General features: G+C 39.9%; 7 protein-coding genes and 1 non-coding gene across 10 annotated transcripts; 3 read left to right on the top strand and 5 right to left on the bottom strand.

Moving 5' to 3' along the window:
• Positions 1-21,311: 21,311 nt before the first annotated feature.
• LOC138886203 (uncharacterized) lies at positions 21,312-22,291 on the bottom strand. The gene is made up of 3 exons (XM_070167255.1): positions 22,034-22,291; positions 21,638-21,659; positions 21,312-21,544 (listed from the first exon to the last, which is right to left on the bottom strand). The coding sequence occupies exons 1-3, from the start codon at positions 22,289-22,291 to the stop codon at positions 21,312-21,314; spliced, it is 513 nt and encodes a 170-aa protein (XP_070023356.1).
• A 375-nt stretch (positions 22,292-22,666) lies between these two features.
• On the bottom strand, positions 22,667-23,836 carry LOC138886204 (uncharacterized). The gene has a single exon (XM_070167256.1). It carries the CDS (start codon positions 23,834-23,836, stop codon positions 22,667-22,669), a length of 1,170 nt encoding a protein of 389 aa, XP_070023357.1.
• Positions 23,837-24,992: 1,156 nt separating this feature from the next.
• On the top strand, positions 24,993-25,099 carry LOC138886582 (small nucleolar RNA R71). Its single transcript, XR_011405632.1, has one exon. It is a non-coding gene; the product is annotated as a small nucleolar RNA R71 (small nucleolar RNA).
• Positions 25,100-48,393: 23,294 nt separating this feature from the next.
• Positions 48,394-49,019, bottom strand: LOC138886205 (uncharacterized). Its single transcript, XM_070167258.1, has 2 exons — positions 49,011-49,019; positions 48,394-48,882 (listed from the first exon to the last, which is right to left on the bottom strand). The coding sequence occupies exons 1-2, from the start codon at positions 49,017-49,019 to the stop codon at positions 48,394-48,396; spliced, it is 498 nt and encodes a 165-aa protein (XP_070023359.1).
• Positions 49,020-54,964: 5,945 nt separating this feature from the next.
• Positions 54,965-55,273, bottom strand: LOC104219388 (uncharacterized). The gene has a single exon (XM_009770073.1). It carries the CDS (start codon positions 55,271-55,273, stop codon positions 54,965-54,967), a length of 309 nt encoding a protein of 102 aa, XP_009768375.1.
• Positions 55,274-80,450: 25,177 nt separating this feature from the next.
• LOC104219389 (uncharacterized) lies at positions 80,451-88,892 on the top strand. Its single transcript, XM_070167259.1, has 7 exons — positions 80,451-80,902; positions 80,990-81,017; positions 81,190-81,489; positions 81,585-81,689; positions 87,484-87,496; positions 88,369-88,562; positions 88,716-88,892. Exons 1-7 carry the CDS (start codon positions 80,451-80,453, stop codon positions 88,890-88,892), a joined length of 1,269 nt encoding a protein of 422 aa, XP_070023360.1.
• A 641-nt stretch (positions 88,893-89,533) lies between these two features.
• On the bottom strand, positions 89,534-90,049 carry LOC104248161 (VAMP-like protein YKT61). The gene has a single exon (XM_009804366.1). The coding sequence runs from the start codon at positions 90,047-90,049 to the stop codon at positions 89,534-89,536; it is 516 nt and encodes a 171-aa protein (XP_009802668.1).
• Positions 90,050-91,821: 1,772 nt separating this feature from the next.
• LOC104248158 (anthranilate synthase alpha subunit 2, chloroplastic-like) lies at positions 91,822-99,284 on the top strand. Of its 3 annotated transcripts, none has more exons than XM_009804363.2 (11): positions 91,822-92,157; positions 93,773-93,957; positions 94,353-94,542; positions 95,553-95,704; positions 96,137-96,252; positions 96,344-96,590; positions 96,675-96,731; positions 96,893-97,045; positions 97,789-97,869; positions 98,095-98,181; positions 98,864-99,284. In XM_009804363.2, exons 1-11 carry the CDS (start codon positions 91,974-91,976, stop codon positions 99,188-99,190), a joined length of 1,779 nt encoding a protein of 592 aa, XP_009802665.1. In that variant the 5' UTR covers positions 91,822-91,973; the 3' UTR covers positions 99,191-99,284. The 3 variants fall into 3 exon arrangements, with proteins under 3 accessions (XP_009802665.1, XP_009802664.1, XP_009802666.1); XM_009804362.2 differs by having other exon boundaries at positions 91,856-92,157; positions 93,764-93,957; XM_009804364.2 differs by lacking the exon at positions 91,822-92,157 and having other exon boundaries at positions 93,867-93,957; positions 94,364-94,542.
• Positions 99,285-144,179: the final 44,895 nt, after the last annotated feature.

Raw genomic sequence — 144,179 nt, forward strand, 5'->3', positions numbered from 1 at the left:
CTTCATCCTTAACCCTTACCTGATGGTACCCGGACCTCAAGTCTACTTTTTAAAAACACTTGGAACCTTGCAAGTGATCAAATAAATCATCAATCCTTGGGAGCGAGTACTTATTCTTGATCGTTACCTTATTCAACTGTCTATAATCAACACACATCCATAAGGAACCATCTTTCTTCCTTACAAATAGCACAGGTGCTCCACACAGTGATGTACTAGGCCTGATAAAGCATTTTTCAAGCAAGTCCTTTAGTTGTTCCTTCAACTCTTTCAGCTCTGCGGGTGTCATTCTATAGGGAGGAATAGATATTGGATGAGTATCTTGTAGTAGGTTAATAGCAAACTCAATTTCTCGCTTTGGCGGGAGACCCGAAAGCTCATCGGAAAAAACATCGGGAAACTCATTAACCACTAGGATGGACTGAATGGTTGGTGACTCTACTTCCAAATCCTGAATCCAAACTAAGTGATAAATACAACCCTTATTGATCATCTTCCTTGCCTTGAGGTAGGAAATAAATCTACCTCTCGGCGACGTCGTATTACCTTTCCATTCCAAAACAGGCTCCCCTAGAAATTGAAATCGGACTATCTTTGATCTACAATCAATGTTGGCATGATAAGAAGCCAACCAATCCATACCCATTATAACATCAAATTCTATCATATCTAACTCAATTAGGTCTGCTACGGTAGATCGGCCATGAACTACTATTATACTACCCCTATATACTTGCTTAGCTATCACTGAGTCCCCAATAGGTGTAGACACCTTAAAATATTTAACCAATTCAGGTGTTATTTCAAACTTACTAGCAACCAATGGAGTAACGTATGATAAGGTGGAACCTGGATCAATCAGTGCGTATACATCATATGATGAGAGAGATAATATACCTGTAACAACATCAGGTGATGACTCTTGGTCATGCCGTCCTGCCAATGCATAAATGCGGGTCTGAGGACTGCTCGAGCTAGATGCTCCGCCTCTGCCTCTACCACGACTCATTGGTGCTTATGGACCTTGCCTAGGGGGGCATACTGATGATGACGGACTAGCTATAGATCTTGCTAGCTGAGATATGCTTGCATCACCTCTCATTGGACAATCCCTGATAACGTGACCTGGATAACCACAAGTATAACAAACACCTAATCCCATACGGTACTGCCGGGTATGCTACTTACCACATTGAGTACATCCTGGCAAGGGCAGCCTCATCTGACTTGACTCACCCCTATACTGAGAACTTGAGGCCCTGAAATTCTAACTAGACCTTGAATATGTGGAACGATCAAATCTCTTACTTCCAAACTGAGAGAGTATGCTAGCCGATGGATGGGCTGGATACCTGAGGTACTGCTGCCTCTGACCACTTCGAAACTCACCAAAAGGACCCGAAGACCTCTCTCTCTTATTTTGGGCCCTATCATGCTCACGATCGGCCCTCTGTTTCTGTTTATGCTCCTTTACACCCTAAGAGTATGCTAGAATACGATAAATATCCATGTCTGGCTGAAGTGAGACAGACATAAAATTGTTAAGCAAGTGAGTCTCTAATCCTATCACGAGCCGGTGAACCCGATTCTCCATCTTAGATACAATAGTGGGTGCATACCTAGCCAACAAATCAAACTGAAGACTGTACTCGCGAACACTCATGTTACCCTGCCGAAGGGTCAAGAACCTATCAACTCTGGCCCATCTAAGCTCTGGTGGCAAATAATGACGAAGAAAAGCCTCTGTAAACTCCTGCCATACTTCTAGAGGGGCATCCTCACCTCTGGACAATTCCCAAGACTCGTACGATTTAACTGCAACATCTTGGAGTCTATAGGATGCTAGCTCAACTGACTCAATCGCAGGGTCCTTTATTATCCGTAACGTCCTCTGCACTCTATTAATAAATACCTGAGGGTCCTCATTCAGATCTGCCCCGGTGAATACTGGAGGGTCTAAATTAATGAAGTCACGAAGCCTCGCATTGACGGACCTATCTGCATGACCAATACCTACTTCCTGACGACGAGCCTACGCGACTACTAATCAAGTTAATAGCTGAATAGCATCTCTCATCTCCTGACGGTATATCTGGCTAAGGTGTTGAATGTACAGGGGCGGGCGCTGGGGCTGGTGCCCCTCGGAGCTCTTCTGGAAAGGGCGGGGTATGTGAAGTCTAAGATGGAACATCACCATAAGACTCTCCCCGAGCCCTAGTAACTCTTGGCGCTCGACTAGTAGTCTCACCAGCCACAGACTTTCCCTTCTGGGCGGCCGTACTCTTTGGAGGCATCGCTGAAAATATAACATATCGTTAGGAACATGTATTCATGTATCGCACGATCTGAGATAAAAAGAGAGAATAATAACCTATATCTGTAGCCTCCTGTTTATAAGTGTGGTGCACAACACTCCCATAAATAAGACTCTACCATGGTCTGTAGACAATCCTAGGATAGAACTGCTCTGATACCACTTTCGTCACGACCCAAACCGATGGGCCGCGACGGGTGCCCGGGTCCTACCTGTCAAACACCCCTAATCATGCGTCTAAGAGATAAACCTGAATAACATCTTCTGAATTATGAGAATAATATACGTGAAGGAAATCTGCCCAAAAAGTCATACATACATATACGTGCAATATACATAGGGCGAGCCGACAAGGCTGCTATAGATAACTATACATCTCAAAACTTTGAAGCCGGCAAGGCCATATACTATCCAACTAGACATATTGTCTACTGACCTCTAATAGAAATATAATTGTACAAAGACGGGATTGCGCCATGTCATACCCATATATATATACACACACACACAAACATATTGTACCAAAATCAAAACAGCTCCGGATCAAGTGGAGCACACCAACTCTCGTTAATCAAGGATCCTAAGAAAGGGGACCGTCAGCTTGCCTACCCACACCTGCGAGCATGAAACGTAGGCCCCGTAAAATAGGGCGTCAGTACGAAAAATATACTAACTATACAAGGCATGAAAATTAGTACGTAAAAGACATAGATGAAACATGGAATAAAGAAACACGTCTTTAAATCTGAATAACTTTGTAAATTCTGAACATTGATAATGTCATGCACGTGAATATAAATGTCGTGCCATGCATAGGTATGGGTGTACATAATATAATCAAGCCACTGAGGGCATCACATCGTATCGTCTCGGCCATTGTGGGCAACATCATCAACATATACCAACTGATCATGTGGTGGTGCATATATAATGCCGTAATTTTCCATATCCCATATACATATATTTACATATATACCCGTATATAACGCCATCTAGTCATGGGTGAAATGCATGAAAAATACGTAATAATCTCAATATTCCTTCCGAATAAACTTTTTCAACTGCGTATTGTTTTGAGACCCATGAACAGAAAATAATAAAAGTTCTCATTGGGAATCATGAATATAGACAGCCCTAGTATTTCTATGAATAGAGTAATTTATGGAAATTGTACGATTGCTCGTTTCTTCTGTATAATTTGGACTATGCCAAAAGAAAGAAGGGATGGCCTTAACATACCTTGAGTAGGAAAAATTTCGTATAATATTCTTGGTGAAGATTGCACCGTACTCTTCTAGAACCGCAAAATTCTACGTTGCTACTATTCCAACAAATTCTCGTTGGAAGCTTTTGCTTTTTTGAAGCTTTTTGGAACGAAAATTAGCTTCTATTTCTAAAATTTTCTTGAAGAAGATTATATATCAAAATGAGTTATGAATGTATTAGCTTCTATTTCTAACGTTTCTTTTGGACTAAGAATGATCAACAATGATTCATGGTGTTCTGATCCTAAATGAGATAAGACTTATAATGAAGTCTTATCTTGGTTAAATTTTTACTTTAACCTTAGGTGGACACATGGACTAAATGACTAAGGGCCATTCTTAGTCATGGTGGCTTTGTGCCACGTTTTAGATGGGTGTATTTTATAAATTTTTATCCACTTATTAGTTAACTGGATAATGTCCCATTACCCGGTAATTAACCAATTACCCGCATAATTTAAAAATTGCCATAAATTACCTAAAATTTTACTTGTTTTTAACATACTTATATATACTTTATACATTATACTACCGTGGTCATATGGTACCTTACATGGTACTCGTTCATAATCATCGGGTATTATCACTCGACCCGTATTTTATCCCAAATTGGCCACTTTCAACGAAATTTATTTTCTTTAATTTCTGTACCCTTTATCCTTTATGATACTTATTTATCGCTTGTTATAAATAGCATAAATACGTTAACCTCAAGATAATATCATACCCGAGTCTATATCAATTAACTGAAGACGAAACTTTTAACGTACGAAAGTGCGAGATGTAATAGTAGGTGCGAGGTCGCAGATGCGGTGGGGAAGCCGCGGATGCGGAATTTGAGGGCCAAGAAAAGAACCGCAGATGCGGTGAGTTTGTCACATCTGCGGGCCCGCAGGTGCGGTGCGTGCGGCATAGATGCGGTCTTGGGAATTTAAGTGATTTCCACATGTGCAGTTGTTTGGACCGCAGAAGCGGTTGCGCAGGTGCGAGAAAAGGGTCGCAGGTGCGGAAATGCTTGGGCAGAAGGTATAAATTGGACCCTTTGCGAAATTTGAGTTATTTCCATCATTTTTATTCGGACTTGAAGTTTTTTGGAGGGTTTTGAAGAGGGAATCAAGGGGGCTTACATTGAGCTAAGTTACTTGAGCTTAGTACTTGTGATTATGGTTATTTTCAGTTATTTAAGTATGAAATTAGTAGAAATTAGGGATGAAATTGAGCGGATTAGGGCTTGAAATTGGAGATTTTGATTTGGGGATTTGAGGGACTATTTGATGTCGGATTTCGATGATTATAGTATGTATAGACTCGTGAGTGAAAGGAGTTTATAGTTTTGTGATTTATGTCATATTCTGAGACATGGGCTCAGGGGTCGGATTTGGGTAAATTTTGGGATTTTGGTCTAAATTGATAGTTTTTCATATGGAATTGGTTCCTTGACCTATATTGATTGAATTGTATTGTTTTGGTTAGATTCGGGACGTTTGGAGGCTGATTCCAGAGGCAAGGGCATCGCAGAGTAGGGATTTGACCGGTTTAAGGTAAGTAATGATGGTAAATCGAGTCCTGAGAGTACGAAACCCCGAATTTCACATTTGTGAGGTGATACACATGCTAGGTGACAAGCGTGTGGGCATGCACCGTCGGGGATTGTGACTTGGTCCGTCCCATAGCAACTATAAAGTTGCGTATTTGACTAAAAACTATTTGATACTTATGTGTTTTAGGAAGAACTACTATAAATTGGGTTGAACAACATATTTGGGCGTTGTGCCAAAGCTATTTGGACCTTAGAGGTCTTTTCTTATTATCCTCTCACTGTATTGATTTAAGATCCATACGCAGTCATGTTGTGTTTACTGATTTCATAACTCAGTTTTTATTACCCCGTTTTGATGCATAAAAATGATATTTTGGGTTGAGCACCCTGTTCTTACTGATAGCCTGAGTGGATTGAGAGGTTGTGACTGAGTGAGGCCGAGGGCCTATTTTTGTGAGGATATTATGGGATCAGGTTGTGCGTCGTAGCATATTGTTACTAATTTATGATTATGAGAGGTCGAGGGCCTGATTGATTTATGCCACGAGGTGGCTTGTTATAGGGCCTTAGGCTGTAGAATCCCCTATAAAGTCTGCACACACCTAGTGAGCGCGGGTACCCTGAGTGAGTGATATGATGTATTGCTCGAGGGGGCTGTTCTTAATTTATGTTGTACCCGAGGGTGTTACAACCCATATCCACATGCGTTAGTTCATGCCATATATTAGTTAACATAAATCCAAGAAGGAATTACCTTTGAGATGATAAGAAGTTAATCATATTGGTCTTAAGTGATACAAGGGTGTATAAGGGTGATTAACAAGTATAAGAAGTTAAACGAATCAAGGATGTTGTAACTCATATTTTCAGGTAAATCTAGAGGTTCTTAATACACTCAAGGTCATGTATTAAGGTATTTGAATCATATAATATCCGTATCATAAGTCTTGAAGTCAAACGAGTTATGAAACAAAAGTCAACATACGTTGTCGCAACATAGGTTCATAATTTTACTTAAACATTAGGTTAAATGTTTCTAAGCTTTTCTCATAATTTACAAGGAATTACGGGGTGATCTACCAACCAAATTAAAGATCTATGAGTTTAGTTTCCAAATCATTAAACCGTTTGTTAATACGATCTCGGAGTATATAGATATTCATATTTTCGCAAGCCTGTGCAGATTGGTAGATGACAAGTAGGTGCATCACCTACTTGCCAAAATGATAGGACAAAATTAAAAGACCTAAGTCGGTCAAGAGAGGACTTTTAAGGGGTTATGAACTCAGTTATTTCATCCATATTTCATACCCTCAAAACCAAAGTTAACCCCTGCAACTCCTCCGCAAAAATCCCACACAAACCCTAATCGATTTTCCCTCTCTTTCAAGTTCTATTTGAAGGTAAAACCTAGAGTTTGAAGAACCAAGGGAAGGACTGAGTTATCCAACAAGTAAGGTAAGTTACTGCTATCTTTAATACATTTTTCTCTGCTGTGAATTCATGGTAATTCGTTCTATACATGTAAGAACTCACGGGACGGTGATCGGAAGCCGTGAGTTCGAGTTATTCACTTGTAGCGGATTGTTTTGTGGACTATTTTGTGTTGCTATTGGGCTGCGTGTTTTACTACTATTTTGTAGAGTTTTGGAGGGGTAAGGGGTTTGAGGAACACCATATATATGTAGGGTTGTGGGCTGATAGTTATTCGTAACATTTCCGGGTCGTTTGACACGACTACGGTGGTCGTCGTATGTATGATGTAATTAGGTTGTGCGTGGACTGTTTTGGGAGGCTCAATATGTTTATTATTGATGTTGTTTGGGCTGTTTGGTGATTGTTTTGAATGGTGTGAAGTCATATATATAGGGGAGGTGTTGTCCATTTCAACGTAAAATAGGTTGTGGTCGATACATAATAGTTATGACGCTTAAATGATAACGATAGTATCGTTTCTCTTATTGTAGACTAAGGAGTTGTGACAATTGCATAGCTTGTGATTGGGGTAGTATATACAAGGTATGTGAAGCTATCCCTTTTCTTCTTTTGCACGACTCCGATTGTACATAATGTAATGAATGAGCTTCCAAAGATACTCTACTCTTAGAAGCTAGCAGTACTTACATTGCTTTCCCTATTATGGAACGATTGATGTTAATGTTGCTTCTCTTATTCTTATGTTATCAATGTTTTTGGTACTTCATGATTCTTATAAGGTTCGTAATGAAGAGTTGGTCCTAATAACGTGTACATAGGATACCGACCTTACGTCACTCCGAAAGGTTTAGAATGTGATTCCATGAGTCGAGCATGCATTATGTATATGTATCTATTTTACTCTACCGAGCCGCGCTATAGTCAGCCGGGTACGGCACATATTGTGCAACCACTGATCAGTTGGGTTTTACCGAGCTCCACGTGGCCAGGTACGATTCTACTGAGCCTTATGACGGCCGGGTATGTTTTTACCGAGACTATTATGGCTGGGTACAATATGATGATGATGATGCTCACAGAGGCGTATGTTTTAAAAGTTTATGTATGCATACATATGTATCATGCATTTCATGTCAATAGCCCTCAGAGGTACTCATATGTTCCAGGTTGTATATTCTCTATCCCTGCTTATATTACTGTTTGTATTTATGGTTCTATGCCTTACATACTCAGTACTTTATTCGTACTGACGTCCTTTTGTTTGTGGACGCTGCATGTCATGCTGCAGGCCCTAATAGACAGGTAGGTGCATCTCCCCCGCCACAGTAGGTTGTACAGTTTAGCAGTGATTGGCGAGATCCCTTCTCCGGACTTGCCGTGGTCTTGGTATGCATTTTTTTATAGACATTATGGGTATGTCGGGGCCCTGTTCCGGCTATGTTGCAGCACTTATGTTCATTTAGAGGCTCATAGACAAGTGTCGACTCATGTATAGTTTGGTATGCCTTGTCGGCTGGTTTTTGTTATATAGTCTTTCATGGTAGCGTGGTAGCTCATACCTTATATGTAGTTTCTTGATTGTCTGGTCATCCCCTGCTATGTATGTTCATGCCGTCATATTTTATTGCTGGTTGTCCATGATCCAGGTCTACCATTTATATTGATCTCGTCAGCCCTAAAAGATAATAATGAAGGTTAGATGAAATGTACGTTGGTGCTCGGCAAGTATGGTCGGGTGCTAGTCATGGCCCTCCAGTTTGGGTCGTGACAAACTTGGTATCAGAGCAAGTCTGTCCTAGGGATTGTCTATGAGCCATGTCTAGTAGAGTCTTGATTATGGATGTGTAGCGCGCCACATTTATAATCAGGAGGCTACATGACATCTAGGGTTGTTACCTTCTTCCTGAATCTAGATCGTGCGTAGAGTTGAGTCGTAAGTGTTTGTCTCTAATATTCACCTTGTTTTCTTTCAGCGATGCCTTCGACTAGGAAGCAAACAATTAGTAGACGGCTTGATACAGCTGCGGGAGAGGGTACCAGTCAGGTGCCCCAAGCAAGAGCAGGCCAAAGTGAGGCTCAGAGTGAGATGTCGTCTCATACCTCATCTACCCCGTCTCATCCAGAGGATATTAGGAGGCACCCAGCACCTCTAGTTCCTCTGGCTGGCACTACAGACCAGGTTATGCGGAGTGCTTTGCAGTTATTGACTAGCTTGGTAGTTGCTCAGGCTTAGAGGCAGACTCCTGGTGTTGATGATAAACCAGTTAGTACGAGAGTTCATGATTTTATTAATTTAGAACATCTAATGTTTACCGGATCAGACCCCAAGGAGGACCCACAGACTTTTATTGACCAGGTTCATCGTACACTGCGGGTTATGCATGTTAGTGATACAGAGGCAGTAGAGTTGACTTCTTATCGGCTACGGGATTTAGCGGTTCTCTGGTATGATAGTTGGGAGAGATCCAGGGGTTCGAACGCTCCTCCAGCTGTGTGGAAGGAATTTTCTGAGGCCTTTCTTCATCACTACTTGCCAGTTGAGATACGACGAGCTAGAGCTGATAAGTTCTTGAACCTTAGACAAGGTAATATGAGTGTACGAGAGTACAATATGCAGTTCGATTCTTTAGCAAGGTATGCTCCCCATATGGTGTCCGAGATGAGTGATAGGGTGCATTTGTTCGTGAACGGATTGGGACCACATCTGATAAATGAGTGCACGATAGCCTCCTTGGTGGAGGGCATGGATATTTCCCGTATTCAGGCTTATGCCCAGACCCTAGAGGATCGTAAGCGCTAGCAAAGGGAAGATAGGGAGACGGATAGGGGCCAGCATAAGAGGGCGAGATTTGTAAGGTATTCTAATGACTTCAGAGGCAGCGTCAGGCCCCAATATTCGAGGAGTTCGGTGCCACCTGTAGCTAGTGCTCCCCTACAGTTTCAGAGGCCTCGATATAATCAATTTACCCATTCTGGTCTAGGTCAGAGTTCGCAGGCATCAGGCTTGCAACATCATAGGGATACTAGTCAGACGAGACCCACAACACCGTTGTGATCGATGCGGCAAGGCCCACTTTGGACTGTGCCGTCGAGGTTCTAATGCATGTTATTCTTGCGGACAGCCTGGCCATATGATGCAGGATTGTCCTAATAGGGGAGGTGATGGTATGGCTCAGCCGACTGGATCTGTATCTGTTTTTTCCTCATCAGTTCGACCTCCAGCACGGGGTTTTCAGCAGTCGGCAGGTCGTGGTAGAGGTAGAGGTGCAGTGCCGAGTTTGAGGGGTGTTCAAAATCGAACCTATGCTCTAGTAGGTCGACAGGATCTCGAGTCGTCTCCAGATGTTGTTACAGGTATATTATCTGTGTTTTCTTACGATGTATATGCGCTGATTGATCCGGGATCTACATTATCATATGTTACACCCTTTGTGGCTAATAAGTTTGGCATTGAACCTGAATTGATAAGCAAACCCCTTGTAGTATCTACTCCGATAGGAGATTCTGTGATTACTAGAAGGGTATATAGAGGTTGCACTGTGATGATTTGTAGTCGTCAAACCTCGGCAAATTTATTTGAGTTAGAAATGGTTGACTTTGATGTGATAATGGGAATGGACTGGTTGGCCTCATGCTATGAAAATGTTGATTGTCGTACGAAGATGGTTAGGTTTCAATTTCCTGGTGAACCCATCATTGAATGGAAAGGGAATATTGCTACACCAAACGGTAGGTTTATTTCCTATCTTAAGGCAACGAAAATGATCTCAAAAGGTTACATTTATCATTTCGTTCGCGTTAGGGATGCGGAGGCGAAACCTCCTACTTTACAATCAATCCCCATAGTCAACGAATTCCCAGATGAACTCTCAGGCCTTCCTCCTGAAAGGGAGATTGAGTTTAGCATTGATGTGTTTCCTGACACTCAACCGATCTCTATCCCTCCATACAGAATGGCCCCGGCAGAGTTGCGAGAGTTGAAGGTGCAGTTGAAGGACTTGCTGGATAAGGGCTTCATTAGACCTAGCACTTTACCTTGGGGTGCACCAGTCCTATTCGTGCGGAAGAAAGACGGGTCGTTATGGATGTGTATCGACTATCGACAGTTGAATAAGTTTACTATAAAGAACAAGTATCCACTTCCAAGAATTGATGACCTGTTTGACCAACTCCAGGGTGCCAAGTATTTCTCCAAGATTGATTTACGTTCAGGGTATCATCAGGTGAGGGTTAGGGAGAAGGATATTCCAAAGACGGCCTTCCGGACAAGATATGGGCACTTTGAGTTCTTGGTGATGTCGTTCGGGCTAACAAATGCCCCAGCAGCTTTTATGGATCTCATGAATACTATATTCAGGCCCTATCTTGATGTGTTCGTGATTGTATTCATTGATGACATTCTAGTATATTCTCGTTCGGAGGCGGAACATGCGGGCCACTTGCGGATAGTATTACAGACGCTTCAGGATCGTAAGTTATATGCTAAGCTCTCCAAATGTGAATTTTGGCTGAACTCAGTAGCGTTCCTTGGCCATGTGATATCTGACGAGGGTATTAGTGTCGACACTCAGAAGATCGATGCAGTAAAGAATTGGCCGAGACCTACAACACCATCAGAAGTCCGCAGCTTCCTAGGGCTAGCAGGATATTATAGGCGGTTTGTGGAAGGGTTTTCCTCTATATCATCACCATTGACTAAGTTAACACAGAAAGCTACCAAGTTCCAGTGGTCTGACACTTGTGAAGGTAGTTTTCAGGAGCTGAAGAATCGATTGACCATCCGCACCAGTGCTCACTCTCCCTGAAGGAACAGAAGGTTATGTGGTATATTGTGATGCCTCGGGTATAGGTTTGGGGTGTGTATTGATGCAGCGTGGGAAGGTGATTGCTTATGCATCAAGACAATTGAAGAAGCATGAAAAGAATTATCCAACCCATGATTTGGAATTGGCTGCAGTAATATATGATTTGAAGATATGGTGGCACTACTTATACGGCGTCCATGTTGACATCTACACATATCACAAGAGTTTACAATACATCTTCAAGCAGAAAGAGTTGAATTTGAGGCAGCGTAGGTGGCTTGAATTACTGAAAGACTACGATGTCGAGATATTGTATCATCCCGGTAAAGCCAATGTTGTGGCAGACGCTCTCAGCCGTAAATCAATGGGAAGCTTAGTACATATTGAGGCAGGTAGATGGGGGTTGAACTAAAGAGCTTCATCAGCTAGCCAATATGAGAATCAGATTGTTAGACTCTGATGACGGAGGTGTTACTGTACAAAATACATCAGAATCATCTTTGGTAGCCGAGGTAAAAGCACGACAATATGAAGATCCTATCTTAGTATGATTAAGAGAAAGCATTCAGCAGTGTAAAAGTATGGCTTTTGAGATTGGAAGAGATGGGGCACTGAGATACCAGGGCCGATTATGTGTGCCTAATGTGGCAGGGTTACGAGAGAAGATTATGAATGAGATTCATCAATCCCGATATACCATCCATCTCGACTCGACAAATATGTATCATGATGTCAAGGAGCAGTATTGGTGGGATAACATGAAGAAGTCTATTGCAGAATTTGTAGCCCAGTGTCCCAATTGTCAACAAGTAAAGATAGAACATCAGAAACCCGGTGGATTGCTTCAGAATATAGAGATTCCGACCTGGAAATGGGAGGTGATTAATATGGACTTCATTATTGGATTACCTCGCTCTTATCATAAGTTTGACTCCATCTGGGTGATAATTGATCGACTTACAAAATGTGCCCATTTTCTGCCAGTTAAGACAACTTACACGGCTGAAGATTATGCGAAGTTGTATATCAAGGAGATTGTTAGGCTTCATGGTGTGCCGGTATCTATTATATCAGACCGAGGAGCTCAATTTACAGCTAACTTTTGGAGGTCTTTTCAGAAGGGTTTAGGCACACAAGTGAATCTCAGCACTGCATTTCATCCGCAGACTGACGGACAGGCTGAACGTACCATTCAGACACTGGAAGATATGCTACGAGCATGTGTTCTAGATTTTAAGGGAAATTGGGATGACCATCTTCCACTCATAGAATTCGCCTACAATAATAGCTACCATTCCAGTATTAAAATGGCCCCATACGAGGCACTATACGGGAGAAGATGTAGATCACCAGTTGGATGGTTCGAAGTCGGTGAAACAGAATTATATGGGCCAGATTTGATTCACCAAGCTATTGAGAAGGTGAAAGTGATACAGGAGCGATTGAGGACGGCACAAAGCAGGCAAAAATCTTATTCCGATGTCCGACGTCGTGATCTAGAGTTTGAGGTTGGTGATTGGGTTTTCCTGAGGATCTCACCAATGAAGGGTATTATGCATTTTGGGAAGAAAGGTAAGCTGAGTCCAAGGTATATCGGGCCGTATAAAATTCTTCGACGGATTGGACAGGTTGCTTATGAGTTAGAATTGCCATCCGAATTGGAATTTGTCCACCCGGTATTCCATGTATCTATGTTGAGGAAATGTATTGGAGACCCTTCTCGAGTCGTCCCTATCAAAGATGTACAGGTTACAGAGGACCTATCATATGAAGAAGTGCCAGTGGCTATATTAGATCGACAAGTCCGCAAGCTGAGAACAAAAGATGTAGCTTCCATCAAAGTATTGTGGAGGAACAAGAATATGGAAGAAATAACATAGGAAGCAGAAGAGGAGATGAAGTCTAAATACCCGTACCTATTCCAGAATGAAGATAACAAGGATGCTGGTGGAACACATGATACATTGGAAGGTAAAATGGCTCTATGAGGTAAGCAATAACTTGAGAATACTCTTCCTTAATACAAAATGACGATATGCAGATAATGTACATGTCCATAATGCTTTGCATACTTGTAAGGCCATACGTTTATTTAACCGCTTGCAAGTTTGTCCTCTATTTATGGGAGAAACTTGACCGGAATTCACGATGAATTAAACTCCCCATGAACCCTTACATTCGAGGACGAATGTTCCTAAGGGGGGAAGGGTGTTACAACCCATATCCACACGCGTTAGTTCATGCCATATATTAGTTAACATAAATCCAAGAAGGAATTACCTTTGAGATGATAAGAAGTTAATCCTATTGGTCTTAAGTTATACAAGGGTGTATAAGGGTGATTAACAAGTATTAGAAGTTAAACAAATCAAGGATGTTGTAACTCGTATTTTTATGAAAACCTAGAGGTTCTTAGTACACTCAAGGTAATTTATTAAGGTATTTGAATCATATAATATCCTTATCATAAGTGTTGAAGTCAAACAAGTTATGAAACAAAAGTCGACAAATGTTGTCACAACTTAGGTTCACAATTTTACTTAAACATTAGGTTAAATGTTTCAAAGCTTTTATCCTAATTTACAAGGAATTACGGGGTGATCTACCCACCAAATTAAATATCTATGAGTCTAGTTTCCAACTCATTAAACCGTTTGTCAATACAATCTTGGAGTATAGAGATATTCATATTTTTGCAAGCCTGCGCAGATTGGTAGATGACAAGTAGGTGCATCACCTACTTGCCAAAATGATAGGACAAAATTAAAAGATCTAAGTCGGCCAAGAGAGGAATTTTAAGGGGTTATGAACTCAGTTATTTCATCCATATTTCAGACCCTCAAAACCAAAGTTAACCCCTGCAACCCCTCCCCAAAAATCCCACACAAACCCTAATCGATTTTCCCTCTCTTTCAAGTTCTATTTGAAGGTAAAACCTAGAGTTTGAAGAACCAAGGGAAGGGCTGGGTTATCCAACAAGTAAGGTAAGTTAATGCCATATTTCATAAATTTTTCTCTGCTGTGAATTCATGTTAATTCGTTCTATACATGTAAGAACTCACGGGACGGTGATCGAAAGCCGTGAGTTCGAGTTATTCACTTGTAGCGGACTATTTTGTGGACTGTTTTGTGTTGCTATTGGGCTGCGTGTTTTACTACTATTTTGTGGATTTTTGGAGGTGGAAGGTGTGGAGGAACACCATATATATGTAGGGTTGTGGTATGATAGTTATTCGTAACATTTTCGGGTCGTTTGACACGACTACGGTGGTCGTCGTATGTATGATGTAATTAGGTTGTGCGTGGATTGTTTTGGGAGGCTTAATATGTTTATTATTGATGTTGTTTGGGTTATTTCGTGATTTTTTTGAATGGTGTGAAGTCATATATATAGGGGAGGTGTTGTTTGTTTCAACGTAAAATAGGTTGTGGTCGATACATAATAGTTATGACGCTTAAATGATAACGATAGTATCATTTCTCTTATTGTAGACTAAGGAGTTGTGACAATTGCATAGCTTGTAATTGGGGCAGTATATACAAGGTATGTGAGGCTATCCCTTTTCTTCTTTTGCACGACTCCGATTGTACATAATGTAATGAACGAGCTTCCAAAGATACTCTACTCTTAGAAGCTAGCAGTACTTACATTGCTTTCCCTCTTATGGAACGATTGATGTTAATGTTGCTTCTCTTATTCTTATGTTATCAATGTTGTTGGTACTTCCTGATTCTTATAAGGTTCGTAATGAAGAGTTGGTCCTAATAACGTGTACAGAGGATACCGACCTTACGTCACTCCGAAAGGTTTAGAATGTGATTCCATGAGTCGACCATGCATTATGTATATGTATCTATTTTACTCTACTGAGCCGCTCTATAGTCGGCCGGGAACGGCACATATTGTGGAACCACTGATCAGTTGGGTTTTACCGAGCTCCACGTGGCCGGGTACGATTCTACCGAGCCTTATGATGGCCGGGTACATTTTTACCGAGCCTATTATGGCTGGGTACGATATGATGATGATCATGATGCCCACAGAGGCATATGTTTTAAAAGTTTATGTATGCATACATATGTATCATGCATTTCATGTCAATAGCCCTCATAGGTACTCAGATGTTCCAGGTTGTATATTCTCTATCCCTGCTTACATTACTATTCGTATTTATGGTTCCCTACCTTACATACTCAGTACTTTATTCGTACTAACATCCTTTTGTTTGTGGACGCTGCATGTCGTGCTGCAGTCCCTAATAGACAGGTAGGTGCAGCTCCCCTGCCACAATAGATTGTCCAGTTCAGCAGTGATTGGCGAGATCCCTTCTCCGGACTTGCCGTGGTCTTGGTATGCATTTTTGTTATAGACATTATGGGTATGTCGTGGCCCTGTTCCGGCTATGTTGCAGCACTTATGTTCATTTAGAGGCTCATAGACAAGTGTCGACTCATGTATAGTTTGGTATGCCTTGTCGGCTGGTTTTTGTTGTATAGTCTTTCATGGTAGCGTGGTAGCTCGTACCTTATATGTAGTTTCTTGATTGTCTGGTCATCCCCTGCTATATATGTTCATGCCATCATATTTTATTGCTGGATGTCCATAATCCAGGTCTACCATTTATATTGATCTTGTCAACCCTAAAAGATAATAAAAAAAGGTTAGATAAAATGTACGTTGGTGCTCGGCAAATATGGTCGGGTGCTAGTCATGGCCCTCCAGTTTGGGTCGTGACAGAGGTGTTGTTTATGAGTGCCTGTGAGGTTTGCCTGAGGGGCTGATTCTGAGTGATGTTATGCCCAAGGGGCTGTATACGAATGATGTTTGCCCGAGGGGCTGTTTATGATTTTCATCACTTTTACTCTAAATTGCATTAAACCTTTGTTGAAATTGTTGAAAAAAACATCTTCAAATGATTTTTAGCGAAAACTGGATTTTAAACGAGATGATTTGACTCATATACTGATTTGAAAGCATGTTGTACTTACTGAGATTTCATGATGTGGCTTTTATATGTTTCCTACTACTTAGTCTTTATTTACCTTTATTACTTACTGAGTTGGTGTACTCACATTACTCCCTGCACCTTATGTGCAGATCCAGAGGTTGCTGGACGTGCTAGTGATAACTAGGGATTTTGACGCATTTTATGCTCCTCTTGCTTGCGATTTGATTATAAATTCATACAAAATAGTCCCAAAAGGCTCATAAATTGTGCTTGATTGCAGGTTTGATCAACAAAGTGACAAGATGTCAAAGATCAACTCAAAAGGAGTGAAACTTGCACAAGTACCAAAGACAAGAAAAACTCAAGAAAAATAGGCCTAGTGCGGCCGCACTATACTTTGTGCGGTCCGCACTAGAGAGGTTCAGAGACTCAATATTTTAGGCTTCGAAGCAATACGACCGCACTACACTTTGTGCGGTCTGCAGTGGACCTCTGCGGCCGCACTCCCATTTTGTGCAGTCTGCTGAGACAAGGTTTAGAGAGATGCCAAGTTCAGAGGTTCAAGCCTGTACGGTCCGTGGTTGCGTTTATGCGGACCGCGCTAGAAGCCTCTGCGGCCATAGTCCATTTTGTGCGGTCCGTGGAGCCTGGGTTCAGAGAGTCAGGATTGCAAGTTCAAGAGCGTACACACCATTTTGTGTTGTCCACACTAACCCCGCAGGGGCAATTTTGTCCAGTTTTTCCAGCTTAGTATAAATAGAACCTTTTTCCATTTTTAGGGGATCAGATATTATCAAACGTTAGCTGCGCTCGTGAGAAGACTTTTCTTAGCAATTTTGGGCATTTTTACTTAATTTTTATCATTGAATCTTTGTATTTACCTTAGCAATTAATTAATATGTCTTTGTCTTTATCTATTTCTCTATTTTTCTCTTCAAGCATGAGTAGCTAGACCCATTAGCTAGGGTTGTGGCTCAACCCTAGTGTGGGTAATTGATGGGTGTTGTGATTTAAGGTTAGATTGACTATGGATGTTTGTTATTTGGGTCAATTTCATGGTTTAATCTATGAATTAGTGGTTGCAAACACTAGTTTATGCTAAGTTGACTTGGGTTCTTCTTGAGAAAGAGAGCCTAAGTCTCCGAAATTGACCCAACAAGGAATTGGGATGGACTCAAGAGAATTGATAGTCCCAATTAAAGGGTTAAACCTCGAGAGAGTAATACCCGACTTGAACCCTAGTTTCTTGAGCAAATTTGCCTACCCTATTGGTCTTGAGAAAGTCAATTGGGCAAAATCACTCTCACTACCGAGAGGTGTGAGAGTGGGTAAAATTGTGCAATGGTTATAGCATATTCCCTAATCATGTCAATCATGCCTTTGGTTCAATTACCCGTCAATTGACCACCTAGGAGGATGCCACTACCCTAGTGCCTTTTAAACTATTAGACATAACTTGTAGTAATTTACTCGTAGTTAATCTAGTAGCAATTGTAATTTGTAGTTTGATAATAGTAGAATATAAAGAAACTCCAAAAATGATTAGAAGTGATATTTGGAACAAATACGCAATTCCAACCTAAATTGATACTCGACTCCATTCCTAGCTCTCTGTGGAAATCGATCCCGGCCCACAAATTGGGTAAAAACTATTGCGACCCTCTCTTCCTACTTTTTAGTAGTGTGGAGTAGGCTGTGATCAACATTTTGGCGCCGTTGCCGGGGAGCTAATAGTTTTGGCTATCTATTTAGTTAGTTTTGTGTATTGTTATTCTTCCCTTCTTTGTTACTTACTTGTTTGTGTCACTACTCAGGTACCAACATGGCTTTAAATAACGCTAATGACCCTCTTGGAAACGTGATAGCGGGGGAAGAGGTAGATGATCTTGAACAAGATAAGGTACCTCTTGCACCTCAAGGACAACGTAAAGGCTGCAATGCAAATGCGAATCCAAATGACAATATTCCAGAACCTCCTCCGCCACCTCCAAGAGTGGCTCCCAGAGTACTTCTGAACCAGGGTTATGCAAGTTCTATTGTCCCACCCAGAATCTGGGCGGGCAACTTTCAGATAACCAATGTGATGTTGACCTTACTTAAGCAACGTGGGTATTTCATGGGCGCTACGAATCAAAATGCCTACAAACATCTCAAGGGGTTCGTAGATACATGTTGGGGAGAAAGCAAACGAATGTATCCGAGGATGCGTTGAGAATGATACTTTTCCCATTCTCACTTCGGGGGAAGGCATTAGACTGGCTCGAGAGACTCCCCAACCATTCCATCACAACTTGGGATGAGTTGGCGGATAAGTTTATTGCCAAATTCTTCTCTCCTAGTCATATAGAGGCACTTCTAGATGAAATATTAGCCTTCAAGCAAGAGCCAACGGAACCTTTGCATGAGATTTGGGATCGGTATAGAACGATGGTGAAGGAGTGCCCAAATAATGATATGACCGAGGCCATGATCTAACAAACCTTCTACCGGGGAATAAATACTATAAAATCAATGCATTGTTAACCAATTGGCCGGGGGCAATTTTATGAAGCTTTCTTATGATGAGGCATGTGATGTACTTGATGAAATGGCGGACCCTTCTTCAGCATGGCAGAGTAGAGCAAATGTGCCTCAAGGTGACCCTACGGTTATCCATTTGCATAAGGAATTACATGATCACGGGCAAGCGATAGCTGAGCTTACTACTGCTATGAACTAACTGGCTAAGGCGCAGTTGCAACAAGTTCAGAATCCTCGCCAAGTGAATGCCATGGAGGGTGTTAGTATGCTTGTCAACAAGACAAGGCAAAGGAGGCAACAAAATCAAGGGAATTCTGAGCAATATGATGATACATGTGATGGGTTTCAAAATGATGGTTATGATGATCAAAGTGAAGAGGTACAATATGTCAACAACTATCAAGGCAATAGAGGCAACTCTTCAAACCAACAATGGCGACCCCAAGGAAATTGGGGCAATCAATAACAAGGTGGTGGTAATTGGAACAACAGCAACCAAAACAACAATTGGGGTAATCAAAACAACAACCAAGGCAATTGGAATGGAAATAACAACAATTGGGGCAACAATATCAATCAAGTTGGGTGGAACAACAATGGAAACCAAGGCAACCAGGGGAAAGGCTTTCAAAGGGCCCCAATGTACTAACAACCGAACAATCCACCCCATTTCCCTTCTCAAAGTCCTAGTTCTTCTAGTAATGATATGAGTAGAATTGAAATGATGTTCGAGCAGATGATGAAGAGGAATGCGGATTCTGATGCACAGTTAGCTTCTCACAACACCTCTATCCGAAACTTGGAGGTGCAATTAGGCCAAATCTCTCAGTCATTGAATACTCGCCCGAAGGGTGCTCTACCAAGTGATACGGTAGTGAACCCAAAGGGTGGGAACAATCATGTTATGGCGGTCACAACAAGAAGTGGGAGAGGCGGTGATGTGAATGCCTCTAAGCAAAAGCAAGTCGTGGATGATGATGTTGAGTTGCAAGATGACGAAGTCCCTTTGGTAGTTGAAGATGTGGTTGATGAAAATGTGAACAATGAAGTGAGGATTGATATTCAAGAAGTCGAGGTAGAAACCCAAAATGATGTGAACTCGTCTAGGGAACACATAATTGACATGCCGGGGCCGGTTGTGCCAAAAGCCAAGGCTCCTTTGCCAAGGTCACCTCCACCTTATCCTCAAAGGCTCGTGAAGCAGAAGAATGATAACCAGTTTAAAAAGTTCATTGACATGATGAAGAGCTTATCTGATAATGTGCCTTTGGTGGAGGCACTTGAACAAATGTCGGGTTATGCAAAATTCATGAAAGACTTGGTTACAAAGAAGCGTTCTATGAATTGTGAAACTATAAAGATGACTCACCAAGTTAGTGCTATAGTGCATTCAATGGCCCCGAAGCTTGAAGATCCCGGTGCTTTCACCATTCCTTGCACCATTAGGAGTGCGAATTTTGCCAAGACTCTATGTGACTTGGGAGCTAGTATCAATTTGATTCCATACTTGGTTTTCAAAACTTTGGGTATCGGGCAACCTAGACCAACTTCAATGAGACTTCAAATGGTGGATCTATCGATGAAGCGGCCTTTGGGCATTATTAATGACGTGCTTGTCCGGGTGGACAAATTCATTTTGTCGACTGACTTTGTCATTTTGGATTGTGAAGTGGACTACGAGGTTCCTATTATCTTGGGTAGAACTTTCCTTGCAATGGGGAAGGCATTGGTTGATGTTGAAGAGGGTGAGCTCACTTTCTGATTGGGTAATGAAAAGGTCGTTTTCCATGTTTGCAAGTCTATGAAGCAACCCAATAGCACCGAGGTGTGCTCATTTGTAGACCTTGTCACAGCTGTGATTGTGGATGATACCAGTGCTATGATCAATGTAGAGCATCCTCTTGAGGCCGTGCTATTAAATCTTGATGTCAATGAGGATGCAAGTAGAGTGGAGTCCGAGTGCGTGCCCCCGTCACTAATAATGGCTCTCGGAATCCTGAATCGGGTGAATATATTCTTCTTCAAGAACCCCACCACCACTCTCGAATCATTGGTGGAGAATGCTGCAGCTTCCACCCATTTGGATACATAATCTACCGCAACAAGTATGTACTTATTGCCGTAAGAACTGATGAAGGGACCCATGAAATCAATTCCCAAGACATCGAACACCTCAACTTGCTGAATTGTATTCATTAGCATCTCATGTCTACGGGATATGTTGCCCGTTATTTGGCATTCGTTGCAGCCCTTTACCCATTGGTGAGCATCCTTAAATATTGTTGGCCAGTAGAACCCGGCCTCTAACACCTTCGCTGCTGTCTGAACTCCTCTAAAATGTCCTTTATAAGGTGATGCGTGACAAGACTGCAAAACAGAACATTGTTCTATCTCGGGGACGCATCTTCGGATCATGTTATCAATGCAAATTTTAAACAAATGCGGTTCATCCTAGTTGTAATTTCGGCAGTCACGATAAAATCATTTCTTTTGAACATAGGAGAGTTCATATGGTTCAATGTCGCAGGCCAAATAGTTTGCAATATCAGCATACCATGGCACATCTTCCACACTTGTGGCTAGCAGTTGCTCGTCTAGAAAGGTTTCTAGAATATCCTCAGACTCAGTTGCGTTTTCAGCACCTTCAAGGCGTGACAAATGATCAGCGACTTGGTTCTTCGTGCCCTTAAGGTCACGAATCTCCAAGTCAAACTCTTGAAGAAGTAGCACCCAACGAATTAGACGCGGCTTGGATTCTTTTTATCAACTAAATACCGAATGGTTGTGTGATCTGTGTACATGATCACCTTCGACCCGATCAAGTAAGACCTGAACTTATCAAAGGCAAACACAACAGCTAACATTTCTTTTTCAGTTACCGTGTAATTCAGTTGAGCACCACTCAGCGTCCTACTTGCATAGTAAATAGGGTGCATTACCTTATCCTTGCGCTATCCCAATGCGGCTCCCACAGCGTAGTCACTAGCATCATATATAAGTTCAAATGGTTACTCCCAATCGAGAGCAACTATAATCGGTATTGTGACTAGCCGTTTCTTTAGTTCCTCAAAAGCCACCCTACAATCATCAGAAAACACAAATGGGTTATCGTTTTCGAGCAACTTACAGAGGGGATTGGCGATCTTGGAAAAGTCCTTGATGAATCACCGGTAGAAGCCGGCGTGTCCCAGGAAGCTACGAACAGCCTTGACTGATGTGGGAGGTGGAAGTTTTTCTATCACGACGACTTTGGCTCTGTCCACCTCAATCCCTTTACTCGACACTAAGTGCCCCAAGACGATTCCTTCTTGTACCATGAAATGGCACTTCTCCCAATTCAACACTAGATTCATCTCGATGCACCTCTTCAGTACATGGGTTAAATTTGCTAGGCATTCATTGAACGAATTTCCCACCACTGAGAAGTCGTCCATGAAGACCTCCATAATGTTTTCCACCATGTCTGTGAAAATGGCCATCATGCATCATTGGAATGTTGCAAGCGCATTACAAAGGCCAAATGGCATTCTTCTTAAGGCAAACACTCCGTAAGGGCAAGTAAATGAAGTCTTTTCCCTATCCTCCGGGGCAATAGAAATCTGGTTTTACCCTGAGTATCCATCCAGAAAACAAAAGTGTGACCTCCCTGCCAATCTATCTAACATCTGATCAATGAAAGGTAGTGGGAAGTGGTCCTCCTAGGTGGCTAGATTTAGCTTTCTATAATCCATGCAAATTCTCCAGCTTGTAACGGTTCTTGTAGAGATCAATTCATTGTTATCATTCTTAACTATCGTCATGCCACCCTTTTAAGGTACACATTGAACTGGGCTAACTCAGCTACTGTCAAAAATTGGGAAAATGATTCCCGCATCTAACCACTTGATCACTTCTTTTTTCACTACTTCCTTCATATTGGGGTTCAGCCTTCTTTGGTGTTCCCTGGAAGGTTTATGTCCCTCTTCTAGTAGAACTTTGTGCATACAGTATGCAGGGTCGATCCCTTTTATGTTTGCCATGGTCCATCCAATGGCAGTTTTACACTCCTTGAGTACCTGCAGAAGTTGTGGAGCCTGCACATCTAACAAACTAGATGAGATAATAACAGGTAATATGGAGTCAGGTCCAAGAAACTCATACCTGAGATGGGCTGGCAATGGCTTTAACTCCAGCTTTGGTGGTTCTTCGATTGATGGCTTGGCTGGAGGAGTTTCTCTGTTTTCCAAGTGCAAGGGCTCAAATTCAAGATTTCTATCCCAGAACCCTCTACCCTCTAATGCCATCACCCATCCAGCCAGTTCTTCTCCCTTTACCTCATCTAAATTCATTAGACACGCAGCGAGGGGGTCTTTGATAGTCAGAAGTTCATCATCGGTCTCTACGATTACATCCAGGGCATCAATAAGAGAGCAATTGGCGAATTCACTTGGTTGCCTCATAGATTTCTGCACGTTGAATGTTATCTCTTCATCGTTCAACCTCATTTTTAACTCCCCAGTTTCACAATCAATTAAAGCTCTACCCGTGGCCAGGAATGGTCTTCCCAAAATTATGGGAATCTCTTCATCCACTTTACAGTCTAAGATTATAAAATCTGTAGGGAACACAAATTTCCCTACCTGAATCAACACATCATCCAGAATACCAGAGGGTCGTTTTACCGTCCTGTCAGCCAGCTGCAACAACATAGAGGTGGGTCTAGCTCTTCCAATACCCAGCCTCTTATAAATTGCCAGGGGCATAAGATTAATGCTGGCCCCTAGATCACACAGTGCGTTAGCAAAGGCAAAATCATCAATAGTGCATGGGATTGTAAAGCTCCCTGGGTCGAACAACTTTTCCGCAATTGGTCTACTCACCACTGCACTACAAGTTTGAGTAAGAGTAACTGTGGCCAAATCTTGGAAATCAAATTTTCGGGACATTAAGTCCATCATTTTTGCATACCCAAGCATCTCTTTCAAAGCATCAATTAAGGAAATATTTACCTGAATTTGTTTTAGCATCTCCAAGAACTTCTTGTATTGCTCCTCTTTTTGGTACTTAGCTAGCCTCTAAGGGAAGGGTGCGGGAGGTTTCTTCTTCCCAATCATTTGGGATCGATCTTTATCAGCTACCACATCAACCACTGGTTCCTGTGCTATCTCAGCTTCTTTCTCGGTCTCCATTTGAATGCTACTTTCTTCCTGGGTAGGCTGGACTGTCACCTCTATCAGTTTCGTTAATTCATCCAACTCAATGGGCACTGATATGAGTGTATCAGCCTTCCTGGCTTCTCGAGCTCTTTCTTGCTCGACATCCAAATCTCTACCATTGCATAGGCTCACCGCCATTAGCTACTTCGGGACTTGATCTTTTGGATTTACCTGGGTATCTGCAGGTAGTGTTCCATGAGGGAGATTGTTTAGAGACATCAAAATTTGGCCCATATGTATTTCAATATTCTTGATCGCTGAATCATGTGCATCTACTATCTCACTAATCTTTGCATTAGACCCAATAGTCTGTTGCATCATTGCTTCAAGTCTAGCAAACTCATCTTCCTGCCTTCCACTATACTGCTACTGAGGAGGGTGATACCCCTACTATTGATTCTGATTACTTTATCCCTGTGGCCTTGGGTAAGGTGCTATATTGTTGGGGGGTCTCATACCTCCCATATTCCCACTGTTGAACTGTGATGGGGATGGTTTGTACTGCTGATTCTGCTGACCCCAACTCTGACCACCCTGTCTCTGACCTCCATAATTAGACAAATAATTCATATCTTCAGGGTAGTGATGATGATCATGTTTTGCATTCCACTGGTTACCAATTGACTAACTAATGCAAGATATGCACAATACCTCATTAGTAGTATCTACAATATGTACCTGCCGTTTTTGCCCTAACTCTTCCACCTTTTTGGTGAATATGCATTTGTGTCAATAAGGTGGCCATATTTTCAGCCATTGAATTGGATGGATCTAGAGGCACTGAGTGCACCACTGTAGTGATAGGTGCATTTCTGGTCATCCCAAATTTTGTGCCATATTGTCAAGAAAACCTTGACCTTCTCTCCATGTTTTACTCAAAAATACTCCACCAGCTGAAGCATTAACAATGTTCTTCACGCTATCTGACAATCCTATGTATAACTGTTGTCCCAACATCAAATCTGGAATGCCATGGTGCAGACATATGACCAGCATCCCTTTAAAACGCTCCCATGTTTCATGCAATGTTTCCGTTGGTCTCTGTTTAAAACTCAAAATGTCATCAATTTGTTGCGCGGTTTTGTTGGGGGTGGAACTTGTTCACGAATTGCCTGACTAACTCCTCCCAAGTTGTTATGAAATTTATGGGGAGTGAGTTTAACCATGTCTGGGCAGCTCCTATCACTAAAAATGGGAATAATAGCAATTTGATTGCTTCCGAAGTTACATTGGGCTGCCTTTGGGTTTTGCAGATTGATAGAAAAATTTTCAAGTGCTGTTGAGGATATTCGACTTGTGACCCCGAAAATAGTCCCTTGTTTTGCAACAAATGCAGCATATTATTCGTGATTTGGAATGATTCAGCTTGTATCTGCGGGACTAAAATTAAGGTGGCCAGATTTTCAGCTAGGGGTTGTGCCCAGTCATAGAGAGTCGCCTCGGGCACAACAGGTGCCATTGGAGCTATTGGTACAGCTGGGTGTTCTTCGTGATCTCCCATTGCTGTTTCCAATGGGTCAGTTGTTTGTTGTTGTTTGTTTTTCCGGTTGGCCCAGTTCAAGGCCTTGAAAACTTTCTCGAGATCTGATAATGCTTCAAATACTTCACCAGTTCTCGACATGCACCTGTGTAGCCAAGTCGACAAACGTTAAAAATTTCAATATAAAAATTGGGTATAGAGAAAACTAACTACATTAAGAATTTTTGTACTTCTTTCAATCGTAATTGATAATACCGTTAATTCCCCGGCAACGGCACCAAAATTTGATCACGCTCAATTATGTCTATTAAAAGACTAAGCAGGCGTTGCAAATATAATCCGAGGTATTATGCCCCATGTCGAATCCCACAAGGAATTAACGTATCAAGAGAAGCCTTTAAAGTACTAAATTCTCATTAGTCAACCTTATCAAACTTTGTGAATAACAAGTGGTGTTATGGTCACTACTATAGCTAACAGAATTAATAAACGGAGATTAACTAACACGCAGTTATAGACAATTGGAATAAAGGTCTAAGGTAATGGTTTCCCCCGTTGTTGAATTCCTTAGTTGTATGTTTCTTATAGCTTCGATTTAGTTGCCTCTATCGATCATGAACTCTACAGCTATCATAACTCTCTCTCAAGTAATTATGATAATTTACTAGACGCACTCTCTCAAGCTACGCTAGCTAGATTCGCATTACAGCTCACTTAGATCACACCCGAGGTATCGTTATCTCTACTCCAACCTCTAAACCCTCGGTTATGACTCTCACCTATACTCTGGGAGTGATGTTATTCAAACAATTACTTAAATATGCACTCTCTCTCAAGAAGATGCATAATAAATAGGAATGGCTAATTGAGGATCCTTTCAACTAACCAAAATCAAAACGTAGTTGAACAAATAGAGATTAACAACCAACTCAAAACTATATTAATATAACAACAAGTTCATCCACAACGGGTTCACCCAAAACCTTAGATTAGAAGAGTTAGCTACTCATAACAATGATGTTCATCACAATAATCAAATTCATTACAAATCATAAAAACAAAAGGAAGAAGAGAAGAACTTGATGTAGAATACTCCTCCTTGCCTCTTGCCTTTCCTTTTCTTGCTCTCAGCTATCAAAAGCTGCACACCCCCCTTTAGGCGAGCTTGACCTTCTATAGGTTAAGTGAATTTTCCCCCAGACTTCCAAATTTACCCCTTAGAATTATTTTCCGGAACTGGGCTAGTGCGGCCGCGCACGTGGGCGCGCTAATGGCCGTGCACGTGGGCGCACTAATGGCCGCGCTAGTAGCCTACCATTCTGCCTCGACTATCTAGGCTAGCGCGGTCACGCTAGTAGACGTGCTAGTGGGCGCGCTAGTCCAGTCCTTCATTTGGTCGATTCTTTTTCTCGTCTTCTCGCTTACTCAGCTCTTAGGGGTCTTTCTTGCTTCAATGTAGCTCCAATCACAGCTTTAAGGCCTCATACAAGCTCCTCATTCCTGCAACACAGATTAGAGCTCATTTTTCATCATTTAACTATATTAGAGAATTGAAACATAATCAAGCTGGGGAAAAACAATCGTCAAATAACATAAATCTAGCCTAATATCAGTCACAAAATTTCAAAGCATGGAATTGAAGTTGACAAAGCCAAGATAGAGATAATTTCAAGGCTTCCCCGCCCCCCATTTCCGTCAAGGGAGTGAGGAGTTTTCTTGGGCACGTGGGGTTCTACCGAAGGTTTATAAAAGATTTTTCAAAGGTGGTAAACCCCTTGTGCAAGCTACTAGAAAAGGATGCAAAGTTTGTGTTCGATGAGGGATGTATGCAAGCATTTGAGCTTCTCAAGCTTAAGTTGACCACTACCCCAATCATTACCGCACCAAATTGGAGCTTGCCTTTTGAGCTCATATGTGATGCAAGTGACTTTGCGGTTGGGGCTGTCTTGGGTCAAAAGGTTAACAAGATGTTTCATCCGGTGTACTACGCAAGCAAGACAATGAATGAGGCTCAAAGGAACTACACGGTTACCGAAAAAAAGTTGTTGGCTATAGTATTTGCAATGGAAAAGTTTTGGCCGTATCTTATAAGGGCCAAGGTCATAGTGCAAACTGATCATGCCGCTCTTAGGTACTTGATGACAAATAAAGACTCCAAGGCAAGATTGATGCGATGGGTGTTACTACTTCAAGAGTTTGATCTAGAAATTATAGACCGGAAAGGTAGTGAGAACCAAGTGGCGGAGGGGAGGCCTTGCGATGGCCTTGAGATCAATGATTAATTTCCCGACGAACAACTCCTTACGGTGTCAATGAATGATATGCCATGGTTTGCCGATGTTTCCAATTACCTTGTGACTAAAGTAATCTCGTGTGAGTTCTCTTCTAACCAAAGGAAGAAGCTCAAGCGGGATAGTTTGGATTTCTATTGGGATGAGCCATACTTGTTCAAGATTTGTACGGATGGTGTGATTTGTAGATGTGTCCTGGAGGAAGAACAATTGAGTATCTTAGAGGCTTGCCATTCTTCACCCTATAGTGGCCATCACGGTGGGGTGACGACCGCCTCGAAAGTTCTTAGTTGTGGATTCTATTGGCCAACCTTGTTCAAAGATGAGGGTGATTTTGTAAAGAGGTGTGATGATTGCCAAAGAGCGGGTGGAATTTCAAAAAGGGATGAGATGCCTCTCAATACCATTCTTGAAGTGGATATCTTTGATGTTTGGGACATCGATTTTATGGGTCCATTTGTTAGCTCTTGTGGGAATACTTACATTCTCTTGGCAGTTGACTATGTCTCCGGTTGAAGCCGTGGCTTTGCCTAACAATGAAGCTCAGAGTGTTGTTGTATTTTTTAAGAAGAGCATTTTCACAAGGTTTGGCACTCCCCGTGCGATTATTAGTGATGGGGGATCTCATTTTGGCAATAAAGCTTTCGACACGTTGCTTTTTAAGTACGGTGTCAATCACAAAGTTTCTACCCCCTATCACCCTCAAGCAAGTGGTCAAGTGTAAGTCTCCAACCGAGAATCAAAAGCACATTGTCAAAGATGGTCAATGCACATAGGACCGATTGGTCGAAGAAGTTGGATGACGCTCTATGGGCTTATCGGACGGCTTACAAAACTCTGATTGGGATGTCTCCGTATTGGTTGGTGTTTGGGAAAGCATGCCATCTTTCGGTTGAGTTATAGCACAAGTCCATGTGGGCTTTGAGGAAGTTGAATCTTGAATGGGATGTTGCATCCAATCTCCGCGTAGAGCAGCTCAATGAACTCGATGAATTTAGACTCCATGCCTACTCTAGTTCATCCTTTTATAAGGACAAGATGAAGTACCTTCATGACAAATATGCTCGTGGAAAGGAGCCCAACGTAGGTGATTTTGTTCTCTTGTTCAACTCCCGGTTACGTCTGTTTTCGGGAAAGCTCAAATCCAAATGGAGTGGACCGTTTGAAGTTGTGTTTGTGACCCCTTTTGGTGCTCTTGATTTGAAAAATAAAAATGGTGAGTCTTCAGAGTTAACGGGCACCGGGTCAAGCATTATCTTGGGAAAATTGATGACAGCCGCGTGGTGGCACTTCTTCACTTCAAATGATGTGATGGTAACCTGCATCGTGCTGTGATGTTAAATCAGGCGCTTATTGGGAGGAAACCCATATGTTTTTCTTCTTGTTATTTTCTTTGATTTTCTTTGTAGTACAGGATTGATTTTTGGGCTAACTGGTTGCGAGATGTTGTAGGGATTGTGTTGATGCAGTGCAAGACATAATGAAGAAATTGTTTAGTCTTTGAAGTTGCCAGTGCGGCTGCACTACACTTTGTGCGGTCCACACTGGTGAAGGCCAAAGTGATACCTCTCTGAAGTTGGCCACTACGGCCGCACTACACTTTGTGCGGTCCGTAGTGGACCACTGCGGCTGCGGTTTGTTTTGTGCGGACCGCAATGGGATAATTGGGCAAGTTTGATCATAACAGCTCAGTGCGGACCACGGTCCATTTTGTGCGGTCCGCACTGGTAGGTGAGAATGGGACCCAAGGGTTTTTCTATAAATAGACCCTAAGGTCCTCCTTTTACCCTTTTCGAAAAATTGAACCTCAGAGACTCTAAATACTGTTCCTCTTCTTCTTTGATCGTAATTGTTTGATTGTCACTGTTTAACTTCACTTCATTTCATAATCTGGTAACATTACACTCATTTCTTCTTTGTTTAATTTTGTAATTTTGTTTAAATTCCATTTTTCTTAACTTTTGTTCTTCTTCCTCCCGTAATTAGTTCGATTTCTAGGTTAGATTAGTTTAAATGTTGATTCCTGTAAACTTAGTAGTTTAACGGACTAGGTAATCGATTAGGGCCTCTAATTAGGTGGAAATTTGACCTTAAAAGCAAAATCTCAAACTCTAACTTAGTGCCACTTCTGGGCACCCTATGCGGACCGCGGTCATTTTTGTGCAGTCCAGGGTGCCCCAGTGCGATCCGCAGTACCACTTTGTGTGGACCGCACTGATGAACTTCTGAAAGATAACCCTTGGGCAGTGCGGCTGCACTACATTTTGTGCGGTTCACACTGGGCCAATGCGGCCGAAGTACCATTTTGTGCGAGCCGCACTGTCAAGATTCAGAGGGTGGGTATTCTGAACCCCAACCCTATACGGACCGTACTACCATTTTGTACTGGTTGCATTGGGCCCTGTGTGGTTGCACTCCATTTTGTGTGGTCCGCACTGGGCAACCTTTGAGGATTGTCTGCAACACTTTGATTCTATTCTGCAATTTGTTCTGGTGCAATAACTTGAACTGCCTTGATTGATACTAACAAATACATTGAATGATGTTTGCAGACAATGGTAAAACAAAGAGGCAAGGGATCAAAACAACCCGGCAGAGGTGAATCTTTCTAGGGTGGAAAACAGAAAATGGTCAAACTCACTCCCCAAGCTAGGCAAAACATCAAGAACATGAGGAAGGCCATAAAAGCGGCTGACATAGCCGTTGACATGTCGGGGAGTGAGTACGAGCCCTCTCGGGAGATCTCTTCAAACTCAGTCCTAGAATACATCCCGTATCCGGAGAGGGCCAGACATAGAGACACCCCTCCCTCATCACCCACTGACCAAGCACCAGGGCATGTTTCTACTGAGTCATCTGAGGGCTCAGCAGCCGGCAGTGGTGAATACTCCACCTCCCCCACAACTTCATTATTCGGGGAGGGTGCAGGCAGAGGTGAGGAGGAGGTACAGGGAGATGAGGAGGCAGCTGGAGGTAGTGAGCCTCAGTTGGGAGGTATTGCCAAAACAAGAAAACCTGATGTCTATGAGGATAAGTTCGTGAGCGAGGTGGCATACCACAAATTTCGGGAGTGGTGGCCGGTGAGAAAGTTGATACCGAAGCGGAGTTTCATTGATGTGTAGAGAAAGTTCAGAACTAGAGTAGATAGGGAGCATTTCTTAGATAACTGTGTGGACGCCAACGAGCATTTAGTTAAAGAGTTTTATTATAATGTAGCCCACATAAAAAAGGGCTCCAAAGTGACCAAAGTTCGTAATTTAAAAGTTTTGCTCGATGGGAAGTCAATTAATGAATATCTGGGCTTCGATGAGGAGGATGAGACTCTATATATGGCAAAAATGGAGATGGGCGAGGAGGTCCATCCATGGTTAGCTCAGTACCTGGCAATCCCAGGTACCGTTCTTGATTGGTTGACACTTGGGGTCAGAATATTGCGGAGGACCCTAAACTTTGAGGCAAGGGGTTGGGAGACCTTTGTTTGCAGCCGGTTGGATCCGACCACTCATGACCAGACCCTTCCTCTCCACCGGGCAATTTTGGTTGCTTCCATTATGGTGGGGTACCCCATCAACGTGGGGAATGTGATGTCCAGAGTTATCATCATTGTGGGAGCAGAGCATGACCGGAACTACCCTTTCCCCAGCTTCCTCACTGAGTACTTCACAGATCTAGAGGCCATATGACATCAAGGTCAAGGCGACAGCCCCATTTTCCTGGTATAGATTGAAGGGGAATGACAACCTCAAGGACAAGAACTACAAAGCCCCTGCTTCTTCCCCAACTGGCCAGTCTGAAGAGCCAGTTGTGGTAGAGGTCCCTGCTGAGCCTACCTCCACTTCTGCTGACTTACCCCCTAGACCTTCCACATCAGCAGGCCCGGAGATCCCATCTACCCGGGCCCATCCCATTACTGCCCACTGACTGAGCCAGGCCCTGCTGAGTATAAACAACTGGATGCAGACTGCCTCATCCAAGTTGTCCACATTGACTATTACTGTAGAGGCTCAGTCGGCACCTCAGCCAGCCCAGGTCCCCCAATCAATAGAGGATGCTTTAAAGGAGATACTTGAGAACCAGAAGAAAATCCTCACCACTCAGGATGCATTGGCCAAGGCAGTTGATTCACACAGCAAGGCTCTCAAGGAGATTACTCGGGAGCACAAAAAGCTTAGGAAGACACGGGCCTCCAAGGAGTCCGTGAAGGAGCTACGGGCAGATGTTGATAGACTAAAGGCAGACCAGCTGCCTTTGGACTTGTTGCTTGATGATCCAGTCCCAGCAGCTCATCCACAGTCGGAGCAGACCCAGAGGCCTCCGTTGAGGAGGAAGATTCCTAGAGCAGATGATGCCATCATCCAGTTGGCGGACCCACCGAAAACTTCCTCCAGTCAGCCACCGGATGTACCAGTTCCACAGCCTGTCGAGGTCCATGTCCCGGTCCCAGTAGCAGTAGAGCAGACCATCGGGAACCAGTCTGAGGTTCCCGAGCACACAGAGGACTCAGGGACCACCCATGATCCTATGCAGACAGACACGGCTTAGGGAGTCTTCTATATCCTTTTTCTCTATATTTTTTGTGCTTATTTAGACTAGTTGGCATTGGGGACAATGCCAGCTTTCATTTGAGGGGGCGAGCCCTGCATTTTTTTGGATGACTATATATATTGATATTTAATTTTATGCTTTCTTGATTTTTCACATTTGGTCTGTATATAATTTGATATTTAGTTACTTTTATCGCACTTTTTATTTTTCTTTGGGTCTGTATATAAAGTTATATCACATTGTATATATTCATCCCATTCGTTGTATATTCAAATCCCCTCTTGTATATATTCATTCTATTTTCCGCAAAAATTTTCGTTTTTAGCTTCTTATTTATGTTCGTAGCTTTTTATTTTGTTTTTCGAGCCCTACATTTTTTTTTGGATGACTGTATATATTGATATTTTTTATGCTTTCTTGATTTTTTACATTTAGTCTGTATATAATTTGATATTTAGTTACTTTTATCGCACTTTTTATCTTTCTTTGGGTCTGTATATAAAGTTATATCACATTGTATATATTCATCCCATTCATTGTATATTCAAATCCCCTCTTGTATATATTCATTCTATTTTCCGCAAAATTTTTCGTTTTTAGCTTCTTATTTATGTTCGTAGCTTTTTGTTTTGTTTTGGACGTTTTCAATAAACCTTTGATTTTCTTAATGCCACGGTTTTTTCCAAAGGTGGAGTGTTGTGTGAACCGGGTGGCTCTTCCCAATGATGGATGGCGTGACAACCTTCTTAAGGGTTTGAGTCCGTTTTTCTTTTTGTTTTAGTAGTTTGTAGTTAAGGGTACCTCAAACAAAGCTTCACTTGGGCATAACACATTTGTCTTTGATCCCATGGTCAAAGATAAATTGTTGTGTTTAGGATGGTGAAAGTCGTTACCTTGAGACTCTTGTGTTGACCGATAATCATCAAGTAGTTTTTCGGGACCATTGTGTGCTCAAATCATATCTAAGGTCATTGTGGGCCCCCGACTCTATGTCTTTAGCAATTCCTTAGCTTGTGTGGTGAGTCATTGAATTGCAAGTCCAAGTCCCGAGCCATTGGTCTAGAACTTGCCCTGAATGTTTGTTGAGGCGAAATCATAAGTGAATTTTAACTTGAGGCATGATTATAGGCTCTCCTTGATCCAAATGATAATTTGAACAAATTCATAGCCTACCAATGATATGATCCCTAGTTAACCCTTTTGAGCCTTAAACTTTCATCTTTCAAGAACCATGATACAAGCCTATACCTGTTCTAAAAGATACTCTCTCTTCGCACCCGATCTTTCTTTTAGCACATAGCAAAAGTATAAGTTTAGGGGGAGAGACGAGGATGGCAATAAAGTGGTAAAAAGTTGTAAAGGCAATGAAAAAGAAAGAAAAGCAAAAGACAAAAAGAATGATCAATGTAAAAAGGAATAAAGAAGAATTCAAGAAAAGCAAAGAATGAAAGGTGTGGAAAAGTTGAAAAAGGAGAAAAGGTTTGAACATCATAAGAAAGAGTGACAATGTGTCTTTTTAACCCCTTAGAAAAGAAGTGAAATGACTCAAAGAGTCAAGAGAATATTTGCCAAATGAATCAAAAGAAGTGCTTAAGGGAAGATGGAACCCACTTAGATCAAAACATTTCCTACCCTGAACCAAAAACCTTCACAATGACTCCACAAAAGCCCTATATGATCTTGAGTTGAATGAAGCTTACATTAGTGGATACTCACATAAGGGGCAAACATATGGTACTTAGAGCCGAACTTGTGACTTTTTCTTGAGAGAGATGAGCGAATTTCCATTAACCTCGGTTTGTGTGCCAATATTCTAAAATGGTGAGGTTTGCTTAGGGAGAGTTGAGGATGTGTGAGTTTGGGTTCCACAATGACCAAAGTAATTGAGAGAGTTCTTTGATGTGTTGAGTCAACTCTTGATGCTCTTGTGTCGCACTTGATTCATGGTTTTTCAAAGGTTAAATGTTGTTAATGATTCATTTGTATTGAGGGCAATTTTTAGTCCCAATTGATGATAGTTGAGGTTGCTTTAGGACAGCTAAAAATTTCTTGGATTTTCCTTTAAAGGGTGGGTCTTATTTTGTTTACTTGAGGACAAGCAAAAGCTTAAGTTTGGGGGAGTTGATAACTAGGGATTTTGACGCATTTTATGTTCCTTCTTGCTTGTGCTTTGATTATAAATTCATACAAAATAGTCCCAAAAGGCTCATAAGTTGTGCTTGATTGCAGGTTTGATCAACAAAGTGACAAGATATCAAAGATCAGCTTAAAAGGAGTGAAACATGCACAAGTACCAAAGACAAGACAAACTCAGGAAAAACAGGCCTAGTGCGGCCCGCACTAGAGAGGTTCAGAGACTCAGCATTTTAGGCTTTGAAGAAATGCGGCCGCACTACACTTTGTGCGGTCCGCGGTGGACCTCTGCGTCCGCACTCCCATTCTGTGTAGTCCGCAGAGACAAGGTTCAGAGAGATGCCAAGTTCAGAGGTTCAAGCCTGTGCAGTCCGCGGTCGAGTTTATGCGGACCGTGCTAGAAGCCTCTGCGGCCACAGTCCATTTTGTGTGGTCCACGGAGCCTGGGTTCAAAGAGTCAAGATTGCAAATTCAAGAGCCTAGTGCGGTCGTACACCATTTTGTGCGGTTCGCACTAACCCCGTCGGAGTAATTTTGTCCAGTTTTTCCAGCTTCGTATAAATAGAACCTTTTTCCATTTTTAGGGAATCAAATATTATTAGACGTTAGCTACGCTCTATTAGCCATTTTGGGCATTTTTACTTAGTTTTTATAATTGAATCTTTGTATTTACCTTAGCAATTAATTAATATGTCTTTATCTTCATCTATTTCTTTGTTTTTCTCTTCAAGCATGAGTAGCTAGACCCATTAGCTAGGGTTGTGGCTCAACCCTAGTGTGGGTAATTGATGGGTGTTGTGATTTAAGGTTAGATTGACTATGGGTGTTTATTATTTGGGTCAATTTCATGGTTTAATCTATGAATTAGTGGTTGCAAACACTAGTTTGTGCTAAGTTGACTTGGGTTCTTCTTGAGAAAGAGAGCCTAAATCTCTGAAATTGACCCAACAAGGAATTAGGATGGACTCAAGAGAATTGATAGTCCCAATTAAAGGGTTAAACCTTGAGAGAGTAATACCCGACTTGAACCCCAGTTGCTTAAGCAAATTTGCCTACCCTATTGGTCTTGAGAAAGTCAATTGGGCAAAATCACTCTCTCTACCGAGAGGTGTGAGAGTGGGTAAAATTGTGCAACGGTTATAGCATATTCCCCAATCATGTCAATCGTGCCTTAGGTTCAATTACCCGTCAATTGGCCACCTATGAGGATGCCACTACCCTAGTGCCTTTTAAACTATTAGATACAACTTGTAGCAATTTACTCGTAGTTAATCTAGTAGCAATTGTAATTTGTAGTTTGACAATAGTAGAATATAAAGAAAACCCAAAAATGATTAGAAGTGATATTTGGAACAAATACAAAATTCCAACCTAAATAGATACTCGACTCCATTCCTAGCTCTCTGTGGAAATCGATCTCGACCCACAAATTTGGTAAAAGCTATTGCGACCCTCTCTTTCTACTTTTTAGTAGTGTGGAGTAGGCTGCGATCAGATAGCAAGCATTGATTTACTTCCCTCGCGGATATTTTGGAGTTGGCAAGGTAGCCGCATGGCGATCGCAGCCTTGCTCCTCTCCCTCCTATCTTCCTATAGATATTATTAGTTGATTTTCAAACTGTTTTAGTCTTAGCATTTTCAAACAGTTTTTAGTAGATCCTTATGACTTGTGACACCCCGATGTCGGGCTTTTCTTTTCGCACTTTGTTATTCAGACTTATATTATAATGGTTTATTAATTAATAGCTTAAAGACATCTTCATTTTGGATTATCGGGTTGTTTTGGTAAAAGAGTCGGATTGCCTAGTTCCACGTTAGGCGCCATCACGACATGGTAGATTTGGGTCGTGTCAATATGTAACTATTTTACAATAATCGAGCATCGAAAATTTTCACCGTAATATCAAAATAAAACTAACACACGAAAATCAACTAGGAATACAAAATCAACAAAATAAGATGAGCAACACAGTACCACAGAGCTAGTCTCCCACATATAAAGGCAAGACTTCCACAAAGCATAAACACGCAACCAATCTAAAAGTCACTCAATCCGGCTAAGCAGGGGGAAGAAGAACATGAAATGAGAAAAGATATTTTCAAGTAAGAACATGGATCAAATGAAGGTATTCAATATAAATGAAATCACGTAGCACGTAGAAGCGTGTAGCAAGTGAAGGCATTTAACAAGTGAAAGCATATGGTAAGTGAAGACATGTAGTAAGTGAAGGCATGTAGTGAGTGAAGACATATCGTAGGTTAAGGCATCTAATAAGTAAATCACGCGACAATTAGAGGCATGTAACAGGTATGGGCTAATAACAAGTAATGACATGAATTCGAAGAGAACATGTAGTTGAAATAAATCAAGCAAAAATCTAGGTGTAATAGTAACAGACAAGGCAAAGGCATAGTTATAACTGTGACAAGGCAAAGAAAAATTACAGAGGTAACTACATAAGGAACTTCAACGAAAAATATCATACAGAACAACAAACATTAATGGAAGCTAAAGTAAATGACATGTAAGTACTTAAGGAATGAGTAATCATAACAGAAATTCAGTTTCCTTTCCTTTCGAACGGTAATAATCAATAAACTAATCTCATTTCAAACTGCACGAAAATACTCATCGTGCCAACATCGTACCAACCGCACGAAAATAACCCTCGTGCCAAACATAGACCTAAGGCCCCAATCCTTACGCATATTACGGATAAAAAATTCAGGTAGCAAGACAACAACGGGTATAAATGGGTGTTTTGTGATACTACAGTCAATTAAGCATGTAAGCAGTCCGAAAATAACACATTAAATCCTTTATAAGGTGTCATATGTTCTAACATGATTATTCTAACACAGTTAATTGAGTTTATTAGTCATAGAGTTAAATAAATCATAAGTCAAAGAATCACCAGGTTCATCAAAGCACAAAGAAAACATAAAATTTCCCCCTCTTATGCATGAAAACTCTGGCACATGCATATACGCTCGTCACCTGGTATATGCATCACCCTTTCATGTAGAAAACAATATCATTTAGTAGAAAATTTTCCTTAACAAATCTAGACAAAACACTTACCTCATTTCGGAACTATTTTCACAATCCAATATCGTTTTCCATAGAAATAATCCTCAAAACAATCTGAACCTAGTCAATTATCATCTAACGAAGTCAAATAATGTTAGAGGAAACATCTCCAATCAATAAAAGTTCAATCTTGGCCAAACTCTCAAAAGTCAACCCTAGGCCCGCTTGGTCAAAACCCGAGATTCGGATCAAAACTCGATTACCTATTCATCTCGGGCCTGGATATGCAATTTCTTTTTAAATTCGACCACAATTTTAGGTTTAAATTTTTATTTTTTAAAATTCCTAAATTCTACCCAAAACCCCCAATTTCTACTTTTGAAATATATAGATTTGATATTAAAATTCATGAAAAAGTAATTAAAATTGATTGAAAACTAGTTAAAGATGCTTACCAATGAATTTTGGAAGAAAACATTCTTTGAAATTCGCCTCTAGAGTATTTTAGGTCGAGAGATAATGTAAAATGAGTTAAATCCTAAGTTTCCCCTCTTTTACAGAGTTCCACACGTCACAATTGCGAACTCTAGTTCTCAAATGCGATGCCCGCAATTGCTACACATTGATCGCAAATGGGATGAAATTCTCGCAAATGTGAACCCTCACTCAATCGCAAATGCGAGCTAAGCTTCACATTTGCCAAGCTGCCAACCCCTAGCTCCTAGTTGCAAAAGCGACTCAAAGGTTGCAAAAGCGAAAAACACAGAGTCTTCATATGCGAATTATTCTTCGCAAATGCAAAGTTCCTGCCCACTAGCCTAGTATTGAAAATGCGGTCTATTGACCACAAAAGCGAGCTCGCAAATTGATCCATATCTCGCAAATGCAGGATCTGCAAAAAAACACCAGCAATCGGTGTTGCAGCAACAATTCCAAACTCTTTCAGAATACTTCCAAAACTCATCTGAGTCCCTCGGTATCAAAACAAAACATGCACACAAGTATAATAACACCCTACAAACTTGCTCGCACACTTAGATCACCAAAATAACAACAAGAACTGATCTTCAAAACTCAAGATTTTCAAGTTTAAAACCAATTTTTCCAATATTTCAAATAATGGCCGAAATGTGCTTAGCTCACCCCCAAGACCCCAGCCAAATATATGCACAAGAGCAAAAATATCATATCAGCCTATCGAAATCGTCAAAACACTTATCCGAGGTCGTTTGCTAAAAATGTTAACTGTGGTCAACTCTAGCCTCTTTTAAGTAAAAAAATTATTTTCTTCAAAATCTTACATAAAAACTTTTCGAAAAACGACACGAACAACACACGCAAAACAAAAAATATCAAATGAAGTTATAAGATGTCTCGAAACACGAAAATTATTGCTAGTACCCGGTCAGGTCATTACAAGCAGTTGTATGGACGGTTATCTAGGTTAATTTTTTGCGAAATAAATAAATAGCCCCTTTAAATTGTCCCCAAATATCAGACAGACACTTCAACTGACCCCTTTAACATTTTGACACCTTTTCTCGACTAAAGTGCAACTCGTAACCCCTCATGCTGACATGGCGAAGCGTGTGCTGTTTAATTCACATTTGACCGCCTTAACCCCTCAATTTTTTTTAAAATAACTAGCCTTATTTTTTGTGGACCCACTTACCTTCATCTTTACTTCCCCTTTACTTCCCCTTCTTTAAAATTTTCACCATATATGAAAAAAAAAAAATCAAAGCAAGCAAAAAAAATCAAAGCAAGCCAATGCAAGGTCTCGTACGGCAAAAAATTGGCAAACATTGTCGGACCATAGATGAAAAACATCACTAAAACAAAGCCATGGCAGCCACCCCCATTCTCTTTCTACCCTTTTCTCTGGTCAATCGCCGCCGCCGTTCGGAAATCCCACAAGTCGGCCAGTTGGTGACCCCACTCCCTCTTCTTTTTCTGCAACTTCTTCAAACTAATATCACCACTAGCCCAAGACCGGCAAGATGCCAGAAGCAGAGAAATAAATATACCCACCGAAAAGACCTTCGCCATTGACTAGTCCAAAAAATAGTGACGACCGTCATCCTTCACTGCCGCTCCAGATTTGTCACTTACTACCTTTTTCCGATTGGAATTGTCGAAAATGGATATGGAGGGAGGTGTAGGTATTTGGAACTTGGAAGAAGGAAAAAGATGATGAATGAACTTAACTTTGGATTCTTATAAAATCCACTATTCTTATTTTTGGTTATCAGAACCTTCAAGGTTCAATCTCATTTTCTTCATTGCCAAATATTTTGCAGATGAAATGGTGGTCATGGGTTCAACAAGGAAAGGGAAAGGTTTGGGAAAGCATTTTCTACTTTTCTGTTTTTTTTTCTTTTTTAAAATACATGTGGCATTTCATAATTTGTTCATTTTATGTGGCGGTGCATTTGTATTTCACGCTCGTAATGTGTTAGACTGGGGTGTCCATGAGTTGCACTTTAGTCGATAAAAGGTGTCAAAATGGTAAAGGAGTCACTTGAGGTGTCAGTCTGATTTTTGAGTACAACTTAAAGGGGATGTTTATGTATTTCGCCTTAATTTTTATACAAATAGCCAGTCGAATTCACTATTTACTTTTTCTAGAATATATACATTATATACTGATTGTACGCAATTATACACATATTAACCAAAATTATATATATATATATATATATATACATGCTACATTTAGTGTAATCGATTGGATGTATGACTATTTACGTTAATTCTTCAAATCTTTAAATGTACCATAAATAAGTAAAGCACATGAAAAAATTGAGTTTTTAGAGTTCAAACATAAGTCTTCCGCTTACGTCTTCTCCTTTTCTCTCCTTCGTGCTTTCTTACTTTCTTCTTCTTCTCTATCTTTAGTTTTCTCAAATCTTCTAGGCATCCAAATGTGGCCATCCAACAATAGCAAAATGAGCAATATCTTTATAATCAAAACGATATATGGTAATCAATTGAAAAACCAAAGTATAGAATATACTAAAAGGCCGAAGAAGCAAAGAAGTACATTTTCACGTGTATATGTATGGTGTATAGATTAGTGTATACGAGTAAAATCGAGCCCTTCGGACGCCTCGGTTATCGATGAAGTAAACGGAGCAGAGAAGTGACTGTGACGAACAGGAATTGAGGCAAAGAGCCCCTCGAATAAAGATCCGAGCAAAACACCTACCCTCGGACGAATTAGGGCCACGCCCCCAGGTCCATTTCGAATCCCTAAACTTTGCAGAACATTATCAGACAATCGAATACGACTAACAAAGGGTCGTGATATTCGTGCACAACCGGATGTCACGACATGAATCTCAGCTCGTACCGGCAGAAGATCAGTGATTGGTAAAACGGAAGATTTTACTATATATTGAATTGTACTTATGGTAAAACTCCCCTACTATATAAAGGGGAGTCTGATTATTCATTGGGGGAATTGTAACACGCACATCAAGGCAATATATTTTCATTTTTTTGTTATTCAAAGTTCTAATTTTTGTTCATCATTGCTTCGTTCTTGTGAGTCCGGGATCGAAGACAGGCATTTCATTAAGGTTGTTACTGAGTCCGGATTTACCCCCACCCCCCACAATTGGTTTGACACTTTATTACGTCCTTTATCTTTCTAATCTAATGTGATTTATCATTTGTATTGAATTAATTTGCATATCCTTAAAACCACTTATAAATTTGATTGTTATCTGTTTTTTAGGGTAAACAATTTGGTACCCACCGTGAGGCTAAGGATATTAGTGGCTATTTGATACAAATTTCCACAACACACTCTGATTTACTATTGTTCTTTATGATCTTAATTTTACAAAAACTTAAAGATGTCAAACTCTCAATCTACGTACCAAAACATTGATGTTGAATCTGGCCACCACGGTGAGAACAACAATATAATAACCAGCAACGAGGTTCACCCTGCTGACCCCAATAGGGTCCCAGTCGCAGATCAAAAATTGCACCCCAAGCAAATCGAGCTCGAACCATCCCGGAAAAACACTCGCAGAAATGAACCAATCACAGAAAGGACGAGTGAACCTGAATTTGAGACCAACCCGGAGATAATAAAGATGCTCGAGGAATTGACAAAACGGGTAGAATCGAGAGAAAAGAAAATCGAAGGTAACGACAAAAAGTTGGAGATCTATAACTCCAGGGTCGATCAAATCCCAGGAGCACCACTGATACTAAAAGGCCTAGATTCCAAGAAGTTTATCCAAAAGCCTTTCTCTCCGAGCGCAGCTCCTAAGCCAATCCCTAAGAAGTTCCGTATGCCTGAAATCCTGAAGTATAATGGAACGAATGATCCAAATGAACATGTGACCTCCTACACGTGTGCCATCAAGGGGAACGACTTGGAGGATGATGAAATTGAATCCGTTCTGCTGAAAAAATTTGGAGAGACCTTGTCAAATTGAGATATGATATGGTATCACATCTTACCCCTTAATTCTATTGACTCATTTACTATGCTTGCAGATGCCTTCATATGCACATGCCGGGGCCATCAAGATCGAGACCAGGAAGTCAGATCTTTTCAAGGAAAAGCAAAAAGATAACGATATGCTATGGGAATTTGTGTCGAGGTTTCAGATGGAACGGATGGATCTGTGTCTTATCACAAATAATTTTGTCATTCAGGCATTCACCCAAGAACTCAATCCCCAAAGCTCATTGGCTTCACATCAGTTGCAGCAAAATTTAATAGAATACACGGCGGTAACTTGGGATGACGTCCATAATAGTTACCAATCAAAATTCAAGGTTGAAAACGATTAGCTCAAGGCCCCTTCCGAGTCCGTTTACCCCGTCAGGACTAGTGACATATCCAAAAGAGTCGTCGATCACGAACTAAGATCGAACATAGATCGATATCAACCGTATAATAGAGATCGAAGGAGTAGTGGGTCTAGATGAAACCCTGTAAGGAGTGAAAGAAGGAGTGATCGAGGTCATAATAGTCGGGGAGTCATGAGCAAAAATGGTTTTGACAGACCCATCGGATCTAAGGAAGCACCAAGGTTATCGGAGTACAACTTTAACATCGATGTTGTCGGCATCGTATCAGTAATCTGACGCATTAAATATACTAACCTCGACCATTGCAGTTTGATCCTGCCCAAAGGGACCCCAATCTAATGTGTAAATATCATAGCACTCACGGCCACAGGACCGAAGACTGCCAATAACTAGGAGAAGAAGTAGCCCGGTTATTCAACAACGGGCACCTCCAAGAATTTCTGAGTGATCGAGCCAAAAATCACTTCAGGAATAGGGAAGCTAACAAACAGATTGAGCAAGAGGAACCTTAGCACGTCATTAACATGATCATTGGTGGAGTTGATGTCCCCAAGGGCCAATGTTAAAACGTACCAAAGTATCCATTACAATGGAAAAATAGACTCGAGATAATGTACCGGAGGTAACCGTATCTTTCAATGATGTGGACGCTGAAGGCATCGCGCAACCACACAATGATACACTGGTAATATCTGTACTCATAAATAAATCTCGAGTTAAGTGTGTGTTAATCGATCCAAGTAGCTCGTCCAATATCATCAGATCGAGGGTCGTGGAACAGCTAGGTCTGTAAGACCAAATAGTGTCTGCGGTCCGAGTCTTAAACAGATTCAATATGGCATGCGAGACCACTTAAGGGGAGATAATCCTACCGGTAAATATCATCGGAATCATTCAGGAAACAAAGTTCTACATGATTGAAGGAGATATGAGATACAATGCTTTATTTCAGAGGCCATGGATTCACAACATGAGGGTAGTACTCTTGACGCTACATCAGGTGTTGAAATTTCCTACACCGAGAGGGATCAAAATAGTTTACGGGGAGAAAACGACCGCAAAAGAAATGTTCTTAGTCGATGAGGTGGTCTCGATATCTGCAATCTTGGCATCAAAGAACCTGAGTTCTGTCACCAGGGGAGAAACCAAATAGCCATCACCAATGCCGGCCCCGACCAAACTAGAAAAGCAGGAGACAGGCGAGGATGACGACTACGAAGTCCCTAGGTCTTTCACAGCCCCTGATGATTCTGTCGCCACCAAGTCAATGCTTGAGGAGCTGGAGCAAGTCAGGTTGATCGAGCACCTGCCCGATCGAAAGGTATACCTGGGCACGTGACTAATGCCCGGGCTCAGGAAAAAACTCATTAAATTCTTTATAGCTAACATAGATTGCTTCACCTGGTCCTATCTTGACAAGACATGGATTCCATCAGAAATAACTACTCACAAGATGAGCTTGGATCTGATGTTTCACCCGGTTAAACAAAAGAGGAGGCCTCAATCCAAAGTCAAGCATGTATTCATCAAAGACGAGGTATCCAAACTTCTTAAAATAGGCTCCATTCGGGAATTTAAGTACCCGGATTGGTTAGCAAACATAGTGGTAGTGCCTAAAAGGGGGAATAAATTGAGAATGTATGTAGATTATAAAGACTTAAACAAGGCATGCCCAGAAAGACTCTTTTCCTTTGCCTAATATCGATCGCATGATCGATGCGACGGCCGGACACAAGATACTCAGCTTTCTCGATGCCTACTCCGGGTACCACCAGATCCGGATAGACCCAGGCGACCAAGAAAAGACTTCCTTCATCACTAAATATGGCACCTATTGTTATAACGTAATTCCATTCGGACTAAAAAATATTGGTTCCACTTACCAGCGCTTAGTAAGTCGGATGTTCGAAGAACAAATAGGGAAATCAATGGAGGTTTACATTGATGACATATTAGATATGTCCTTGCGAGTAGAGGACCATTTGAAACATCTACAAGAAACATTCAGCATACTAAAAAAATACAATATGAAACTAAATCCGGAGAAATGCACATTCGGAGTTGGGTCCGAAAAGTTCCTTGGATTCATGGCATCCAAATAGGGAATCGAGATCAATCCCGACAAGATCAAGGCCATAGAAGTTATCACCGTGGTAGACAATGTCAAGGTCGTTTAAAGGCTAATCGGGCGCATAGCCACCCTGGGTCAGTTCATTTCAAGGTCCTCCGACAAGAGCCATCAATTCTTCTCGTTATTGAAGAATAAGAATAACTTCTCATGGACCCCGGATTGCCAACAAGCTTTGGAAGAGCTGAAATGGTACCTTTTGAGTCCACCTTTGCTTTAAACTCCGACGGCAGACGAGCAGATATACCTGTACTTGGCGGTATCTGAGATAGCAGTAAGTGGATTCTTAGTCCATGAAGAAGAAGGTATGCAATTTCCTATATATTATGTTAACAGGACTCTAGGCGAGGCCGAAACAAGGTATCCACACCTGGAAGAATTGGCGCTCGCTTTGCTAAGTACCTCCAAGAAGTTAAGGCCATATTTTCAGTTCCATCCCATATGTGTCATAACTACTTACCAATTGAGGAATATAATGCACAAACCCAAGCTCTCGGGGTGATTGGCCAAATGGGTTGTGGAAATCAGTGGGTACGATATTGAATATCGACATCGAACCGCCATCAAGTCTCATATTTTAGCAGACTTCGTGGATGACTTCATGCCAGCCTTAATACATGAGGTCGAAAAAAGAGTTGTTGTTAACCTCGAGGACCTCCTCGGGGATCTGGAACTTATTTATAGATGGTGCATCAAACATAAGGGGGTACGGACTCGGCATCATATTGAAGTCGTCCTCGGGTAACGTAGTTAGGAAATCTATTAGAACTGTAAAATTGACTAACAATGAGGCCGATTATGAGACCATATTATAGGTCTCGAATTGGCTAAAAGCCTGGGGGCTGGAGTGATCGAAGCTAAACGTGATTCCCTCCTTGTGGTGAATCAAGTCAATGGGACATTCAAAGTAAAGGAGGAACGAATACAAAGATACTTGGATAAACTACAAGTAACGCTGCATCGATTCAAGGAATGGACCCTACAACACGTCTCCCATGATCAAAATAGTGAAGCCCATGCTTTGGCTGACTTGGGGTCGTCGGATGATGACGACAAATTCAGCTCGGGGACGGTCGTACAACTTATGAAGTCGATAGTCGGAAAAGTACATGCCTAAATAAACTTGACAAGCTTAACCAGGGACTGGAGAAACAAGTATATAGATTACCTAAAGACCGGGAAGTTGCCCTCAGATCCTAAAGAGTCGAGGGCTCTACGCATGAAGGCGGACAGGTTTAGCATATCCGAAGATAATACCCTGTTCAGAAGAACATTCGATGACCCACTCGCGATATGTCTAGGACCGGGAGACACCGAATATGTTATGAAGGAGGTCCACGAAGGCACCTGCACGAACCATTCGGGGGTAGAATTATTGGTTCGTACGATAATCAGGGCTGACTATTACTGGATCGACATGGAGAAAGATGCAAAGGAGTTCATGCAAAAATGCAACAGCTGTCATAGGCATACGCCAATGATCCATCAGCCTAGGGAGTTGCTACATTCGGTCTTGTCACCTTGGCCATTCATGAAATGGGGAATGGACATCATCGGTCCCTTGCCATGGGCACTAGGTAATGCTCAATTTATACTATTTATGACTGACTATTTTTCTAAATGGGTTAAAGCTCAGGCATTCGAAAAGGTCAGGGAAAAAGATGTTATTGATTTTTCTGGGACCACATAATATGTCGGTTCGGAATATCGGCCGAGATCGTATATGACAACGGGAAGCAGTTCATTGGCAACAAGGTAAGAAAATTTTTCGAAGATCAAAAGGACCTTATCAACACCCTATCACCCTAATGGGAATGGGCAAGCGGAGTCTACAAACAAAACCATACTCCAAAACCTTAAGAAAAGGTTGACCGATACCAAAGGAAAATGGAAGGAAATTTTGCCCAAGTCCTATAGGCATACCATACGACCTCAAAGTCTAGTAATGGGGCTACACCATTTTTGTTGGTCTACGATTCTGAAGCACTAATACCACTCAAGGTGGGAGAATCGAGTTTCAAGTTCTGAAATGCGACTGAAAAGTCAAATAGTGATGCCATGATCACAAGCCTGGAACTGTTGGATGAAAGGCACGAGGCCGCCCTCGTACAGTTGGCCGCCCAGAAGCAATGGATCGAAAGGTATTATAACCGGAAAGCAAACCTCCGACACTTCAGTTTCGAGGACTTGGTGTTAAGAAAGGTGACAGTGAACACTCGAACCCGAACGAAGTGAAGTTGGGACCGAATTGGGAAGGTCCACATTAGATTATCGAGATTACTGGTAAAGGTTTATACAAACTCGAAGTAGGGAACGGTGAGCAGCTACCGAACAACTAGAACGTTACCCACTTAAAATGATACTATTGCTAAGGTACGACCCCATTCATTCTTTTTATATACATTATGAATTGGACTAACACTTGCAGAGAATAGCCAAAGGACGACGCAGTTATTAGGCCTGAAAGCACGCTTTGCACTTTTTTTCCCTTGAACCGGTTTTGCCCCAAATGGGTTTTTCGGCAAGGTTTTTAATGAGGTAACAGTGGATCGTGCTAATTTAGAATCGAAGACCGGTTATGAACCGGAGTCGATGGTCACATCAACAGTATCCAAGCCCTCTCGACGATCGACCTCGAATATTGGGGGTCATCACCCTCGGGTAATATTTTAGTAATGATTTTTAGCAAGAAAGAAAACTTTGTGCTTGAACAGTCTAGGCTCGATGGATAGGATTTATTGTAAGGGCCAAGCGGTCAAATGAACCATGCCCGCATAAACCACCTAAGCCACAACACAAAGCTTTACACACTTACAATCTTGTATATTATGCATAGGAAAGAAAGAAAGTTTCTACCTTGTAGATACATATTTTGTCTCTTAAGACTATTACATTTTGTTCCTTAAGGATATCGTGCCCAAGGTCTGCCTCTATCCGGATCCAATAGATCACCCCAACTCGGGGACTATCGTCCAAGACAAACTTGGATGGCTTAGCCTATCGAGGCTCGGAAGCACAAAAAGCTTATTAGGCAGTGCCTAAACTTAAACGGCTACGGCTACCCCCATTCGGGGGCTGTCGTCCAAGATAAGCTCGGACGGCTCGGGCTATCGAGCCCGGAGGCACAAAGCCTATTAGGCAGTGCTTGAACTTAAAAGGCTACTAGCACTCTAAAAATGGTTCCGAGATGTCTGAAGCCCGTAATCAAGACATAAGGCCTTCCAAATCAGTTCAGAGGTTACCCTCGGCAAAATTATAGTCTAAAACATCTAAAGCACTTTGGGGAAAGCTTTCGGTCATACCGAGCCACAAGTTTCAAACAAAATTTACATCGAGAACAAGTCTTGTTCGAACCTCCGAAAAATAACTTATTACTACATTTTATTCCATGCTAAGGCATTTGAAATCTTTGCAGTTATAAAGAGGATGCCAAAAGTAATAGACTCAAAAATTGCCAAAAGGGCAAAAGCGTTATATATATTCCAAAAATGTCTTTACAAAGGCTAACGAAAATGGCCTCAACAAAATAAATGTACAAAGTGAAAAATCAAAGAAAACTTCCTAAGGAACCTACGCCTGATCTTCACCAAAACCCACCTCATCATCAGAGCCGTTGGGGTCGTCTCCATCTTCGAGTTCATCGGAGCCCTCTGAGCCTTCTTCACCCTCGGGTTCAGCCAACTTCTTGGCCTTAACCTCGAGCCTTTTTGTCTCTTTGATCTCGGACGACAGGTCGAAACCTCAGGCATGGATTTCCTCGAGGGTCTCCCTCCAAGACAACCACTTCACGTACTCAACGGTGACTTTCAGGTGGGCCTCATCTGCGTCGACATTGGCCCTGTACTGGGCCACCATCTCTTCAGCATCAGCCTAGGTTGTTTCCGATTCAGACCTCGTTATTTCGAGCTCCTTGCCAAGGGCATCTCATTCAGCAGCGGCCGAGCCCAGTTGAGCTTGGAGGTCCTCGATTTGTCTAGCCCGTGATTCGGCTTTCTCTTTTGCCACTCGGAGTTGGACCTCTGCCGATGCCAGCTGCTCCTGGGCTGTCTCCTTTTTTGAAGCCAGTCGGTCCATTTTTCTCTTCCAAACATCGGCCATGGCCTGGAGCTTGTTCATTTCAGCCTGGAGTTGGTCGATTCGGTCAATCTTCTGCTGGACCTGCGAGGTTTGGTTGTTATTTGTCGTGGCTAATTCATCATCGCTAACCTCGAAAATCTTTACATGTCCCAACAAGTTGGCATGCTCTTTTTGAGCCGCATCTAACTCGGTCTGGATATTCTTGACGGCCCCTTCGTGTTGCTCACTGAGAAGCTTATACATATCTCTTTTCTCAGCAAGCTCCCTGGCCTCGGCATCGAGCTGGTTAACCTCAGCCCAATATCGAAGAAAGCTCTCATGGTGGAGTATAGAGGCCTACAAAAAGATAAAAGGAAGAAGACGTGAGAAATATCAGGAACTAAGTCAGAAGATGAAAGAGCATAAAAATGCCTTTCCCAATTCAGCGCCTGCTGCGTTTTGTTGAATAGGCACGGCATGCCCACCTCATTCATTTTCACCTGGTCGTCTTCGGTTACCAGGCATCAGAGGTAGCGCACTACTCCTACGGGAGTAGAAAGAACCCGAGCATCCTCTGGGATGGAGATGATTATAGACCTCTTACGGCTGGGATCCGTACTTGGGGCAGGAAACTAGTTGATTAATTTTGGGCTCGAGTTCTGCTCGCCGGCCTTCGAAGACAGATATTTTCTCAGCACTTCCAATTCACCCAACCCGAAGAAGTCTTCTAGAGCGGTCGAGTCCACACCTTCATAAAAATAACGAAGGGGATCGCCTGTACCGTAGGCCCCTTCGTTGGATCGCTCCTTCACTGTCCGGGATTTGTCAAACATGGAGTCTATGAATAAAGGCAACCTTGAAATCTATATGACACTGGGTGAAGTGGAGCCGACATCGTGAGAGGCCTAGGCCCTCATCTCTATACCGGCCTCCCGAACTTGAGGAGGATCGACCTCCGTTGTTTCCGCTTTAGCTACTACCAGCTCTTTGGGGGAGGTCGGTTCACGGGCCGCAAAACGATCATCCTTCTAGAGCTCATCCCTGAGATAGAAGAGCGAGTCTGAGTCGGGTGCTCGAGAGCTGGAGCTCTCCTTTGGCTTTCGGGCTAACCTTCTCTTTGTTTTCTTCTTCTCCAAGCTCGAGGATCTCGGAGCCTTCCTTTTCTTCTTCTTCTCTCCTACTACAACCCCGAGTTGCCTCGAAGCGGAGGGATCAATGGAGAGGTCCTTGTCCCCTACTGGAGGCCTAAGCTCAATGGTCTTAGGCAAGCCTACGAAAAGAAAATAAAGGAAATGAGAACGTGATGCTAAAAGGGGAGCCTAATGTTACTTATTCGAGAAAGAGATCTTACCGTGAGAACGGGCCTCCCAATAGCCCTTAGAGAGTTTGCGCCATGAATGCTCGGAATAAGGCATCTGTGAGCAAATTCCCTCGATCCACTACTTGAGCCGAGGGACAGCATTTGAGACTCGAGCAACAGCTGCACCACCACAAATACTGGTGAGGAGAAAGGAGATAAACGTAAAATCGACATTTAAAGGAAAGTTGTGCTTACGTGATGTATTCCACTTCTAGGGGAATGGCCTAAACTCGGCAGGAATCAAAAGTCTGCGGTCCTCACCCGAAAAAAGCATCCCTGCCAGCCCCGATCCCAGTCCTCATCGATGCTTGAGAATGAGGCTTTGCTAGCCCGGCGTACGAGCTTTATCATTCCTTGGAAAATTTGGGGACTATACAGGCGGAGTAGATGATTGATGGTGAGCTGACATGAGTCAATTTTATTCACAAAGTATCAAAGGAGGATTATGATCCTCTATAGCGACGGGTGGATTTGACCGAGGCATACTTTATACCTCTTACAGAAGTTCAGAATGTTCGGGTCCACCAGGCCCATTGTGAAGGGATAAGTGTAAACACTTAGGTATCCCTCAACGTGGGTAGTGTCAAACCTCCTTTTTCCGCCACGCCCCCCGCTAAGGGACGTAAAAGGGAGTTTTTTTCCAATTAAAGGACAATCGAAAACTTAATTACTCATAATTGCAAACTTAAATCCTAAATACAAATGCGACATATTTTTGTATTTTTTATTAATTTAGTAAATAAACATGCACAGACAAATGCAAACAATACAAGAAAAATAACACAAAATTCACAACAATTGCAAACAAACAAAAAAATGTTTTATTTTTGGAATTTTTGGGAGTAATTCTCATATAGGGCAAAAATCACGTGCTTACAGGTAGTAATGGCCTCCTTCGGATTAGGGACCACTATATCCTTGCCTGCTCAATTGCAGTCCTTTCGGACTTCGGGGAGGACATCTTCGGTGATTCAGCAAATATATCTTGATGCCTCCTCACGCCGACCCTACACTTACAAGGGCTTCTCAACCTTAAAGTCATCGGCGACCGAACAACCCCAGGAACAATATGTTTAAGGGAGGTTCGGCAACCGGTTCATCAGTAGGCACATCAGCAGCGGACCTCTCGAGGATGACCACATCGAAAGTGGTTTCATCGATTTCGGTGGTCGGTTGAGAAGAAGAAGCGACTTTTTGGGGAACAGATTTGGAAGTTTTGGCCATTGTTATCTGGAAAAAGCTTGAAAAATATGAAGAAAGGTTGAAAGATGGAAGGTCAAGTGCAAGTAATAACATGTAACATATTGAGAAATCTTGAAGAACGGAGGTAAAAATATTGGAGTATGAAGAAGAGCAGTACTATCCTGAAAAATCGATATGTGAAAAATGAATGAAGGAAAGAAGTATTTATAGAAGGATCGCGTCGTTTCGCGTTCAGGGACAACTAGCTGATGACCGATGCGTGTTTGAAGTCATAATGACATAGTTGATGGGACATTTCAGATTCTCTGTCGTTTCTGTCATGGCGTATTGGAGAAGGAATCGAAGTGCATATGTCGTTTCTCACCGTTTCCGTAAACTTACTCTCCGAGAAACGAGGGGACTATCTGTATACGGGTAAAACCGAGCCATTCGGATACCTCGATTATCGATGAAGTAAACGGAGCAGAGATGTGATTGTGAGGAACCAGAATCGAGGCAAGGAGCCCCTCGAATCACGGTACGGGCAAAACACCTGCCCTCGGACGAATCGGGGCCACGCTCCCAGGTCCAATTCGAATCCCTAAACTTTGGAGAATGTTATCACACAATCGAGCATGACTAACAAAGGGCCGTGATATCCGTGCCCAACCGGATGTCACGACGTAAATCTCAGCTCGTAACGGCAGAAAATTAATGATTGGTAAAACGGAAGATTTTACCTTTTATAGAATTGAACTTAGGATAAAATTCCCCTACTATATAAAGGGGAGTCTGATTATTCATTAGGGGGCATTGTAACATGCACATCGAGGCAATATACTTTCATTTTCTCTGTAGTTCAAAGTTCTTATTTTCGTTCATTAGTACTTCATTTGTATTGAATTAATCCGCATATTCTTAAAATCACTTATAAATTTAATTGTTATCCACTTTTGAGGTTAAACAATTAGATTGACAGACCTTTTTATTTTATTTGAATAATTTTTCTAATTTATTTTTCTTGGGAGCACATCTTGACGGCAAAAGCTTTTGAGAGGCTATCCTTGCAAGAGATCTTGTATAATGACTACCTCGTGTCATTTCTACCTCTCTTTACTTTACACGTGGCTAAATAGTCCTATATTTTTGTCTCATCCTTGGGCTAGTAGCTTTGATCCAAGCTACGAGTAAACGTATAATATTTGATTTATTCATGCAGATCTACTTAAAATTTATCAAAATTTGGCGTTAACTAGGCTCAAGCGAAGTAATGCGACATCGCTTCGCCAAAAAATTTCATAAATATGTATCTGTCAATCATAAGAAAAATAAAAATATTTGATACAAATATAAAAAATAATAATGCTTGTTGTTATAATAATTTATTTATTAACTTATTCAAATATCAATATCGTTTATAAAAATTTCTGCATCTGCCACCAGTTATCGCCTCTCTACTTTAGAATGGGTCCGTATAAAGAACGGTTTTAGGGAACTTGTGACTTTAGACTTTAGAGTAATGAGTGGCATATGACTAGCATAATTTTGTCTACTTCGATGGTAAATAGAAAGCTTTTTGTTGTTTTCCTTCTGTTTTATTTCATATGACATGATTAATGAGCGGGTATACTATTTAGGCATGGCTAAATAGCGTGCGACATTTTGGTTTCATCTTTAGACCAGTAGCTTTGTTTCAAGCTACGAATCAAACAAGTGGACCTGAAATTTATAGGTGGCGGGATATGCGAATGAACTGTGCTCAACCAGTATCTCAATCAGACTTTTGATCTTAAGGGTTTCATGCAACATATATGACTATTTTTAATATATACACACACACATACTTATATATTTAGAATTTTTACCGAAATAACGAGGTCCGACAACCCCGTTTCTCAGAGAATAGGTCCGCCTTTGTGGCTCTATGTGAAATTTCTTGTATAAACTTTTTCTTTTTATAAAAATCAATCGTATGCCTCGGTGAAGAAGCCTCCACCAATTTCAAACTACCACCAATGGTTATAGCGTCAGTTGGGATCCCTCGACTTTAACCATAAATCTCGCATTCGAGCTCTGAAAATAAAAAAACTTCTTGGTAAGAAAAGTTTTACTTCCTTGATGAAAATCTGGGTTAATTAGTTGAGTTTTTAATACTAGATGATTAAACTAAAAAAAAAAGTAAAAAGAGAGAGACTTATTTCAGACTAAAAGAAAGCGAGTTGTAACTTAATATTTAATAAATAAATCAGTAAATTTGACAATTAAATAGCTAATTAGTATATTTGGTCAAACTTTTAAAATTAGCTTACTTTAAAAAATACTTTTCTTAAAAGTATTTTTCAAAGAAACGTTTTTGGTGAGAAGTAGTTAGCATTTGACTAATTAAGTTAAAACTACTTTTGAGCAAATATTAGTGTTTCGCCAAGCTTTTAAAAAGTACTTCTAAGGAGTATATTTTTCTCAAAAGTGTTTTTCAAAATAATGCTTTTGAGAAGAAGCTATTTTTTCTCAAAACTATTTTTGTTTCTACTCAAAAGTATTTTGTTTTCTTTCTAAGAATTTGGCCAAATACCTTAACTTAAAAAAAAAAAAAAAAAAAAAAAAAAAACTTTTGGCTAAAAAGAAGCTTGACCATGGAATCATTTACCTCCTTCTTTAAAAGCTTGATGGGCCCTATGCTCTTGGGCTCCCAACAAGACCAGTTCAGGGTTAGTCCATACTCTTTTTACCATCTTTTGTTTTGGGGTCCTTACAAAAATAGCCATTAAATTCATTATTTATTTTTCCTAACCGGTATACATAGATTAGATACTGGTTATACACGATTACACATATGTTGTATATGAGCTGTACATATATTATACATCGCAACTATATTTAGTTTAAGCGATAGAGTAGAAATTATTTAGGTTAATTCTTCTTTCTTTTTTCCCTCTCAAGTGCCAAGACTTTTTGAAATCTTTGGAAATATTATAACAATTTGTCAAATAAAAAAGATTTTTTCCTTTTTATAAGTAGTAAATAGAATGAATGATTTTTATTTTTATTGGAAAGAAATTGTATATCTTTTTGACAACATGCATATAGCAAAGTTTAGTGTAAACATTTTATTAATCTAGGCAAGACATGTTATTAGTTGCTTTACAAAAATAAAACAGTTGGATTTGATTGTGTTGTTAAAAATTAAAACTTGATTTTAAGAACTGATTCCACGTTTGCAAAACTACTAGAACAAAGTTCAACTAGCTCAATGACCTAGACATAGCATCAATGGATTCTGTCACTAAATTCATCAGCACGACAGATAAAATGAATTCATATAAAGTAAAATGTGGAATTCAATATAAAACTAAAAAGCCAAAGGGATAGATCAAATACATGTCATGGCCAAATGTTAGTAATTCTGTTGTAACATTTTGCACCAACTAACTTAAAATTCTAAATTCGTCTCTCATAAAATATTCTTTCTTCGTGAAAAGGCCACTTTTGCATTATTTTTACGCACCAAATTGTTTACTTTAATTACTGTTCAGGAAAACAGCGATACACAAATTGAAAAAATTGAAAACTCGAAAAAGAAACTTGCAAAGCCAACAGAAACAAAAATAAAAAAATCCTTTTTTTATTACTTGGCTTAGTTTGACTATATAGAAAATCGATTTGATTGATTTAATTTTTTTCTAAGCAAGAATCAATTCAAATCGAACCAAAAGTTATCAACTGTTTATACAACACATGAAATTCATATCAAGTGAAATATAGAATTGAAGATCAAATTACAAGGGAAGGACACATATACATACATACAAAATCAAAAAATTGCATAGTATTAAATAACAAGTGCTCTATAACACTTTATATCGACCGACTGACTTAAAATTCTAAATCCGTCTCCGATCATTCTTTCTTCGCGAAGAGGCCGCCAAACCCTCCGAAACCGCCATCGGAATTCTTCTTAGGAGGTGAAGAAACTGATTTCTTGCTGCTGATAGTAGTGGTGCCAGTACTCTTACCTTCAACTTTTTTCAAGATTGGATCAGTTTCTAATAATTGATCTTCTTTTGTTATTGCCCCAAGTACAAAGTCTAGAATTGACTTCTCCTCACTGCTTCCACCTGAGCTTTTTGCTGATGTAGCTTTAGTATATACTAATACTCTTCTTTGGGTAATTGGAATTGGTGGGGAAAACAAGTTCAAAGAAGCCATTGGAATTATTTCTTATTTTCTAGTAGTATAATAACTCTTGGAATGAATAAAGGGGCAAGGAGAAAAACAATGTTAGTATAATATATCTTGTTTGGATTGAAATTTTGGTATGTGAGTGAAGATTGTGAAGAATGTGTTTTGTGGCACGAGTTCTCCACAAGTGGCTTATCCCTTCCCTTGTCTTTATTTTTTTCTTCTTTTTAAAAAATATTTTTAGGCAAGAAGTAGGACATCACTACATGGTTTTAAGGGGATTCAATCGAATTCTCTCTTCGAAAATTTATATAGTGCGAATATTAAAAAATTTAAAATAAATCTTTATATATAAAAATTGGTAAATCCACGTAATATATGAGGAAAGTTTATAATGTTGCAGTAAACTTGAAAAAAAAACGTTCCCTTAAATTATAAGTTAAAATCACATGTGTGACACAAAAACTCCCTAAGTTCGCACTTATTTTATTTTATTTTTTCTGTTTATGACTTTTAATTTTCCTATGTATGTATGTTCGTTCTCCAAATTTCTGAAGTGGAAGAAGAATTGGATGAGAGCTCGTCCAGGCATGTGTGATGGAGGATGTCACACGTGGCAAACATTGGACCACCTTATCATTAGCATGTTATTAGATTTTGAATTCTACTATAGACTAATGATCAGCAACGACCTTTTGCCAACACTTTGGTTTTGTAGACCTTGTATGCATTTTGGGTCGGGATCTTTACACAAATAGCCGTTCATATTCATTATTTACTTTTTATAACTATATTTATAATTTATACATTAATTATATATAATTATGCACATATAATATATATATATATATATATATATATATTATGTATATATTATACATTCACCACCGGCTATTTTTAATTTAAATGATTTGGTAGATGGCTATTTGTATTAATTCTTCTTTTGGGACTTGGGTATACGCTGGATGGACAATATACGGAGGCCCAAACCAACGCAGTGTTGGGCCATAATATGCGGAGTCTAAACATGTATGGCTTTCATTATAGAAAAAATTACGCGACAAATCAATTTTTGTATTGTATTTATCATTTGTAGCTATACTTTCAGTAAATTTACCATACGTGGCTATATTTTTCTTTGTTGTATTAGTTCCACAATTGAATACAGTCAATACATATTGTATCCTTTGAATACACTCATATATACAGTCGATACAAGTTGTATCTTTTGTATATACCCTTGTATTTCGCCTTGGTTGCAGTTGATACATGTTGTATTCGTTGCGCAAATGAATAAAATTGCGCGAACAGTTGATACAGGCTATATTCGTTTCGCGAACAAATACAGTTGACACATGTTATATTCATTGCGCGTTTGAATACAAGTGGTACATGTTAGTAACAATTGAACAATAGCTACAAATGATAATAAGGCAAACTATAGTTACTAACCTATGAACTATAGTGCTTTATAAAAATTTAAATAAAATATTAATTTATCTAATATTCTATTAATTAATAGAGTTTTTCTAGTTTTTATGCTCATTTCTAATGCAAACTTGGGCAATTGGAGTAAGAACTTGTAAACTATGAAGAGCGATTTATTGTTTCTATTATGTTGCCGTAGAAAATAATGAAGTTTGTATTTATTAAAAGGTTATTGCTTTCCTGACTTCGCCATACAAGAAAGTGGCGAGGTTCCTTAATAATTAATTAATTAAAAGGGTCAAATGATCAGAAAAGGAAATCATAATAAATTATAGTAATTTATTTTATTCAACATAGAATTCACCTACGAAAGATAACAAATTCGGTCAACATTTTAGTGTGGGATTTCGTACTTTTATAAGAATTAAATTAATATATTTCATATCAAATATACACGAAGCATGAGAAAAGAAGATTGCTTAGAGATCTCACTCAGAAGGTAAAATCATTGATTTTCGTTGATTGTATATTCAAATGTCTTAATCTTAATTTTGATGATTCAAAAGATCTATGTTTTAGAACTCGATTTTATGTTCCAAGGTCTTTAAAACCTCATTTTATCCCTCCTCGATTTGCATGTGCAGTCCTAACGTATTTCCGGAAAGCTATGTGGAAAAACTAAAAAGTAATTTTAATTGACTTCGGTCAACGTTTTGAGTAGACGAACCCGGATCCGTATTTTGACGGTCCCAGTGGGTCCGTAATAAAATATGGGACCTGAGCATATACCGGAATCGAATTCCGAGGTCCCTAGCTCAAGATAAGAATTTTTTATTAAAATTGAAAGACTAAATTTATAATGGTTTTAAGAATTTGTTTAATATTTGATCTTGTTGGTATCGGATCCGTATTTTGGTTTTGGAGTTCGGTACAAGTCTGTTATGATATTTATACCTTATCTGTGAAATTTGGTGAGAAATGAAACTGATTTGACGTGATTCGGACCTTCGGTTGAGAAAATAGAAGTTCTAAAACTTTCTTGAAAATTTCATGCAATTTGGTGCTAAATTCATAGTTTTAGGTGTTATTTTGGTGATTTGATCGTGCGTGTAAGTTCGTATGTTTTAAAACTTGTGTGCATGTTCGAGTTGGAGCCCCGAGAGCTCGGGTGAGTTTTGGATAGGTTTCGGGATATTTTAGACTTCGAAAAATTTGATTTTTTGTCGCACATAACACTTGTTGGTTTCCTTCTTCGCGTTCGCGAAGCTTCTCTCGCGAATGCGAAGGCTAAGTTGGGCAGGGGTAATTTTTCCTTTACGCGAACACGTGTCACGACCCCAATTCGCCCTTCGTGAACTATCGTGACGGCACCTAGTCTTTACGACGAGGTAAGCCTAATAAATGCGGAAAAAGAACAATTTCGGAAAGAAAATAATTAAAACCGAGATAACAAAACGAAATAGTGTTTAAGATACCGCCTGGCATATAACAGTACAAGAATCTCAACCTAACACCTCCAAAATCCGGAACCCCATGAATCACAAGCTAAGAGATACAGAAAAAGCTTTATCTCTAGAAGTGTATATCAAAAGGAAAATACAGAAGGGCAATACTAGTACAGAAAGATAAAAAGGGACTCCTCGGTCTGCGGACGCGGCAAATATACCTCGAAGTCTCTACAAAAAAAACGTCTCGCCTCAAGGATGATAAGACTGAGTGGAAGTACCTGAATCTGCACATGAAAAACATGCGCATAAAGGGTATGAGTACACCACAGCGGTACTCAGTAAGTGCCAAGCCTAACCTCAGTCGGGTAGTGACGAGGAAGGTCAGGGCCCTACTGAGGTTAAATAAAATACAAGGTATAATAGTATAGAGTAAGATAGTATAATTAAGTACAACAGTAAGAAGTAGCACAGGATAGAGAGAACAACAACAACAACTATAACAGAGACAAAGTAATCACTGAAAGGAATACAGTTCAACACAGAGATAACAACCGGGGATCTCCCAGGATACCGTCCTGTAGTCCCCGAATATAAATTTTCAGTGGATCTCCCGGGTGCGGTCCCGTAGTCCAATTCATCATGCGCGAGATCTACCGAAAATCCGATCCATAGTCTCAAATGTAATTACTCAGTACAGGGAGAATCTACCGGGTGCAGTCCCTTACTTCCAATGTAAATGTGCAGGGGGATCTACCAGAATAAAAATCCGTAGTCTCAAAGTAAACATGCAGGGGGGATCTACCAGGATACCGTCCCGTATTCCCAAATTAAACATGCTGGGGGATCTACCGGGATACCATCTCGTAGTCCCAAAGTAAACACAAAACAACAACACGAAGAATATTTAGTTCAATCCAAATTTCATAACAAGGTAAAACAAGTATTTCTAACCTAGCATGTTGCACATAATTCGAATAAAGCAGTTTGAGCAAGCAAAATAATTAAATCAATTAGACATGCTTCCCTAAGCTAATAGTAGGCTTAAATTATAAGTAGTATAAATAGGAAAGGAAACATAGTTATAGTTACTTAATAAAACGGATTTTCAACAATTAGCACACGTACGCACTCATCACCTCATGTACAAGGCATTTCAAATATCAACAATACCAAATCCTAAGGGGAGTTTCCCCCACACAAGGTTAAGCAAGCTACTTACCTCGAATCGGCTCAAAATCAACCCGAAACCACGCCTTTGCCACGAGTGCTCGACTCCAAATGGCCCAAATCTATTCAAATCAATTTCATAATGTAAATACAACTTCAAGTAATTGATTCCACTAAATAATTCTAAGCTAATACGCGAAATTAGGAAAAATGACCAAAACACTCCTCGGGCCCACATCTCTGAATCGGGTAAAATTTAAAAATTCAGAGTCCTCATACTCTCACGAGTTCATTTATACCAAAATTATTCCAATCCAACATCAAAATCTAGATCAAAACCCAAAATTGGGCCTAAGAACTTTTCCTCAATTTTCATCCCAAATCCGAAATTTAATGACAAAACTAAGATTAGATTATAGAAATAAAACAAGAAAGGGGTTAGGAATCGTTACCCACTGATTTCCTCTTCAAAATCCTCCCAAAATCGCCCTCTCCCGAGCTCCAAATCGATTTTCTAACTTTTGATTTCAAATCCTCGAAATGTCTTATTTCTGCCCAGCAAATCCGCTTCTGCGGCCATGGGACCGCACCTGCGATCCCGCTTCTACGAAAAATAAACTGCACCTATGATAACTCATCAAAACTCGGACTTCCGCACCTGCGACCTACTTACCACATCTATTGTCTCGCAGGTGCGAGCAACATTCCGTGCCTACGACTTCTGGCTTTCCCTCATCTGGCCGCATCTGCGGCTGCCCACATGCTTCTGCGGCTCCGCACCTACGGTCCCCAATCCGCAGGTGCAGTTATGACAGTAATCCAGTAGCTTCAGCTGCACACTTTAACTCTCAACTTTCCGTCAACTATCCGGAATCATCTCGAGGCCCCCGGGACCTCAACCAAAAGTACGAACAAGTCATATACCATTATCCAAACTTATACCAATCCTTAAAACACCTAAAACAACATCAAAACATCGAATTAACCATGGATTCAAGCTTAAGAACTCCAAAACTCTCAAATTACGCTTTCGATCAGAAAGTCTATCAACCCTCATCCAAATGACCTAAAATTTTGCACACACGTCATGTTCAACACTACAGAGCTACTCCAACTTCCAGAATCCCATTCCGACCCTTAGATCAAAATTTCACTATCGAATAGGAAACTTCAAAAATTCAACTTTCGGCATTTCAAGCCTAAATAAGCTATGGACCTCCAAAATACAATCCGAACGCGCCCCTAAGCCTGAAATCACCCAACGGAGCTAACAAACCCAATAGAATTCCATTCTGAAGCCGTCTTCACACTACACCGACTACGGTCTAAATTCTAAGACTTAAACTCTCATTTAAGGACTAAGTGTCCGAAAACTCTCCGAAACTCCAAATAAATCCTCTCGGCAACTCACAATAGCAGAAATAAAACACGGGGAATGTAGTTAATAGGGGATCGGGATGTTAATTCTTAAAACAACTGGCCGGGTCATTACAATGCGTAAACTGGGTCACGAACCCGGAGCAGTGGGGTCTTACCCTCCGCGAACGCAACTAGGCTATCGCGAACGCGAAGCATGGGACCTAGGGGAAGGAAAAATAACTCATCACAAATGCGACACTTGGCTCACGAACACGAAGTCCAGGGAGAGTATGCCTTCGCGAATGCAAAGGGTTTCTCGCGAACGCGTAGGCCAATAGGGCCACAGCTTCGCGATTGTGACAAGTCTCTCGCGAATGCGAAGAAGGCTTGTCCAGTGATTTTAAAACAGACTCCAACATGAGATTTCTTTAAAATTTCATATCTCTTTCACTAGAACTCCACCTAGGGCGATTTTCGAAGAGGGAATTCAACACCAAATCATAGGTTGGTGTTCTTTAACTCATTTCCTTCAATTTCCATCATCACCCATTATATTTATAGTCCTAAATCTTGTTCTTTCATGGTAGAATTAGGGATTTTGGAAGAATTGGGGGGTTTTATAAATTGGGGATTTAGACCTCGATATGGGGTCGGATTCCGGAACTAATTACATATTCGGGCTCGGGGTTGAATGGGTGAATGGGTTTTAGTCGAGGGATTAGGGATCCCCGACTTAATTTGCTATGTGAAAATCCATGTGAGTGGCGTATAGGTGAGGTGACGAGTACCTATGCGCCGCCAAATTATCTGTTTTGCCTATTCCTTTCCCCGTTCTTAATATATTGTTTTCATGTCCTAAATGCTACATGTGTATTTCTATCTTAAATTGCTACTTGGTAGACATTTTTTTCATTATTGAAGGTATTAGCTATCCCGTAGTTTTATTGTATCATACTATTGGTTTAAGCTAGTTTATCGATGTTTTATGGTACATTTTGGGTTGGCTCAATGTGTAGTATTAATTGAGTGAAGTTTTATAATTGTATAGCTTTCTATTTCCTTTGGTTTGAGGCTTAAATATTGTGAAGGGTTTTGATCTAAATTGTGAAATTCCTACCAGGGATGCCAAATGGCCCAGGCCTATTCAGTCGGATCCTTCCTAGAGGAATCACAACTTCCTAATACGCACGGTCATATGACCAATGAAAGTCACCGCCGAGAATTGTCGGGTAATCGGGCTCATGTTCGCTTCTGAGAAAGAAAGGTGGCCAAGAAGAACGAATCAAATGGGCCACGACATGTTATCACAATATTGGAGGGGCGTCGATACTCCCCAGGAACTTTTGAAGAGGAGAAAAAAAGTATCTATCACCAGAGAAAAACGAACCCGGGGACACATACCCAAAGATGCCCTCGCATTCGGCAAGGAAGACTCCAAAACCTCTACCCAACCTCATAACAATGCACTGGTAACTTTTTTTCTCATTTGTTTGTTTCAAATAAAACATGTACTCGTGAATTCTTATTGTGTGATTGGTACTGATATGATGGTATCGGGTTGCGAGCCACAATAGGAGTAATAAAGGTGATATATTGAGGAGGAATAAGGGTAAAAATGCTAATATATGGTGGGATCGGGTTACACGCCGCAACAGGAATAATAAGGGTGGTATATTGAGGAGAAATAAGGGTGAATTACTATTGCACAGTGTGATCGGGTTGCACGCCGCAATATGAGAAATAAGGGTGGATTGATATGGAGTAATAAGGGTGAATATTCATATTGCTATTGATTATATGGTGGGATCGGGATGCGTGCGCATCAGTTTATGCGTTTATGTATCTTTCTTCTACTTTGAAAGTTATTCTGTAGTTTTGCTTTTAACTTAAGGATTGATTATAGTTGGGTACTGATGAGATACCAGAGTTCTGTATTCTTTCCTTGCAAGTTACTATTTTATTCGTTCTGTTCTTCTTTCTATTTTATTATGCACTGTATGCAGGTTTTATTGTAATTGCCCCGCTATAGCCTCGTCACTACCTCGTCGAGGTTAGGCAAGGCACTTACCAGTACATGAGGTCGGTTGTATTGATACTAAATTCTGCACTTTCTATGCAGATTTTGGAGCTGGTAGTGGCTAATCGAGAGGTTGGTTGCAGACATTTCATCTAGGAGACCCAAGGTAGTCCTGTTGGCATCCCCGTCTACATCTCTATATTATTGTTTTCTTTATTTCCAAAACAGATGCAATCTCTTTCATACTGATATTTGTAGATACTCATAATATGTTCGTGGATTGTGACACCAAATTCTGGGTAGTAGTAATAGCTATGGTATTGTTAATGGTATATAGACAAAATGTTATTTACGTACTTCCACATTTACTTCTACTTGATTTAGTTTGTTAATTTTTAACCTATAAAATGTAAAGGGAAAAAGTTAATAAAATTCTAACGTTGGCTTGCCTAGCGAGTGCGATGTTAGACGTCACCACGGTCCCGATAGTGGAAATTTTTGGTTGTGACAAGTTGGTATCAAAGCACTAGGTTTCCTAGGTCTCACCATTCACGGACAAGCTTAGTAGAGTCTGAGGGATCAGTACAGAGACGTCTGTGCTTATCCCCCAAAGGCTACAGAGTTTTGGAACAATTTCACTTCTATTCTTCTTTGTCATGCGATTTGATTTCTCGATGATAATTGAACTCTCTACTCTTGTTCCTTCGCAGATGGCGAGAATATGTACTGCTTCTTCAGCTGAGCAGCAAACAGAACCCCTAGTGGTAGCTCCTACGAGGGGCAGAGGTCGAGGCCGAGGCCGTATAGGGCTCAACCTAGAGCTCGAGCAGCAGCACCAACGGCGGAGCCTCAGGTAGAGTTTGATGAAGAGGCTCCAACCCAGACCATTCCAGCAGGGCCAGCTCAGGTTCTAGAGGGGTTCATCGCTACCCCGATACTTCAAATTGCTTTGGTCCATCTAGTGGGCCTTATAAAGAGTGTTTCTCAGACCGGCACATTCCCTATAGCACCAGCTATCTCTCCGGCTGGGGAACGAGCACAGACTCCTGCTACTCACACTCTGGAGCAGATAGCCTCTCAGTTTCAGACTCCAGCAGCTCGCCCCGTTGGGGTAGTTCTGCCGGGTGTTGCAGTACAGACCAGTGATGGGTCGGCTATATCTTTTGAGGCTTTGTAGAGATTGGATAGGTTTACCAAGCTTTTCCCAGTTCACTATGGCATTACATCTTCAGAGGATCCCCAGGACTATCTGGACAGTTGTCATGAGGTGTTACGAAATATGGGTATAGTAGAGACCAATGGGGTCGACTTTGCTGCATTTCATCTGTCTAGTTTCGCCAAGAGATGGTGGAATGATTTTGTGTTGACTAGACCAGTTGGATCACCTGCTTTGACTTGGGACCAATTCTCTTAGCTATTTCTCGAGAAGTTCCTTACTGTTACACTGAGAGAGGACTATCGCAGGTAGTTCGAGCGTCTCCAATAGGGTAGTATGTCTGTTACTTAGTACGAGACCCATTTATTAATTTGGCATGTCATGCTCTTCTTATACTTCCTACCGAGAGAGATAGGGGGGTGAAGAAGTTTATTGAAGGACTCGCTCAGTCTATCAAATTGTATATGGCTAAGGAGACAGGGAGTGAGATTTCTTTCCAGGATGCAGCCAATGTGGCCAGACGAGTTGAGATGGTTCTATCTCAGGGGAGTGATAAGGGGTTTAACAAGAGGCCGCGTCACTTCGGTAGATTCAGTGGGGCCTTATCTGGAGGTCGAGGTACTTTTGGTAGGGGCCATCCTCCCAAGCTATTTCATTCAGCATTTCAGACATCCCATGGAGCTTCCAGGAGTTGTGGTCCTTATGCACCTCCTTCAGGGCAGCCAGCTTATAGTGTACCACCAGCTCCTGTCGGAGCACCTCCTCTTTAGAGTTACTATCGTGGTCAGACGGCTCGTTAGGGTTAGTCTTAACTTTCACAACCACAGTATCAGGATGGATGTTACGAGTGTGGCAAGTATGGCCATACTCGGAGGACCTGTCCGAGATTAATATATGTTCAGCCATAATATCAGGGTTCTCATGTCATGGTTCTAGCACTAGTTATTGTATCACCTGCTCAGCCAGCTAGAGGTAGGGATCAGGGAGCCAGAGGTAGAGGTCAGGTCACTAGAGGTGGAGGTCAGGCCGTTAGAGGTAGAGGCCAGAACGCTTGAGGTGGAGGCCAGCCAGCAAGAGGCCATCCTAGGGATATGGTTTAGAGTGGTGGGGCCCAGCCCCGATGTTATGCTTTCCCAGCCAGGCCTCAGGCTGAGTCATCCGATGTTATTATCAGAGGTACTGTTTCAGTTTGCAGTAGAGATGCTTCAGTTCTATTTGATCCGGGGTCTACATACTCCTATGTGTCATCTTACTTTGCTTTATATTTGGTTGTGCCTCGTGATTCTTTGAGTGCTCCCGTGTATGTGTCCACACTGGTGGGGGATTCTATTATTGTAGATCGTGTCTACCGTTCGTGTATGGTTATTATTGGGGGTCTTGAGACTAGCGTAGATCTCCTACTTCTCAACATGGTTGATTTCGATGTTATTTTGGGGATGGATTGGTTGTCACCTTATCATGCTATATTGGACTGTCATGCCAAGACCGTGACCTTAGCATTGCTAGGGTTGCCTCAATTAGAGTAGAGAGGGACTCCTGGTCATTCTACCAGTAGGGTTATCTCTTATATGAAGGCTCGGCGTACGGTCGAGAAAGGGTGTTTGGCTTACTTGGCTTATGTTTGTGATTCTAGTGTGGAGGTTCCTTGCATGGACTCTATACCAATTATTTGGGAGTTTCCTGAGGTATTTCCTATAGACCTGTCGGGGATGCCACCCGACAGGGATATTGACTTCTGTATTGGTTTGGTTCCGGGCACTTAGCCCATTTCTATTCCGTCATATCGCATGGCCCCGCTAGAGTTGAAAGAGTTGAAGGAGCAGTTGTAGGATTTACTTGATAAAGACTTTATTAGATCTAGTGTCTCGTCGTGGGATGCACCAGTGTTGTTTGTAAAGAAGAAGGATGGATCGATGAGGATGTGCATAGACTATCGGCAGTTAAACAAAGTCACCATCAAGAACAAGTATCCATTGCCAAGAATTAATGACTTATTTGATCAGCTTCAGGGTGCTAAGGTATTTTCAAAGACCGTTTTGAGGTCTGGCTACCATCAGTTGAGAATTAGGGCATCTGATATCCCTAAGATAGCTTTTTGGACTTGGTATAAGCATTATGATTTTTCTAATAATGTCATTTGGGCTGACAAATGCCCCAACAACATTTTTGGATTTGATGAACCGGGTGTTCAAGCCCTATCTAGATTCCTTTGTAATTGTTTTTATTGATGATATCTTGATCTACCCCCGCAGTCGAGAAGAGCATGAACAGCATCTTCGGATCGTACTTCAGATTCTGAGAGACAACCAGTTATATGCTAAGTTTTCGAAATGTAAGTTTTGGTTGAGTTCAGCTTCTTTCTTGGGTCACGTTGTATCAGCAGAGGGTATTCAGGTGGATCCTAAGAAGATTGAGCCCGTACAGAATTGTCCTAGACCTACTTCAGCCACAGATATCCATAGTTTCTTAGGTTTGGCGGGTTATTACCGTCGGTTTGTGGAGGGGTTTTCATCTATAGCAGCCCCATTGACCAGGTTGACTCAGAAGTGTGTCGTGTTCATATGGTTATACAAGTGTGAGGCGAGCTTTCAGAAGCTCAAGACAACTTTGACTACGGTGCCGGTGTTGGTGTTGCCCACAGGTTCAGGGCCCTATATAGTATATTGTGATGCATCTCATATTGGACTTTGTATGGTATTGATGCAGGGTGGCAAGGTTATTGCATATGCTTCACAGCAACTAAAGGTTCACGAGAAGAATTATACAGTTCATGACTTAGAGCTGGTAGCCAGTGTTCACACGCTGAAGAGTTGGAGGCACTATTATATGGCGTGTCGTGTAAGGTGTTCACGGATCATAAGAGTTTGCAGTATTTGTTCAATAGAAGGAGCTCAATTTGGGCAGAGAAGGTGGTTGGAGCTATTGAAAGACTATGATATCACCATCTTGTATCATTCTGGGAAGGCCAATGTGGTGGTCGATTCTTTGAGTAGGAAGTCAGCTAGTATGGGTAGCCTTGCGTACATTCCAGTTAGTGAGAGACCACTTGCATTAGATGTTCAGGCCTTAGCCAATCAGTTCGTGAGGTTGGATGTTTCTGAACCCAGTCGTGTTTTAGCTTGCATAGTCGCTCGGTCTTCCTTATTTGAGCGTATTAGGGAGCGCCAGTATGATGACCCTCATTTGCTTGTCCTTAGAGACACAGTGCGGCATGGTGATGCCAAGCAGGTTACGGTTGGAGATGATGGAGTTTTGAGGATGCAAGGTCGTGTTTTGTGTTCCTACTATGGACGGACTTCGTGAGTTGATTCAAGAGGAGGCCCATAGTTCCCGGTATTTTATTCATCCCGGCACCGCCAAGATGTATCAAGACTTGCGGCAACATTATTAGTGGAGGAGGATGAAGAAAGATATTATTGCATATGTAGCTTGGTGTCTAAATTGTCAGCAAGTAAAGTACAAGCATCAGAGACCTGGTGGTTTGCTTCAGAAGATAGAGATTCCTGAGTGGAAGTGGGAGCGTATTACTATAGATTTCGTTGTTGGACTCCCACGGACTCAGAAAAAGTTCGATGCAGTTTGGGTTATTGTGGATAGATTGACCAAGTCAGCATATTTTATTCCTGTGGCAGTTTCCTATTCTTCGGAGCGGTTGGCAGAGATTTATATCTGTAAGAACGTTCATCTTCACGGTGTGCCCGTGTCTATCATTTATGATCAAGGTACGCAGTTTACCTCGGACTTCTGAAGGGTAGTACATCGTGAGTTGGGTATGCAGGTCGAGTTGAGCACAACATTTCATCCTCAAACGGATGGACAGTTCGAGCGTACTATTCAGATCTTAGAGGATATGCTCTACGCCTATGTCATTGACTTTGGAGGTTCTTGGGATCAGTTCTTGCCATTAGCGGAGTTTGCCTACAATAACAGTTATCAATCCAGTATCTAGATGGCTCCCTATAAGGCATTATATGGTAGACGGTGTCGATCGCTGGTTAGGTGGTTTGAGTCGGGGGAGGCTCGGCTATTGGGTATAGATTTGGTACAGGATGCCTTGGATAAGGTCAAGATCATTCAGTATAGACTTCGTACAGCTTAGTCCAAGCAGAAGAGTTATGTTGACAGTAAAGTTCGTGATATGGCATTCATGGTCGGAGAGAGAGAGTGTTGCTTCGGGTATCGCCCATGAAGGGCGTAATGAGGTTTGGAAAGAAGGGCAGGTTAAGCCCTAAGTATATCGGGCCTTTTGAGATCTTTGAGCCAGTGGTAGAGGTGGCCTACAGATTTGCGTTGCCACCAAGTTTATCAGCGGTACATCCATTGTTTCATATGTCCATGCTTCAGAAGTATCACGGCGATCCGTCCCACGTGTTAGATTTCAGCACTGTCCAGTTGGACAAGAATTTGACCTACAAGGAGGAGCCGGTAGCCATTTTAGACCCGCAGGTTTGTCAGTTGAGACCGAAGAGTTATCATTTGGTTCGAATGCAGTAGAGAGGTCAGCTTGTCGATGCAGCTACCTGGGACTCCGAGTCCGATATGCGAAGCATATATCCCCACCTTTTCACCGGCTTAGGTACTTTTCTAAGTCCGCTCGAGGATGAATTATTGTTTTAGAGGTGAAGAATGTGATGACCCAAATGGTCATCGTATGTTTTAGAACTCGATTCCGTGTTCCGAGGCCTTCAAAACCTTATTTTATTCCTCCTCAATTTACATTCGCAGTGCGGGCATATTTTCGGAAAGTTTTTATGTGGAAAATTGATGAAATAATAATTTTTGGCCTAAAAAGTTGATTTTAGTTGACTTAGATCAACGTTTTGAGTAAACGGTCCATAGTAAAATATGGGACCTGGGCGTTTGCCCGGAATCAAATTCCGTGGTCCCTAGCTCAAGATAAGAATTTTTGATTAAAATTAAAAGACTAAAATTATAATAGTTTTAAGAATTTGGTTAATATTTGATCTTGTTGTTATCGGGTTCGTATTTTGGTTTCGGAGTCCGGTATAGGTCTGTTATGATATTTATACCTTATTTGTGAAATTTGGTGAGAAATGAAACTGATTTGACGTGATTCGGACCTTCGTTTGAGAAAATAGAAGTTCTAAAACTTTCTTGAAAATTTCATGCAATTTGGTGCTAAATTCGTAGTTCTAGGTGTTATTTTGGCGATTTGATCGCACGAGAAAGTTCGTATGATGTTTTAAGTCTTGTGTACATGTTTGGGTTGGAGCCCCGAGGGCTCGGGTGAGTTTTGGATAGGTTTCGGGATGTTTTAGACTTAGAAAATTTTGATTTTCTGCAGCACACAGCACTTGCTGGTTTCCTTCTTCGCGTTCGCGAAGCTTCTCTCGCGAACGCGAAGGGTAAGTTGGGCAGGGGTATTTTTCCTTTATGCGAACGTGAAGGGTAAGTTGGGCAGGGGTATTTTCCTTTACGCGAACGCGTAGACTAGGTCGCGAACGCGGAGCAGTGGGGGTCTTACCCTCCGCGAACGTGACTAGGCTATCGCGAACACGAAGCATGGGACCTGGGGGAAGGGAAAAGAACTCATCGCGAACGCGACACTTGGCTTGCGAACACAGAGGCTGGGGGGAGTATGCCTTCACGAACGCGAAGGATTTCTCACAAACGCATAGGTCAATAGGGTCACAGCTTCGCGATCGTGACAGGCCTCTCGTGAACACGAAGAAGGCCTGTCCACTGATTTTAAAACAAACTCCAACACGGGATTTCTTCAAAATTTCATATCTCTTTCACTAGAACTCGGCCTAAGGCGATTTTTGAAGAGGGAATTCAACACCAAATCATAGGTTTGTGTTTTTTAACTCATTTTATTCAATTTTCATCATCACCCATTAGATTTCTAGTCCTAAATCTAGTTCTTTCATGGTAGAATTAGGGACTTTTGGAAGAATTGGGATTTTTTATAAATTTGGGATTTAGACCTCGATTTGGGGTCGGATTCAAGAACTAATTACATATTCGGGCTCGGGGATGAATGCTTGAATGAATTTTGGTCCGAACCTTGAGTTTTGACCAAGCGGGCCCGGGGTTAGTTTTTGACTTTTTGGGAAAAATATTCGAAAACTTATATTTATGTATTGGAATTGATTTCTTTAGCGATAATTGATGTTATTAAGTTAATTACGACTAGATACGAGTGGTTCGGAGGTGGAAACTAGAGGAAAATCGGTAATTGAGCAGTAAGTGGCATGTGGATCGAGGTAAGTGTTGTGTCTAACTTTGACTCGAGGGATTAGGGATCCCCGACTTAATTTGCTATGTGAAAATCCATGTAAGTGGCGTATATGTGAGGTGACGAGTACCTGTGCGCCGCCAAATTATCTATTTTTTCTGTTCCTTTCCCCGTTCTTAATATATTGTTTTCTTGTCTTAACTGCAACATGCTTATTGGTATTTCCATCTTAAATTGCTACTTGGTAGACATTATTTTTTATTATTGAAGGTATTAGCTATCCCGTAGTTTCATTGTATCATACTATTGATTTAAGCTAGTTTATCGATGTTTTATGGTACATTTTGGGTTGGTGCGGATATGTAGTATTAATTAAATGAGGTTTCATAATTGTATAGCTTTCTGTTTGCTTTGGTTTGAGGCTTAAATATTGTGGAGGGTTTTGAGCTAAATTGTAAAATTCTTATTCTTATTGTGTGATTGGTACTGATGGGATCGGGTTGCGCGCCACAACAGGAGTAATAAGGGTGATATATTGAGGATGAATAAGGGTGAAAATGCTAATATATGGTGGTATAGGGTTGCACGCCGCAACAGGAGTAATAAAAGTGGTATATTGAGGAGAAATAAGGGTGAATTACTATTGCACGGTGGGATCGGGTTATACGCCGCAATAGGATGAATAAGGGTGGATTGATATGGAGTAATAAGGGCGAATATTCATATTGCTATTGATTATATGGTGGGATCGGGATGTGCGCCTCATTAGTTTATGTTTATGTATCTTTCTTCTATTGTGCATGTTATTCTGTAGTTTTGCTTTTAACTTAAGGATTGGTTATAGCTGGGTACTGATGATATACCGGAGTTCAGTATTCTTTCCTTGCAAGTTACTATTTTATTTATTCCATTCTTCTTTCTGTTTTATTATGCACTGTATGCAGGTTTTATTATAATTGCCCCGTCGTAGCCTCATCACTACCTCGTCGAGGTTAGGCTCGGCACTTACCAGTACATGGGGTCGGTTTTATTGATACTGCACTCTGCACTTTCTGTGCAGATTTTGGACCTGGTAGTGACTGATCGAGAGGCCGGTTGCAGAATTTCATCTAGGAGACCCAAGGTCTGTCTCTATATTACTGTTTTCTTTATTTCCAAAACAGATGTAATCTCTTTCAGACCGATGTTTGTAGATACTCATAGTATGTTCGTGGATTGTGACACCAGATTCTTGGTAGCAATAATAGCTATGGTATTGTTAATGGTATATAGACAAAATGTTATTTACATACTTCTGCATTTACTTCTACTTGATTTAGTTTGTTAATTTTTAACCTATAAAATGTAAAGGTAAAAGGTTAATAAAACTCTAACGTTGGCTTGCCTAGTGAGTGCAATGTTAGGCTCCATCACGATCCCAATGGTAGAAATTCCGGATCGTGGCATTAATTGGTATTCAGATATGTATTCAGATAGATGTCTTAATCTTAAAATAATGGGAGATTTACATCCCTTATCCCTTAATGAGTTTTTCTTCATCTATTAAGACACTTGAATCCCAAATAAGCTGATCCATAAGTATTCCCCAAAATACATACTCTTTGCAATCAATATTAGTATTTTCAAATTTCAATATACTATACAATCGAGTTGTGTAGTACTTTGCTTTTGGGGCTTTCTTTATTTCACACCCATTTCCAGTTTTCTCCTCTCTCAGTCTCTCAAAAATTATCAAACTGACCCACTTGAAAAACCCTAACAAAAATCAGATCCAACTCACGTTTTAGACACTCATTTCACTAAAAACTTATTCTTGGTTATCTTTGTTCACTACTGATTTTTTAGAAATTATCAAACTGACCCACTGATTTTTCTTCACTACTAAGATTTTGGGATTATCAGCTGGATTTTCAGCTGAGAAGGGCACTTGTTCTATCTTGCTTCGCGTCATCATTTTCTTCAATTTTTTCTTCTTCTCCTTTCTTGGTACATTTTATATTGTTGGGGCTATACTAGTGGTAGCAGTGATAGCTCCTTCTGGTTTTTGGGTCGTGGTATTTTCTGTGTTTTTAGGAATTCTCGGAGTATTGGAGACAAGTTGGGCGCACGAGCACTGACAAAGGAGAGCAACCTGGGCGAGTGTCAGCAAAGAGCGGTAGGAAGTGGTGCGTGAGCGTACAACGACATCGAGTATAACAAATCAGCCACAGGTTTTGTTATCGGGAGTTGGTACCTCCTGTTTTACTGTTTCCCTTTTGGTGTTAGCTGGATTACTGTTACTTTACTTTGCATTAGTTAAACCTTTCAACTAGGATACTAGTTACCACTTGTTTCCTTCTTATTTGATTTGTGTACGTTGTGCAATAGCGAGTCTTCTCTAGATTGTTGTAGGTGTAGTGGCTGCAGTCTGGGATGATAGACTAAGGGCATGTCCTCGGGTGGGGCAGAGTGGGGGGTGGGGTTCAGGGGGTGGGTCGGGTAGCAGGGGAGGTAGAGGGGGCAAGGGAGCCTATAGGTTGAGAATCGGGTCATGGAACATAGGTTCACTAACGAGTAAATCCATAGAGTTGGCGAAAATCCTGCAGAAGAGGAAGATTAATATAGCGTGTGTCCAGGAGACTAGGTGGGTCGGATCGAGGGCGAAAAACGTGGATGGGTATAAGTTGTGGTACTCTGGTATCCTGAGGGGTAAGAATGGAGTGGGTATCCTGGTAGATAGCCATCTTAGAGAGTCCGTGGTAGAGGTCAGGCGGGTGAATGATAGACTAATGACTATTAAGTTGGTGGTAGGTGAGGGTACTTTAAATGTCGTTAGCGCGTACGCACCGCAAGCAGGCTTGGATGAGGATATTAAGAGGCGCTTTTGGGAGGGGTTGGATGAGATTGTTCGTAGTATACCGCCTTCTGAGAGGTTATTCATAGGAGGAGATTTCAATGGTCATATTGGGTCATCTGTAGGTGGGTACACTGAGGTGCATGGCGGCTTTGGTTTCAGAGAGCGGAACGGAGGGGGCATTGCGTTGTTGGACTTTGCCAAGGCTTTCGATCTAGTCATTGCGAACTCGAGTTTTACGAAGCGGGATGAACATTTGGTTACTTACCAAAGTTCGGTGGCGAAGACTCAGATTGACTATCTCCTCCTCAGGAGATGCGACAGAAGGTTGTGCGAGGACTGCAAGGTTATCCCAGGTGAGACCCTCTCAACGCAGCATAGGCTTTTGGTGATGGACATTTGTATTAGGATAAGGAGGAAGAAGAGGTCAGTACAAGGACGCCCCAGGATTAGGTGGGGCGCTTTAACTAAGGATAAAGCTAAGGAGTTGGAAGGAAGGTTATCGGCAATGGGAGCTTGGAGAAGTGGTGGGGACGCAAACACAATGTGGTCGACGACGGCGGACTGTATAAGAGAGGCGGCGAGAGAGGTGTTAGGGATATCTACGGGCCACAATGGTGGTCACAAAGGAGATTGGTAGTGGAATGCAGTTGTCCAAGGTAAAGTGGAAGCGAAGAAGGCAGCTTACCTGCGGTTAGTAGGGAGCACTAACGAGGAGGAGAAGAGAGAGAACAGTCAAAGGTATAAGGTATCTAGGAAGGAGGCAAAGAGGGCAGTGACAGAGGCTAAGACGACAGCTTTTGCTCGTCTGTATGAGGAACTAAGGAACAAAGGTGGGGAGAAGAAGTTATTCCGACTCGCTAAGATGAGAGAAAGGATAACTCGAGATCTAGATCAGGTGAGGTGCAAAAAAGATGACGACGGCAAAGTTTTGATGGGAGATGACCAGATTAAGAGGAGGTGGCAGACCTACTTTCATAAACTTCTAAGTGAAGAAGGAGATCAAGATATTAGACCTGGGGAATCGAGGAATGCCGACAGTCACCATGAATTAAGTAATTGTAGGGACATTGAGATCGATGAAGTCATGGAGGCAATGCGTAAGATGAGAAGGGGCAGAGCTACCGGGCCAGACGAAATCCCGGTTGAACTGTGGAGGTGTGTGGGTAGAGAAGGCTTGGAATGGCTTACTGCATTGTTTAGTGTTATATTCAAGACTAATAGGATGCCTGAAGAGTGGAGGTGGAGTACAATGGTCCCGTTGTATAAGAACAAAGGTGATGTCCAGAGCTGTAACAACTATAGGGGCATCAAATTACTAAGTCATACCATGAAAGTTTGGGAGAGAGTGGTAGAAATGAGAGTGCGAAGGACGGTGTCTATTTCAGACAACCAGTTCGGGTTCATGCCGGGGCGATCTACCACAAAAGCTATCCACCTTATTAGGAGGATGGTGGAATAGTACAGGGATAGGAAGAAGGATCTCCACATGGTGTTTATTGATCTGGAGAAAGCGTACGATAAGGTTCCTAGGAAGGTCTTATGGAGCTGCTTAGAGGATAAAGGGGTCCCGAGTAACTATATTAGGGTGATTAAAGACATGTATGATGGAGCTAAGACTCGGGTTAGGACAGTAGGAGGCGACTCTGAACACTTTCCAGTTATTACGGGGTTGCACCAAGGGTCTGCGCTCAGCCCATTCCTATTTGCCCTGGTGATGGATGCACTGACTCATCATATTCAAGGGGAGGTGCCATGGTGCATGCTATTTGCTGATGACATTATTCTAATTGACGAGACACGAGGCGGCGTCAACGAGAGGCTAGAGATTTGGAGACATGCTCTTGAGTCTAAAGGTTTCAAGTTGAGCAGGACGAAGACGGAATACCTCGAGTGCAAATTTGGAGTTGAGCCGACGGAAGCGGGAGTTGAAGTGAGGCTTGACTCTCAAGTCATTCCCAAGAGGGGTAGTTTCAAGTACCTTGGATCGGTTATTCAGGGGATCGGGGAGATTGACGAGGATGTCACACACCGTATAGGGGTGGGGTGGATGAAGTGGAGGTTAGCGTCGGGAGTCTTGTGTGACAAGAAAGTGCCACCGTTACTAAAAGGTAAGTTTTATAGAGCAGTGGTTAGGCCTGCCATGTTATATGGAACTGAATGTTGGCCGGTAAAGAACTCACACATCCAGAAGATGAAAGTAGCAGAGATGAGGATGTTGAGGTGGATGTGCGGGCATACAAGGATGGATAAGATTAGGAATGAAGATATTCGAGAGAAGGTGGGTGTGGCCCCCATGGAGGACAAGATGCGGGAAGTAAGACTCAGATGGTTCGGGCACATTCAGAGGAGGAGCACTGATGCACCGGTGAGGAGGTGTGAGCGACTGGCGGTAGTGGGCACGCGGAGAGGTAGAGGACGACCTAAGAAGTATTGGGGTGAGGTGATCAGACAGGACATGGCGAGACTTAGGATTACTGAGGACATGGCCCTTGACAGGGAATTATGGAGGTCGAGTATTAAGGTTGTAGGTTAGGGGAGAGTTGTGAATATTTCTACAGCACAATAGAGTGAGACTAGCCAGTTAGGAGTTAGAATAAGAATGTCCATTGGTCGTCTAGTGATGCAGGGCTTTACCTGCTAGTTTTTACTATACCAGCCATCTTTTTCGTATTTCATATTCGGTACTTCATATCTATTGTATTGTATTGCTGTTATTTTATTATGCATTTTTATGGTACTAATATATCGGCTTCTGTTGCTTTTTGAGCCGAGGGTCTCCTGGAAACAACCTCTCTACCCTTCGGGGTAGGGGTAAGGTCTGCGTACATATTACCCTCCCCAGACCCCACTTGTGGGATTATACTGGGTTGTTGTTGTTGTTGTTGTATACAATCGAACTTCTATCAAAAGTAATATCTTGTTGTAAACGTCACACATAATAGTTTCTATTATCAATCACAAATAAATGCAAGTTCAGAATTTGGAGAGTTTATGAATTTTTACGGGCTACAACAATCTCAAGTTAAGTACTATAATAATAACAAGATAAAAAATTTAGTAAATTTTCTTAATATAAATACAACATGTGTGAAAAAAATATTGAGTTAACGTTATCTCCTAGATTAAAAGCTAGCTAGGTATGAAATACACATGAAAAGTCAAAAGTAAATTGTTACATGAAAGCTTGAAAAAAAAAGCTTGAGCTCAAAGGAAAACAAATTGAAGAAGGAATCAGCAAAAGTCACGTGGGACAAGTCGCAAGAATTCGTTATTATCATCGGAAATTATTTAATAAAAATATTCGTAAGACATTTCTACTATTAGATTTATTAATTTCTTACAAAAAATGTCAATCAGTAATATTCCTTTCGAATATATTAGTCAGGAAGTAAGAAAGTGTAATTGTATCAGAGAAAACAATTATACCGTAGAGATTGAAATTGAAATTGAAATTTAGACTGTATTATAATAATCTATCATGGGAATTTAATAAATCCAACTCTTTGTCCTTATTCAGTTCTTCAAGATTAAAAATTATTTATTTGAATTTAAAATAGTAACTTACAAGTTTCAATGGATTCTCTCAAATAGTAATCAAGATAATATAAATTCGTAATGTAAATTATTCAAATTTGATGGCACATTACGTAAATCTTATTACTTTCTTAGTTTTAATTTGTTTGAATCTTTTTGGAGTATGTGAGTTAAATTGAATTTTTTTTAAAGTGAAGCTGGGTATAAAAATTTTAAGTTCTTAAAAATAGAATTTACGTATACAGAAATTAAATAAAAAATACTTGACAATACATAATTCGAATTATTATTAGCCTTTACTAAACAATTATTACCTTTACTTGTTAATTTCGTTGGGGACGTAAAAGACACGACAATTGACATCAGCTAACTAAAATCCGCTTCTAATAAGGTTAAAGCGTGATGTAATCACAAAACGATTCAAGTTGACTAAGGTCAATTTAATACAACTAGTGTTTAGTGTACAAGTGGATATCGTTTGAATTACTCGCTTCGTTCCAATTTATGTGAACATGTTTGACTGTGCATGGAGTTTAAGAAAAAAATGAAGACTTTTGGAATTTGTGGTCCTAAATAAGTCCAAATGGGGCCTGGAGTATTTGTGTGGTTATAAAAGCTTCTCATTAAGGGTAGAGTTGTAACTTTAAGCTAATTTGTTACCAAATTTAGAAAGAATTCATTCTTTTTAGAACAGACCAAAAAAGAAATAGATTCACATTCGTACATTATACTCCTATGTGTTAATCAATAGTGTATGCAAAAAACTTCGTAAGCAGTGTCATTATTTTTTAATAGGAAAACAAAGAAGTGAATAAATAAATAATTATTATAATGACATCATATTAAAAAAAATACAACATTTAAAATATTACTACGAATTTTTATTTTCTAAAATGTATAATAGACTCGTAGGAAATAGTACAAAATATACCTTTTTCCCGGGATGGTTTGATTTTTTTTTTTTGAGAAACTTATCACATAATTATATTTAGGTGACATTACAACTTTCAAACGACATTAGCAATCTGAAACTGAAACCCTTCTCTTCATCTGAGATCATATTTTGAGCAAATAAATACTAAATCAATTAATAACAAATTAATGAGGTGAATCCTAGTTGAGCTTAATAAATTCCAGACCAAATAGAACGAGACTCTTGTGTAGTGAGAAGAATATAAAAGCATTAATTAACGCGTTCGGTATACTATGATAGACGAAAAATGTAATATCAAAAATGTGCAATGAATGCAAGAAACGACAATGGTTATAGTGTAAAGGAACTGTCACCCAATGATTATGTGATTGGGTATATCTTCCTTCTAATGACATGAAAAGGTATACTCTTGATATGAATGTGGAATCTTTGAGATTTATGGATAAAGATCGAATAACATATGCTTGAATAAAGTAAATAAGACAATTCCTTCGTATATCTCTTTCTTGACTTTACAATGTGTATCTTAGTTCTCAAAAGGCAGATCCCCCAATTATTCATTGTCTCCTCCTATTTATAAGGGACATTCCCCAAAAAAAAACCCTAAAAAGTGCAACGCAGAGAATATTCAAAGTAATATTCTTCTTGCCTCTCTCTAAGTTCAAGTTACCGTTATTATTTTATCTCAGCTGCCCGATTTTGGTCGTCGGCCTTTATCACAACGATCGCTGGTCGCTGTGTCGTGAGCGACCCTGTCCTATGTCTTGCTTATCGGTTACCGTGGTTGTCAAAATTTGGACCTATACAGTTACAGCAGAGAACCAAAAGAATTCGAGCTTACAGAAATCATAGATGGTATAAACAAACAATTCTCTGATACTTTATATATAACATAGACACGAGTTTGTCCGTGATAGAATAGCCCCCCTTTCTTCTGAAATCATCTATAAGATCGTACAATATGAATTGGTTTTCTTCGCCGGCTTGTAGAACATCTGTGAAGCAGCGCTTAGATCTGAACTCTTCTCAATCAAACTGTCTAGCTATCTACAAGAGAACATGTGATTAGCATCGGAATTTAGCGTGGGAATTCAATTCCCTAGCTAATATACGCCTTTAGCTAGGGATGTAGCTAGAGAAGTCCAATTTCCTTGCAATTTTTTTCGATTAAAAATTTAGTCACAAAATTAGCTAGGAATTAGCTAGGGACTATTCCTTGCTAAATGATAGCTACAGATTTTTCCTAGCCAAATTTATAGCTAATTTTTAGCGGGAATTCTAATTTGGCGTTAAATTTATTTTTTCAAAAGATCATAGTTAGCTAGGGACACAGTCCGTAGCGCATCCCTAACAATGTGCTAGCTAGGAAAGACTCTTTAGCTAATGTATAGCCAAATTTTAGCGGAAATCTTATTTTGGCGCTAATAATTTTGCCGAAAGATTATCTTTTAGCTAGGATTACATACCCTAGATAATCCCTAGCTAAAAAGTAGCTAAGGTTTCGTGGGAAATTCTAATATGGCGCTAATTTTTTTTGTCAAATTTAGTTGTTTAGCTAGGGATGAATCCAAGCTAGTCTCTAGAAAATTATTATTATAATTATATTATTATTATTATTATTATTATTATTATTATTATTATTTAATAATAATAATAGTGGTAATAAGAGTTTTATATCCATTTTTGGACTTTTAATTGAAATTCCTAAAGATCCGTCTTAGGGCTTTTGATTGAAATCTTAAAGGCAACCTTTTTACTTAAAATTGTAAAGTTAACGCTTAACTTGGTAATCTTATTTTAATTGGACTACTGTATCGCAAATCCTTAAAATTCGCTAAACGCCCACACACTCTTCCACGTCTCTTCATTCCTCTAAACCCTCAACGATCATCTTCTAATTTAGTGAAGGAAGAATGCTAATTATCGATGCCGCTTGTAAGCTTCTGTGAAGGTAAGAATTTCTCCTATACCAAAAGTATCTGTGCAAGGAGGTTTTTTGTGAGTGTTTAATTTATCGTGAGTGTTCATCAGTAACTTTCTCGCACCAGGAACTCTTGTCATTGTTTAATTTTACGTTAATCTGAAACTAAGAGATAGCAATTACCCCAATGATTTATGTTCCTATCATATATATATATAGAAATTGAACTTTCAGTAATGTGATTTAAATTGTTTCTACTTGTATGTTTTGTTTGATTTTTGCTAATTATAAAATTTTTGTCCTTATATTTCTCTATTGAACAACTATTTCTGGATTTGAGAGGAAAATAATGAAGAATTATTTCTTCTATTGTAAACTAAGTAAAATTAATTTACACGAGGGCAACATGATAAGTGAAGAAGAATTCAATTAATACAATTTTATACTTGTAATATATGATTGGAAAGAAAAAGAAGTATATGTGACTTTTGTAGGTTTACTAGCAAACAAAATTGATGTGAGATAGTAAATTTCACTTACAAATATGTGTCAAATAGAAAACAGATCCAACTTCTACTATTTGTTTTTAAGAAAATCTAAGTGTTTTTTTCTCTTAATTAAATGGTTATTCTGAATCCTTCTCAATTAGCTATTTGTGGTGTTGTCGATCTGTTTAAATTGGTGAACTAAGAATTTAAGAAGATTTGGATCTCATTTACTTTGAGTATTAACTAACTAGCACTAAAAATAGTGTTTTGTCATTGTTTGTTAGATAGGAAGTATGAGTTCTTTTAGAGCTGATCGTATCTGGATGTATAATAGACTAGTGCCAAGTCGGAAAGGAGTAACTTCTGCCTTCATAGAAAGTGTGCATGAATTTTTAAGGTTTGCATTAATGCAACATGACTTCGTTTCTAATGGAAGTATAAGACAGAAAAAGATCATTTCTTATCGAAGAAGATCTATTAAAAAGGGAAAAAATAGGTGAATTGTTTTGCTAAAAGGTCAAATAGAGAGGTCTTTGTTATGCTTGTTCTAGCAAAATATTTGGATGGTCAAATTTTTATACTTTATATGTTCTGTTATGCTTGTTCTAGCAAAATATTTGGATGGTCAAATTTTTATATTTTATATGTTTTGTTTGGCTAGTGTATTATTATTATTATTATTGTTCTACTCTTCTTGCCAGTATTTGATCAGGAAGCATGACAAGGGGAAGAGGCACTAAACGTAGTTGGGGAGGTCGTGGGGGCATGTCTAACAAAGGGGGAGAAGGCTACCAACAACTATCAAACACTTCCCATGCCAATATTAGTGAACCATCAACCCCTATATCTCAACAAGTTGGTTCAAACCAACATATTATCTCGTCTCATGAAAGTAGTTTTCGGCAGCTTATACGTACATCTCAAGATGTTCATGCTCAACAAACAACTTCAGCTTCTCAAAATATTGGTGGTCAACAAGCAACTCCTGCTTCCCTGAATATTGGTCATCAACAAGCACCTCGTTCTTCTCAGGATGTTGGTTCTCAACAAGAAACTCATTCTCAAGATGTTTCTGCTGCACAAACACTTGCATCTTATGGAAGTAGTAATCCACAGGCAAGACGAGATACTACTCGTGGAATAATATCTTTGAAAGTAAACGGAGACACGTAAGTAAATCTAGTTATACAAGTTGTGGTTAAATTCGTTTTCATTTAGTTATCTTCCAAATAAATATTATATTGATCATTTTGTAGATTTTGCCCACATGAAGCTGTTCGAAATGTAACAATAACCTTTAAGAAAAGCTTCTCTGGATCATAGCATTGTTGGAGCAAAGTTCTGGAGCATGTACGAGATAGATGGTTCAATGACTTCGAGGTATTTATACTTCACTGTCGTAATTGACTTAACTTGATAAATGATACCAAACTGAATGTTTACTTTCTAATTGCAGAAAAATTATTCTTTTCCTAGTGAGGATAAAGTTTTTATTCAAAGAACTTTTGAGCATGTGGGGAGTGAAAGGTTAAGTGACAGTTTGGGAAAAGCAAAAGGACAATTTTTGAAAACAAAAGAAATACCGCGATGGATTGCTAAAGATCACTGGGACATTTTGATGGAATATTGGAACTCTGAGAATTTTAAAAAGAAATCAAAAATCAACTCGAAGAACAGAATGTCATCTAATAATGGAGAAGGTCCTTCCTTACATACCGGAGGATCAGTTGCATTTGCTGAGTACAGAAGAAGACACGTATTTTTTTTTAATCTTTTCAGTATTAATTAGTATTAGTCTAATTTTTTTCTATGATATATTCTGTTAATTAACAATATTCTTAATGATTGTAGAAGGAGCTAACAGGGAAAGATCTCCGTAATGATGAATTATTTCTGAAGACTCACATAACCAAAAATGAAAAGAAGTGGATATGTGGAAAGTCAGAAAGGATGTGGGTACGTTTTTATCTCATTTTTTCAGTGCAAAACCTGCCGAGTCTTCTACTTTCTCCCCTTTCTCATTGTTAGTCTTGTATATTCTTCATTTGTGTTAGAAAAATATTTTATTACACTGTCTTTTTTTTACTTTTCTAATCTACTTGGTCGATGTTTTCATTCTGATTGTTGTTCTCATTATTTTTGTGAATAACTTTGATCCCCAATAGGCTTCCCCATTAGCAGCTCCCTTCACTTTAGTATCAATAGAATGGTTACCAGCTACTCTATTTGTAGGATTCACCTTATCATCTTCATAAGCCCAAGGGAAATTTAACCCATGATTTTTTGTTCATTTTACACTTCTCAAACTAAGAAAGTGGTTCAACTGATCAAAGTAAAAGTGGTTCAAGCTATCATTTTCTTCTATGCATGTCATTTCATATATCCTTTCTCAAAATTTTATGTATCTGAAAGTATCTTGATCCCTTGGCATGATTACTGTCATGGGCTGCTTTCTAGACACGCCCCATGACCCCTTGGTCGCGCCCCATGGCGGCCTAGCAAGCCTCACAATGCCTAGCGCCATGGTCGGCCCCGTGGTCTTGGCTGCGCCAAGTGACAAGCGCGCATGCACCTCTGTCGCCCCACCGATGCCTCTCACCAGCGCCCAGTGGCTGGCCAATGACAACAATGCCGCGCGCCCTGACAATGCCGCGCGCGCAGATCTTGATGCCTCTCCAGCGCCCAGCTGCAGGCCCATTCCAGCAGCGCCTCACACACAGACCCTGATGCCAAGCACCAGCGCCCAGCCTCAGGCCAACACAGCAAGTGTCGTGCGCGCCCACAGCTACGCGCTCGCAGACCCTGACCCGCAAGACAAAGTTGCTGCCATCGGACTTGGTTCTACATTGTAATAAACTAAGTCCTTTTCATTGTAATTATAGGCTAGTTTACATCATTTTCATTCAGTGTTCTTCTACAGCTTTATTAGGACTAGTCATGTAATTTTGGTTTATTTTTTTAAGTATTTTTAGGGGGGATCAAGCAATCAAACATTTTCAAGCAATCAATTTTCTGTACTGGTGTCTCTCCCCCTCGACACCGCATCTTTTGTAATCAGCATTTCATTCATCAATAAAATCATAATCATCCAAAATCCAATTCTCTCTCAGCTTCCGCAATTGCTCGTGACATTGGTTTTCTCGCACGACACTGACAATCTAGTCTAGCGTGCGGAGGGGACCTCATTGGCGGACATTAACCGCACTGACATTGGTTGCTTAGCCTTACGTTGCCCTTCCAAAGAACATCAGAGAGGCCCCGCGTAACAGTAGGTATCAGAGCCTAGGCTCGACATCGGACGAGGGAACACATTTGCCATCATCACTATTTCTGACTATGGTGAATCATGGGGAGCGTCTAGCATCCCTAGAAGAGACGGTTGACCGATTACGACCCATCGTGGATACGGTGCCTGATCAAAACAACAACCTAGTGCAAAGGTTGGACGACCTGGACCGCCGAATGCGGCAGGCGGAAAATGACATTGCAAACATCAGTCGTGACTTTGAGGATGACCGACAAACGACAGCCATTGAAACTGCCAATATTCATGGCAAATTTGAGCACATGAGCATGCCGACAATTTAGTTCATCAGCAACAAGAGGCAGACAGACTAACTGCCATGCAGCAAACCATAGACGACTTGACAGGCAAGCTCAATATTGTCAATGCTGCCCTACAGAGCCTTCTTTGAGGAGGTGAGAACCATATCAGGGGTGCAGTAAACCTTACCCCCATTCCACAAAAGCTTAAAATACCGGAGCCAAAGCCATACGACGGATCCCGGGATGCTAAAGAAGTGGAAAACTTCATCTTCGACATCGAACAATACTTTGATGCCGTGGGCCATTTGGAAGAATCCAAAAAGGTAGCAACTGCTGCCATGTATCTCCAGGGCAATGCCAAACTTTGGTGGCGGGTCAAACATGAAGCCATCAAGGCCGGGAAGATACTCTCCAGACATGGGATGAATTGAAGGTAGCACTACGCCTGTAATTCTTTCCCAAAAATGTGGAGTACAACGCAAGGAGAAAGCTACGGGAGCTCCGCCACACCAGATCAGTGCGGGAGTAAGTGCACAAATTCTCCGCACTCATGCTAAACATACGCGACATGGGGGACAAAGACAAACTCTTCGCATTCATAGAAGGTTTGAAACCTCATGCCCGTATAGAACTACAGAGACAACAGGTAGACACCCTGCCCAAGGCCATTCAAGCTGCAGAATGTCTTGGCGATTATCATTTGGGAACTCAGAACGACAGGCCCTAGCCGTCTGTCTGAGGGGGATTCAATGGGAACCATCCCAGCAATGGTGGCCCAAGCAAAAGTGGGGGAGATCGGAGTGCATCCAAAACTAAGACTCCTCCCTCCAGCAGCAACAGTGCTGCATCCATCAACAACAATTAGGGGAGAAAGCCTCCCTCAAAATGCCGTCATTGTGGCGGGGCACATTGGAACAATGAAAGCCCAAACATAAAGGTCAATGCTCATCAAACAGTCAGATGCATCAGACACATCAGAATCAGACCAGGTAGGCGCCTTCAATGCAATTGTTGGCTCTATCCCACATGCCTTAGCGGGGACCAGTGCATGTCCTCCTAAGAAAATCTCAGTCCCAATCACCAAGAAAGGGAAGGAAAAGATGGACGAGAGACCTCCTAAACAAGCGAGGACCCTAATGTTCGTCGAATTGAAAGTGAACGGCAAGCCCCTTCACGCATTGATAGACACGGGTGCTACCCACAACTACTTGGATTCAACTCAAGTAGAGCGCCTGGGTCTTGTTGTGCAAAAGAGCAAAGGCCATGTCAAGGCCATCAACTCACCACCCCAGGCATTGGGTGGAACAACCACAAATGTCCCAATGAAACTTGGCCCATACAAAGGAAGCATCGACCTGCGCATCGCAATCATAGATGACTTCGACATGATAGTGGGTTTGTAGTTCATTAGGCAGACCAACACTATACCAGTGCCATATGCCAACATGCTCCTGATGTTAGGGGAAAACGGGGCCAAGCCCTGCACCATACCATGCTTTCCCATAAAGATGGCCGCTGGAAAAATCTCAGCCATGCAGTTGGAGAAGGTAGTCAACAGACATGAACCCCTGGTTCCAGCTACCCTTCGCAGCAACAATCAGCCATCATGTCATCGGCCTCAAAAGACTGGTGACGCTCCTCAGCGTGTGAAGACTTGTCAGCCATGCCACAAGGACAAGTCGGATCACTCATCACAGAAGGGACCCTTGCAGCCATTTCATGTCCCTCAGAGACCATGGGAGTGTTTCCCTTAGATTCATCACGGGATTGCCTCAAGTCGGTAATCTTGCATCCATCGTGGTTGTCATAGATCAATTTTCAAACTATGCAACCTTCATGGCAGCCCCGCAAAACACATCAGCAGAAGATACAACTCGACTCTTCTTCTCGCACATTGTCAAACATTGGGGCCTGCCCAAAAACATTGTTAGTAGGCGCGACTCACGCTTCACTAGCAACTTTTGGACCCCATCTCTTCAGGTGTTTTGGGTTAACATTGAGTCACAACTCAGACATCCATCCACCATCGGATGGCCAGACAGACCGGTTCGATGATATGCTGGAGGAATATCTCCGCAACTTTGCAACCGGATCACAGAAGCATTGGGTGAAGCTCTTGGATGCTGCTCAATTGTGTTTCAATTCTCAAAAGAGCCATCATACAAACAAAATCCCTTTTGAAATTTTTACCGGACAACAACCACTTCTCCCGCAAACGGTGAACGCATCAACCATGACGAAATCTCCTCGAGCTGCCAACTTCTCGAGCGAATGGGAGCACAACATGGGGATAGTGCGGAGCTATCTCGTCAAAGCCCAAGAGTGGGCAAAAAGATTCACCGAACAAAATCTTTGCTTTGCCCAACATCAAACAGGGGACAAAGTAATGCTATACATCCCAAAGCGATACTTGTTTGCAGAGAGGACCCATGACCCTCGCCTGCAACAAAAATACATCGGGCCCCTGCCCATTGAAAAACGCATTGGGAAGTCCACATACCAGGTGAAAACTCCATCCTGGTGGAAGATCCATCCAGTCTTCCATGTCAGCCGCCTGAAATTATTACGTCGCTACAACAACAAGCTCAAAGAACAGAGGGGCGCAGACCTCCCATACAACAACCACCAGAATCATCATCATCATCATAAGGCTTCGAGGACGGCGCCAACTCAGGTGGGGAAGAATATCATGGGTTGCTTTCCAGACACGCCCCATGACCCCTTGGCCGCACCCCATGGCGGCCTAGCAAGCCTCACAATTCCTAGCGCCAATGTCGGCCCCGTGGTCTTGGCTGTGCCAAGTGACAAGCGCGCACCACCGATGCCTCTCGCCAGTGCCCAGTGGCTGGCCAATGACAACAGCGTCGCGCGCCCTGACAATGCCGCGCGCGCAGATCCTGATGCCTCGCCAGCGCCCAGCTGTAGGCCCATTCCTGCAATGCCTCGCGCACAGACCCTGATGCCAAGCACCAGCGCCCAGCCTCAGGCCAACACAGCAAGTGTAGCGCGCGCCCACAGCTACACGCGCGCAGACCCTGACCCGCAAGACAAAGTTGCTGCCATCAGACTTGGTTCTACATTGTAATAAACTAAGTCCTTTTCATTGTAAGTATAGACTAGTTTACATCATTTTTATTCAGTGTGCTTCTACAGCTTTATTAGGACTAGTCATGTAATTTTGGTTTATTTTTTTAAGTATTATTAGGGGGGGATCAAGCAATCAAACATTTTTAAACAATCAATTTTCTGTACTGGTGTCTCTCCCCCTCGACACCGCATCTTTTGTAATCAGCATTTCATTCATCAATAAAATCATCATTATTCAAAATCCAATTCTCTCTCAGCTTCCGCAATTGCTCGTGACATTGGTTTTCCTACACGGACTGACAATCTAGTCTAGCGTGCAGAGGGGACCTCATTGGCGGACAACAACTGCACTGACATCGGTTGCTTAGCCTTACGTTGCCCTTCCAAAGAACATCAGGGAGGCGCTGCGTAACATAACTTATGATTGGTAATTGATTTAATCTACAAGTGATGTTGTTGTGATTGGAATGCTGAAGTAATGGAGTTATTCAATGAGTTAAGAAACTGAAGTTTTAGGCTATTGTTGGATTTTGAGAATCTTGATGGTTTCTTTGGTGAGCATTGTCGAGTGTAAAAATTTGCTATAATGATACTAGACCAAGAAGAAAAGTAGTAGGCAACTTATTAGGTGAAGTGGGGCAGTTTCTGGTTGTGACGGATGATAACAACCTTGGTCGTAGAGTAAGTTAAGTTTGGGCATGGAACTAGGAGGGTATTTAGATAGACTTTCTTGTTGAAGGCACTGTTATATATATATATATATATATATATAACTGAACTTATACAAAACGACTCCACAACTCTAACCTACAAGAGTTTGCTCACATTGTCCATCTCATGTTCAGATAAAGAAGGAGAGTATTGCAGCAAGCTACTAGCTAGAGTAAAACTAGCTAATTTATAATAAATGATCTTCAAATTTCAAAAGGAGTGCTTAAATCAAAAGGAAGTATTGAACAAGAAAATAATTACTTTCAACAATATATTACTACCACTTGAGATTAACTTTGGCTTGGAGGAAATAACAAATATTGTTACAAATGGAAGTAAACATTATTTTTAAATATAGGTAGCTTTTATCTAAGATGACGGTTTCAATCTTTTTGCATTGCTGTAGGAAGGGGAACAAAGTTCTTCACAAATCTGGCTAGTTATAGTACTATGTTAGGAAGCTATGATACTATATATATCGTTACCACTCCTCCCCTCCCCTCTTTTATTTGTTAATTCAAATATGTCTTGTTTTGGCACAAGATATAAACAAGACATTAAAGTTATAACAGATGTAAGTTGGTGCAAATTTGATTGTGCTGGTCCTTTTAATTTTTGCTTATGTACTTTACTGGAAAATTTGGCAGGCTGTGAGGGACTACAACTATGATGACCATCTGACTAGATATGTAACTTAAGACATTAGTATGACCATTTTTTAGTCATAAACATGGTAATTAATTTTCTTTTGAGTACGTTAACTAAACACACACACGAAGATACACACTTGTATAAGTTATGTGCATGTTAAATGTATACACTAAAGCTTCAAGGGAGCTACCAATTATGTGCTATGATATGCCTACAGTAATTCTTTTCTTCTGTCCCAACAATGTTCTCTAGGACTAGTGTTAGAGTTATTGTTCAAGGATATAATTATGGTAGAATATCACAAGCACCTATTATCTTACCCTGCATTTTTTATTTATAAATTGTAAGAAAAGCTTCTAAGTTTTTGCACATTCTAAAGTTGAGAAATATACAACTCTATAGCACCTCTTCTTGTGCACATCAAGAAATTAGCAGTGATAAGATGCCATCTGATACTAAATGAATTATTTTTTATATTTTCTATTATGTACTTTGTCAATTAGAGAAGTTTATTTCTCCATTATCCATTTATTTCATTACAGAACAATTTGACTACTTCACACAAATTATATCTACCTTGTAGCATTTTTATTCTATGTAATGACTAATTACTATAATTCTTTTCAGAATACATAAACAGAAGTTATTAAGGAGAAGATAGGTGAGACTTCAACATCAAGGGATGAAGAAGGTTTTGAAGTAGATGATGAAGAGATGGAAAGAAACATGGCAACAAATGGAGATGAGGAAGGAGAAAAAACTAGGGAAGAAACTGTTGTGGATTTGTTGAAAACCATACCAGATGAGCAACCACTGGAAACTTGGATTGAAACAGTTGGAGGCACAAAAAAAAAAAGAAAAATATATGGTCTTGGTCCCAAAAATTATATTCTGGCAGATTCATTGGACAATAATTGTGCATTCTCTAGTGCTAATAATCCTCCAAATATTCCTACTCAACAAGTTTTTGAAACACCCGAATTTTAGCAACTTCTTGATCGTGCAATGGAGCAACGGATGGAGAATATGTTAGCACGAGTGCAAGCAGATATTCGGGAGGATATGCAAGAAGAAGTAAAAGCTGCAGCTCGTGCTGTCGTGCGGGAGATGCTTGGTTTAACTTCTCAACCACCACCAAGCGGCTCTGGTTGTCCCCCATCTTAGAATAGTAGAGTTTATGTTATTAATTATTTAATTTAAGACATATTTTATTTGCCAATAGGCATATATATACTTCGTTGTTCTAGGATTAATGGTACCATGATTATGCTTACGTACAAATTTATGGATTTAATTACTTATTTTGTCTCATGTCAAATTACGTAGAAAATTATATTCGTATTTCATCATATATAATATAGGAATTATTCCTAGCTAGCTTTAGCCTGGAAAATATCCCAAGCCAAACCAAATACATGCTAGGATATTTATCAAATTAGATACCAAATTAGCTATAGACAAAAATCCTACTAGTAATTTAGCTAGAATATTTGTAAGTTTAGCTAGGGATATTCATAGCTATGTTGTAATGAAATCAACGCTCACCCGTCAAAATTTGCTTGGAATTTAGCTAGTCTAGTCGTAGCAAATATTAGCATGGAATAAGTCCCTAGCTAATAGCCTAGCTACACTTCAAAGGGATTAGTGCCAAGCAAATATCTCTAGCTATATTAGCAACGGATAAAATAATTTTCTAGCTAAAATTTAGCTAAGACCATATTAGCTACGGAATTTAGCTAAGGTCAATTTCCTAGCTAAATCGGTGTTAGCTAGGACTCTTGATAAGTTAGCTAGGATTTTGGTTTCTAGCTAATGACATGTTCTCTTGTTCCCCGTTCTAAGACACTGTCAATTGTCTTATGGAGAATTTTTGTTTCGTCCAGCTCTCTCTGAATTTTGAACAACTTATCAGCCTCAGCAGGATCCTGAAATTTGGCTAGAGCCTCATTCAGATAAGGCCATGGTTGAGCATTGTCGCTTTGCACGGTTTTCCATGACTCACCAAAACTCTTTAGATACTCATCCAGAACCTGGTTGAGCAGTGAAAATGCACTTCGAACTGGATAGTGATCATCCATGAAACCCAAAGCACATAAACCATTTCGATTGTATGAATGTACCTTGTATGCTTCATGCTGAACGAATTGGCGTTGGCCCGGTGGGTTCCGTTTAGCGACGGTCCGACCCACGAAAACGATGAATTCCTTAACGCTGGATCTCTGAAAATACCCGAAATGGCTCATATCAGATGCGTTCGCTAAATTCACTGGATCCGAACCTTCTAGATTGCATTTCAACACCATCAATGCTGTGATCTTCATCTCTAAAAACCTCTGTAAATTTTGACAAAAATATTCAACCCTAAAAACTTTTTTTGTTCTCCTTCTGACCGCCTTTAAGAATGGAATTGATCCGTTTTGAAATTACGCGATGTATCAGATGGTTTGATTATGTAATGTCAATCCGACTAACAAATAAGTTCTAGCTCACTGATTTTTGTTGCTCCTTAATTTTGTTAGAGGTTGGTGGTTTTAACAAATAAAGTCTCGAAAATGATAATAACATAAGTGTGCCAGTATATGCTTCCTGTAAGGCGGCTACGACGGTTTAAAACCGAACCGAAATCGTTAAACGAATCGAACCGATGGTTTATTGGTATCGGATTATCGGAGTAATGGATGGTGAACGGATTGGTATTTTATAATTAACGGCTTAACGATTTGGGGCGAATTACTCAATTTCTTATCGGGTAAACCGTTAACTCGTTAAGAATTTTTATATTTACACTTTTATCCCTATGTATATAAAGTGCTATTGAAACCTTAAATGGCTAAATCCCTAATTTCTATTTTCTAATTCTCAATTGTCTGCAGCAACCAAAGACAGAGAACTCGTCAATCTAGTCTCTATCTTGAACTGAGAACTGAGAAGTCGAAAAATCGAAATCTCAATGATTAATACATATATGTTTGTATGAATAGTCTTCATGGTATAAAATTTTTGGTTAATACGTGTTTGACAATTTTAGTAGTCTTCAAGACTCCTTAATTTAAAAATACCGTTTGGTTAGATCTTAGATGGTATTGAAAATTTGGTATTGCTTGAATGATTGTTCAAACAAATTCTATTTAGTTTAGCCGATAAGCCGCCCGATAATTGTTAATTCGATACAAATCCGTCCGTTATCTTATTGGATGACTAACAAATTACTACATTTATAATTCGATAACCGTTAAGCTGAAACATTAATAATAATTATCCGCCCGATCCGCCCAATAAACACCCCTCCGTCTCTGATGTTAAATTTTTTACCAATAAGTACAAAGAATAAATCTCGAACCTAATAAATCAAATAAATTATCATTGGAAGGTAAGGTGAATGCCCCCTTCCACTCATGTTCTTGCTTTACAAAAAGGAAATAAAATTTTGCTTTGGATTAAAAAAAAAATAAAAAATAAATTATGATGGATTAGGAACTCCAGCCGAGACACAGTCTCATAAGGTTCAATCCTAAATCCGACTTTGTTATTGTCTAATGGTTATTGTCACTATTGGCGAGTTCTGTCAAAATAACATGGCATAGTTATTTTTACCGGTGGTTATTAAAAAAATAGCTAGTATATATAAAGTTATTGAAAAGTAACTACTACTATTTAAATTGGAGATAAAATCTGAACAAAAATATTCAAGCTGAAATACGAAAAGCTCCAACATAATATGCTGATTTATGGAACTTATGCATATAAACTTCCAGTATATTACGTTGGAACTGCACCACGTTATCAATTCCAACTTATTACTATGGAATCTCATATGCCTATGCTAGAATATTTTTGGATTTTAAAGATATTATTATTCATATTTTATTTTTACATAAAAATAATAAAATTTCGATTATTTTTCAAACTATGACTAATTTTCAATTGTCAATTATACATCAGGCTATTTCTGATATTTTTCACGTGAATACTTGTATTTAATGTTGAGCGGACTATTCCTTAATCAAGTAATAGGTCATTTATTTTCATTTTAAAAAAAATATGATATTTAATTCACCATATATTAGGTTCTTGTACCTAAAACCTAGTAACTAAGGCCTACCAAAAAACCCCCGACCCCTTTCTGCAAACATTTCACTGTTCTAACAAACAACTAAACACAATCATAAAAATCAGCATCCATTATTCTCCATTCTCCACTCTCCATTTTTTTTCAAAAAGCTCAAACAAATGCTGTAACAAGTCATGAAAACCCTAGCCCTATCTCACCGGCCGGTTCCCACCGTCTCCGGCCACCGCTCCTCCATTTTTACCGGTCACTCTGCCGCTTCAACAGCCACTTCCCTCTCTTTCTCCAGCTCCCCTGTAGCTGCTGCTTCCCGAGTCCGGATTCTCAAATGCTCCGCCGTTTCTCCTCCTCCTTCATTTGGTAATGCTCACTGTCGATTTAGTATTCAGAGTCGAATCCACAATTTAAAGTTATCTGATTCAGAGTTCCACTGCATTGGTTATTCAGCTGTATATTTAACATTAATATATAATTTATGTGAGGCTGTTTCAGTCTTTGAAACTTGCGGTCTAAAACATGTCATAGACATTTGTATGGCTATACATCAATCTTGTTAAAGTTAAAATGAAAAGTTTACAGTTGAATTATTTTTAAATATACAAAGGTGTTATTCTTTTTGTGACAGACTTAAAAACAAAGAGGATCTCAGAAGAATATATAGTTGGTTTCGCCACTTTCATTTGGTGCCCTGTATGCCTGTTTAATTCAGAGATGGATCCAAAATTTTAAGTTAGTGGGTTCAGAATTCTAGTGCATTGGTTACTCAACTATATACTTAGCACTCATCAGTAGTGGAGACAGAATTTTCGCTAAGGGGATTCAAAAAATTCAAAATAAAGTAAACACACAAAGAAGCCAAGGAGATTAAACATTTGATGTTTATACATAAAAAAACTGGCCTTATGCGAACTTCCATGCCCTAGCTCTGCCCCTGGCATTGGGGTGTGTGTGTGTGTATTTCAAAATCTCAACTATATATTAAGTTTCATCACCTTAATTTGGTACTGTCCATTCCTTTTTAATTCAGAGATGGTTCTAGAATTTTAATTCATTGAGTTCAGAGTTCCAATGCATGGTTACTCAGCTATATATTTAGTATTAAAATATGTATTCCAAAATTTGAATTATATGTTAGTTCGCCACCTTCATCAGTAACCTCTATGCCTATTTAATTTAGAGATGGATGAATTTTTTTAAGTGAGTGGTCTGCCGTCTGAGTCCATTGTGTTCACTGCTTCTCTGTGACCATAGACTTCAACTTAGCACATACATATAATTTCCAAAACTTACTATGTCTCTCTATTTACATATATATATATATATATATGAATATATATGAATGCATTTGTACCTATACACTTATATGTGTGTGTGTGTATATATCTAAGTCAAGCACCCAGTATCAGAATTTTAAGTTGTGAATGTAAAGTTGTGCTGCCTTCATTTCTTCTTTGTGGAAATGGACTCAAACTTTTGTTAATATTTACTTTTTGAAAAACTTTCAACTTCCCGTATAGATTCGAATATAACCCATTATACTATCTCTGTCCATTTAGTTCAGAGGCAGATCAGTATTTTAAGTCAGTGGGTGCAGATTGCTATTGCATTCATTACTCCTATGTCAGAGTCAACTCGAACTTGTCATTGAATGCATAGAATACCATGTCACCTTCCGCATATGAGCCTGGAAAGGAGCTTACCTCATGGTTGACTACCCCCCCCCCCCCCCCATTTAGGAGTTGAATAAACAAATTCAGCAATATATACAGGTCGGGTCAAGGACAGCAGTTGTATGCACTGCTGTAAATAGATTAGCATGGCCCCTTCGCAAGGTTGACGCGCACAAATCGTGAAATGGTGCAAGTTTCTTAATAAAAAAAGAGTATACCTATCACTAATTTAATTCGCTTGACATTAATTTCATGAAGGTAACTTTTGGCTGCTTTCTGGGTTTGAGATGGTTTAGTTTGTGCAGTGGACAATTCAGTGAAGTTCAAGGAAGCTGCCAAGCATGGGAATTTGATCCCTCTTTACAGGTCTATATTCTCTGACCACTTAACTCCGGTCCTCGCTTACCGCTGTCTGGTGAAGGAAGATGATAGGGAAGCACCAAGCTTCTTGTTCGAGTCTGTGGAGCCTGGTTTGAAAGTTTCTAATGTTGTAAGCTCCTTGTTCTACCTCTGTTTAGTTACTTGATTGAAACTGGAATAGCCAATGGAACTCTGTCTTGAAAAGAATGATGGGTTTGAATGAAATTCATTTTTCATATATTCAAAAACCACGTAAAATACTAAAACTCACAGCTTTTATAGCTGAAAATAGTTTAAATTGTTTCAGTCACAGATCATCCAAAGAAAAACTGCTTTGGACCCAAATAAAGATAATGGCATCCTCCTTGGAAGAAGGGAGTACTTATATTCTCAAAGACCACATGGGGAATGACTGATTTTTTGTGCTAATTACATGCCTGCACCGGCACAATTCTGAATATAACAGAAGTTACTTGCTTCGTTGGTTACAGTTTGCTATGTTTATTGATGAGTTAATTATGCTAGGGGCGATATAGTGTGATAGGGGCTCAGCCGACAATGGAAATTGTTGCAAAAGAGAACATGGTGACAATTATGGATCACCATGAAGGAAGGCGGACAGAAGAATTTGTGGAAGATCCAATGATCGTTCCTCGTAGGATTATGGAAAGATGGAAACCTCAATGTATAGATGAGCTTCCTGAGGCATTTTGTGGTAATAAATTATACTTCAACTGCTTGATTTTATTAGTACGAATACTAATCTAGCTTGGTGTACTGTGCAAAGAAGCACTTGCAGTTCAATGTCAATTACCTGCCTCATGTGAATGGCAAATCATAATGTTAAATTGTTCGACAATTTGAATAATTTCTGCCAAGCTGCTCTGACGTTTTGTTGTTTAATTCGGTCCAATTCTAAATCTGTTATTCTGACAGCACAGATATGCTTATTTAACTGTCTTTGTTATCCCAGCTTTCAGTTTTTGTGGCTTATCATACTAAGCAATATCCTTCAAATTAAATTTCTTGATTTGTGTCTAATGGATGGCATGCAGGCTGCAGTTTTAATCATAATCAGATATGTTATTTTTGCTTTTTTCGGTGTATAACTGGAAGTTAGCCCATGCATTGCACCTGATACTTTTCACGTATGCAATGCAATGGTTTTTTCTCCCTGCATCAATGACGAAGAAGTAATACAATTATTGTACAACGAAAAAGGGAAAAAGTTGAGTCACTTAAATAAGGAAATGATGCAATCTATAAAAAATAGAAATGATTTGTTTATCTTTTATTGTGACACAGTAATTCTAGAGACATTTAAATGCTTTGATTTCCCACAACATGAAACAAAAAGACATCTGAAATATACATATAAAGAATAATCTATTAGCAAATCTAGTTTATAGTAGGAGAATGAAAGAGAAAGAGAGAGGGAGAAAACTGTCGTATTGATTTATACAACCAATACAAGGAGATTGTAATAATTGAAAGAGTATGTAGTTACCTATACTTGAATATACTGAGAATTTATCTAAAATAAAGTAAGGATCCATGCCAACAGAAAGTCAGAAAGAGGGAAGATGAATAGAGATAATGTGTTGAATAAGACTAGGCCACAGTTTTAGATGTCAGTACATGATAATTGATACCTCTATACACAGATTTCATGTGGGAAGAGAGTGAAAGTTTACCATACCTAATGCTGCGTTTTTTCCTTTGCAGGAGGTTGGGTTGGTTACTTTTCATATGATACAGTGCGTTATGTAGAGAAAAAGAAGATACCTTTTTCAAATGCTCCTATGGATGATAGGAACCTTCCTGATCTTCATCTAGGTCTTTATGATGATGTAATTGTGTTTGATCATGTGGAGAAGGTAATTTTATTTTCAGTCCTCGATAAACCTTCATTATATCTTGCTTTCCAGATTATCCTATTTTGTTCTAGGGCCCATCTGATTCACGAACATACACTTGACCTCTCGTTGAAGTACCTCAATAAGAGCACTTTGATTTCACTTTTTGTAATTGGGATCGATTTCTTCAAATTCGTCAGACATTCAACCATTGACCATGGACTGTTCTCTTTACTTCTCATTGACTTTTTCTGGTTTGACTACTTCTGTGGTCAACTCTAATAGCTAGTGTTTCTGAATCATCAAGTTTTGTGTCAAAATGCATCTGGTTTATTAATTAAATAAAACTCAGTATGAATTAGTTCTTAGCGACCAATATTTGCAGTTGATAAGGTGTTTTATTCGCTGTATATGGTATTATGGTCCTTTATCTGATTTTCTTCTTTATACCAGAAAGCATTTGTCATACATTGGGTGCGGTTAGATCAGTTTTCTTCAGTAGAGGAGGCCTACAATGATGGTATGACCAGATTAGAAGCATTGATGTCTAGAGTACATGATATTATCCCGTAAGTTATTTCACTTTTTCTTCCAAAAATAATTACCTTATTTCTGCTCCTTTTCTCTCATTCATTTGGTTGTACTGGTTTCTTATTTTAGTCCTAGGTTGGCTTCAGGGTCGATAAAACTTCACACTAGCCAATTTGGTACTTCATTGAAAAAGTCGACCATGACACGCGAAGACTACCAGAAGGCTGTTTTGAATGCCAAGGAGCATATCTTGGCTGGGGACATTTTCCAAATTGTTCTTAGCCAACGTTTTGAAAGACGAACGTTTGCGGATCCATTTGAAGTATACAGAGCACTAAGAATCGTAAATCCAAGTCCTTATATGACTTATCTACAGGTGTGCCTGCTTTCTTTGAAACATTGACTCTTCAAATTCTAATTTCTTTTCCTAGGTCTCTCATGAAGAATATCTTTTGATCAGGCTAGGGGTTGTATTCTTGTTGCTTCTAGTCCAGAAATTCTTACTCGAGTTAAGAAGGTAAATCAACTCTGATGTTTTCCATTCTACTTTGCAGATTGCATTCTAATTCTATTTTCTGGGTTTGAGTTGATTTCACCCCCAAATTCCATCTCTCATTTGTCTAGCATTAACAGCTTTCTTAATAGTCTTAATATTATCCCCTCTTTTTTCTTTGTCAGAAAACAGTTACTAATCGACCCCTAGCAGGGACTATTAGGAGAGGTAAGACACCTGAGGAAGATTATATGTTGGAAAATCAACTTTTGCATGACGAGAAACAGTGTGCAGAGCACATAATGCTGGTTGACTTGGGAAGAAATGATGTTGGAAAGGTTAACACTCCTAATTTTCCTTTTTATTTATCTTCCAGCTTCCTCCGGCTACATTGACCTTTATTATATATGTTAAGGACTTATGGCTGTCATTATGCGTGTAACGTCTCATTCTCTGTCATGGAACGATTTTGTTCTTGTTTTGGATCAAATAGTGTTAAAACTAAGAAGTTAATCGTCTTTTTACTCTAGCATGCATTTGCTTATGGAATTCTCTGATGTTGTATCTTCCTTTCCGATCCTATATTGAGCTTGCTTCTGCCTGTCCATACAACTAGTTAAAACTCTGATGCATAATCATAACATGCCTAATCAAATGCCGAGATATGCATTAAAAACTACAGGGAATTAATATAGATCTTGCTAGTTGGATGCAGAGTCAAGATTCTATATGGCTTTCAGATGCTAACATTTTGACAATCAATTCTCCTCTTGGTGTACTGTTATCAAATTTTAAATCAATAATTGGTACAGTGTAGTATGCAATTCATCCTCCTTTTAGGCCCTGGCATTGGTGCTCACTAGGGTAGCCCGGTGCACAAGGCATCCCGCATTCATGTAGGGTCCGGGAAAGGGCCGCACCACAAGGCATTGGTGCTCGCTGAGCTTCTATTTGTTTGAATTGCTAGGTTCCTACTCAATTTTATTTGTTTGGTTACTTCTCATGTTAGAATCATTGTAGCATATTATTGAAGTTGTCTTTCACTTCAATCTTATTTTATTAATTTTGGTTCTTAATTCAGGTCTCAAAACCTGGTTCAGTGAAAGTTGAGAAACTAATGAACGTTGAACGGTATTCCCATGTCATGCACATCAGCTCCACGGTGAGTTCTTCTCAGATGAATTTGTGTTTAATTATAGCTATTCCTTTACATGGGATTGAACATTTTCAAGTTACTTGCATCAAGGTCTTTTCCCCGAGTACAACAAAACTTTGCTTTCTTTAATCCATATTTCAGTGGTTACAGAAGCGCCGGTAGACTTGAATTTTGTGAAATTTAATGATTTGTCTGGCTTGTTACGAGTTTGCTCTTGTCCAAAATATGCAGGTTACTGGAGAACTACTCGACCATTTGAGTAGCTGGGATGCTCTGCGTGCTGCGCTTCCTGTTGGAACCGTTAGTGGAGCACCTAAGGTTCTTCAATCATCTTTTACTTTTTAAAATAATACTCCCTCCTTTCAATTTTTGTGACATAGCTTGACTTGACACGGATTTTAAGAAAGAAAGACTTTTGAATTTGGTCTTGGGCTATTAAAAGCTTCTCATTTAGGAAAAAATGGAAAGTTAAACGTCAATTGTTTCCGAATATAAATATATATTATTCTTTTGGAACAGACTAATAAGGAAATAATGTCACAAACTGGAACGTAGGGAGTAATAATTTTAAAAATGAGTGTCTTGGTTATTTGAGTTCTGGGTACTTTCTGCCGCCAAATGTTATAAATAATGGGAACTGGATAAGCTGATGGCCCTAGTCTTTGTTGCCACTTCTTCCGAATTTGATCAGTTGTTGGAAATGTTGATAACTGAATAGAAAGTTTATTCATCTCATCTCTTACCAAGTATTAACAAATGAACCACCAATTACTGTGCTAGAGTAAAGAAAAACCAAGCGAGACAGTGGGGTGGGGGTGCAGAGGGCTGAGGCTAATATCGGTAAGGTTATATGTGTTAAAGGTCCCTGAGCTGGAACTTGCAAGAATTATTGATGTGGTTTGAGGCGTTTCATGAAGGAATATATAGCTGTGATAATTTTCAATTTCTTTGTGTTTCTCGGAAGGGGCAATAAATACTTCATTCCTCTTGCTTTATTTAGGTGAAAGCGATGGAGCTAATTGATCAGTTGGAAGTCACGAGGCGTGGACCTTACAGTGGTGGATTTGGAGGCATTTCCTTTACCGGTGAAATGGACATTGCCTTGGCTCTGAGAACCATTGTATTTCCAACTGGAACACGTTATGACACCATGTACTCATACAAAGATGCCAATAAGCGCCGAGACTGGATTGCTCATCTCCAATCTGGGGCAGGTATAGTGGCTGATAGTGACCCTGCTGATGAGCAAAGGGAATGTGAAAATAAAGCTGCTGCTCTTGCCCGTGCCATTGACCTTGCAGAGTCATCATTTGTTGACAAAGAATAGATGTTGTCCTACTGTAGAATTTTGTTTCATCAATTCCTTTGACACAGGAAATTCTTTTTGTTTCTTGATGAATGTGGAAAAGTTTGTTTTTCAATTTGGATAGTCTGTTATGTTGCCAAGTGACTAAAAATCCCACCGACGTCAAAATTGCTGCATTATGTTCAGTATTTCCTTCACCAACTATACCAGGGTGCCACAAAGAATCCAAAAATGGCCGTAGCCCTTACGAGTTGTAGTTTTCTGGTTGTCATGATTTCCGGTTTATGCTTTTTTGGTACTGTGGTTGTACTATTACAATACTGTGTTCCCAATTAAGGTCTGCATAGTTGAGAGTAAATTTGGTGAAGGTGTTGCAGCACCATTGTAAGGAGGTATCTTTAAAGCTGGTCCTTAGGGTGTCTGGTATGACGGAAAATATTTTATTTTTGACAAAATAATTCATTATTTCAGGTGCTTTTAAAAGGGAAAAAATGACTTCTCTCACTTTTGGGTGAAATTCAGTTATTAAGATGTTATATAGGTTTTCCTTCATCTTCTTTTTCACCAACTTATTTATTACACTATTTTTGTGCAAATGCGCCCTCGATAATTGTTGGCATGTCCTTGTTGATAGAAAAAAAAAAAAAAAAGAATGAGAGAAAGCATGGACTGAATAATAAGTTAAGTTCTTTATTATGTGGTTATTTTTAATTACATAAATCAATAGTTCAAACTGCACTCAAAGGCTGAGCATTTTCCATTTTTATAGGAACTTTTTTACTAGAAATAATGATATCTCCAATTATAGCCCCTTTGGGATGTAATATATATATCTACTTAAAAATCATTCTCCCTCATTTTTGAAAAAAATCTGATCGAAAGTTAGATACTTATAAACAAGTGCTCGACTGCTCGTCTAGTTCCATCTCCTTGATCTCTTCTTTCCGTTTTTAGCTAGATTCGGCCTTTGGCTGAGGAAGAAAATTCAAATCGATAGGTGGTCGCCCAAAGAGCTTGATGCAACTGATGTTATTTTTCCTTCCACTTAGAAAGACTGACAACTAATCAAATAAAGCTTCTCATTTAGGAGTGATAAAGCCAGCTTAAACTAAACACTTCAATTTTAAAGATTTTAGAGCTTTTGTAATGAATTACCGCGGTTGGACACTGGTAGTGAAGATAATGTAAAGCAGAAGCAACATCTACTGCGATGTTTATTCTTTGACGAATATCGACATTGTCCTTGTTCAGGATGAAGCCCCTGATCCAAGATCCCATTTGGCATAAATTGGTATATACGAGCCTTGAAATCGTTATTCGTTCCCTTGGAAATCAGAACTCAAGCATACACTTAGAACCTTCACATGGTTTCTGTGGCGAATGTTCCTTAAGGCTTGACATTCAGCTAGAAAGATTTTGGAAGCTCCTAGCTATACTCTACCGAAGTTACCAGTCCCTTTTGGCTTTTTAAAAAATGTGGCAGCAAAATATTAAAAGTGTTTGATTGAAAAAGTCTTTCAATAATTTTATTAAGCATAACAAGGCTTTAAATAAATAATTAGGAACAAAAAATTCACATAATTTAAAATTAAACCTAAAATATCTCCACTAACTTAAACAACCTAACAGAAATTTAAAATTGAAATTCATCCTAAAAATAAGTAACTTATTCTGCTAAAAACGTTACTGAAAGCAACAAAATTGCAACACTCCTCCTTTGCTTCAGTTACTGCAATTTCAAAAATTGCTCCTCCTCAATTCTTGCTTCTGTTGTTTGTGCTTGAGGATTGGTTCGAGCATCGCTGAAATTGCACACTTTGGTAGTGCAGTTCTTTTTCGTCTTATGGTTTTGTGCATAAAAAACACCTTTAGTGACCTTGTCTTATCTGAAATCTCTTCTGAAAGTATTTGATTCTGGACAATGATAGGATTTCAAGGATTGCTCGTAAGGATTGTTCTTCCATTACAACATTCAATAAATCATAGGTTTTAAGATATGATTTTATTTTCACTGAGCAAATCCGATAGTTTTCGCCAGTGAAAGTTTGTGAAGCATTCAAAGAGAGACTACTGCTTGCCATGTTTGAAAATGGGTTTAAAATTTGATATTGGTTAAAAATAATTTGAAAATAGTTCTTTGGAAGAACTCACAGATCCCGTAAGATCAATGACGCTCTGATACCACTGTTGGTTTTTAAAAGATGGGGCAACAACAATGTTAAAAATATTGATTGAAAATGTTTCTCAATAATTTTATTAAGCATAACAAGACTTTAATATCCACTTAGGAACAATAAATTCACATAATTTAAAATTCAAAAAATCTAAAATATCTCAACTAATTATTCACTACTAGAAATATGTGAATTACTGATCAAAAATTTGTGACTAAAGTTGGTCGATCAAAAAAAGCGACCAAAGTTGGTCGCTAATGTGGAGAAAATTATTAAATAATTATTTTAAATAATTTACCGCCCAAGGTTGGTTGCTTTTTGGTCGGTAAAGTGGTCAACATATTGATCGGGCTGGTCAGACTTGCTTGGTCAAACAAATATTGAAATTAGCGACCAACTTTGGTCACTAAAGTGGGACCCAGTTATAACGTTTTAATAATTATATTATTATTTAAAATATTTTATTAAATATAAATAAATATTATTAAAAATTGGCGACAAAAGTTGGTCGGTTATGAAAGGGGAAGCAAGTAGCTGTCGCACCTCCTTTTTACCGCGCCCGCGGGGCGCGTGGGGGAGTTTTCTCCAATTGAAGGACAGTCGAAACGAGATTTATTTAATTATTTCAGAGTCGCCACCTGGGAATTTTAAGGCGTCCCAAGTCACCGGTTTTAATCCCTGAATCGAGGAGAATATGACTCTGTTTGTTATTCTGCGAACCAGAAATCCTGAGTAAGGAATTCTGTTAATCCGGAAGAAGGTGTTAGGCATTTCCGAATTCCGTGGTTCTAGCACGGTCGCTTAACTGTTTTTATTATTGGCTTAATTATCTTGATTTTTATTAAATATGTTTTTATTGCATGATTTTACTACCGCTTTTACTTATTGTTTACAAATATATAAACAAATTACGCGTACATATATTCGTATTATATACCTTTTATAATTATCGGGAATTGTGCCATGCGTACGTGTACACAATAAAATTTGACCATATTATTTCCTTTATTACAAATTCATATGTGCGTGATTTAAAATAAAATTTATGAACGTCATCACCCTTATATTTAGACAATGAACTGCACGTCTCGGGTTATATGAAACTATTTTGACATCCTCGAAGAAATCCCTTATATTAAATATTCGCTCGAAATTGCGCGTACGCATAATTCGAATTGCTTTTATCGGTATAATCAGGTTACGCGAACGTATCCCTAATTACACCAAATATTCTTAATGGTATTATGAATTTTCACAAATTGTTTGTTATATCTACACATTTTATATGAGAATACTGAGAAATTCATATTTAAGGGATGTCTTTGAATTCTTTTAAAAGAAATTCACAATTTATTAAATGTTGCCCGTCGATTATAATTTCCGGATATAAATTATATTCAACCCAACTATTCAAATTCAAAGAAAGAATAAAAATATGATTTTGGCAAATACAACATATATATGCCAAAGAATGAATTGTATATGAAACTAACAAAAATGATTTATGAAGGGAAGAAGTATTTTTGAACAATTTTTCATTATTTATTTAGTGCAAATTCTATTTCTAATTGTCATTGATATAAAGTATTGCAATTTGTATATCTCATCTTATTCTCATATACTTGCTTTTAATCTAATAGACCTAATTATTTTGTTAATTCTGCTTATGGTTAAACGTAAGATGTATATAATCGTCGAACCGATTGGATTCTTAATTTATGTGAACCATTGTTACTAACTTTCACATTATAACATTCCTAGGCCATTTGTTATTTTTTTAAAAAAAGAACAAATCTACCTAATTGACTTAATAAAGTGGTATTGCATACAACATTATTCGCCATATTTTGACGTTTGCGAACATAGTGAAGGATACTAATGCAACTTCCGACTATTGATGTTAACCATAATCACTATTACACCATATATGAATAAAATGCAACCAATCATTATCTAGCCTTAAACAACAATTAACTAACAAAATAAACTAATAGCATATTTTTCTTGATATTTCCATATTATGCTATACCTAGCTAACAATACCATAAAATTTAAATAATGGCCAACTTTACGCCAAGTTTCCTACCTTGACAGTTCAAATATAACTAAACTAATGGGATTTCAGAACGGCTAACATTATTACAAAGCTTTATATGAATTTTAAAATAAGACAATTAACTCATAGCTACCAAATTGAATTCACTACTAGTTAACTAACATGAAACAAAAAATGAAATTTAAACTAATGAACTTGGACAAATGGAAAACAGAATTGCAATTCAAGCTTCATTGATTTGTCATGCTGAATCTTTTTCCAACATAGAACTTAAGAGATAAGTACCTGGAAATGAAGGTAGAAGAAGTAAATTTTCAGCAGTTGCAGCAGTAACAAAACCAGCAGAATATACCAATAACACAGCAAGTCTGAACAAGACCCGTTAACCCAGATGAACAGTGACAGAAACTTGAGGGAAAGATTTCAAATTCAGACTGAATAATATCCACAAAACAAACAACGGACAATTTCTAGAAGGATAACATTTTTTTTTCCAGATTTTTCAGTTTCTTCCTGTTTCGGATTCCTATTTCTGATTTTTTCTGTTTCTGTTTTCTTTTCAAATTTATGTTTCTGATTCTATTTCTATCTCTTTCTTTCTTTCTGTTTTTATCAAATGTATCTCTCTGAAAACTGATCTTTAAATCTGATTTTTCTCTCAATCTCACACTCTCTTTTTCTTCCTGAAAGGCTCCTGTTAAAATCTGATTTCTTTTTCTTTTCAAATCAGATTTTTCTCTTCCTATTTTTCTTCTGAAAGGCTCTCCTCTTCAAATCTGATTTTTTCTCCCTCCTCCAAAAATATGATGGCTTCCTGTACTTATACAGGTCTGGTCCTATTTTTTAAGTGCTTCTTGGACCCTTTCCTCTTTTTAAAAATCAGAAAAGTTCCATTAAAACTGCTTTCGAATACTTTAAATCCTATTGAGTGCTCTTATCCTGATTTTTAGCATCCCCATTATCCCTTGTTCCCCATTAGTATCTTAAATTATAGCCAACCATCATTCCATTAAAAGCACACTATCACATTACCCTACTGTTTCATTCCAAAATAAACATGAAATCCTTCTGTAATTACAGCCTTTAAACTAAAATCAGAATCTGTTGCAAAACAGATTTTAAAGTCTGTTTTAACAGTTATAACCAGTCCTAGGATTAACCTCCTAATACAATTGTATTTAACCAACCTTTGTAAGCTTGAATTCAAAACTAACATCATAACACTATTATACTGAATTCAACTGCATTGCACCATCAGACTAAAATCAAACAAACACAGGAGCATTGTCAATATACTGACAATGCCCTGTTCAGAAAACAATATATACACACCATTGACAAACTTTCTGAATTATGAAACGAGAATCAATTAATTGGGAAGAACTAATTGACTGAGTTCAATGACAATAATCAATTCCAAACAGATAAACAGGGTATTACAAACAACATTAATGGCAATAAGAATTTACAAAACAACTAATCGACGAACTTAATCGAGTCGATTACACATATTATGAACACTCATAAACAACAGAAACAATAGTATAATTCTGATCAAATAGACGAGTATGAGATAGTATAACAGAATTGACTAAAAAAAACTATGAAAATTATACAGACTAATGAAACAAACATAGAATACACGTAGAATACTCATAAGAAACAGAAAAATTACCTCTGAATCTTTCAATTTTAATCGGACTCGAACTCAACTCGGATTTGGACTTTGTTTGAAATCAAACAGACCTTAGTCGAAGTATTTTCCACTGAAAATACTTCGACTAAGGTCGATTAAACCTCAATCTTTATTTAATTTGGGCAGAATCCAAAAGTCTGGTATTTCTAGGGTTCTTGAAGGTTCGATTTGGGACTTAACCATTTCTGGTCAGATTCGAGGGGGACCAAATACGACACAAGGGTGAGGGTAGCCTAGGGGTCATTTGGTGTCAGTTTAGAACAGATCTGAGTTTGTTCTTGTTTGGTCCGAATCTTCAAAAGAAGATTCGAGAAGCTCGGAAATGATTCGAGCCAAACAAACATCAGATCCATAACGAGGCATGCTAGGGGGTACTATGGTGTTAACTAGGGGTTGTTTGGTTTAGATCTAAGCTCGGCTCGAATCTTCAAATGAAGATTCGAGAACCTTCAGGAAGATTCGAGCCAAGTGGCTAGCATATCTGGATAGAGGATGTTCAGGGGGTTCTAGGGTGTTATTTTGGTGACCGGCGGCGTTGTTGCCGCCGGGTTTCAGGCGGTGGTATTCTAGGGCGGCTAGGGTTAGGGGTTTGGTTTGGGAACGATGATGAACAGTGAGAGGAGGGGGGGGTGTTAAGTTAGGGGCCGAGGTAGGGGTTTGGTCCTTATATAGGGGTGGGGTGGATTGATCTCATCCGTTGGATCAATTAAGATGCACGGTTGAGATCAATCCACTTAACCAAACGTTGTCGTTTGGTCTAAGTTCAGGAAAGGGGTCGACCCGGGGTTGAAACGGATCGGGTTTGGGTGAGTTTTTAAGACCGTGGGATCAAAATGGACGAACGGTTCAGATCTAGTTGCCCTAAACGTTGTCGTTTCATTTATGCAGGGGCTGAACTGGACCGTTTGATTGCAATGAATCAACGGCCCAGATTAAAAATCCAGAAGCGACGTCGTTTGAGTCCCGTATGGGACTGGTTGACATGGACCAGGTCCTTTGAGTATTTGGGCCTGATTTTTGTTTAAAAAAAATCTTTGGCCCAGGTCCATTTTTATCATTTCCCATTCTTTTATTTTCTAATTAAATTCCTAATTGTTAAATTCCTAATTAAAATTATAAAAAATAAAATTACCCTTACAAAGATAAATTACCTATTAATACATAGACAACACATTAATCACACATTGAAATATTAAAACTAGAACAGACACATATTTTTGTGATTTTATTTTTTGAATCAATTATTAAATGCATAATCAAATCCTAGATATGCATGCAACATATATTTTTATTTTTATTTTCATTTTGTTATGACAAAGTAAACATTTACGGATATAAGACAAATATTTAACAAACATCACGCAAATTCAAAAATTGCACAGTAAAAGAAATTTAATTTTTTTTTTGATTTATTTTGGAGTAGTTTTTCGTAAGGCAAAAATCACGTGCTCACAGCTGCCCCTCTTTGTGCGGAAACTCGAAGAGTTTTCGTGCAAAGATAAAGTGAGCAGATACGAGCGATTTTTGCCCGTTCAAATACTCTGTGGGAAGCATTTTTTTTGAAAGATTTGACCGAACCTCTGCTTCAAAGGTTTCCTACATATCCTTGGCTATAAAGGAATCAGGTCAATGTAGTTCGGGAAGTTTTGGGTAGCTGGGACTACCGTGGGACTGTGATGTTACTGCTGCTTCATGCTGTTTTTACTGCTTGCTGACCTCCTTATTATACCTTACTTCAAAAGTAATACAAAAGCTAAACTAGACTATGGTACATGAATTATAAAATCTTATCTAGATCATGCCCTTGCGTTTCTTGTTGTCTTGATACCTCGGTCACTCTTGTGCATTTGGCTTATTCCGTATTCCTTTTCGTTGTGTCCCGTATTTCTTTATCTATTTGGGACTCTTGTTGTTTCCTGCTGGGGACTTTGTAGGACTCCTCTGCTTTATTGACTCTAAATGTGCTCCTTTCTCATATGAGCGGGTTTTTGATTTCAACACTTCAATTGTACTCCCTTGTTCTCTAGGTGGGTGCCTGACTGCGGATTCATCTTCATTCTCCAGGTGGACGCCTGACTTCTTCAATTCTTTGTCCTCGTTCTCCAGGTGGACGCCTGACTGCTTCTTTTCTTTATCCTCATTCTCCAGGTGGACGCCTGATTTCTTCTTAACTTCTTCATCCTTATTCTCCAGGTGGACGCCTGATTTCTTCAATTCTTTGTCCTCATTCTCTAGGTGGACGCCTGACTTCTTCTTTTCTTGTCCTCATTCTCCAGGTGGACGCCTGATTTCTTTGATTCTTTTTCCTCGTTCTCCAAGTGGACGCCTGACTTCTTTAATTCTCATCCTCATTCTCCAGGTGGACGCCTGATTTCTTCTTTTCTTATCCTTGTTCTCCAGGTGGACGCCTAATTTCTTTAATTCTTATCCTTATTCTCCAGGTGGACGTCTGACTTCTTTAATTCTTATCCTCATTCTTCAGGTGGACGCCTGATTTCTTCAATTCTTATCCTCATTCTCCAGGTGGACGCCTGATTTCTTCAATTCTTCATCCTCATTCTCCAGGTGGACGCCTGACTTCTTTAATTCTTATCCTCATTCTCCAGGTGGACGCCTGACTTCTTCTTTTCTTATCCTCATTCTCCAGGTGGACGCCTGACTTCTTTAATTCTTACCCTCATTCTCCAGGTGGATGCCTGACTTCTTCTTTTCTTATCCTCATTCTCCAGGTGGACGCCTGACTTCTTTAATTCTTACCCTCATTCTCCAGGTGGATGCCTGACTTCTTCTTTTCTTATCCTCATTCTCCAGGTGGACGCCTGACCTCTTTAATTCTTACCCTCATTCTCCAGGTGGACGCCTGATTTCTTCAATTCTTCATCCTCATTCTCCAGGTGGACGCCTGACTTCTTCAATTCTCATCCTCATTCTCCAGGTGGACGCCTGACTTCTTTAATTCTTCATCCTCATTCTCCAGGTGGACGCCTGACTTCTTCTTTTCTCATCCTCATTCTCCAGGTGGACGCCTGATTTCTTTAATTATCATCCTCATTATCCAGGTGGACGCCTGATTTCTTCAATTCTCATCCTCATTCTCCAGGTGGACGCCTGATTTCTTCAATTCTCATCCTCATTCTCCAGATCTTCAATTCTTATCCTCATTCTCCAGGTGGACGCCTGACTTCTTCTTTTCTTTATCCTCATTCTCCAGTGGACGCCTGATTTCTTTTTAACTTCTTCATCCTTATTCTCCAGGTGGACGCCTGATTTCTTTAATTCTTTGTCCTCATTCTCCAGGTGGACGCCTGACTTCTTTCTCTTTTCATCGGGTTTCTCCTGACACAAACGTTGTTTTTGCCCCTGCTTTAAAATCAAAGAAAACTTTGTTAGTTTTAAACCAAGAGGGTTAACTGGGCATTCTCGCCGACGGTGGGGCTTCTCTGTCTTGTTTCGTTGCCTTGAAATGGTTGAAAGACTGTTTGTCCTTGTAATTGATCCTTAACTATAGGATTCCTCTCTGTATGTTTTCCTTCAAACCCTTTTAACCGTAATCATATGTTCTCCTGACATTGCTGATCCGTTTTTGATTCCATTTTTCTTATACCCACATCTTATTATTTTATCTGCCGCCTTTCATGGCCGTATTTTGCATCATGTAACTTTGAATCTTGGTAGTATACCTTGACATTCCTTCTTTTTTGTTTGGAATAAAATTTATCTCAAAGCTTTAGAAAAGTAAGATTATTAGTGACGAGACACGCTGATTTCGACAATTATAGAATGAAAAGAAAAATCCAAATTTGGATGACTGTTGGAAAAGGAATAAACTTATCTGATTGGAGTCATTAGCGCCAATGATCAGGGTATGCATTTTGGATTAATCAACCCAGTCTTTTAATCAATCTCCTTTCAATTGTCTCATTTTTGTTTTCCCCAAAATTTTCGTAATCCAACTTCATTTTCATTTTACAGGCCCATTGGACTGGCAATATCTCAAAGAGTTTTCACCGATAAACCTTCCTCATTTGTTCATTTCTTACTTCCTTTTCGCCCTATGGTGCCTACGAAGGTTTTCACCAATAAGACTCTCTCATTTTACTTTTCTCTCAACTTCTGTCGCCTTATGGTGCCCGTGTGGGTTTTCACCTATAAGACTCTCTCATTTTTACTTTCTTTTCTTGTTTGTACCAGAGTGTTATGAACCATCTTCATTTGCTTGTCTCAGCATTTTTCTAAGATTGATCGAAAGGTCTTTTTGGTATGGGGTTAGAAATGGAAAAGGTATTAAAAGCTAAATAGCTTTGGTATGGGTTTAAAATTACAACTCTTGGAATCTTTTCTTATTTCCAATACAATTCCTGCCCCAGTTTCTTGATTGGGGTCGCTTGATGTTTCTTTTTGTGCACATTATGTATATTGTGCACCCTATGACCGAGCCGTGAGGTGCCTACGTATCCTTCTTTGAGGAATCAGGTCAAACGTAGTTCACTAAATAATAGTGATTTTTTTTTTCTGATTTTTTTTTACATATTTGATTTTCATTGATTCCAAGAGAGGGTAAGAAAGAAACAAATATGGCTCGAAGGGGAAGCAAATGGTATAGTGTTTGGATAGCAGAATAAATTGCCTTTGTCATTCCAATCTTCGAAATAATGCTAAATACAAACATTCAAAAAGTTATGCATAATATCTCTTTACCGCGTCAGAATTGATCGCCATGTCTATGCATTTGCCTTCAATATCTGTTAAGCATAGTGCACCATTCGATAATACTCTGGTCACAATGAATGGTCCTTGCCAATTTGGGGCAAATTTGCCTTTTGCCTCGACCTGATGTGGAAGAATACGTTTCAACACATGTTGACCCACTTCGAACTTCCGTGGACGCACTTTTTTGTTGTATGCTCTTGCTATTCTTCTTTGATATAATTGACCATGACATACTGCGGCCAATCGTTTTTCATCAATCAAGTTTAACTGTTCCAGACGGGTTTTGACCCACTCATCATCATCAATCTTTGCTTCGGCGATGATCCGAAGGGAAGGAATCTCAACTTCTGCAGGAATTACTGCTTCAGTGCCATACACCAACAAATAAGGAGTTGCTCCTACTGAAGTGCGAACAGTAGTGCGGTATCCCAATAACGCAAATGGTAGTTTTTCGTGCCATTGTCTTGAACCTTCTACCATTTTCCGAAGTATCTTCTTTATGTTTTTGTTGGCTGCCTCGACTGCTCCATTCGCCTTGGGCCGATATGGGGTAGAGTTGCGATGCGTAATCTTAAACTGTTGACATACTTCCTTCATTAAGTTGCTGTTAAGATTAGCACCGTTATCTGTGATGATCACCTTTGGGATTCCGAATCGACATATGATATTTGAGTGGACAAAATCGACCACAGCTTTCTTGGTCACTGATTTGAATGTCTTGGCCTCAACCCATTTGGTAAAATAATCAATGGCTACCAGAATGAACCTGTGCCCATTGGATGCTGCAGGCTCAATTGGTCCAATCACATCCATGCCCCAGGCAACGAAGGGCCATGGTGCCGACATTGTGTGCAACTCGGATGGTGGAGAATGAATCAAATCTCCGTGTATCTGGCATTGATGACACTTGCGCACAAAACTGATACAATCTCGCTCCATGGTAAGCCAATAGTAACCAGCTCGGAGGATTTTCTTTGCCAACACATATCCACTCATGTGGGGTCCGCAAACTCCAGAATGTACTTCAGACATGACAAGCTGTAGCTTGTCTGGCATCTATGCATCTTAATAATCCAAGATCTGGTGTTCTTTTATACAAAACTCCTCCGCTTAAGAAGAATCCATTTGCCAATCGCCTAATGGTCCTCTTTTGATCTCCTGTGGCTTGTGCGGGATATATCCCCATCCTGATATACTCCTTGATGTCGTGGAACCATGGTTCACCATCAAATTCTTCTTCAACCATATTGCAATAAGCGTGCTGATCGTGGACTCGAATATGTAGGGGATCCACATAAGCTTTGTCTGGATGGTGCAACATTGATGCCAAAGTAGCCAATGCATCGACAACCTCATTACGAATCCTTGGAATATGCCGGAATTCCACTGATTGAAACCGCTGACAAAGATCATGTAGACATTGTCGGTATGGTATGAGCTTTAAGTCTCGGGTTTCCCATTCTCCTTGAATTTGATGTACCAGAAGATCCGAATCTCCCATGACTAAGATTTCTTGGATACCCATGTCTGCGGCTAGCCTTAAACCCATAATACAAGCTTCATATTCAGCCATATTATTGGTGCAATAAAATCGCAGTTGAGCCGTAACAGGATAGTGATGCCCTGTTTCAGAGATGATTACAGCTCCTATCCCGACTCCTTTCATGTTAGCGGCTCCATCAAAGAAAAGTTTCCAGCCAGGTTTTTCAATTCGCTCCACCTCGTCGATGTGCATTATTTCTTCATCAGGAAAATAGGTTTTCAATGGTTCGTATTCCTCATCGACCGGGTTTTCGGCTAAATGATCGGCCAGTGCTTGAGCCTTCATTGCAGTTCGAGTCACATAGATGATGTCAAATTCTGTGAGCAATATCTGCCACTTTGCAAGTCTTCCCGTTGGCATAGGCTTTTGAAAAATATATTTCAATGGATCCAACTGCGAAATGAGGTAAGTAGTGTAGGACGACAAATAGTGTTTCAACTTCTGAGCTACCCATGTTAGGGCGCAACAGGTCTTTTCCAGATGAGTATACTTAACCTCATAAGCTGTGAATTTCTTGCTAAGGTAGTAGATGGCCTGTTCTTTTCTGCCGGTGAGGTCATGTTGCCCCAATACGCAACCAAATGAATTTTCCAAAACTGTCAAGTAAAGAATCAAAGGTCTTCCTGGCTCCGGCGGGACCAACACGGGTGGGTTCGACAAGTACCCTTTTATCTTATCGAACGCTTCTTGACACTCATCGGTCCATTTGACCGCAACATCCTTTTTCAACAATTTGAAAATTGGCTCACAGGTTGTTGTGAGCTGAGCAATAAACCTGCTGATGTAATTTAACCTTCCCAACAAACTCATTACTTCAGTTTTGTTTCTTGGAGGTGGCAATTCTTGGATGGCTTTGATTTTTGATGGGTCTAGCTTGATACCTCGTCGACTGACTATGAATCCCAGGAATTTTCCAGATGGAACTCCAAATGCGCATTTGGCAGGGTTAAGCTTGAGGTTGTACCTGCGAAGCCTTAAGAAGAATTTCCTCAAGTCCCCAACGTGGTCGGCCTGATGCTTTGATTTTATGATCACATCGTCCACGTATACCTCAATCTCCTTGTGTATCATATCATGAAACACCGTGGTCATTGCTCTCATGTAGGTGGCTCCGGCGTTCTTCAACCCGAATGGCATTACCCGGTAGCAATAAGTTCCCCATGATGTGATGAATGCCGTCTTTTCTGCGTCTTCTTCATCCATTAGAATTTGATGATACCCGGCATAACAATCCACGAAAGATCCTATATCATGCTTGGCACAATTGTCGATCAAAATATGGATATTGGGTAATGGGAAATTATCCTTTGGACTTGCTTTGTTGAGATTGCGGTAGTCGACGCATACTCTAATTTTGCCGTCTTTCTTTGGTACAGGAACGATATTAGCCAACCAAACAGGATATCGAGTGACTCGAATGACCTTTGCTTCCAATTGTTTGGTGATTTCTTCCTTAATTCTCACACTCATATCAGGCTTGAATTTTCTCAGCCTCTGCTTGACAGGAGGCACCGTTGGATCGGTGGGCAATTTGTGAACCACTAAATCAGTGCTCAGGCCCGGCATGTCGTCATATGACCATGCAAAAACATCTTTGAATTCTATGAGTGCTTCAATTAACTCTTCTCGGATCTTTGGTTCGAGATGGACACTTATTTTAGTTTCCCGGATATTACTCGTGTCCCCTATATTGATGTCCTCGGTATTACTCAAGTTAGGTTTGATTTTTTCCTCAAAGTGAATTAACTCTTTACTAATCTCTTCAAAAACCTCATCTTCATCATATTCTGATTCATAATCACAATATATTTCTTGAATTAGTATTTCGGAACCAGATTGATTTTTAAGACTGGGCTGAGGATTCCTCATGCATGCCATATCACTAGAGCCAGCGTAAAAAGAACTGTACAGGAAAGAAGAAAAAGAAAAGAAAACTATCAGGAATGATAATAAAAAGGAAACTGCTTTTTATTGGATGATGAAAGATAACAAGGTTTTGCACACTTCAAACAAACTGTAAGATAAGCTTTGGGATTACAACCCTGAAGTAACCCAAACAAACTGAAAGAAAATCAAAATAAACTACCAAGACTCCTTTCGAATTGGGAGAGGAGTGGCTTTCCAATTATTGAGCTTTGTTTCTGGCCCAACGAATTGAACTTCTGCGTTGCTACACCCTTCTCCGCTTTCCAACATATTCACATCATCAAACAATTTCTCGAATCTTTCAATCAATTCCTCCTCAGGATTGACCCGAGATTTAGGAATTGTTGTTATCGGGCGATTTTTAGCACCGGTCTTGACAAAAGACTTTGATAGATGTAGGACTGGTTTTGGAAGAAACCATGCCTTGTGTTTCAACTTTCTGGCCTTTATCACGTCCTTGACAGTGGGTATGAACCCCAAACCAAATGTTCCCCAATTCTCGGGGAGAGATACTGGTTGTATAATTCCTTGCAAAGATAAGCCCAGACCTTTGCCGGGTATAAAACCGTTTTTTAACATTTCATAGGCTACCATGACTGATGCAGAGGATATCTTTGGATTCGGAAAGTACTTCCCCTTTGGAATTTTCTCTACCGACACTGTGTCGGACACTTGGTATACCCATGGTCCCTGGTCATTTTCTATTCCCTCGACCGGTGCAATGGCACTGCTGCGAGCATTTAAACTTTCTTCCCCATGTACAACTATTTCTTGATGATCCCATTCAAACTTGACAGCCTGATGTAGTGTTGACGGGACTGCTTTAGCTGCATGGATCCATGGTCGACCCAACAACAAGTTGTAAGAAACAGTTATGTCCAACACTTGAAATTCCATTGTGAATTCAACTGGCCCTATTGTTAGTTCCAACACTATGTCGCCAAATGAATCTCTGCTTCCACCGTCAAACCCCCGTACGCAGATACTATTCTTCTGGATCCTCTCCTCTTTAATTTTTAATTTGCTTAAAGTGGAGAGAGGGCAGATGTTTGCACTTGACCCATTGTCAACCAATACCCGGGTTACTACGGAGTTTTCACATTTCACGGTGAGGTAAAGAGCTCTGTTGTGCTCGGTACCTTCCACAGGCAATTCATCATCAGCAAATGTAATTCTGTTTGTCTCAAAGATTCTGTTGGCTATTCTTCCCAAATGATTTACAGAGATTTTTTCAGGAACATGAGCCTCATTCAGGATTTTCATCAAAGCCAGACGGTGCTCCTCTGAATGGATCAGTAATGACAACAATGAAATTTGAGCGGGCGTCTTCTTCAATTGATCCACAACAGAATAATCATGGAGTTTCATTTTTCTTAAAAACTCTTCCGCCTCTTCTTCCGTCACAGCTCTCTTTATTGGTGTTGGATTATTTTTAGTTTTTCTTAACTCTTCGGGCGTAAAACATCTTCCCGAACGAGTCAAGCCTTGCACCTCACACACTTCTTCCTTGACTTCTTTTCCCTTGTACATTACAGTCACCCGTTCATAGTTCCATGGGATGGCTTTGTTGTTGATGACTGGCAGCTGGGTTACAGGTGTGATAATAACCCGATCTGTACGGGCTCCTTCCACGAATACAATGGGTTTGTTAGCAACCCCTGGTACTATCACTTTCGGCCTTTCTTGTTTTGTGGCAACTTTGCTCGATGATCCCTCCTCGACTATCATAGATGGTTCATCACCATTTCTGTTCTGCTTAGGTACCGGCTTCTCCTCTGTTAACTGCTTATCTGGCTTGGCTTCATGAGACTTGATCATCATGACAGTTTGTGACGGCTTCTTTGTCTCCCCATCAGCTTGTATGATTTCTATCATATTGGCCTCTTGATGGGCTGGCATTGGATTTCTATTGATATTGGGAGCTTCGGGGGTTTGAACCTCGATTTTATTAGTATCAATCAGCTCTTGTATTGCATTTTTCAAATGCCAGCATTTCTCCGTATCATGGCCTGGTGCACCGGAGCAATACTCACAGCTAATGGTGTAATCCAGATTCTTTGGAGGAGGATTGGGTAGCTTGGATTGTATTGGTCTTAGCATGTCTAGCTGTCTCAGCCTGTGGAACAGACTAGTGTAAGACTCTCCCAATGGAGTGTAAGTTTTCTTTTTCTGTTCCCTTTCTCCCCTGAATGCTGGCCTAGGCCTGAAACCTGGTCCGGGATAGGCTCGTGGGTAAGTATTTGGTGTGACAGGAGCACGCCAATTGGTGTGAACAGGTGGCTGATTGTATGCTTGAGCATGGTTAATGGAAAAATGAGGCTCTGAAGGGTGATAGTAGTGTTGGGATGAATCATGGTGGTAAGCTGATTGGCGAGGTCGTTGTTGATTATAGTAAAGCGGTGAACCTCTGGGTCCCGACCAAATTCCTGAATCAACTACCGCTGCTTCCTCCCTCTTCTTTCTTCCGATTCCTCCTACCCCGCCTTGAATAGCTTGAGTAGTTGCATTAATTGCTAAATAGCTCATAATTTTATTTGTTTTGAGGCCTTCTTCCACCATACCTCCCATCTTCACCACTTCGTTGAATGATTTCCCAACCGCTGAAACCAGATGGGCATAGTAAGTTGGTTCCAAGGCTTGGAGGAAGTAGTCTACCATTTCACTCTCCTTCATAGGAGGATCCACTCGTGCTGCCTGTTCTCTCCACCGGAAACCATACTCTCTGAAACTTTCATTGTGTTTCTTCTCAAATTTCGTCAAAGATAGTCGATCTGGGATGATTTCCAGATTGTATTGGAAATGGTATGCGAAGGCCTGTGCTAGGTCATCCCAGGTGTACCATCTCCCATGGTCCTGGCGTGTATACCACTCCAAAGCTGATCCGCTTAAACTTTGACTGAAGTAAGCCATCAATAATTCATCCTTTCCCCCAGCTCCTCGCATCTTGCTACAGAAACCCCTTAAGTGGGCTACTGGGTCGCCGTGCCCGTTGTATAGGTCAAATTTGGGCATCTTGAAGCCAACTGGTAATTGTACATTGGGGAATAAGCACAAATCTTTGTATGCTACACTGACTTGCCCACCTAATCCTCGCATGTCTCTGAACGATTGTTCTAGACTCTTGACCTTCCTGAACATCTCTTCTTGTTCAGCATTTTTGGCTGGGCTTGTCAATTTCGGTTGGGAGATCAAAACGAGGAGTGGTTGAATGAATTTCGGAGGCTTTGAGGGTGGGCTCCGGGGGGTAATATTGGTTGTCCTGGGCCTGGAATGTAGGCTCACTAGGAGATTTGTGGAATGTAGCAGGGGGAGGTGCTACGAAAACAGGAGTCATAGGTGGAGGAAAATATGGAACTGGTTTCGGAGGTGGAGACTGCGGTGTCTGAGAGGTGGTGCCTCGGTAGTGCTGGTAAATGGGGAAATTTGGGGATAATTCAGTGGTAATATTATCCTGAGTTTGGGTCATTGATGGAGCAGGGTTAGTTGAATAAGACGGGGGTAACTGTCCTGTAGACCAGGCTTGGTACATCTCAGCCATTTGCTGCTTGAGTTTAAACATCTCTTCTTTCATTTTTCCGACATCCATCTCCTCTAGCTCCATACCTGTGTCAACATCTGGGATAGACATACTTTCGGGTATTGGTCCTTTCGATCTTGTGTGATAATGATAATATGCCAGTATACTCTTTAGAGAAACTAACTGCTTGAATTCTGGAAATGAACAAACTTGTTAGTTTTGAGAGTTTAACACATATATAATCACACGTTGAGATGCAATGCTCCTAGACAAATAATCCCTTTCTATTATGCATTTGCTCGGCTGCTTGTGTCGTCCCAGCTTTCTTGAAATTTTTATTGTTATTCACTTTTATTTATTATATGGTGGTCGAATCCTATAGAGATTGCCTACGTATCATGCCCCCGCATGAATCAGACCTTGCGTAGTTCGGACTAAAGGCAATCACTTTTATTCATTATACAAAGATGGAATTACATTTGAAAACTTTTAAGAAAATGGCTTGAAACACACACACTTAAATCAAAATAAAAGATACAATTCTTAACATCTCACAACATGCCCCACTTTCCACTTTTGTTGTCAATTATTGGATTATCTGCTCAATGTGGGGCTTGACCTGGATGGCCTCCCAGCGTACGATACATCCTTTCCAACTCCATTGCTAGATGATGAGCAAAAGTGGGTGCATGCTCTGTAAACCTTTCATAATCCATTCCTTGGCAGTTTACATAACTTTGAGATGTGTAGACCGCCAGGTCGTGGATTTGTGCCCTGAAACCTTGGAGACGTTGGTCTTGGTCCTGCAATTGCTGCTGGAGAGTGGTGGCTATATCTCTGACACGGTTTTCACGATCTAGAGCTGATTCTAATAGAGCTCGGAGTCTGGCCTGTTCTAATCTTGCTTGCGCTCTTTCCCTGTCGATGTCTGCTTGTTGATGTTCTCTGTTGCATCTTCTTGCCTCTTCTAGTTGTGCACGAAGCTGGTCTTCTGATCGTATCCAATGGTCTTTTTCCTTCTTGAATTGTGCCCTGTCATTTTCGGATTGCCTATCTTGGCGTTCCTTATTAGACATGGCTTCTTCATTTAATCGTTGGATCCTTTTTTTTGCTATGCTCAACGCCCTTTCGTTTTCTGCAAGAATGGAATCATAATCTTGCATTCTTTCAAAAAGATTGGCGATGGTTTTTTGATCCTTCCAGCTCCTCTTTGGTGTTTCAGAAACTCTTTTCATTTTTTGGAATCGAGCATGAAGATTTTCATTCTCACAAGCTAGACTCTTCTTCTCGCCTTCGGCTTCTTGTGCTTGCAAATCTTTCTCCAAACTGAGGCTTCTCAGATTTTCTTTTAGGGCATGGATAGTTGCTTTGTACCCTTTTTCCTTTTCTCCCCAGATCAACCGCTCTTGGATTTTATCATTGAAGTTTTGAACATGGGGTCTTTTTGTTGGCCTTCTTAGCTCAGGCTCTGGTACATCATCCACGCGAGACCGTTTTTCAAACCACCTTGCATATCCAGGATTTATCTCACCCTTTGTAGTGTCTGGGACTTGAGTATCACTCTTCAAGTATCGACATCCATTCCACATCTGCTGAAGTAGAGCCTCGGGAATAGTGGCTTCTGGGTGTAATTCGATTACTTGCATACTCAAATCTTCATCATCAGGAACTACTTGATATCTCCCTAGTTGTCTTAGGACTCTTAGTGGCGCATACGGCTGGATGCTTCTCAATCCCAATAGTAGTAGATAACTATTTGAGGTTGACATGTGTATTACTTCTCTCATCGGTAGCCATCCCAAAGTCCATTCAATTTGATTTGCCGTTAAAGCCCTTAGATAAGATACCCATGCTTCTATTCCTTCTGGAGCCTGATAGTTTTTTATTCTTTCCTCATAACTCTCGATGCAATTATCATTGTTTGACCCATACTGTATGATCTTGGGCTGTTGTTGGAGATGTTCCATCACCCACATTTGCAACAAAATTTTGCATCCTTCGAAGACTTTTGCTCCTGATTTACATAAAGTCAAAGCCCGATAAATATCTGATAGAATGATGGGGATAAGGGTGTGATTTTCTTTGGTGGTGAGGATTTGCACAACTTTCGCGGTGCGAATATCAATTGTTCGCTCTTTGTTTGGGAAGACCATGACTCCTAGAAAAGCCACCATGAAGGCAAAGCGACGGTGAATCTGCCAAGTGTCTTTGTTTTGCTTGTTAGTAAGGCCTTTCTCATGAATTTCGAACCCATCTGACTTTCCGAACCTTGAATACAAAAAGTTGAAGGAACAACATCCATTGATGACATTGTTTTTCCTGATTTGACTGCTGATGTTCAGAAGACCGAAGAATCGATGTACCGAAGGAGCCTTTGTGAATATCAGACTTTGATTTCTTAGACTTCCGTCAAAACCAGCATATCCAGCTATCTCCTCTAATGTAGGAGTAAGCTCGAAGTCAGAGAAACGAAAGACATTGTGAACAGGGTCCCAAAAAGTTACTAATGCCGCAATCAGATCATCACGGGGTTTAACTTTCATAATATCCGTGAGATTTCCCAAATGCTTGACGACCCATTTTTGACCATCTTCGCCTAAATCATACCACCACATTTGAAGCTGAAATAGAAACTCTTCTGTATTCGTGGATGGGGGGTTTTGCGTGGTGCTCATTTTGTATCTGAAATTTAATTTAATAAAGTCAAGACTTATTTTGAAAATATACACTAAAAAAAAATCATTTTCGAAATTTTTTTATTTATTAAAACCTTTATTTCAAGATTTAAAACTATTTTTTGGAATTTGTTTTTTAAAAACAACCTATTTTATTCCTTGGTTCTCACCATGATTTCATTTAAGCTGGTCAACAAGCATGTTCGAGGCAAATGAATGCACAGGTAGCAAGTAGGATGCATTAGGATGGTCTTTTTATTTCGGGTTCACCTGTCCTAGACAGACCCAACCCCTGTGTTGAGTCTCCAAGGCCAAATGTACATGATGCAAATAGACGTTCCTACTAGGGTTCCGGTTCATGGCTGAGTTATTCTAGGTAAAAACCTGAGGTTGATTGATCTAAACCTGGCTTACCCAAACGGACAGTTTGAGCCGAAGCGGGGGCAACGTACCGGGAGCACGAAAGTCTACCCGGCCTAGTTACTTGTCCCAACTCCGTCTTATTTGGTATGACTTTAACAGAAAGGTGGGTCACGCGCACGTGTACACCATAAATTCAGAAGACTCAGAAAGAAGGGGGTTTCGTAGCAGTTGTATATATTCACAATTCAAATAATATTAAAGCGGTAAAAAGCAACATTTAGCATATTAGCATATAAACAGTTGAAAATCATATAGTAAATAAAGCCAATTAACACAGATATTTTAAGCTCGAATTCTTTAAACCCTGAACCAATGGTTCTGGGTTACAGTTTACACTGGAAATTTTGTCCCCAGCAGAGTCGCCAGAGCTGTCGCACCTCCTTTTTACCGCGCCCGCGGGGCGCGTGGGGGAGTTTTCTCCAATTGAAGGACAGTAGAAACGAGATTTATTTAATTATTTCAGAGTCGCTACCTGGGAATTTTAAGGCGTCCCAAGTCACCGGTTTTAATCCCTGAATCGAGGAGAATATGACTCTGTTTGTTATTCTGCGAACCAGAAATCCTGAGTAAGGAATTCTGTTAATCCGGAAGAAGGTGTTAGGCATTTCCGAATTCCGTGGTTCTAGCACGGTCGCTTAACTATTTTTATTATTGGCTTAATTATCTTGATTTTTATTAAATACGTTTTTATTGCATGATTTTACTACCGTTTTTACTTATTGTTTACTAATATATAAACGAATTACGCGTACGTATATTCGTATTATATACCTTTTATAATTACCGGGAATCGTGCCACGCGTACGTGTACACAATAAAATTTGACCATATTATTTCCTTTATTACAAATTCATATGTGCGTGATTTAAAATAAAATTTATGAACGTCATCACCCTTATATTTAGACAATGAACTGCACGTCTCGGGTTATATGAAACTATTTTGACATCCTCGAAGAAATCCCTTATATTAAATATTCGCTCGAAATTGCGCATACGCATAATTCGAATTGCTTTTATCGGTATAATCAGGTTACGCGAACGTATCCCTAATTACACCAAATATTCTTAATGGTATTATGAATTTTCACAAATTGTTTGTTATATCTACACATTTTATATGAGAATACTGAGAAATTCATATTTAAGGGATGTCTTTGAATTCTTTTAAAAGAAATTCACAATTTATTAAATGTTGCCTGTCGATTATAATTTCCGGATATAAATTATATTCAACCCAACTATTCAAATTCAAAGAAAGAATAAAAATATGATTTTGGCAAATACAACATATATATGCCAAAGAATGAATTGTATATGAAACTAACAAAAATGATTTATGAAGGGAAGAAGTATTTTTGAACAATTTTTCATTATTTATTTAGTGCAAATTCTATTTCTAATTGTCATTGATATAAAGTATTGCAATTTGTATATCTCATCTTATTCTCATATACTTGCTTTTAATCTAATAGGCCTAATTATTTTGTTAATTCTGCTTATGGTTAAACGTAAGATGTATATAATCGTCGAACCGATTGGATTCTTAATTTATGTGAACCATTGTTACTAACTTTCACATTATAACATTCCTAGGCCATTTGTTATTTTTAAAAAAAAGAACAAATCTACCTAATTGACTTAATAAAGTGGTATTGCATACAACATTATTCGCCATATTTTGACGTTTGCGAACATAGTGAAGGATACTAATGCAACTTCCGACTATTGATGTTAACCATAATCACTATTACACCATATATGAATAAAATGCAACCAATCATTATCTAGCCTTAAACAACAATTAACTAACAAAATAAACTAATAGCATATTTTACTTGATGTTTCCATATTATGCTATACCTAGCTAACAATACCATAAAGTTTAAATAATGGCCAACTTTACGCCAAGTTTCCTACCTTGACAGTTCAAATATAACTAAACTAATGAGATTTCAGAACGGCTAACATTATTACAAAGCTTTATATGAATTTCAAAATAAGACAATTAACTCATAGCTACCAAATTGAATTCACTACTAGTTAACTAACATGAAACAAAAAATGAAATTTAAACTAATGAACTTGGACAAATGGAAAACAGAATTGCAATTCAAGCTTCATTGATTTGTCATGCTGAATCTTTTTCCAACATAGAACTTAAGAGATAAGTACCTGGAAATGAAGGTAGAAGAAGTAAATTTTCAGCAGTTGCAGCAGTAACAAAACCAGCAGAATATACCAATAACACAGCAAGTCTGAACAAGACCCGTTAACCCAGATGAACAGTGACAAAAACTTGAGGGAAAGATTTCAAATTCAGACTGAATAATATCCACAAAACAAACAACGGACAGTTTCTAGAAGGATAACATTTTTTTTTTCAGATTTTTCAGTTTCTTCCTGTTTCGGATTCCTATTTCTGATTTTTTCTGTTTCTGTTTTCTTTTCAAATTTCTGTTTCTGATTCTATTTCTATCTCTTTCTTTCTTTCTGTTTTTCTCAAATGTATCTCTCTGAAAACTGATCTTTAAATCTGATTTTTCTCTCAATCTCACACTCTTTTTTTCTTCCTGAAAGGCTCCTGTTAAAATCTGATTTCTTTTTCTTTTCAAATCAGATTTTTCTCTTCCTATTTTTCTTCTTCCTATTTTTCTTCTGAAAGGCTCTCCTCTTCAAATATGATTTTTTCTCCCTCCTCCAAAATCTGATGGCTTCTTGTACTTATACAGGTCTGGTCCTATTTTTTAAGTGCTTCTTAGACCCTTTCCTCTTTTTAAAAATCAGAAAAGTTCCATTAAAACTGCTTTTGAATACTTTAAATCCTATTGAGTGCTCTTATCCTGATTTTTAGCAGCCCCATTATCCCTTGTTCCCCATTAGTATCTTAAATTATAGCCAACCATCATTCCATTAAAAGCACACTATCACATTACCCTACTGTTTCATTCCAAAATAAACCTGAAATCCTTCTGTAATTACAGCCTTTAAACTAAAATCAGAATCTGTTGCAAAACAGATTTTAAAGTCTGTTTTAACAGTTATAACCAGTCCTATGATTAACCTCCTAATACAATTGTATTTAACCAACCTTTGTAAGCTTGAATTCAAAACTAACATCATAACACTATTATACTGAATTCAACCTAATAATTCAACTGCATTGCACCATCGGACTAAAATCAAACAAACACAGGAGCATTGTCAATATACTGACAATGCCCTGTTCAGAAAACAATATATACACACCATTGACAAATTTTCTGAATTATTAAACGAGAATCAATTAATTGAGAAGAACTAATTGACTGAGTTCAATGACAATAATCAATTCCAAACAGATAAACAGGGTATTACAAACAGCATTAATGGCAATAAGAATTTACAAAACAACTAATCGACGAACTTAATCGAGTCGATTACACATATTATGAACACTCATAAACAACAGAAACAATAGTATAATTCTGATCAAATAGACGAGTATGAGACAGTATAACAGAATTGACTAAAAAAAACTATGAAAAATTATACAGACTAATGAAACAAACATAGAATACACGTAGAATACTCATAAGAAACAGAAAAATTACCTCTGAATCTTTCAATTTTAATCGGACTCGAACTCAACTCGGATTTGGACTTTGTTTGAAATCAAACAGACCTTAGTCGAAGTATTTTCCACTGAAAATACTTCGACTAAGGTCGATTAAACCTCAATCTTTATTTAATTTGGGCAGAATCCAAAAGTCTGGTATTTCTAGGGTTCTTGAAGGTTCGATTTGGGACTTAACCATTTCTGGTCAGATTCGAGGGGGACCAAATACGACACAAGGGTGAGGGTAGCCTAGGGGTCATTTGGTGTCAGTTTAGAACAGATCTGAGTTTGTTCTTGTTTGGTCCGAATCTTCAAAAGAAGATTCGAGAAGCTCGAAAATGATTCGAGCCAAACAAATATCAGATCCATAACGAGGCCTGCTAGGGGGTACTATGGTGTTAACTAGGGGTTGTTTGGTTTAGATCTAAGCTCGGCTCGAATCTTCAAATGAAGATTTGAGAACCTTCAGGAAGATTCGAGCCAAGTGGCTAGCATATCTGGATAGAGGATGTTCAGGGGGTTCTAGGGTGTTATTTTGGTGACCGGCGGCGTTGTTGCCGCCGGGTTTCAGGCGGTGGGATTCTAGGGCGGCTAGGGTTAGGGGTTTGGTTTGGGAACGATGATGAACAGTGAGAGGAGGGGGGGTGTTAAGTTAGGGGCCGGGGTAGGGGTTTGGTCCTTATATAGGGGTGGGGTGGATTGATCTCATCCGTTGGATCAATTAAGATGCACGGTTGAGATCAATCCACTTAACCAAACGTTGTCGTTTGGTCTAAGTTCAGGAAAGGGGTCGACCCGGGGTTGAAACGGATCGGGTTTGGGTGAGTTTTTAAGACCGTGGGATCAAGATGGACGAACGGTTCAGATCTAGTTGCCCTAAACGTCGTCGTTTCATTTATGCAGGGGCTGAACTGGACCGTTTGATTGCAATGAATCAACGACCCAGATTAAAAATCCAGAAGCGACGTCGTTTGAGTCCCGTATGGGACTGGTTGACATGGACCGGGTCCTTTGAGTATTTGGGCCTGATTTTTGTTTAAAAAAATCTTTGGCCCAGGTCCGTTTTTATCATTTCCCATTCTTTTATTTTCTAATTAAATTCCTAATTGTTAAATTCCTAATTAAAATTATAAAAAATAAAATTACCCTTACAAAGATAAATTACCTATTAATACATAGACAACACATTAATCACACATTGAAATATTAAAACTAGAACAGACACATATTTTTGTGATTTTATTTTTTGAATAAATTATTAAATGCATAATCAAATCCTAGATATGCATGCAACATATATTTTTATTTTTATTTTTATTTTGTTATGACAAAGTAAACATTTACGGATATAAGACAAATATTTAATAAACATCACGCAAATTCAAAAATTGCACAGTAAAAGAAATTTAATTTATTATTTTTTTTGATTTATTTTTGAGTAGTTTTTCGTAAGGCAAAAATCACGTGCTCACAGTAGCGACCAACTTTGGTCACTAATTTGGGACCCAGCTATAACGTTTAATAATTACTATTTAAAATATTTTATAAAATATAAATAAATCTTATTTAAAATTAGCGACCAACTTTGGTCGCTAATTTTTAATTTCTGGATAATTAGCGACCAAAGTTGGTCTCTTTTCAGGTCAACATTGGTCAAAATTAAAAATCACTTTTATATTTACTATCTAAATAATATAAATGTAATCCATTAACACTTTTGTAATACAAGAGATGAATACACTAAAATATACTCTAACATGCTATATATGTAGTTAAAGTAGTACAACGAAGCGTGTTTTCCCTCGGGTTCTTTTAGGGATTGATAGACTTGTCAAGATCCTAATTAGTATATATAATTTTTCATCAAATATATCTGTGTGTAAATTGATTCATCGACTTATAACCTACTTAGATGCATCGTTTAATATTAAAAACAAGACGTCTCGACTTATATTAATCTGTTATAATTGATTCATCGACTTATAACCTAGTGATGAATGAATGTAATTCATTAACTCTGTTATAATACAAATAATGAATACATTAGCATATACTATAACATGCTATATATGTAGTTAAAGTAGCACGGAGTGTGTGTGTTATATATATACACACACTAACATATACTATAACAAGTTATATATACGTTATAGTATTACAGTGAAGTGTCTCTCTCTCTCTATATATATACACACACACTTTGATAGCCGTGTATATATATAAGGACATGAAGCGGTAGGAACACATGGTCGGGGATTGATACACTTGTAAATTGATTCATCGACTTATAACCTACTCAGATGCATCGTTGAATATTAAAAACAAAATGTCTCAACTTATATCAATTAATCTGTTATAATTGATTCATCGACTTATAACCTAGTGATGAATGAATGTAATTCATTAACTCTGTTATAATACAAATATGGGATGCACTTAGGGGGTGAGCCCAATGAAAATGTTGAATAAACTCCTAATGATGACACTTTGAACAGTTAGAGGAAGCTAATCGTCCATTACGGGAAGGAAGTCCGCACTCTGAGCTGTCTGTTGCAGTTAGATTACTAAGTATAAAATCTGATTGGAATATTTCTCAAGCATCCATGGACTCTTTCATTGACCTTATGAGTGAACTAGTTGACCCTAATATCAACTTACCTGGTGATTTCTATAAGGCAAAGAGAATGGTTTCTAAGTTAGGACTTTTGTCAATAAGAATTGATTGTTGTAAAGATGGTTGCATGTTATATTATAAAGATGATGCAACTTTAAACAGTTGTAAATTTTGCGAAAAACCTTGTTTCAAGAGGCTTTCCAGCGGGAATATGGTCGCTATCAAGGTAATGCATTATTTACCTCTTATACCTAGGTTAAAGAGGTTATATATGTCGATGAGTTCTGCTCCTCATATGAGATACTACTTTGAAAATAGAAGACCACCTGGTGTTATGTGTCATCCTTCAGATGGAGAAGTTTGGAAGCACTTTGATAGGATATATCTTGATTTTCTAGTGAACCAAGGAACATTCGGTTAGGTCTATGTGCGGATTGCTTCACGCCTCTTTTTGTATCTACGACACCATATTCATGTTGGCCTGTCTTTCTTACACCTTATAATATACTACCCGAGTTGTGCATGACTAGTCCATATACATTCTTAAATTGTATTATCCCCAGTCCATGTAATTCGAAAAGTTTGATTGATATATATTTGCAACCTTTGATTGATGAGCTAAAACAGTTGTGGTAAGATGGTGGTGAAACATATGACATATCAACCAAGAAGAATTTCAATTTGCGTGCTAATTTAATATGGACAATTAATGATTTTCCTGCGTATGGAATATTGTCTGGGTGAATGACTGCTAGGAATCTAGCTTGTCCTTACTGCATGGAAAATAGTAAAGCGTTCACTTTGAAATATGGCCGAAAGCAATCATGGTTTGATTGTCCCTGATCATGAGTTTAGAAGGATGAAAAATGCATTCAAAAAGAATAAAATGGAATATGATTCTCCACCTCCGATACTTTCAGGTGAGGAAGTTTGGGAGAGGGTCCAGAACTTCAGTAAAGTTATTGAAGCTCCACCTTATAGATTCCCCGGATACGGTGTTACTCATAATTGAACGAAACAGAGTATATTTTGGAAATTAACTTATTGGAAGGATAATCTTCTCCGTCACAACCTTGATGTCATGCATATTAAGAAGAATTATTTTGACAATTTGTTAAACACAGTGATGGATGTTAAAGGTAAGACAAAGGATAACCCGAAGGCTAGAATGGACTAATGACTTACAAGAATATTGCAGACGGCCTGAATTATACTTGCAGACAAAAAACAACGGTAAGATATTCAAGCCCAAAGCAAGTTACACATTCACTTTGGAGGAACGACAGCAAATTTGTGATTAGGTAATGAAATTGAAGATGCTTGAGGGTTATGCGTCGAATCTTGGAAAAAAAGTTGATTTGGAGGTAGGGAAGTTGAGCCATTTGAAAAGTCATGACTGCCATGTTTTCATGGAGACCTTAGTGCCTATTGCATTTTGTGGTTTGCCTGAAAGAATCTGAAAACCCATCACAGAGTTTAGTTTGTTTTTCAAAGACTTGTGTTCTTCCACATTAAAGGAAGAAAACCTACTCCGGATGGATCAGAACATTCATGTAACTTCTACTAAGATGGAAAAGATATTTCCATGTGGGATTTTGGTGTGATGGAACACCTTCCAATCCACCTTGTACACGAGGCATGACTTGGAGGGCCTGTTCAATGCAGATGGATGTATCCCTTTGAGAGGTAATATTATAAGTTTGATGTAATTTTCTTTTTTATTTGAATGTTCTTGGCTAACCTGAAATTATGTAGGACAATTGGCAAATGCAAACAATTTGTTAAGCAGAGGAATAAGATTGAAGGATCTATATGCGAAGCTTATCTTGCAAAGGAAACTGCTCATTTTTGTTCTTATTATTTTGAGAGTAATGTTCCATATGCTAGGAATAAGCCCAATAAGCACACGGTCGAATGTGTGAATGATCCATTATATCCACCTATGTCCATATTCAATCAACCAGGCCGATGTTCTAAGGATGTTAGAAAGAGAAGTTTGAGTGATATGGAGTACAAGTCAGCTACACTTCATGTGTTGCTAAATTGTCCCGAAGTTGTACCATTTCTCAAGTAAGTATTGATTTAGTAGTTATCAAAATATAAAATTTACCGTGATTTTACATCTCAATGCAACTACTAAAAATATTTGATGTGTCACAGTCACTTCGTGGGTCAATTTGGCCATGATGCTGTATATACGAGATTTGATATGTGGTTCAAATAATTTGTAAGTTTATCCTTATAATATTCTAACATTATGTAGGTAAACAATATTTGGAAGTTATGCTAACTTATGAATTTTTTTAACAATATATAGGTAAATGATCCAAATAATGGTGTAAATCAATTTTTGAAAGATATATCTTGGGGACCTGGGCTTCAGGTCACAACAATGTCTAAGTACGTTGTGAATGGTTATAAGTTTCATACAAAGGATTGCTCTAAAAATAAAAATAGCAACAACAGCGGGTTGTGGGTTCAAGGTGGTGATGGCAACCAAGTTAGAGATATTGATTATTATGGTGTGCTCAAAGAAATAATAGAACTAGAATATACAGGTTAGCCATTTAAGAAATTGATACTCTTTAGATGCAAGTGGTTTGACCCAAATCCATCAAGAGGTATAAGAGTACACAACCAATACAATATAATTGAGGTTAATCATACGAGGGAGTATGATCGCTATGATCCTTTCATAATTGCACATAATGTTAGGCAACTGTATTATGCTCCTTATCCATTGCGGCAGAATAAGTCCGATTGGTGGGTTGTAAAAAAAACTAAGCCTATAGGTAGGGTGGAAGGTATGCGGGAAGGTTAGTTCGAGGCGAAGTAGGTGGGATATCTCCTATGGGTTGCATAAGAGAGTGGGCTTGACCGTTGTGAGAGTGAATGCGAGAATTGCAGAAGATTTAAAGTACCAGATGGTCTGTGTTTCACGAGCTTATGAAGGATCGAGTTTAATCTCACTATGGTATTATGGAAGCAATAGAGTATATGCGTTATAAGTTATTGAGTGTGTTTTGATCTATGACTTCAAGCCAAGTGGGGGAGTCTTCTATTGAGTCGTTGATTGCACGGATATATGCTACATTGGTTCTAGTTTGAGGCATGCTGGTGAATCAGTTATGGTTTGCGAAAATTGAGACCCAGGACGACTCGAGTAAGGGAATTTTTTTGACTAAGGTAAGGTCATATTATGCTTCATAGGTTTGCGAGAATCACAGAATGTCTTAAGTGGTTGTTGATAAAGAATGCTCGGTGCATAGGGCAGGAAGTTGTTGGGTCGTATTGAGATGAGGTTACATTCTGCAGTGTTAGAGTGCCAACGAGGCACGGGTTGTTCGGTTCATTCGATCAGGCTAATTGCAGTTTGAGTAGAGTGAATAACTCGTAGGAATGGTTCTAATGTGTTTAGGATTTTACACGTAACAATGGGGTATTTTATAGTTGTATATGTGGTTGGAGATTGAGTTTTCATTGGAAGATGTCAAGACTTGTGGTGTTTCCTATATTAATTATGGGATTCTATGTATCAATATCAGGAAGGTAAAGGTAACTGATTTAGATTCGCAGGAAGTTCTTCAGATTAAAGTATTTTGAATGTGGTGTTTTTGGGAATATTTAAGAGAGTATTCAGCGGCTTATGAGTCTTAGACGGTGTGGTTTTATGCTTGGGTCCCGTGTGGTGAGTCTAGGTTGAGGAATGGTGGCGTTGTAGCCAGGAGAAGTGTCAAGCTGACGGTAGATTAGAAGGAAAATCAGATAGATGAGGTAGTTTGGTAGTAGGACGGATCGGTATGGTAAGAATATGATTAGTTCCTTGGGTATGTACGGGGTAATGAGTTCCTACAGGCATTTCACAACAATGCTCTTAGGTTTTGCTGGCTTGCATAGCTTGGTCGAGCTAGAAGGATTCAATCCTGGCAGGTTTGGTTTTGTGCAAAAGGGATTCGGAGAGTTCTTGATGATTTCTACCGCGATTTGGAGGTGTATATATATTTCTACTGGCATGAGGAGCGTGGGATGTATAATGACTCTTCTTCCAGATGGGTTCAATGGAAAGATCTTGGCTAGTTGAGTACGTAGATATTTTTGGCTCGGAAGGAGGATGAAGTTCTCATGTTATCCTAGGATGGTATGGTATATGCAGTATGTTGTGGAGGATTGAGATTTGCATGTGTAAGGTTACGGTTCAGTTTTGAATGGAAAGTCATAAAATTTTTAGGCAGCACAGGCAGTTTCAGGTGATTTGAGAAATGAGCTTCAGATGATTAGGGGGATGATCTCCAGATGATTAAGGAAATGGTATTGCTAATTGGAGTGATTTGACGAGGGTATATGTTTCAGGAAAGGCAATGTGATTAAGTTAATGGTACTATGGTAATATTGCGGCACCTCTTGTTAGATCGACTGCTGGTATTTGAGTTTGCTTGGTGGCACAGAGGAATTTTAGAGTATCTCTCGTGGAATGATTGGGTATTTTAGGTGTGGTATGCATTCAGACGTCGGAATTGGGATCAGGTTTGTTGATTCATGGGCCATATGGAGTTGGAGATGAGAAGTTCTCATATTCCGGCTATATGGTAGTTGTGAGTCGCGTGTATCGACACTGTTTAGTGACTATCGGGATTTGGAGATCCGAGCGGATCTTTTGTGTTTGGTATGTTAGATCTTGGATGTGATATTGGGTTTAGACTGGTTGTCGCCATGTTGTGTCATTCTGGACTATTGCGCTAAAGCGGCGCTGTTGGCTATGCGGAAGTGCCATGGATTGAGGGGCGAGGTTCGACGAATTTTATATTCGTAATAGGGTGATTTTTATATATTTTGAAAACCAGTGGATGGCTGAGAAGGATTGTCTTTCTTATTTGGGCTCTCGTGATGGATGTCAGTGTAGAGGCCCCTCATATTAATTCAGTTCCGGTAGTAAGGGACTTTTTAGATGTGTTTCTTGTGGCTGGGAATGTCACCAGGCAAGGTTGTTGATTTCGGTATTGATTTGATGACGAGCACCGTATCGTATGGCACTGGAAGAGTTAAAGGACTTGAAGGAGCAGCTTTAGGATTTCCTTTATAAGGAGATCGTTGGCAGGCCAATGTGGATGCGTGTTCTAATTTGAGTCGGCTTGATTGGCTCCGAATTGTATTATTGAGGGATGTGTTGATTCGATTGTTATTGAGCTTATTAGTAATCTGGTGAGATCTATGAATTACCTTTTTGTGTTGCGAGGTGTTGTGATTAGTTGGTTATAGGCACCTATGGTGCAGTTCTATTGGGGTTTCATAGTGGAAGTCGAGCGGGAAGAGAAATCGGGTGTTGCTCGGTGAGTGGGATATCAGTTATGTCCTTGCAGGTTTGTGTAGTATATGTTATTTGCTTTACCGCGGGTGTGATGAATTGCTTTAGTTCCGGACATCAAATGGTGCGTGGTTGTCAATTTCGAGCATAATGACTTGAGGTGGTTAATGTGTAGCAGTGTTGGATAGGATCGCGCATCACAATGAAGTCATATGGAGGTGTGACCTTGTGGGTTAGATTCATGTGTTCTGTTCCTATGATGTGAGATGGGTTCTCATCTTTGTGTTGTGGTGGTACTGGTGAGCTTGAGGTACGACTCTTTCATTTGAGTCATTTTCATGATTTGAGTATGTTCGGATTGTTGCGTATTGGTGCGTGTATTGTGCAAGTATTGGCTTAGGCCTGTATTGATGTGTCATGTCACCAGAGTAATATGTTGGATTAAAGGAGATCGTTGGGGTCATTAATAAATACAAAAGGATTTGATTTCAGCAGGTTGGAAGGATAATATCGAGTTTCGGCTCAGAAATTTGCTGTGGTAATTGTCCAAGGAGAAGTGGCTTCATGAATGGTTGATCTGAAAAATGGTTATGGATTACTGTATGTTTTAGTGATCATTGGCAGTATATGAAAGTGTTGGGATGAGATTTTAGTTGGTAAGAGTTTTTCTACCGGTATTCGGCTGCTGTGTGCAACTGTTGTGATTAGAAGTTATCGCTACCAGTGTTTGAGTTATGTGGTAAATCATGAAATTGCATTCGAGGTTGCAGGTATGGTTTGTTACAGCTGGTTCAGGCTTATTCCGAATATAGATGTGAGATTCTGACCTTGTGGATGATTTCAGCAATTGAAATGTGGTTCTAAGGTTTATGTGCTAGATTGGGTTGTGAAATTTCAGTTACAATGTGTTCCCTGACCTATATGAGATAGGGTGACATGGGATCACCCCCGAGTATATGCATGGTAAGGTTATTCAACAATTGATTGGCTTTTAGAACAACTCTGGGCACGTTCGCGGACAAACGCATGTTTAAGTGGGGGAGGATGTAACGACCCGACCAGTCGTTTTGAGCTTTTGCACTTTGATCGCCAGTTCTCGGGCATGACTCGCCCCGTGTGATGTATTATGACATATATAAATCGTTGGTTTTGGTTTGCAGGATAATCGGAATAAACTTGGAAGAGCAGTTCCTAGTTTGAAGCTTGAAAATTGAAAGGATTGACCAATATTTGACTTGTTTGTATATGATCTTGGATTGGAATTTTTATGATTTGGTTAGATCCGTTAGGTGATTTATGAATTAGGAGTGTGATCGGAACGGGTTTTGGAGGTTCGGAGTAAAATTAGACTTGAATTGACGAAGTTGATATTTTGGCAATTTTCGGTTGATTGGCGAGATTCTGATAGAGGGGTAGAAATTGAATTTTGAGAGTTGCAGTAGCTTCGTTGTGTCATTTGGGATGTGTGTGTAAAAGTTTAGGTCATTCGGACGTGGTTTGGTTGGGTTTTTGATCAAAAGCGTATTTCGGAAGATTTTTGAAACTTAGGCTTGAATCCTATGTGATTTGGTAGATTTGATGTTGTTTGAGGTGTTTTGGTGATTGGAACAAGTTTGAATAAGGTATTGGGTCATGTTGGTGCTTTTGGTCGAGGTCCCGGGGGCCTCAGGATGATTTCGGGTGGTTGTCGGAGAGGTTGTGATGTTTTGCAACTGCTGTAGTTTTGTTGCTTCTGGTGTTTTCACACTTGCGGTTTGGGAGCCGCAGAAGTGGATTTGAGAGGAATGGTCAGTGACTGCAGATGCAGTAGATGGGCCGCACCTGCATAACCGCAGATGCGGCGAGTGGACCGCGAATGCGGTAATTGATGTTTAAGTGATTTCCGCAGAAGCGGAGGAGATGACCGCATATGCGGTATCGCAGAAGCAGGTTTTGGACCGCAAATGCGGAAAGGCTTGGGCAGATCCTATAACTTATTTCACTTCGCGAGGTTGGGTTATTCCACCATTTTTGACTTCGGCTTGAGAGCTTTTGGACGATTTGGAAGGGAGATTTCAAGGGAACTTCGTTAAGGTAAGGATTTTGGACCTAAAACACATTTCTATGGTAGTATTTCATGGATTAAGACTGAAATTAAAGGAATTAAAGGGCTAAAAATGGAGGATTAGAGCTTGAGTTTAAGAGGCCTTAAATTGAGGATTTGAGGGATCATTTGAACTCCGATTTTGGTATTCTTGTTATGCATAGACTCGTGGGGAGATAAGGAACCTGTTGATATAAAAATTTCTGAATTTCGAGAAGTGGGCCCGGGGCTCGGGTTTTGGCCAATTTCGGGATTATTGATATTTTTCTATTGTTTCGCTTGGGTTTTGTTCCCTTAGCATATTGTGACGTATTCGTTCTGATTTTGGATAGATTCGACACCCGTGGAGGCCGATTCGAGGGGCAAAGGCGTCGCGAGCTAGAGATTTAGCCGGTTCGAGGTGAGTAATGATTGTAAATGATGCTATGAGGGTTTGAAACCCCGAATTGCACATCGTAGTGCTATATTGAGGTGAGGCACATAATTGATGACGAGCGTGGGGTTGTGTACTATTGGAGATTGTGACTTGGTCCATCCCGATTGATGATTTTACCGCGTATTTGACTGAAAACTATTTGCTATCATTATTATTTGGGCTGGATGCCATATTTGGGCCTAGTGCCAGCTATTTGAACCCTTCGGGGATTTTTGTTGATATTTCCTCACTCTTTTTGACTTTATACTTGAACTCAGTCATGTTATTTTTCCAATGTTTCCAAAACTCAGCCAAGTTTATTTTGCTTTAACACTTGAAATGATATTTCAAATTAATATTTTGGGCTGAGCACCACGTTTTACTGTTGCCCGAGTGGCTTATGTGATTTTGATTGAGTAAGGCCGAGGGCCTGTATTGTGAGGATACTTTTGGATCATGCTGCACGCCACAACAGTGAGATACTAATTTGATTATGAGGCCGAGTGCTTGAGATATGTACGCCACGAGGTGGCTTGTTGATTGATATGAGGCCGATGACCTAGATTTGATGCCACGAGATGTCTTGATATTGTGTTTGGACCGTAAGGGGCCCCTCCCGGAGTCTGTACACCCCCAGTGAGCGCGGGAACCCATTGTGATGTGAGATATAGCCCTAGGGGCTGATATTGTTCTATGTGATAGCCCGATGGGCTGGTACCGTTCTATGTGATTGCCCGAGGGGTTGGTATTGTTCTGAGATATTGCCCAAGGGGCGCAGTTGTTGACATTGTGCCAGAGGGGCGAGCCTTTTACGTGTTAATCTTTCATATTTACCTATCATTTACCTGTTAAACTATGGTATTTGTGCCCAGGGGGCGGATTTCTATGCTTATCTGCACTAACTGTTTTGTATTCATTTGCGTAACTATTGAAAAAGTCATTTTCAAAGAAGTTTTAACTGAGCTAAGATGTTTTAAGATATTTTTACAGCTTCACTGCTTTCTTACTGGTTTCTGAACTGCTTCTATACAACACCTTGATATGATTTACGTGTTTTTTTACCATTCAGATTTTAGTTATGATTATCACTCACTGAGTTGGAGTACTCACTTTACTACCTGCACCTTGTGTGCAGATTCAGGTATTTATACACCCTGTAGCGGGTTTAGGCTGATCGGAGGCAGAGTCATAAGAGATTAGCAAGGTAGCTGCCGGCGTTCACAGCACTGCTTTTCTCTCTCTTCATTTCATTAGTCTGTATTTGTACACTTCAGACTTTCAGTTGTAGTTATACCTTAGTAGATGCTTGTGACTTGTGACACCCTGGTTAGGGCTGTATCAGTCTGTATTTTTGCTGCTTATTATCATTAAATCCTGTTTAGACTGCTTTTATATTGTCTAACTATTTTAAAAAGTGAATTGGGTTTAATTGGCTGGCCTTGTCTTCACGAAAGGCGCCATCACGACCGAGTTCGGGTTTAGGGTCGTGACAAGTTGGTAGCAGAGCCTAGGTTACATAGGTCTCACGAGTCATGAGCAGGTTTAGTAGAGTCTCGCAGATCGGTACGAAGACATCTGTATTTATCCTTGAAAGGCTACAGAACCTTTAGGAAAAACTTCACATTCTCGAATTCTTATCGTGCATCCTTGATTCAGCTTGAAAAATAACTCTTGAAATTCCTTCCACGTGTTCGTATGCACGCATGAGCGCTCAGTATCAGATGTACATCGATGTCTTGTGATTCCCCGATCGAGGGGCGAGATGTGATCTCTGTGAGTTGATGTTGGGCCAATCTGGAGGACTTGAGGCCGGATTTTTGCCTATGGCTTGAGCACCGAGGTGCTGATTGTGTGAGTAAGTGTTTTTGAACTTATATATTCGGTAGTGTCCCTATCAGTGGGAGTGACGGCTGGATAACTATGTGATGAGTATGTTAGTACTACGAGATGTATCCATATGATTTGGAAGCGACGAGAAGGGTCTGCTGGAGGATAGAAGGACTATTAGGTGCTTGAATTCCATCTTAATTCAAGGTATAGCCCTGAGTTATGGGCGTGTGAAGAATCTTTTTCATGTTTCCCAGTTGTGAGTAAAGTAAATTTCACGTTGTGATACGAGTTCAGACTCAGGAAGACTAAGTGACTGCGTAAAGTCTATGACGGTGAAAGGTATGCAGGAAGGTTAGTTCGAGGCGAAGTAGGTGGGATATCTCCTATGGAGTGTTTGGAAGCTGTGCGATCTTTATGTTATCTATTAGAAGATCTCATTTGCAAGTGAAATATATGTGTTGAAATTTAAATTTAGGTCATGTAAGAGAGTGGGATTAACCATTGTGAGAGTGAATGCGAGAATCGCAGAAGATTTAAAGTACCAGATGGTCTATGTTTCACGAGCTTATAAAGGATCGAGTTTAATCTCACTATGGTATTATGATAGCAATAAAGTATATGCGTTATAGGTTATTGAGTGTGTTTTGATCTATGAGTTCAAGCCAAGTGGGGGAGTCTGTTTGAGTCGTTGATTGCACGGATATGTGCTACATTAGTTCCAGTTTGAGGCGTGCTGGTGAATCAGTTATGGTTTGCCAAAATTGAGACCGAGGACGGCTCAAGTAAGGGAAAATTTTCGACTAAGGTAAGGTCATACTATGTTTCATAGGTTTGTGAGAATCACGGAATGTCTTGAGTGGTTGTTGATAAAGAATGCTCGGTGCATAGGGCAGGAAGTTGCTAGGTTATATTAAGACGAGGTTACATTCTACGGTGTCAGAGTGCCAACGAGGCACAGGTTGTTCGGTTTGTTCGATCAGGCTAATTGTAGTTTGAGTAGAGTGAATAACTCATGGGAATAGTTTTAATGTGTTTAGGATTTTACTCGTAACAATGAGGTATTTTAAGGTTGTATATGTGGTTGGAGACTAAGTTTTCATTGGAATATGTCAAGACTTGTGGTGTTTCCTATATTAATTATGGGATTCTATGTATCAGTATCAAGAAGGTAAAGGTAACAGATTTAGATTCGCAGGAAGTTCTTCAGAGTAAAGTATTTTGAATGTGATGCTTTTGGGAATATTTAAGAGAGTATTCAGCGGCTTTTGAGTCTAAGATGGTGTGGTTTTGTGCTTGGCTCCCGTGTGGTGAGTCTGGGTTGAGAAATGGTGGCGTTGTAGCAAGGAGAAGTGTTAAGCTGACGGTAGATCAGAAGGAAACTCAGATAAATGGGGTAGCTTGGTAGTAGGCCGGATCGGTATGGTAAAAATATGATTAGTTCCTTGGGTGTGTACGGGGTAATGAGTTCCTACAGGCATTTCGCGGCAATGCTCTTAGATTTTGCTTGTTTGCGTAGCTTGGTCGAGCAAGAAGGATTCAGTCCGGGCAGGTTTGGTTTTGTGCAAAAGGGAGTCGGAATGTTCTTGATGATTTCTACCGCGGTTTGGAGGTGTATATATATTTATACTGGTATGAGGAGCGTGGGATGTATAATGACTCTTCTTCCAGATGGGTTCAATGGAAAGATCTTGGCTAGTTGAGTATGTAGATGTTTGTGGCTCGGAATGAGGATGGAGTTCTCATGTTATCCTAGGATGGTATGGTATATGCTGTATGTTGTTGAGGATTGAGATTTGTGTGTGTAAGGTTACGGTTCAGTTCTGAATGGAAAGTCATATAATTCTTAGGCAGCACGGGCAGTTTCAGGTGATTTGAGAAATGAGCTTCAGATGATTAGGGGGATGATCTCTAGATGATTAAGGAAATGGTATTGCTAATTGGAGTGATTTGACGAGGGTATATGTTTCAGGAAAGGCAATGTGATTAAGTTGATGGTACTATGGTAGTATTGCGACACCTTCTTGTTAGATCGACTGCTGGTATTCGAGTTTGCTTGGTGGCACAGAGGAATTTTAGAGTATTTCTCGTGGAATGATTGGGTATTTGAGGTGTGGTATGCATTCAAACCGCGAAATTGGGATCAGGTATGTTGATTCATGGGCCATATGGAGTTGGAGATGAGAAGTTCTCATATTCAGGCTATGTGGTGGTTGTGAGTCGTGTGTATCGGCACTATTTAGTGACTATCGGGATTTGGAGATCCAAGGGAATCTTTTGTGTTTGGTATGTTAGATCTTGGATGTGATATTGGGTTCAGACTGGTTGTCGCCGTGTTGTGTCATTCTAGACTATTGCGCTAAGGCGGCGCTGTTGGTTATGCCGGAAGTGCCACAGATTGAGGGGCGAGGTTTGACGGATTTTATGTTTGTAATAGGGTGATTTTTATATATTTCGAAGACCAGTGGATGGCTGGGAAGGATTGTCTTTCTTATTTGGGCTCTCGTGATGGATGTCAGTGCAGAGGCCCCTTGTATTGATTTAGTTCTGGTAGTAAGGGACTTTTCGGATGCGTTTCTTGTGGCCGGGCATGTCGCTAGGTAAGGATGTTGATTTTGGTATTAATTTGATGACGGGAACCATATCGTATGGCACCGGAAGAGTTAAAGAAGTTGAAGGAGCAATTTCAGGTTTTTTTGATAAGGAGTTCGTTGGCTGGCCAATGTGGATGCGTGTTCTAATTTGAGTCGGCTTGGTTGGCTCCGAATTGTATTGTTGAGGAATGTGTTGATTCGATTGTTATTGAGCTTATTAGTAATCTGGTGAGATCTATAAATTACCTTTTTTTTGTTGCGATGTGTTGTGATTGGTTGGTTATAGGCACCTATGGTGCGGTTCTATTGGGGTTTCATAGTGGAAGTCGAGCGGGAAGAGAAATTGGGTGTTGCTCGGTGAATGGGATATTGGTTATGACCTTGCAGGTTTGTGCAGTATAGGTTATTTGCTTTACCGCGGGTGTGATGAATTGCTTTGGTTCCGGACATCAAATGGTGCGTGGTTGTCGATTTCGAGCATAATGACTTGAGGTGGTTCATGTGGAGCAGTGTTGGATAGGATCGCGCATCAAAATGAAGTCATGTGGAGGTGTGACCTTGCGGGTTAGATTCGTATGTTCTGTTCCTATGATGTGAGACGGGTTCTCATCCTTGTGTTGTGGTGGTACTAGTGAGCTTGAGGTACGACTCTTTCATTTGAGTCATTTTCATGATTTGAGTATGTTCGGACTGTTGCATATTGGTGCGTGTATTGTGCAAGTTGTGGCTTAGGCCTGTATTGATATGTCATGTCACTAGAGTAATGTGTTGGATTAGAGGAGATCGTTGGGGTCATTAATAAATACGAAGGGATTCGATTTCAGCAGGTTGGAAGGATAATATCGAGTTTCGGCTCAGAAATTTGCCATGGTAATTGTCAAAGGAGAAGTAGCTTCATGAATGGTTGATCTGGGAAATGGTTATGGTTTACTGCGTGTTTTAGTGATCATTGGCAGTATATGAAAGTGTTGGGATGAGATTTTAGTTGGTAAGTGTTTTTTATCGGTATTCGGCTATTGTGTGAAGCTACTGTGATTAGAAGTTATCGCTACCAGTATTTGAGTTATGTGGTATATCATGAAATTGCATCCGAGGTTGCATGTATGGTTTGTTACAGCTAGTTCGAGCTTATTTAGAGTATAGATGTGAGATTCTGACCTTGTGGATGATTTCAGCAATTGAAATGTGGTTCTAAGGTTTATGTGCTAGATTGGGTTGTGAAATTTCAGTTACAATGTGTTCCCTGACCTATATGAGATAGGGTGACATGGGATCGCCTCTGAGTATATGCATGGTAAGGTTATTCAACAATTGATTGGCTTTTAGAACAACTCTGGGCACGTTCGCGGACGAACTCATGTTTAAGTAGGGGAGGATGTAACGACCCGACCAGTCATTTTGAGCTTTTGCACTTTGATCGCCAGTTCTCGGGCATGAATCACCCTGTGTGATGTATTATGACTTACGTATATCATTGGTTTTGGTTTGCAGGATAATCAAAATAAACTTGGAAGAACAGTTCCCAGTTTGAAGCTTGCAAATTGAAAGGTTTGACCAATATTTGACTTGTTTGTATATGATCTCGGATTGGAATTTTTATGATTTGGTTAGCTCCGTTAGGTGATTTATGACTTAGGAATGTGATCGGAACGGGTTTTGGAGGTCCGGAGTAGAATTAGGCTTGAATTGGTGAAGTTGATATTTTGGCAATTTCCGGTTGATAGGCGAGATTTTGATATAAGAGTCGGAATGGAATTCCGAGAGTTGCAGTAGCTTCGTTGTGTCATTTGCGATGTGTGTGTAAAATTTCAGGTCATTCGGACGTGGTTTGGTTGGGTTTTTGATCAAAAGCGTATTTCGGAAGATTTTTGAAACTTAGGCTTGAATCCGATGTAATTTGGTAGATTTGATGTTATTTGAGGTGTTTTGGTGATTGGAACAAGTTTGAATAAGGTATTGGGTCATGTTGGTGCTTTTAGGTGAGGTCCCGGGGGTCTCGGGATGATTTTGGGTGGTTGTCGGAGAGGTTGTGATGTTTTGCAACTGCTGTAGTTTTGTTGCTTCTGGTGTTTTCGCACTTGCGTTTTGGGGACTGCAGGTGCGGTGCCGCACGTGTGGAAGGCGAGCCGCAGAAGCGGATTCGAGAGGAATGGTCAGTGACCACATATGCGGTAGATGGGCCGCACCTGCGTAGCCGCAGATGCGGCGAGTGGACCGCAGATGCAGTAATTGATGTTTAAGTGATTTCCGCAGAAGCGGAGGAGATGACCGCATATGCGGTACCGCAGATGCGGAAAGTCCTGGGTAGATCCTATAACTTATTTCACTTCGCGAGGTTGGGTTATTCCACCATTTTTGACTTCGGTTTGAGAGCTTTTGGACGATTTGGTAGGGAGATTTCAAGGGAACTTCATTAAGGTAAGAATTTTGGACCTAAAACACATTTCTATGGTAGTATTTCATGGATTAAGACTGAAATTAAAGGAATTAAAGGGCTAAAAATGGAGGATTAGGGTTTGAGTTTAAGAGGCCTTAAATTGAGGTTTTGAGGGGTCATTTGAACTCCGATTTTGGTAGTATTGTTATGCATAGACTCATGGGGAGATAAGGAAGCCATTGATATGAAAATTTCTAAATTTCGAGAAGTGAGCCTGGGGCTCAGGTTTTGGCCAATTTCGGGATTTTTGGTATTTTTCGATTGTTTCGCTTGGGCTTTGTTCCCTTAGCATATTGTGACGTATTCGTTCTGATTTGGATAGATTCGACGCGCGCGAAGGCCGATTCGAGGGGCAAAGGCGTTGCGAGCTAGAGATTTAGCCGGTTCGAGGTGAGTAATGATTGTAAATAATGCTTTGAGGGTTTGAAACCACGGATTGCACATCGTAGTGCTATATTGAGGTGAGGCACACGCTTGATGACGAGCGTGGGGTCGTGTACTATTGGGGATTGTGACTTGGTCCATCCCAATTGATGATTTTACCGCGTATTTGACTGAAAACTATTTGCTATCATTATTATTTGGGCTGGATGCCATATTTGGGCCTAGTGCCAGCTATTTGAACCCTTCGGGGATTTTATTTGATATTTCCTCACTGTTTTTGACTTTATACTTGAGCTCAGTCATGTTATTTTTCCACTGTTTCCAAAACTCAGCCAAGTTTATTTTGCTTTAACACTTGAAATGATATTTCAAATTAATATTTTGGGCTGAGCATCACGTTTTACTGTTGCTCGAGTGGTTTATATGATTTTTACTGAGTAAGGCCAAGGGCCTGTATTGTGAGGATACTTTTGGATCAGGCTGCACGCCGCATCACTGAGATTTTGATTTGATTATGAGGTCGAGGACCTGAGATATGTATGCTACAAGGTGGCTTGTTGATTGATATGAGGCCGATGGCCTAGATGTGATGCCACGAGATGTCTTGATATTGCGCTTGGGCCGTAAGGGGCCCCTCCCAGAGTCTGTACACCCCTAGTGAGCGTAGGTACCCATTGTGATGTGAGATATAACCCGAGGGGCTGATATTGTTCTATGTGATAGCCCGAGGGGCTGATATTGTTCTATGTGATAGCCCGAGGGGCTAGTACCGTTCTATGTGATTGCCCGAGGGGCTGGTATTGTTATGAGATATTGCCCGAGGGGCGGAGTTGTTGACATTGTGCCCGAGGGGCAAACCTTGTACGTGTTTATCTTTCATATTTACCAGTCATTTACCTATTAAACTATGGTATTTGTGCATGAGGGGCGAATTTCTGTGCTTATCTGCACTAACTGTTTTGCATTCATTTGCGTAACTATTGAAGAAGTCATTTTCAAAGAAGTTTTAACTGAGCTACGATGTTTTAAGAGATTTTTATAGCTTCACTGCTTTCTTACTGGTTTTTGAACTGCTTCTATACAACACCTTGATATGCTTTACGTGTTTTATTACCATTTAGACTTTAGTTATGATTATTACTCACTGAGTTGGAGTACTCACTTTACTCCCTGCACCTTGTGTGCAGATTCAGGTATTTATACACCTGGTAGCGGGTTTTGGCTGATCGGAGGTAGAGTCATCAGAGTTTAGCAAGGTAGCTGTCGGCGTTCGCATCACTGCTTTTCTCTCTCTTCATTTCATTAGTCTGTATTTGTACACTTCAGACTTTCAGTTGTAGTTATACCCTAGTAGATGCTTGTGACTTGTGACACCCCGGTTAGGGCTGTGTCTGAATGTATTTCCGCTACTTATTATCATTAAATCATGTTTAGACTGCTTTTATATTGTTTAATTATTTTAAAAAGTGAATTGGGTTTAATTGGCTGGCCTTGTCTTCACGAGAGGCGCCATCACGACCGAGTTCGGGGTTAGGGTCATGACAAAAGGTGGGTCGAGGGCCGAGCCTCAACTGTACATGTAAGTTTTCACTTTTCATTAAGTATTTTGATTTACTTTTATATAAATTTTGAAATACTAATTCAAAGTAATTTTTCTTATAGGGTCGCTTTACAATTGACGTGGAGGAATTCATACGCAGTCAGCCACCTAATGAGTCGGGCGAGCCAATCCAACCTTCGGACGAGGATGCTGAAAGATTATGGATGGAGGCTGCTGGCGGTCCAAAATGGGGGAAGGTATACAGGCTTCCTAATAAGAAATTCCATCGCTATAAGTATGGAATGCAAGGAATACGAACATCCTCGTAAGGCAAGCAATTTGATGGGGAGAGCCTCTCCGCTATGCGGGAGATTGTGACAAAGCTCACATCCGAGCTAGAAGCATCCAAGGAAAGAGAAAAGCTTAGAGATGCTCAGTACATTGGCATGCAAGCTCAGTACCATGGCATGCAAGCTCAGCTCAAAACTCTCCTAGCTTCTGGGGCTTTTCCGATTCCCCGGTCTCGTGAGTCATCGCCAGAGGCTCGACTTGAACGTGAGCGTTCCTTACGTCCTCCATGTGCTCGTTCCTCCCGTCCTCCCCGTTATCGTTCTTCCCATCCTTGACAAGTAGACCCTTCTCTATACCATCTTGTTGATGAAACTTCATCAGACAGTGATGATAATGATGTTGTACAAAATACTCCTTGACTTTTATAAATTTTGAACTAGACAAATAAAACCGATTTTAAACTAGTTGTAATAAGGGTTAACTTAGTTTTGTTAGTTTAATTTGTTAGTTCTATTGAACTTTAATTTGTTGGTTTTAATGTATTTTTTGAATTGTGTTGTTGTTGTTGTTTTTGTGTTGTTGTTGTTGTTGTTGTTGTTGTTGTTGTGGTTGTTGTTGTTGTTGTTGTGTTGTTGTTGTTAGTTTGTTGTGGGAATTTTGGTATTGAAATTGTAGTTTATGAATTGAATTATATTGTTACTTAGGGATTTTGGTATGCTGGCAGGTAGTGTAGCTGCCAAAACAAGCATTTTATGCCAAAATTATTACCCAGAAAAGCGACCAAAGTTGGTCGCTTATATTTAAAAAAAAATTTAAAAATTAAAAATTGGCGACAAAGGTTAGTCGCTAATGAACCCAGATTTTAATATAAACGACCAAATTTGGTCACTACCCTATTAAAAAAAATCCTGGAAATTAGCGACCAAGGTTGGTCGCTTATATATAAAAAAATTAAAAAAATTAAAAATAAGCGACCAAAGTTGGTCGCTTATGAACCCAAATTGTTAAATATATATTTTTTAAAATAATATATATTTTAATTTACAGACCAACGTTGGTCGCTAATTTTTGAATTATAATAATTAAAAAAAATCGTAATTTAAATATACATACCAATTTTGGTCGCTAAATTTGTATTATTAAAATATTGTACCGACCAAAGTTGGTCGGTATTTTGTTTACACTGAACATTTGGTCCTTTTACCT

Source organism: Nicotiana sylvestris, chromosome 2, assembly GCF_000393655.2.
Source record: "Nicotiana sylvestris chromosome 2, ASM39365v2, whole genome shotgun sequence".
Classification (NCBI taxonomy): domain Eukaryota; kingdom Viridiplantae; phylum Streptophyta; class Magnoliopsida; order Solanales; family Solanaceae; genus Nicotiana; species Nicotiana sylvestris.

What these genes read in the sequence shown, in the direction of transcription:
- LOC138886203 (XM_070167255.1), bottom strand. Translation starts at nt 22,291, where the DNA reads ATGGTGGAAAACATTATGGAGGTCTTCATGGACGACTTCTCAGTGGTG. An exon ending in CTCCCACATCAGTCAAGGCT is followed by an intron (nt 21,660 to 22,033) that starts GTTCGTAGCTTC and finishes TGATAAGTTCAG; the next exon opens with GTCTTACTTGATCGGGTCGA. An exon ending in CTTACTTGATCGGGTCGAAG is followed by an intron (nt 21,545 to 21,637) that starts GTGATCATGTAC and finishes TACTTCTTCAAG; the next exon opens with AGTTTGACTTGGAGATTCGT.
- LOC138886204 (XM_070167256.1), bottom strand. Translation starts at nt 23,836, where the DNA reads ATGCTAAAACAAATTCAGGTAAATATTTCCTTAATTGATGCTTTGAAA.
- LOC104219388 (XM_009770073.1), bottom strand. Translation starts at nt 55,273, where the DNA reads ATGGCTTCTTTGAACTTGTTTTCCCCACCAATTCCAATTACCCAAAGA.
- LOC104219389 (XM_070167259.1), top strand. Translation starts at nt 80,451, where the DNA reads ATGACAAGGGGAAGAGGCACTAAACGTAGTTGGGGAGGTCGTGGGGGC. An exon ending in TTGAAAGTAAACGGAGACAC is followed by an intron (nt 80,903 to 80,989) that starts GTAAGTAAATCT and finishes ATCATTTTGTAG; the next exon opens with ATTTTGCCCACATGAAGCTG. An exon ending in CTGAGTACAGAAGAAGACAC is followed by an intron (nt 81,490 to 81,584) that starts GTATTTTTTTTT and finishes TAATGATTGTAG; the next exon opens with AAGGAGCTAACAGGGAAAGA.
- LOC104248161 (XM_009804366.1), bottom strand. Translation starts at nt 90,049, where the DNA reads ATGAAGATCACAGCATTGATGGTGTTGAAATGCAATCTAGAAGGTTCG.
- LOC104248158 (XM_009804362.2), top strand. Translation starts at nt 91,974, where the DNA reads ATGAAAACCCTAGCCCTATCTCACCGGCCGGTTCCCACCGTCTCCGGC. An exon ending in GTTTGAAAGTTTCTAATGTT is followed by an intron (nt 93,958 to 94,352) that starts GTAAGCTCCTTG and finishes TAATTATGCTAG; the next exon opens with GGGCGATATAGTGTGATAGG. An exon ending in AGAGTACATGATATTATCCC is followed by an intron (nt 96,253 to 96,343) that starts GTAAGTTATTTC and finishes TTCTTATTTTAG; the next exon opens with TCCTAGGTTGGCTTCAGGGT.